This window comes from Aythya fuligula, chromosome 3 (assembly GCF_009819795.1).
Source record: "Aythya fuligula isolate bAytFul2 chromosome 3, bAytFul2.pri, whole genome shotgun sequence".
NCBI lineage: Eukaryota > Metazoa > Chordata > Aves > Anseriformes > Anatidae > Aythya > Aythya fuligula.
Genome location: NC_045561.1, coordinates 17,680,562 through 17,824,740, shown reverse-complemented (window position 1 = coordinate 17,824,740; position 144,179 = coordinate 17,680,562). Strand labels below are relative to the sequence as shown.

Below are 144,179 nucleotides of genomic sequence, written 5' to 3'. Positions count from 1 at the left end.
AAAAGTGCCAGTTTGCAGAAAACTACATGTCCAGCTGCAGAGGTTTCCTCACCTTCATTCTCAGTGACCACAGAATGGCCAAAGATTTCCCAGGTCCTGGGGGTGAAATCCTGGCCCCACTAAAATCCAGAGAAGTTTTTCTGTTGACCTCAGTGGGGCCAGGATTTCACCCGTAGCTATTAAAGATGAGGAAATTATTTGGAACAATTTGTAATTCAGAAAGACCTTGGGAAATTTATGTAATTCTCTTCAGAAAGCCCCTGCTCATGAGTCACGTTTGAAGTACTGATACTGTTTAATCCTATAATCTCAGAAAGATAGCAGTTACTCTTTCCCAAGTCAGAAACAGCACTATAGTTTCCAACTAAACTCCTCCCAGCATTAATTATCATTTATCAACATTCATCCGTTTGACTCATTTAAACGGGCCAATTCTGGATGACACCAAACCCCTCATTGCAAGCACGAGCTTCAGCCCTGCTCACCGACTGCCAATCTCCTTGGCTCCTGCTGATGGCTTCATTCGACAAAGTTAATTTTGTGTAATTCAATCAAACCAGGAGTCTTAAATTAGCAATGAACCCATTTCTCCAGCGTACAAAATAATTAATTGGGCTAAGCATTTCCCAGCGCTGGTGGTTTGTTCATTTACTTTTCGGCTTAGGTCAACTTTTAATTAAAGTCAGCGGTAGCACTAGAGGAACCCAAGAATGTCCATGCTTTAGTTACATCTCTGAGCAGTTGTGTTAACCCTGTATTTCTGTTAGTGCTGAGTGTCCCACGAGCACCAGCAAGACCTTGATACAGTGTACTCAGGTACACTGCTCAGTCTGCCACTAGTTTAGTGAAAGGGAAGTGGATGGTGGCCACCGGGAGGGGAAGCCCAGGGAGGGAAGTGTCCTTGACTGTAGAAACTCGCTGCTGTCCTGCCTGACCAGCTCACTGACCTTCCAGACACCCTGAAAGGCATCTCCACGTACTCGGACATCAGGGGAGGGAGGGCCTACCAGGGGGCTGAGGCTGGCCTGAGGGTTTCAGCCATGAGCCAAGTTTGGCAGAGCTGTGGCAGTGAGTTTGTGCCCTGGGGCTCTTTAGGGTAGGGCTCCAGCACTGGAAGGTCCCAGGCCATGGGACCTGAGATTGTCAGGAGCCACCACGGTATGGATCTCAAAAATACTCAGCCTCGTGTCAAAGCTATGTGGTGAGTTAGGCAGGTTCCCTTTTCCTAACAACAAGGCAGACATTGTCCAGTTTTGGTGGAACAGGTCTCCTTTTCGAAATGTTTTACAAGAACAAAAATTAGGGTTTGCTATTAGAACAGGCAGCAGCTTGCCCTTCCTTTTCCCCCATTTTTGCCCCAATCCTACCTGTATCAGCTCATGAGTGTGCCATTTTTTTTCTGGGTTTGTAAAGCAGTAAGAGTATCTAGCCCCAAACTGCAATTACATCTGGGCTTCCTGATACTACCTGTTTACTTCGCTAGCCCATGCACATGGACAGCGGCTGCAGGCTATTTTGAGTACTTCTGAAGTTACTGAAATTGAAGGTGCCGAACATTTCACGGACCTGACCCATAAAGGCACAGCTTGTTCCCGGTGTGAATTAACACTTCATTGCTTTCCCCTCACTTTCGGAGCTCTCCGGGACAGAACAGCTTCTGTTACCAGTGCCTTCCAAGCCCAGGTGGGCTCAAAACACTGTGTTCCCCCCTTGCTTTTTGCCTGTTCTTTTGTGGGTGACTCTTCCCACCCACGTCAAACTTTTACATCTCGCCTACCGGTACTTTCATTTTGGGACCCGGCTCCTAGCTGTGCACTTCCACCGGTTAAGTGCAATCTTGCTTCACCCCAGTATTTAAACCGACTGCTTCGAGCCTTTCCTTCCCTGCTCAGCTGCAGCTGGCTGACTGCGCCTCTCGGTTCTGTTTCTTTGCATGAATTCCTTCTCCTCTGGTGCTGATGCAACAAACCCCGCTAACCATTGAGGTTAATCTTAAACAGCATTAAGAGCAATTACAGTTCACAACCTCCGTGCACGCCGCTTGACCTTAAGCTCCCTGACATCCCCCATCACTCCCGGCTCATTTTCGGCCGCCTTCCGGCAGCCCGAGCGCCGGTAACCGGGAGGAAAATCCATTTCCGACAGGAAAACTCCTTCTCTCTGCCCCCTTGGCCGCTGTGCCGTGCCCGGCCGGCTTGGCCAACAGCTCCCCAGCCGAGCTCCCGCACGTCGGGGTGGCGGGACGCGGCGGAAAGCGAGCCCCTATCCGTCTGTCTGTCCTCTCCGTCTGTCCGTCCGTCCGTCCGTTCCCCGGCTCCCACCCGGTCCCCCAACGGGGGTCCCCCCCGGCTGCCTCCGCCGCCCGTCGGAGGGGCTCGGTGCCCGGCCAGCCGGCATCCCCCCGCCGCCCCCCGGCACTGCCCGGCCCGGGGCGGGGGGACCCCCCATACCCGAGGCTCAGCCGGGAGGGGTCCCCCACTCTCGGGGCTCACCCGGGGACGGGTCCCCACGACGGGGGCTCAGCCGGGACGGGGGATCCCCGGGGGCTCCGGGCAGCGCCGGCAGCGGAGCCGGCTGAAATCCTCCCCCTCCCAGCACGGCGGTATCCCGGTCCCCCCGCCGCTGCCCTACCTTCCTCGGGCTGCCTCCCCGCTGCCGGTGGTGCCGGTGGTGCCGGTGGTGCCGGTGGTGCCGGTGCCGCTCGGCCGTCGGGAGAGCAGCGCCCGCTGCGCGCTCCCCGCGCCTCTGCCTGTGGCCGCGGTTGCATCACCCCCCTTATATAGCCGAGCGGGCAGCGCTGGTATTTACTCTGGCGGCGAGTCCCGGGCTGATGTCATGCTATTAATAGCCTCCCCGAGAGAGATGGGCGGCCGCCGGGGGGGCAGCGGGGCCCGCTGTGATGCAAGGCTTCCCCGGCACCGCGAGCCGCGGGGGGGGGGGGGGCGCGACCACGACGGCCCGGACGGGACCCCCGGCAGCCCCACAGCCGGGGGGACCCCGCAGGGACCGCCGAGGGACCCCAGAATGACCCCCGAGGGAGCCCCGGAGAACCCCCGAAGGACCTCGGAGAGACACCGGCGAAACCCCCGAGGGACCCCCGACGACCCCCTCGGGAGCAGCCGCCGTCCCCGGCCCCCTCTGCGCTCCCTTCCTCCCTCCTTTTTTCATCTTAGCCCGGATTTTGGGGGAAAAAAACTAAAAACACTAAAATGAAACCGGGGCTCCAGGGCTTGGGGAAAAAAAAAAAACATGTATATATATCAAAGTCCTTTCCGTATCTCGGAAACGGTAAACGTAAGTGAACACCGTGTGGTTTCCGACAGGACTGGAAAACGTGGTTCTTCCTTACATAAAAACTTGTTTAACGCCCCCCCTCCCGCCCCCCCCAGCATACGCGCTCCCGCCGTGCTGCTTGAGATGACAGCTAGAAGTTGGCTTTACATGCTGAAGAGGAAGACTTTGGGTTCTACGCTGAAGGAAACAGGAAGGACCCGGTTAATGAAATTACAGAAAGCTAAAAAAAAAATAAAATAAAAAATTAATTTTAAAAAAAACCAAACCCTTCTCTTAAAAGACAACAGCACACGATGTCGTTGTGATTCCAGGGAAAACCAGAGTTCCCATAGGAGATAGGGACATATGGTAGTGGCTGTGGTGAAGGGGGTTTTGTTTTGTTCTTTTTTGTTTCCATCGCTTCCTGGCTTGTGCAATGACAGCACTCGCCTCCTAACGGCCCCCAAAGCACTAGAAAATAGATGTGTCAATAAAACACTTACCCAAAGCTGGAGGAGCTCATGGGGAGCTTCGCGCAGCGTTACCCAATGCACTGCCGCTCCATGCCCAGTGCATACAAACCTGTCCTTACAACAGCCTTTGGGTCTCCCCGCTCAGCTCACCAAGAGCCTGGGGACGTCCCGACACCACCAATAAATCCATTCACGTCCTACAGGCATACCCCGATCGAGTGCCCCAACCCGTTAGTTAATTTCATCGTGTTCACGTGGCTGTACTTTGATAATTGGGGCTGTGTCTCAAGTGGTGTTTTCTGAGATGAATTAATTGCTTGAAGTATTTCATCAAGGACATTGATTTCTTATACTGGTTTGAAAGTCAGACTGCCTGCATCTCACCTCTGTGTGCTTGTGCCTGCATGGGTGTGTGCATATGTATATATATATATTTATATATGTATGTAGAAATGTGCACATTAGCCACACAGACAGGAACTGTAGTCTCAGCTTTCTAAGTGTCGCAGTGCTAGCGTGCTCAACTTTGCAAACATAGGGCTCCTATTTTACATTTAGTTGTCTGCTTGAAAGAAAGATAAAGAAAGAAAGAAAGAAAGAAAGAAAGAAAGAAAGAAAGAAAGAAAGAAAGAAAGAAAGAAAGAAAGAAAGAAAGAAAGAAAGAGAGAAAGAGAGAAAGAGAGAGAGAAAGAGAGAAAGAGAGAAAGAGAGAAAGAGAGAAAGAGAGAAAGAGAGAAAGAGAGAAAGAGAGAAAGAGAGAGAGAAAGAGAGAGAGAAAGAGAGAGAGAAAGAGAGAGAGAAAGAGAGAGAGAAAGAGAGAGAGAGAGAGAGAGAGAGAGAGAGAGAGAAAGAAAGAAAGAAAGAAAGAAAGAAAGAAAGAAAGAAAGAAAGAAAGAAAGAAAGAAAGAAAGAAAGAAAGAAAGAAAGAAAGAAAGAAAGAAAGAAAGAAAGAAAGAAAGAAAGAAAGAAAGAAAGAAAATCTGTTGGGAAAGGGACTAACGCTGTCAGCTTTTCCCCTGGAGCAGGTACAGTTGTACCCTGCTCTCAAACAATTACGTGCACTTTGCAGACGGCAGGAGTAAGCTCCCCTGACCCACCTGGCAGCTCTCTGCACAACGCCTTCAAGCTTCTCTTGCTGGAGGCTCACGGGCTCACATATAGATAAATCAATCCTAGCTCTTTCAAAACACGTTTATTGTCTTATCTTTATTCATCTACGTAAATCAATGTCAGAAATAATGCCAGGCAAAGCCTTTGCTCTTCTGAGGGGTTTAGAGCAAGTTTTACGTTTCAGCTTGGTGCAGTCTGAGAAGTCCTTCCTACTTCAGAGGCGTAATTCTATAATTCATGCCGTGTTCAGAAACAGCTGGCATCGTTTTTCTCAAGAAGAAAAAAAAATCCCTCTCGAGCTGAGGCCAAATGTGGAAAATTTCTTCACAAAAGATAATTGGTTGGAAAGTTCTGAGCATGAAGTTATTGTGGAAACGTGTTAGCAACATTAGTTTTAGTGGTCATGACCAGGTGCCTGCTGTAATTCTGACAGAGATTTAGCAACTGCCCGTTCTTATTTAACTAGCTGTGCCATAAGTGGAAATTTATTTGGAGTATTTTCTGCTAAGTAGAGCGATGTCACAGAATAATGGGGGTGGAAAAAAGCAGTTCCCAATGCGGTTAGAGGCACCTTTGAAATCTAAGTATTGCTGTTCGGTTGTTTAAAGGTCGCTGACATTTACTCAATGATCACAACACTTCACCAAGTGGACAGATGATAATTTTGTTTTGAAATCGGGCTATATTATACAAAACAAAATCTGATGGTTTTGTTTGCCACACAGTGCCTCTTCCCCGCTGCTGGTACCACTACTGAAGGTGAGCCACGCTTGGTGCTAAAACTTGACAGCAAAACAGTTGTGTTCATTCTTGAACTGCTTCTGAAGTGAGGGAGCTCCTCCCTGCAAAGCAAACAGAGGGATTGTTCCCGGGCGCATTTAAGATTAGGCCACTGAAACATGTCCTGGCTTGAAACTCTTCTGTGAAAAAAAGAAAATGAAATCACAGTGAAAAAGAAACTGAGCTCCATTGTGTCACACAGGTTTTATCCTGCTCCTCTTCAAAAACGAATCTCAGTCTCAGTAAAGACATAAGATCAGAGTCCAGTTAAATATATATATATAATATTAATTATGAATAATATCAGCAAGTTAAAGTAAAAAGCAGTACAGCCACCAAATGCTGTGATGTTCTCTGCCAGTTTCATTTTCCAGCATCTCATATCTTTAATTTGTCTCCCTCCAAACATTTACCAGACCTTTTCCTTTTCATTTCTTTGCCGCTGTCAGAGACTTCGGGAGCCAATCCCACTGAAACAGCAGTCATTTCACTGGATTGAAATTCATGTTACCTATTTCTGCTTTCCCTTAAGCCAGGTAGAGCAGCTCATCACCATCACACAGTGACATTTACCTCTGGAGAGACATTAGACTGAGTAACACCCGTGGTGCTGTCCTTGCAGCCTTCAGGAAATCTCCAGTGTAGAGGAAAGAATTATTTCCTTTACCTTTTCCCAACCAAATCCCGCCTCCACATCCCTTCACACTACATCATATGATGTGGGTACTCGAATAAATCTAAAAGATGGCTGTCTCCTTGCTAAGCAGAGCTAGAGTTGGTGCCATATAGAGCAAAAGACTTCCATCCTTACAGCAAAAGCTTTCTGCTGCCTCCTGTCTTAAAATTTATAGAAATGGAGGACATCAGTCAGAATAAAACAATTAAATCCACGTGTCCCATCCAAATCTTCTGGTGTTTTATGATCATGCAGTTCCATTAAACCCTACTTGGTCTGGTTAAAATATGAGATGCAAATAAATAAAATGTGCAGTGATATCTTGAGTGAAACCCATTTCTCTGTGTGCTTTGTGGTTTTACTCGTATGAAGTCTTGAAATTAGTGTAAACCTGATGGGTCCGATTTCAACCTTCATGGCACATATCTGAGAAAGAGCTTTCCTGAACTTTTTGACTGTCCAGAAACAACATTCTATTTATTTTTTTATTTTTTTATTTTTTTTGGTGATGAGAATTAGATTTCACCATGGATTTTTTTATTCTTCCTTTTTTGCTGTGTGGTGCAATTTAATATGGTAAGACTCCTCTGTTACCCAAAACATGCACTATTTTTGAGATAATTTTCACATCGAATTGGACTAACAACAGAGCTGAAACTTGAGACAGTTTTTTCCCGAGGTTTATATTGCTGCTGCTTGGACCAAACTGCAGCAGGGGTATCACCAGCCGTTCCCAGCCAGTCCAGACATTTTCAGCTGCAGTCTGGGGACCTCTTGGGGTTCTGTGGGCTACATCCAAGAGTTTCCTCAACAAGTGACTGAAAAAAAATGATAAAAGCCCAAACCAGCAAGGATAAAATTCACTACAGAAGGTTTGGATCTCTACCAGGGTAAGAGGTCCAAAAATTGAAATGAGTTAAAAACCACAGAGGTAGAGGACAGATTCTCCAATACGTTGCATGGCAAATGATGTTACCGTGTTATATTTAATACCACTCAGGCAGATGGGTGTTTGTTTTGCAGTGGGAAATTAGCTGCTAATAACTGCACAATTTTTACTTCTTGTATTTTTTAACACTGAAGGCAAAATTCATTCACTCCTTGCTTTTCTCTCCTTAGCTTACATTTCTTTTATTTTCCTGCTGCCTGTTTCCATCACCACCTGATATTCCCTCTAAATACATGTACATTTATTCTCTGTTTTTGTTTTGTTTTGGTTTTGTCTCCTTTTTGGACACCCCTGTTTCCTATGCTCTTTTGCTTTGTATCAGCAGCAGCCCCCTTTCCTGTTTCCTTAAACCAACAGCTTCTCCTTTTCTTTTGCCACTTCCCTGCTTCTCTTCCTCTCACTTCTCTCTTTTCCTTCGCTGTATCCCTGGATTCTGTCATCTCCCTTTCCCTTCCCCTTTTCCAGAGATTTTCTCCTGTTGGTCCTTCTGCTTTTGCCTTGGCAGCTTCCTAAGCTTAAATGAGTCATTTTGATTTTCTCTTTCACTTTCTGTCATTTTGGTTTTTTTTTGCTTCCCCACCAATAAGATGGAGCCAGTGATAATTAATTTACCAGAGGGTGCAACAATTGCCATGAATTTTAATGCCCCAAATTACCATGAACTTTCATGGGACTTTAGTAGAACAGATGCTCCAGAATGGTGTTGGTCATTACCGAATGCTTTGCTCCGGGAGTGCCTGGGGGCAAGTTTTGCAGATATCCCTTCTCTCCAGTTGAGACGGAGCACTGGCTCTAGCTCAGACAAGTGTAGCTCCAGTTCCTTTTTGCTGAAGACTTTAAGGTGTTTTTATCAGGTGGACTTTGTACAGGAGCTGGCTCAGCACAATAGCCTGCAATTACATTCCTCAATCTATTTAGATACAACCAGGTAGCAACCAACAAAGAAAAGACATCCCACATTTGAGATCCCACATATGAAAGAATCACATCTTAAACACACTGAATGAAGCAGAATCACTAGCTCTACAGAACAAGCAAAATAACAGGTGAGATATATTGATTGCTCTGTAGGTAAGTGTAAATCATGTCTTCTTTATTGCACCCTTTCTGTCCCATCCAGTTTACATCAATAAAAGTTCTGTCTTCTCAGATCCTCCCCTCCACCTTCCCCTCCCCATCCCTTCCATCCCATAAACACATGCCAGGTTTTTGTTTGAGAGACCAGTTAGAGAACTTCATCAGAGGCTGTATGTGTAAAAAAATGTTAACCGATTAAAATACTAAAGACCTGATCTAGCTGTTCCTGAAGTCAATGGAAAGATTCCCATTGACTTCAGTGAGAGATAAATTTAGCTCCAAGTGACTAAGAAAAATCAGCACTTAGTCACACTGATCTTAGTGTACTAAACTCTGCTGTTGAAATGCTTAAAAGTAATGCTCAGAAACTATTTGCTGAAGACGTGTACATGTATGTCACTTAGGTGGACTAAGGCAATTATGGGTTGTGTTCTCACAGTACAGCAGGTATCCAGAGGGTGAGAGAAAGGGGGCACAAGAGTATCTGTATTCTTACTCTGATGACTTACGAATGTTTTGGATAAGTTATGGAATCATCATGCTGCTTCACACAAATCGACACACACTATAAAAATTACCCGTTTGCGTGGATTGCACTTGGAACTGTACACGTATAAAGAATATTTTGGGACTCAATGTCATTAATGATATTTATAATAGCACTTCTCATCTGCCTGGTAAATATATAATTTGCAACTGACTGTAACAATGACAAATACACATTTCTAATTATTAAAAATTAATTTCATTAATTTAATTAACATATTTACATTTCAAACAAGAACAATATATGACAGATTTGCAACCCCCCATAGATTCAAAATCAAGGCTGCCATTGCAGCTTTCCCTCTGCTTATCTTTTGTCCTCTCACCTACTTTACACGTGACTTGCCATGAGAAGAACACATGAATGATCTTAACTTTCAACCTCTTATCTTTGCTGTTTCATTTTTTGGCATCAGCCGCATGCTAACTCGCCCAGATAATAAGAACAAAGTGTAAGTAAAGTGAAACCAAGAGTAGCCCGCAGTTTTAAAACGAGGCTGCCCTTATTGCAAGCGCTGGAGCTCACACCTAGCCCAAACCCTGACTCTGCTCCGTGGGCATGGGAGGCTGCGTGTGAGGCTACCTCTGCAGCCTGTCACTGCACCCAGCTGGGATGCCCACAGGGCCACCAGTCCATCAGGGGATGCCGTCTGCTGCTGGGTAGGGCCCGGATTTTGTCCAGTGACTCTCTGAAGGAAAATGATTACACAGAGGAAAGCGCAGACTCCGGGATGCCCTTTGTTCTGGGGCATGTCCTCGCCATGAGGCTGTAAAGTTGGGCACCACCTGGTTTGGTGTCTAACTGGTTCGTAGCCTCATGACAGGACAGCTTCAGGAGCTGGGAGTAAGATTCCCCAAGCAGCGCAGCTTGTTGTTTTGCGGTTAGATCATTTCTTCTCAGAGAGAGGGGGAATGAATTTAATCCCTCTTAGCGAGGGGTGAGAACCACACTCAGATCTCACCCTCCAGACCAAGGCTCTCACTGATGAGGTTTTAATAAAAGACTAACTCAGTCCCTGAATGAGTCAGAGCTCAAAAGGGGATTCCGGGGCCATGAGTGCCCCGATCGCAGCGATAGTTAACTTTGAGCTGTGAGCTAGGCAGTACGTGAGAGAGCTGGGATTTCAGACACCGCCGGGCTGAGGTATTTCTGGTCGGCTCACAGGGGCACTGGTGGCCCTGAATCCCAGGCTGTTGGACCATAGTCACATTTACTGCACAGGGAACTCAAGTGCACAGACGGGGTTTCCTGCCCCATCTCTTCCAGCCAAGAATGGTGACATTCATTTTCATCGTGCCCAGCTTCCTTCGGTGGCACTGGTCTTTTGCCCTTCTACACTGGAAGTAATTATTAACATGGAAGATTAGTGCTGCTTACAGACATGGGAGTCAGGCAGTGAGGGGGCCCTGCCTATTCCCTGTCCTTGGGATTTCGGATAACTTCCTTGCCTTCCTTTGGTTCTGCTTCCCAGACTGCTGAAATGGATAATGGCATTTACCTTCCAGGGTGAAGTAGCTGGGAGTCACGAATGGACATCATAGATGAGGCTGATGTACTTTATTTTTATGTCTAATTTTAATTAGCACTTCAGTGTGCCATCAGACCTCAGTCTTTTGTTGCTGGATGTTCTCTAGAGGCATTATTTTCTATTCTTACTGTGTGTAGCAGTAGCATTTAGCAGCAATAAAGATTTTGGGTGTGTTCTTGTCGCAAGCGAGAGTTTTATATAGAGCTCTAAAAAGGACAACAATCTTTCAACCATCAAATTGAAGCCCAGATCCAGCACAGTAATTAAATATACGGCTGAACAGGCCCTGTCCAAAAGCTCTGCTTTACCTAGGAGTTGCTGTTTAGTGAAGAACTAAAATAGCCTTTATAAGTAATATGACTTATTCCTACAGTAATACATTTTTTCCAACACATGTGGGATGACAATATCTGACCAGGTATACTGTTGTGATGTTTTATCAAGGTCATTATTTTGGCCATTTTCTTATATATATGGGCAGATGGATTCATTTACAGGTCTTTGTATAAGTACAGTAATTTCTATTGTTCTTCTAAAACCGAAAAGGTATAAAATCTGAGGAGATGCTGAATTATTAAAATAAACAGAAGCCAAATAACTTTAAAGAGCCATAGAGGACAAAAGCAGAACGTTTTGTCCACCTGTTAACACTAAACTCTGGATGACTAGTGGATGTTAGAGCCTTGTTACTCAAAAATAAGTTGTGCTATATTGTAAAAACATTTCATTACTCATTTTTACTCTAATATATCTGGGATGTAGCAAATCATTTAAAATTCCTTTTTCAAAAAATTATTTAGAATTAAACACTTCCTGCACTTAAATACGAATGCAGAGGATCAGCATCTGTCCATTTTCATGCACAGTCCCACATGCTCAGATGAACTCCCGTGTATCTAAAGCCACAGTTTGCTGACTGAAGCCTTCTTGGAAGCTTTCCACCCTGAAGTGCGTCTTACTGCAGTAGCAGGAATAGCTAATGCGTGTCGCGTATAAGCAATGATGACTGGTAAGAAAAGCTTTTTCTGGTACTTTAGTGATGACTTGGAAGAGTTTTCATCCCTGTATCTGTGCTCAGCTTGTCATTTACTGACAGGAAATGCCTTTCCCATCAGGCATTTTTACTGCTACACATTGTGAAAATGTAAAATATAAAGAAGAAAAATAAAAGGATCATCTCTGCTTTATTTGTACAAATTAAACTCCCACTGCAGAAAATAAGAAAGAGCAGTAAAAGTAGAAATAGGACTGGACCCCAGGCACTGGTAGCAGGACTACAGAGGCCAGAACTGGGAGGTAGGAGAGCTGTTGCATATAAACAGGTTTTGCAAACTAAAGAAAAAGAGGAGAAAACAAAACAAACAAACAAACAAAAAATAATCAGGACAACTGCAGGACAAAAAGATCTTTTTCTTTGGTTGGTTCTGATCAGTAGTGTAAGAGTTACTATTTATTGTTAATGGGTTATTTTGTTCCACAGTCTTTTGTGGAACCATCTCAGGCTTTTTACAGCTTATGAGCAAATGTAAGAATGAGGCAGACTTAGAAATCCGATGGATTTATTAAACTGTTTTAAAGGAATTAGATGAAGTGGCTGAATTTCTAAGTTATGTATTCTTTTAAACTAGATAGTCTGTGCCTTATAACTTTACTGTATTTTCTGTATGCCAGTGCTTCATGGGACTACTCAAATCATAATTTGTACAAGCACGTGTAAAAAGACCTATCTTGTGCTGTAGTTTCATGGATCAGGAAAATCATAGAAAATCCTACCTAACAGAGCTGAAGCTGAGTATTGCTGAATATTGCTTAGTGCATGCAAGAGCATTTTGTTAGTGTTTCCTGAAGAAAGAAAGCTGTCCTGTGAAAGTAATCTCAAACAGGTACACATGTAGCTAGCTAGAATAGACTTTATTTTAATTTTAATTTTTTTTTTTTATAATTTTTATTCTAGGACTTATCATGACCTTTAAGAACCAGTGTAGGAGTTTTATTTTCTGATACAACTCCTGTAAAGTTCAGTGCAAGGTCAGCCCCAATTAATTTTGCAAGACTAGAACTGCACTGGGAGAGGGCTGCTTTTCGAGAATTGCTGATTATCAGGTCAGGAGTCTGCTTTCTTTTGCAGATAACTACTGAAGGATTTGTATAGATTCTTTACACATGAGCATACATGCTAGTCTCAAATAAGGACCCAGTTAACCAAAACCACTATGCTTCCCTTCTATGTAGAAAACAGACTGTGATATGCAATCAGCCATCAATCACCATGAGAGAGAGAGTAAAGATATAAAAACAGAATACTCATGGAAAGAGCTGTTAAGAGTATTCAGCAGATTTCACTGCGACTTGCACTGTGTTCTGTACAGGAATTCAATACTCTATTGCTCCACATTAAGGGAAAGATCTACCATTTTTAAGGGCTCAGTTTCCCATAAGGGGAAAGTGTAGCTCTAGTATATTTAAATTTATCAATTCTTCCCATAAGTGAAAGCTGATCAAAGTAAAATGTAGTTTACCATCCCATTTTAATGATGCAGATGTCTGTTATGTTCTGGAGAGGAAAGCAGTTTCCTTGCCACTGCAGAGTTATTTCTTGCCCTCGCATAATGCAAGGTGTCCCCCCATATCACAAACATTGTGAAATGTTTCGTTAGCACACTTCCAAACAACAGCCGTGTTGTGGCATGGGCAGATATCGGGCAGCCCATGGCTCAGCCTGGCCTTCCAACCTGGATTTATAGCTTTGCTTCAGTTTTGCTCAAGTTGAGATTGCAGGATCAGTCCTACGACTTGTTTGGAAATCATAAATTAGGCTCAAATGCTTCCTGGCTTTGGCAAGGCTGCATCTTTTACAGCTATTTATACATTACTTCACTTTAACCAGTTAGATAAATCATCGACTTCTTGGCTGCAGCAGAAACTGGAGGTATGAGATTACCTAAAACCATGAACTACCCCCAGACAGAAACTGGCATAGCTGCTTTCATTTCATCACCCAAGGATTTAGCTTGGGATGGTTTAGTTTCATATTTTTTTATGATGTTTATTTTTTAAAGTATATGCATGAAGTAAAGAGAGTATCCAAAATAGCAGGCAAAATTTAAATGTCAGGATTTTTTTTTTTTTTTTTTAAACAGCTGATTTGCAATTTGTGTGAAAGCGAGTGTTTGGGCTTCAAAGTTTTCTCAACAACTTCCTTACTAGCCTGTGTGATCTCTTGAACTCAGGCTGTAAATCAGCCATGTCTTAGGCTGGGAGTGCTGGAAATGAAAAAAGGCTTTCAAAGCAAGTGTGATGTGCACACTGTTTTATTTGCAGGGAATGTGGAGGGGTTAAATGTACTCAAACTTGGATTTTGCTTTACAGTTCTTACAAGTCACAATAATATGTATTTTAATTGTTTTTCCATGGATGCCATGTACCTTTAAAATATCCATGTAGACATCTGAGCATTTGTAGGTTTCATCACCAACTAGAATATATTTTTACACACCGCCCTTTTTCCTTTCTAAAATGCCCACTGTCCATGTTGTAAAAGCAGCATTCCTGGCTGCAGCCCAGCTCCTAGGGAGGTGACTGGCAAGTGGAAAGAGTGGGCAGCCAGACCAGGGTTGCTTCGGTATTTTTCAGTACAGTTTTGGTTCATTCCTCTTCTGTTGAAAGATTGTGCCCTTGAGAGTAGTATTTTATCCAGGACCATTTTAGGATTCTTCCTTTACTTCCCAGGTTTTCTATTACATTCGCTGCACCGACGTTTTACACACAGCCACAAAGGGAGTGAAGAGGCTGCGCGCTCCCCCAGTTTCTTCCCTGTCACATTCCTACCACAGGTGTCAGCAGGACAGAGCTGTGGCCCTCCTCTCAAAACCCATTCTCGTGAACTGCATATCAGGAGAACTTTAATATCCTTTGACTCCCCTACATAATCTATTCCTTAAATCGTACTTACTTTTAAATGTGCCTGTCCCAAATGGACTGCTTACCAAACCGGGGGTGGATGCTATAATCACCCTTTTTCTGTCATCCCAGTCCAAGACCTGTCCATGTCTCTCACAGCTCCTGTTACACGTCTCCCAGAGCTCAACAGAAAGGCTGTTGGGTGAAATTTAGTGGCCTGCAACACACACAAGATCTGACCAAATGAACTAATGGTCATCAACTATTGCTATCGTGGTGACTGTCAGCACTATGATCACCTTCCAGTGCAGTCACCACCTATTTCCCCCTTTGCTTGACAAGAGTCTTTATCCTCAGCTCTTTTTCTCAGTTAATTTTGGTTCTAAGTCTCCTTTCGCTGCCCAGCCTGACTTCACTGACTTCAGTTTGGCTGCACTTCATCTACACCAAGGAGAAGAGAATTGAGACCAACTTCTCAAAGACCTAACCTTCTAATAGCCATTTACATCTATATAATAAGACAAGTAGATATATTGCAAAGTATGAGAATCCTAAGTATTCTCTCTGGGCTATCCCTCTGTCTACTACAACAGTGATTATTTTAGGACGTTGCACATATATCTTTTTTCTAACTGCAGTCTGCGTGGCCGCATTTCCATTGATGTAAGCATTAAACTGGCAGCAGGGTTAGAGCAGGCACTAATTATATTACAGTCTAGTAGGGAAACAGACTGTGTCAAGTGAGAGGTCAGCAACATATTTTTGGAGCACACCTCAAAGTTCACCCTGTATACAACCTTTCCTTTTACTAGAACATTCATAGTTTGGTTTAAATTGGAAATAGCCTTTCCAAGGGTTTCTCCTGAGAAGCTTTTGGGACAAATGAGCCCCCAGAGAATATCAGCTACAGGAGAATAGAGATCCTCTCCCTTTTCAAACTCTCCTGTGATGGCTTAGGATGGCAACTTTAAAGTGGACAAGCTGTAGTATCCTAGACAACAAATCCCAAGCTCCAGATACCACATGTGCTGTAGTCAGCAGCCTTCACATTTCTATGCTCCTCGACATTTCATTTCTGCATGGGTACTCAAATACCCTTGCTGCCTAGCTGGAGGCCTTCCTCAGGACTGTGTGCTGTGGGTTCCTGAGACGAAACGCTCTCCTCAGTCCTTCAGGATATCTGCTTCCTGGTCACACCTATCCTATGCTGTGGGAGTGAATGGCTGCACAGGGAACAAAGAGCACGGGCAGTGCTCTTCTCCCCATCTCCAGCCTGCTAGGTTGGGCAGTCTCTTAGATCAAAAGACATATGACTGAAACTTCGAGGGGCTGAAGTCTTTCAGACAAGGGTAAAGCTTCCTCTATATCTGTGCATAAAACAGGACCTAGAAGTTAGCTGATTGCTGTGACTAAATTTTGTGTGGCTTCGGTTTTACAGAAACTCGGTTGGCTCCAGAAGCTCTACAATACATCTACATTTACAGTAAGGGCAGCAATTATTAACAAGGCATGAAAAACCACTTTGTTTTATCCTGTCATGATACAAGTGCACCACCACCAGGGACAAGTCTCTTTTAGAAAGCAGTGGGAAAATGTTTAGACAGGAGAAAGTCTCAACACCCCCGTAACCATCTAATTTGGACTTGTAATTTGACAGGACCATCTTGAGAACATTTTTTATGAGTGATTTAGCAAGGTTTAGTACATCTTATATACACAAAGCATATTTCCACCCCAAAGTAAAATACTTTTTAGTTTTGAATATTTCTGGAAGCAAAGTCATGTTTATATAAAAATGAAATGAACATATTTTAAAAGTCCTCTTTTCTGAAACATGCCACCTTACTCTAAAATAACAACAGGATCGTCCTGGTGATTCATCCCAGCTCAAGACACTGAAGTAAGGATTTCTCCTTCCTACGAGAAAATACAGCCACTCAGGCAGGTGATCGTGGTGGCTGAGTGTTTCATTTTGTTAAGCCTGATACTCAGTTGTTCTATAAGATACGTTGCCTATAAACTATGATCAAGTGAGTCCCTTAAAATAAACACCACTGCATTTTTATTACACGAATGCGTGCTTACTGGTTGTGTTTTTTTAAACCCTAAATGAGTGAAAGAATTTGAAAATCCTGACCTTGAAACACTTTCCTGCATGCTTAGTTTTAATCATGCAAGTAATCCCAGTAGGTCCAGTACTACTCATATGTTTAAATTTAAGCACAGGCATAGGTGTTAACAGGTCAGGGCTTTAATATAGAAGAAAATTCCATGTCTCTTTTTTCAGCATTAAGACTGATATGAGTTTTCTAAGAGAAGTCATTAGATTAAAAAAAATATAAGAAGAAAACCTTGTCTAGCAAATATTTTAACTGTTATATTTATATATATTACAAACATTTTTGTCATTGTAATTCCAAACATCCTGTTGGAAGCTTGGCTTTCCCAGAAATCATGCAGGAAAAAGGAAATCAGGGATCTCTTCACAAAATTCGCATCTATTTTCTGTTGCTGAGCCTATGCACTGTACCTCTATGTCCTAAGGAGACCGTTCACACTCCAATGCCTTTCCCACATAAGAGGTTATAGCATGGTAATAGTAAAGCTCCCTGCAGTCTTTCTGGATTATAAGTACTAAAACTCATATGAAGGACCTGATACCCAGCCCTCCGGAAGAAACCCTTAGAGGGAGGGCTAAAGGAAGAAAAATAAATAAATGTGAAAACTCTGTTCTACGGTGGCATTTCCCCCAGTGCAGGGGTTTCCCCTCCCTCAGCAGAACAGTTTCAATATTTTTTGACTTCAGGGAGTTTCCTGCAGCCTCGATCTCTCTACGGAGGCACTTCACCCCCCTGCCCTGCCCCACACCAAAGGCCTGGAGCCCTCCCCGGCCAGCTCCCATCTTTCCAACCCACAGGCCCCAAAAGGCCAGATGGCTCCACACCGAAACGGCTGCCCATTGCCTGTCGTCCTTGCTGACTCAGCACCTGCCAACCCATACACATGCGCCGGGGAGCGATCGATACTGCAAACAAAAATATTTGCAGTTCATCTGAGGGTTTCCCAGGTATTTCCTAACAGGGTTCATGCATGGTTGTTCTCCTTTGCCACGGTGTTGCTCCAGCGCTAGCAGCCACGCTCACACATCCACTCTCAGTGGCCTAGCCGTCCCATGGTGGGACGCAGCAGCCCCCTGCCCAGCCTCCCTTCCAGGCCAAGGGCAAGGAATGGGATGAGATTTTTTCTTTTTATTGCTGATGGCGTGGATATGCAGTCCTAATTCATCTTCTGCTAATTAGGCATAAAATAGATAGCTATTCTAGTTTAGAAAGTGTTGGGCCTTCTTACAAGATCTGTGCTCTCTAAAGGCCAAAAATTCAGTAGAGTTAATTTTTCTCTCATTCAGAAAACAAGCCCAATCTTGACAGATCTGTTTACTTCTGTTTGCTTTCTACATTGATAATGATTTCCTATACAGAACTACTGTCTGTGAGTATCTTGTTTGTGAGCATGGCTTAAAAAACAAGCTAACAACAACAAAACCCAACCAACCAGTAAGGGCAAGCTGTGCTCACAAGATTTTATCAGTTACTTCCAGCAAACTCCCCTCATTGCCCATTTCACTCTGCTATTTTAATTTGCAAAGCTTCGATAAGGAACAAAGGTTAAAAACTTGGAATTTGAACAGGTTGTATAGTGCTGCAGAATGTTAAATAAACCTTACAAATAAATGCTAGTTTCTCCATGAAGGAAAAAGGCAGACAGCAGTGGGGAACATGGCATGCAGCTGCCCTAAAAATCATGGTAAGAATAAAACTCCAAGAGCCAGGTAGCAAAGAAGGAGCTGGAAGCGCAGAGCACTGCAGAGGTACTGCTTTCAGGAGTGCATGATTAGGGGACTCCGGGTAGGTACTGAGCAGGGCACAACTTTTCTGCAAACACATGCTATCATTATGAGGAAAAACATGACACAAACCTGTAATATGTGAACCTGCTCTGGGAATAACAGAGTATGTTTTTGTAATCTGAGCTGTGAGGTGAGTTTTGGTAGTTAGGAGTATTGGTAATTAAAAGCAGTGGAATAAAATGTGAACCCAGCTGACAGATCCACACAGCAGCATATCAAGCTACATTGGCTGGTATCTGTAGTTATAAAACTACAAGCTTGGATGAGCTTAGAGCAAATAAGAGTAATTTTATGACTACAAGATTGTGCTACAGGAAATTATTTCTTTTGATGGCACTTGGATCATCCTGTCCGTGTGTTTGCTTTGGTTTCTGCTTGGTAATTTTACCAAGTTAAATGCATTCATACTGCTCATTGTAGTAGCAGTTGTCATTCACAGTCACCTAAGCAGAGTATATGATAAATCTCCTAGCAAGTTGGAAGCAGGGAAGCTGAAGGAACAGAACTGGGGCTTGCCCATGGTCATGCACAATGAAAACCATTGCAGAGAAAACTGAAATCACAGAATCGGCAGGGACCTCTGAAAATCACCCAGTCCAGCCCCTCTGCCAAGCAGGATCACCTAGAGAACACTGTGCAGGATGTATCCCGGTCGGTTTTGAGTATCTCCAGAGAAGGAGACTCTACAGCCTCTCTGGGCAACCTGTTCCTGTGCTCTGTCATCCTCACAGTAAAGTGCCCCCTCATATTGAGCCAAGACCTCCTGTGCTTTGGTTTGTGCCCCTTGCCTCATCCTCTCAGTGGGCACAACTGAAAAGAGACCAGCTTCATCCTCTTGACACCCTCCCCTCAGGTATTTGTACACATTGATGAGGTCTCCAAGTCTTTCTCTCCTGGCAAACAGCAAGGTAGCACTGTCAATGCAAGTTACTGTGACAAACCTTCCCTCTCCTCCAGCCTTCCCCAGCCAGGTACAACTGTTTTCTTTTAACCAGCTCTGGTACTCATCCAGCTCTAAGAATCACTGAAGGTTATTCAAGCATGGCAAGTGCCTGGTCTCAGCAGTTCAAGTGAATTAAAATAGAGGGTGTGATTGGAGTTTTTTCTGAATCCCAGGAATATGCCTCTTGGAAAATATGCTTTTTACCAACAGTTCTGCTACCAGCACATATTGTTTGTATTTCACTCTCTTTCCTACTATGGTATTTTACAGGAAAGTTGTTGACTGATTATTTTCACTTCTAGTACTTTATGAACTTGTAGTTAATGTACATTGATCTTTCAAAACTGGACTTCTACCTTCCCAGGCCAGTCCTTGGAGAAACCAAATGTCCTCAGCTCTTATGAAACCAGTGAAGCTGTGGGTACTCAGTACATTACTGAATAAGGCCTCACCTGAAGGACACCCAGCCAAAGTAGACAAACATCTAAATAGCAAACACCCTGGTTTCATTCAAAAAGATGAAGTCAGAAAAAAAATAACCTGTTTCTCAAACTACTTAAAATAAAAAAAAAACAAAAACAAAACACTTCAGAATTTAGTCAATCCTGAAAATTGCATAGAATTGTAAAGGTTAGAAAAGTCAAAATCATCCAGCCCAACCATCACCCTACCACCACTATCACCCACTAAACAATTTCCTAAAGCACCACGTCCAGCCTTTCCTCAAATACTCCCAGGAACAGTGGCTCCATGTAACACTTGAAACAAATAATCACCACTAAGATTTTAATTCATTTTTATATTTTATTTTTCTTTTGGCTTTTACATTTTATAGCTACTTCTTCTAGTATTTATATGGAACACATTCATTGTAATTCTTCTCTGTACCATTATCACTATCCTTCAGCCATATTTATTAGAAAGGAAAGCGATTTCATCATGGTAACAGTGCTCAACTTTGCCTTACTCTTACAGTTTTTCTTTTTTCAAGTTTTTCACAGACACAAGGTTCAAAATATTTGCAAGATGACCTCACAGTTTTTGTTTCATTTTGATCCTGCTTTCCTGGCTGAGAGGATGTGTGTCACTTGCGTTTTGAAATGAACCCTGGTAAATACAGCCACTTCTTTAACAGACCACTGCTCTCACTTGAGCACGACTTTTACATAAATGTGCAAGTGGGAAGAAAACTATGAAGACTTACGTGAACTACCCACGGGCTCAGTCTTATCCCCGCTACAGCACAGTGCTGGTTCTGGATCCTTCTTCACAGCACACAACCTAGCTCCTGATGGTACATAACACTGAGCTCCAAATGAGGATAACTGTGCTATAAGACTTTTTAATTCCCCAACTTACTTCAGCTGTTATCAGCAGCTGGTTACTTCAGCTAGCTGATATGCCTCGGTGTCTTGTAAACATTCTCTCTAGTATTGTGCATTACTCATAGTTTGAAAATCACTTTGACTCCTGAAACATAATTATGTTAATGTCAAATGAGTCACAGAGAAACAGAAAACCTGCATCAGAGCTGCACCTTAGTGCCGGTTTCTGAATGCTCCCGTTGGCACAGGGGAAGTAGGTTAGGGGGTTCAGGGGGAAAAACAACTTTCCTTTAACGAGTGATGTGAAATTGCGATGATGACTCACGAGGAAGCTTCCGTGACAATCAAATTCGGATTCGCCGGAACACAGAACCGGTAGAGAGCACTGACTGCCTGATTATTTATTCGAGAATGAATATGATTTTTAATAAACCTGGAATTCATTCGCCTGATTATTTATGCGAGAATGAAAAATGCCAACTTTTTAAAGGACTACGTCCCCAAGGACAACCTCGCAGCTATCTTTTCGCACATAAACGGCTTCTGACATTTGTTCCTGAGTCCCAGCCGCGGCAAGTGCTTTGTGTAAATTTACATCTTCATTAGGTGCCGTTGGGGAGCCGATCAGCTCCGGCGTTTGATGAGTTTTACACCTTTACTGGGCCAGGCGCAGCCCCAGCTCGCGGAGCTGGAAGCCCCCTGACCAGCTGCCGCCCCTGTAGCCTCTCTCCCCGGCCTCCAGCGGCGGAGGGGAGGCTGGGGGCACAACTTTATTTAAAAAAAATAATCAAAATTAAACCAGACGTGGCTTGTCACCCGTGGCTGACAGATCTCCGGCAGCAGGCGCGGACCTGGGGCCCCTCAGCTGGCTGCCTGCTGCCCACCCACCGGCACTCAGGGACGGAGAACGAGCGAGACACACCACGCGGAGGCGAATTAAGGCTTTATTAATTAATATTAATAATTATTATTTATTAACATTTATTAATATTTTCATTATTATTACTACTTTTTTTTTTCAGAAGCGTTACTCCGGGGGACGACACCACCACTACCCTCCCCCTTTCCCCAAAATCTGCCCGAGTGCCCGCAGCAGCACCGCACCCCGGGGACCCCCCCCCCCCAGCCCCGGGGGCTCCCCCAGCTGCCCCCGTCCTTCAGGGGCGCTGCCCCTTTAAGGCCGCCCCCCCCACCCCCCTCCGGCGCGGCCGCGTCACCGTTCCGGGAAGCGGGTGACGTCATGCCGTCCTCCCGCGGCGCGCGGGGCGGGGCGGGGCGCTTGAAACAAAGGAATAAAAATAGAAGGTGAGGCCGGGGGGGCGGGGCCTCGGCCGTGACGTCACGGCTTGGGCTCGCGCCCGAGCGGCGCCCCCCCCACCCCTCCCACCCTTTATTTCTTCTCTGCGCATGCGCGCGCCCCCGGCGGGTTATTTATAGGCGCTGCCGGGAGCGGGAGGGGTGACGTAATGCGGGCGGGGAGGTCGGCGCGGCGTGCGCGCGCTGCGTCACGTCACGTGCGCGGCGGTGTTGACATGGTCGCCCCGCCGTTGCCTAGCAACCGGGACAGGGCCCGTGGGGCCTACTGCGGCCCGGCCGCCCCCGGCAGCAGTGACCGCACAAGCACCGGGCCGGGCGCCGCTTCTGCCCGCCTCTGTCCCAGATAGAGCGCTGGCAGCGCTGCGGGTCCTACCCAGCTCTGCCTCGCTGCTAATCCGGCGGAGAAGCCCCTCTAAACGGCAGCCCCGCGGTGTCCTGCCTGCTTGGCCGCGGGAGCTGGCCTTGCCTTTTGTCTGAAGGATCGAATCTTCCTGTGTTATAAATAAAATTGTAAATAAAATTATAAATAACGGGTGTGTCTCTGGAAGGATTCTGGGCAGCACGTGCAGGGTTTTAATAGTAGGCTCCGGCGGACAGTGCGTACTCGCTTTTCACTGCAACTCTGTGTTCCAAAATAGGGTGTTCCTGTGGGGTCTTTGGAGAATTTGTCCACAGAAGTCGGTAATCATATGTCTGTCTCAGGGCTGTTGCCTTCTGTAGGTAAACCAGGTAGGAACCATCTTCAGTCGCTTGAACTCAATGTGAGGGCCATGTGAAACAAGGAGCTCGAACCACACCATCAGCAAGTAGTTTCTGGTCCGTTATTGGCCGAGGCAAAGGGACCAGGTAAAAGACCTAGGAGAATTCTCCAAGAGTTAATGCAATAAGCACCAACAGATGTATTTTAAAGTGCTGGGAAGTAGGTTAAAATTGCCCGAAGGCAAAATGAGCGTTCCAACTTCTGTCCGTGTATGACTAATGTGACTGTATCAGCACACACAAGCTCTTAAACTTTTTTTTTTTTTTTTTTTTTTTTTTTTTTTTTTTTGGTATTTGAAAAATAAGGGGGTTGAAATAGATCTAGACCAGAACATGGGCCATGGCATCATTCATCAGTTTAAACAAGTCCTTCAATTGAGATGATTTTCAAGTATTTTTGGATAGGCTTAGCCAAAGTCTTGATTGAAAAACTGAAGAAAGTAGAGATTCAACTCTTCATGTGTCTGCACGTTAGAAAAGGTTGTAGAATAATTGCTGATGATCCTTTTCAGTCTTCATTTGTTACAGCTGCACACTTTTATAGAGGCTTCACATCCATTTTGAAGAGTCTTTTGTGGTGTAATGATAGTGCAGTGTAGACTTGAGCCAAATCCTGCTGTCACAGACAATGCTAAGGAAAGTTATGCTTTTAAAGAGGCTGATGATCTGTTCTTAGATCTACTCAGTGTGAGAGAGGAAAGAAGTGAATAAAGCCTTCAGGCATCCAAGCCTTTCTCCTTCTTTTTTTTTGTGGAGATGACAAAAGTGGAGACAACAAATTGTGCTATTCTTAAAATTTAGGTGATAAAACTGTTCTCTATCAAGAACCTGGATTGCTTCATCACTTTTTACGGGAGAAACTTAAGAGCTGCTAGTTTTCAATTAATCTGTTTCTGGTTACATGCTACTACGAACATACCTATTAAACAGAATGGTGTTTAGACCAATATCCATACACTTGCACAATTAGTCACTCTAAGTGCAAGAAAACAGCCCAAGGATGCATTGTTAGTTCTGCAGTTAACTGCAGCTACTCTGAAGGGGACATTTACAACGCTTGCCTCACCATTATTTGGATGACTGTATGCCAACAAGGAAATGGTCTTTCAAATGAGCTACCAGAATATCACTGCAAAGCTTCCTGTAACTCCGAAAGACAATCTGTGATGATAGCCCATTGCAATCAGGGACGTACTATCCTATTTCTAGAACATCTCTGGAAAAACAATTAAATAATTACCTTGTCCTAGAAAAAGTCCTGTGCTTTGAAATGAACTTTTCCTGGACTTGTCCATTTGCCCTGTGCAGCTTTCAGGCAGCCTGCTGCAGTCTCACCATCAGAAGCCACCTTCCTGGAAGTCCGTGAATACCGAGCAGAATCAGCCTACATGCACATCTTGCATAACAAATGTCCTCGGCAGTAGAACTGCCACGATTTGTGGATTCTACTCATTCACATCCCCAAATGTGACACATTTGCTCAGTACACTGAGTCTTGTGGCAGTTACTGGGATGAACCCAGGCAGCCACCAGGTATTAGGGCAGAGATGCCCAGTCAGCAGCTGGAAAACACTTCCACAGAGCCGTCCAAGTAGACCAACTGAGTGCCTCCAAAAAGCCATGCACTTAATTTTTAACTCTGGACACCAGAAAGCGTGGATTCAACAGAAGCATAAATTTGGTACTTATTTTTGTTATTATTCTTCCTGTTAGCATTTTGCTTTCCCGCAGGCAATAATTATCAGCTGTTTTGAAGTTCCATGATGATTAAGGCTGCTCCTCACTTTTCGTTGCTAATTACTCTTCTCTCTAAAAATATCTACTTTTTTTTTTTTTTTTAACATAATTGGAGTATTTTATTTCTTAAGAGAATCATGAGGGTTCAACTACTTACAACAACTTAGTTCTCTTGATCTGCTTAAAAATAAACATCTTCAGTTTCATTCTCTGTCCTTGCCTTCTACGTTTCCTTGCTTTCCGTGTCAGGAATCCATTTTCAGGAGAGATTAGAAGGAGTTTCTGGGGGAAGTTAAGAGATACGTATTCCCTGACTCAACAGGACTCTTTGTTTTCAAGCAATAGAAATAAAGAGGATCTCTTCTGAGTTTCCTTTAATTATAAGCCTGAGGGTAGAAGGAAAGGAGGGGTGGTTTTTGTTTCTCAATATGATGTTTGTGATTTAGTTCTGCCTGGAGGAGTTGCTGTTTTGTTGCTACATTATAATTGCAACTTTCCTGTGGCTATAAGGATTTGGCTGGGAGTTACATTTCTGATTTGAGGTTGTCTTCCCTCTTCTGTGGGAGCTCTCGAGAAGGCAAATGAGAGTTGTATCTGTGAGTTAAATGTTCTTCCGTGCCTTTCTCTCCTTCAAAATCATAAGGATTTCCTTTTTGTGTGAACCAGAGTTGAATGTCAAGTTGGTTCTTGCAGTTTGGCTTTTTCGTTCTAGAGAAAACATGATACATTTGAAACGTATTTGAAATACCATTTTCTCATTAGATCGTTAGGTTATGCAAGGTGGAGGATGGCAGTTACCCTTAAAGCTATTTATTAAACTGTGGTTGTGAATCTAATGAGGGAAGATGGGATTCAAGAAAGGACATGATAAAAGTTTTTGTAGAAGTGGATATCGTCAGGTTGATGGAGGTATATGAGAAAATTAATGTTAAAAAAAAAAAAAAAAAAAAGTTTACAAAATCCCTCAGTATGTACAGTTCTGCTATTAGGGATGAACAGCCCTTGATCAGGCATAGGCACTAAGTCAGTACCCTGTAGTTTTCTTTTTCATGGGAGTTTCCTGTTTTTTCCAGCAGCACCAAATTCAAGAGTTTGTAGCTTTTTGAGAAATGAAGAAATGATTTATTTTATTCCTTAGGTGATAAGTTCCTATCACCAAGTAAGTGTGAGCAGAATTATCAGTGATCCTGAGCATTTTTCTTCACAGGTAGGAAAGAGTAGTTAAGCTGTGAGCAAGAGACCCAGGAAATAGTGTGCCACAGGTTGTTTTAGGTAAGTCATTTGATACCTTCTGACAAATGGAGATAATATGTTTTGTACCTCATAGCAATGTAATGAACATAACATTTAGAATGTTTATCATGTAAACACCAAAGATAAATAAAGATTGCACTTAAAAGGTCTTATCTGTTTCTTTTGACCTTTTACTACTTTCGACAGAACAGATACTGCTGCATCTGTATGAACTGAAACAATTCAACTATTCATAGAATCTGCTATAGTATAATAGTCTCTCGAGTATATTTATGAAACTTGTAAGACTTTTTGCATTATTGAAGCTTTGAATAACTAATCAAAAGAAGTCCCTTCCTGATTTCTGCCCTCAAATCTTGTAAAGGTTTCAGAGCGTTCGGGTCTGTCACATGTTGTCATAGCTACCTGTGGATTAATTATAAACTTTAATTCATAAGGTTATCATAACTTCTCATTTAACGTTCAAAACTATATAATGACTTGAGGCTTTACATCAGATATGGCCCTAAATGTTCAGAAATAGGTTAAGCTCTATTGCTGCATTCTCCATTCTAACCCCCCTCTGCCCTCATGTTTCTCCCCACCCCCAAGTCAAGGTTTCCAATAGCGTAGAGTCAAAATATTTCACATAAATCTTGGTGCAGCTCAGTCTTTTTGAAAACTTTGAACTTCTCTATTTGTTTCTTCCAAAACTTCCCATGTCATGCCTTCCGTATCCGCTTGTTCTTTTTCTGTTTGCTCTGGCATGCTAGTTAGCTTAATCTAGGGTTGCCAGTGTTCTGGAACTCCGGTTTTCAACTGTTACTCAAAAATGTGGATAACTTTATTACATACACATAGAAATAAATGTAGTGTACTGTAAATCTCAATGGGAAATATATTTTGCAAAGCAGGAACAGTTGTGTAAAGAAGTTTAAAACAAGTAAAACTTTTTTTTTTCTTCCCCCAAGGGCTCTTGCTTTTATAACTTTAGATTCATACATTCTTTAGAACTTGTGTCAATCTTTTGCTTCAGTATGCGTTACTAAATATGAGAAATTGAAAATGGACTGAACAGATCATGAATACCATTTTGAAACTTCTATAATCAATGGGGCACTGTGTACTGTGGAACAGTTATCTTCAGTGAGCATTGTGCTTAGAAGAAATCCTTCCTCTACTACCCATTCAGTTGAATGCACAGCAGAAGCAAAGCCATGCAAGAACAGATGTATAAAGGCAATATACTTAAACATTACCAGTAGAAATGCAGCCTACAGTTTACACTGTTGGAGACAACTATTGCTCTGTGGAAAATTTGTCTTTGATTTCTTAGACTTTACTGCATGACTTTACTGTCTCAAACAATATTTTTAAATTGAATGATTGAGATGGTATCTTCCTTCTGCCCTATAGTTGAAACAATGCAAGTAATACAAAGTTGTTTTAAACATTGGGTATGATCCTGCCCCTCCTGGGGGGGTGACAGGGTCAATGGCAGGCTTCTCGCTAACTGGAGTGATGTTGTACCAGGTGTGTAGGTTTCTGTGCTGGGAGGATCTGTTTATTCTTGTTTCCTTTCTTCATATGGATTGATGTGTGAGCAAAAGCCACAGGTTTGGCTTCTCAAGCACACAACTTACACAATGTTGAAAGTGAAGATCATTTTAAAATTTGTTTGATCCCCTTTCAGTAACTATATTAAAGATAATTTCAATGTACTGATTTTGTTTGTAGTCTACTGTTTTTTATTCTACTACTCAGTAGTAGGAGAAAAAGTAGGCAAATTGTATTTCTGGCCATTGATTTGTTTGAACTTGAATGCCTTCTTAAATCTATGTCATTGTAAACATGGTCTTTTAGGGATTCTGACTACCTCTGTCTAATTTTACATGCTTTCTGGGACTGAGAGATTTTCCACAAATGCTTGTTTCCATCCTTCTCCCATTAAAATCACTAATTTGCTTTTGAAAATGCATTTCAATGATACATGCCAAATTACAAGGTTTTTTAGCTTTTTAATTTGATTTATTTCATATAGCTTTTTAATTTGATTTATTTCATATATAATAACATATTTTTGAGGATCAAGTTGTATACTGCCTGAGTGTTTTTCAGAGTTCTACTACCAACTGTTTTTTATTCCATTGTTACTTAATCTACCATTGTTTTTATTTGTATTTTAGAAAACTGAATGGTAGTAATTCTGCATGGTAGCATATGTCCTTTGAAAATCAGATAAAATAATAATTTTTAATCATTATGCCACTTTAACCACAGCACTTAAAAATAGGTCTGGTTTTGCTTTAACTTCTGTGATTCAAATTGGTTTTAGTAAATGTGATTACAGTGTAGTATCCTGCCTGCCTTCTAGGCAGTTTTGCAGTCTTCCTAAGGGCTTGAAAATTCTAATAAAGAAATCCAGATTTTATTCTTTTGCTATTTCATAATTGCTGTAGAGTTCTGTTGTTTCATGATTGCAGTTCTATTTGAATGCCAAGTTATTTAGCACTGAAAAGAAAGAGTCTTCAGTGGCTGGAAATAAGAGTGGATCTATAATAAAGATTATTATGATTCACTTTTATGCTTTTTGTCGGTTCTTTTGAAAAATATCATTTCAAATATAAAAAGACATACTTGTTTATTTAATGAGCTATTAGAATATGTTCCTGTGTCACTGAGATCAATCATAATGCAGTGGGGTAAAAATTGATGATTAAAGGCAAGATTTTTAAGTTCATTGAGAGTGTTTTAGCATTAGTGGGTAATATTCTGCACCCAATAAAGTTGAATTTGCCACTTATTTCAGAAGGAATTAGGGAAAAGCTGAATTTGCCAAAAAGGTCTGTTTTCACTTGGACTTGCCATTTGAGGATTATCTGTTGACATGTGTATTTAAGCCAAACTGGTGTGAATACTGAACAGATGTTTCATGGGAACTTTTTTTATAATACATTTGAACCATAAAACAAGGTGACACACTTTTTAATCAGCATTTCTGATTTCTACATCGAGGAAATGTGTAGATACAGTACTCAATGTTATTTTGCAGAATCTTGTTCAGTTGCTAAACATAGCAGTCCCGTACAAGACTAAATGCTGCAATAAAATTCTAGTTACAAAATAGAATAATCATTGTACAAAAGAATATAAACCATGTTGCCTGAAAACATGCAGTATTATTTCAAGATAATTTTCAGAAAACTTTAAAGACTAGGTTAAATCTTAGTTTCCATATCCATCCACTGAGCACAATAGGCTAGCAGCAAGCAGTTGATGATGTCTAATGAAGAGTCTGCTAGTGAAGAACATGTCAGCATTGTTCAGCTGCATTTGTCATACGTAGTTGCATTGATTCAGGGGGACCTCATCTTTTTAAAATTTCCCCTGGAGGGTTTGCAGAGAGAGAATGAACCATACAAGACTGAAAGTGGAGAAAAGGTTTGTCCCCTAATCTTCCAGTCTCTTCTCCCCGCTGAGAGGTGCTTCAGGAGGTGAAGGAAGACGTGGGGCAGTGCTGTTCCAATGCTAATCCCTTCCACCCGAGAGTGAGATAGCAGCACCCAGGTGGTTTTAGAGATGCAGATCTGGGAGATAGATCATCATAATTTCTATCAGAATGCAATAGTGCTATAGGTGCTGACATGCCTTATTTTTAGTAAAAGGAATAAGGGAAGTTAAGCCACGTCTTTACCTTTTTTTCTCCCACTTAATGTTTCTTGGTGTTGCGCTTGACGTTTGTTTTATTAAAATATTTTAGCATTTATGACATACCAATGATACCCTTTTAAAAAATAAAAAGCCCTAAAATTTGACAATTAATTACTATAAACTGCCCCTCTAATATGTGGTAATAGTACCTCTTGAATCATTCAATCACAGCTGCTTTGCTGTTAACATGTCTGGGAAGATGGCTTTCTCCTAGTCGCTGGTTGGCTCTTAGATCCATAAAGGAAGAGATATTTCTCACAGAATTGGATTATAAATGTATAACAATGTCGTGAATTAAAAGGCAGCAGTCACACATAGAGGAAGAAATAATTTCCAGCCTTTCTGCATGCTCTCATTTTGGTTGTATTACATGAAATAATCGGCACAGAACATGCTGAAAGCCATGTATCCTTTTTTGGGTGTCTTCAGATGCCTCTTCTCCAAATCTTGATGGTTTATGAGGAAGTCTTATACTATCTGGCTCTGAGGATGGCCTTGAGGTTTTGCAAATTATGTTGACAATTGTGTGTTAAAGTATTGCATAACACTTCAATAAGAAAATATGTCCTTCTTGCTTGCCTCTGCTTTCTGAAGACTTCTGTTTTAGGATGTTGGAGTAGCTCACTTTCTCGTGATTGGCATGCTGATAATACAGGACGTAAATTGTGCATAGTCTTTCACAGTGTGCAGATGGATACGGATTGGAACCAGCTTTACAGAGGACATTAGGCCTTTTCTGAAATACACTGTGCAAGTCTGTACCACCTAATAGTGCACAGTTAGCTCAGAGTAACCTCATGGTATCCACGTGTCACAGTGCACTGTCTAGTCTGGGTCTTTGACATGGTGCAGTGCTGTTGTGGTTAGCTGAGATTGTTTTAGAACTACACTGAGATATCTACAAGCTCATTTTGCGTATTATAACCTTTGTGAAATGGCAGAGTTCTGGTTTAGAAGAGAATAGAGTCAACACTTCATATAACATGCTTGCACTGTTCCATTAAGATGAATTTGATATGAACATAACCTGGCCATAAACACGTAATAACTTGACCGTGTACACTGAGCTAGAAATATGTAAAATATAGTATAAAAATGCACTTGTGCTATAGCTGTGTCTATAGGTCAGCCGCACAAAGGATATGCTAATTTAGCAAATAGTTGAGGCCACTTTTTCTTTAAGATTGCTTATACTTTCTTTATTCGAACTGCTATTGATGTCACCCATTTGCCGAAGAGCAAGAGACAGCTTAAATAACATCACTTTTTTGGGTGGATACCCTAAGTATTAGTAGATGCATTATCATATACAGGTCTCCAACAATGGCAAGGGGTTTTAGCATGGTGAAGCCTGGGTATATTAATTCTAAGTGACACAAAGCTGAAACTTTCTGTGTTCAGAAGTCTTGGAATCTGATTATTTAGACTATTACTCAGTTTGGGAATCCAGCTCAGTCATCCTTACTTAGCATGTACACAAGGGTTCAACATCAGCTGTTCTGAGGTTGATTTTTTTACTATTATTATTATTTGTTGGTGGTGGTGGATATGGTCTTTTTTGTGTTGCACCATGGCTTGTTTGATCCAAATGCTATTGAAAGCAGTGCAAGTCTCTCTATTTGATTAGTTGATCACCCCATGACACTATAATAAGCATGTGCTGATTAATTCTCTGCAGTTCCTAATATGCACCCACACATAATGGAGCACCATAAGTGGCTATTGTCACTGTTCCTCAGTTTCCAGTAATATCTCATTTCTGATTTTCAGGATGAAACCCCCAGTCCTACACAGGGTTACAAATAAGCCATGTAAATAAAAAGTTCTTGCCACATAATTGGAGTAGTAGCAGCAACATTTTCTAAACTTGGAACTTTCCCAAAATCATGCTCACAGATCCATGTGACACGTTACAAAAGTTGCTGGTATCATTGTTTGGTTTTTGAGCATGACTTTCAGCCTGTAGACAGCTGAAGGTTGCCGCAGCCTGTAGGCGGAAGGGCACAAAGGGCACTGTGTTGCGTAGTGAAGTGGAATTGTGACTCAGCTTTTGCCTGAAAGCAACACTCAGTTCATTTCTCTTACTTCCTCCTGGTTATCAAGAAATGTCCTACAGCGCTGGAATAAAGGAACATTCTGCCCATTTAAATAATACTTTCAAAACTGACTAAGAGTAGTGAACTGTAGAAAAGCAAAGCAGCGACTAGCGGTGTTGCTTCCTCAGCTGTGAAATCTGTAGGAAGTACTCATGGTACAGTGCTAGTTCTCCTTTTAGGAACAAAGTGTCCTATTTCTTGTACACATGAACATTGGGCAGAGGTGAAGACTTTCCACTTAAGATGTCCTGTAATATAATTCAGCTTTGCTATAAAGACATTGGACCATGATAGCCGCACGAGTGTTTTGGGAAGACCTAAGAGAAGTTCATTCAGTAATAGCACGTGTTTTTCATACGTGGTATGTGTCATCTTGGACATCAGAGGTGGAAAATTAGTAGCATCAGAACAGAATGGGCACTCCTCATGCAGAGCTTTCTGACCTTTCTTTGATGTGGATGAGAACTGGTGCTCTTACATTCCACGAACAGCTCTGTGATGTAAATAGCGTAGTGCTAAACAGGCAAGTTTGTAGGAGCGTTCTTGATTGTTTGTCTTCAGTTTGTTATTGTGGACCACAGTTCCTACTCTGCCTGTCATACCACATAAACTCCAAAGCTTCCAGCTACCCCTACACTGCTCCCCCAGGCTTGGCACAGGACAATGTAGTAGAGCAACAGCATGCAGTTGTTGGAGTTTCAGAAGTTACCACAGATGCGCTAACAGGATTATTTTCTTGAAGAATCCTTGTCCCCCCCACCCAGTTCCTGGCAAGTAGAATCCCTAGCCAAAAATCACAGAATTATATGGGTTGGAAGGGACCTCTGGAGATTATCTAACTCAAACCGGCACCGAAAGCACAGCCTGCTTAGATCAGATTGCTCAAAATGTTGTCAGTCAAGTTCTGAGCATTCCAAGGACAGAAGGTCTGCAGTTTCTGTCAGTAACTCATTGCAAGGTCCAAATACTGTCACAGTGAATAATTTTTCAATCAAAATTTCCCTTCTTGCAACGTACGTCCTCATCTAATGCAGTCCTGTCACTGCGCGTTCCTGAGGAGAGTTTGATTTTCTTCTCTGTATCCTTCCTTTAGGTCATGAAAGACAGCAATGGGACTCCCTATAATTGTTTCTTCTTAAAACCATGCATGCCTGTTACTCTGAGTGCTGCTTTAGTGCTGTTTAACTTTCCAGTGTAGGATTGAAGGTACGTGTTGTCTTTGGGGAAGAGAAGGGTTGTTCCATCTCCAAGGCCTTTTTGTAAGACTCCCAGAACAGTAGCTGAAGGATCAGGAAAAAGCCCCAAACCAGAAAATTATATTAGTATATCTCACATTAAAGTGTCTGACCTTTACAATATGGTAGAAAAGACAGCCAAGAGATATGACCTTTACAATACAGTAGAGAAAGACAGCCAAGGCTTGATGCTTTCCAGTGTTGTCTGTCCACAAACAAGACCAGTCCTGTTGTCTACCATTACAGCCAGATGCAGCGACATAACACAATTGCTTCAAACTCTGCACATGCAACCATCTACCTCCCCTTCTGTTAATCTCTAGGACCTCCTTGGTACCGCTCCTGCTAGAGAGTTACGTGGCAGCATTTGTTCTGTGGAGGAAAAAAAAAAATCTCCTTTTTGTTGTCTCCTGTGTTATATGTCAAAATATTCTTCCCACTACTGAGGGATTTAGCATGTTTAGTAGTTTTTACCTGGGTGTTCCCTTCCCTCCTTTGATTCCAGCACCACTATAGACTGAAGCGTAGACCAGGAACCTCCGGTGTCATTTTTCTTTGAGGCAGGTGCTTGCACTGGCATTGCAATCTCTACTGATGTTGGAAGCAACAGCAGACAGGCAACACCATCCTACTTTTATTCCTCTTGATAGGACCTCACCTGTGCCAGTAAACTGCTTACGCCCACAGCAAAATTCCAGATTTGGTAGAAACACTGCATGAGGTAGATCCAGGAGCAGTTCTCACATGTTTTCTCTGCCATATCCTCCCCTTTTCTGCTGGATAAATGTTTTCTTGAGGGAAGGAGAAGAGAACTGATCAGATAACAAGTAGGAGATGACTCTTGAGTGCCCTCTGGAGAAACTGCCTCTACGAGTGCCTCACCCTGCTACAGGACAAGGGTGGGTGCCAGGGGCTGCAGTCCTGCCTCTCCAGCCCCACACTGCACTCTGTATTCAGACCCTATTTCCAGGGAAAGGAAGATGTCAAAATGGTGCCTTTGGGCATTACTCCTTGCTCTGTGTCAGTGAGAAAGATCCCATCCTTCACTGCTGCTTCACAGGGAAGCTTCTCATGGTCTTCTCCTCACCTCAAGAACACGCTTTCAGCAGCCCTCCCCAGTATCTATAACTGCTTCACACAAGCTCAGTGCTGCAATCAACTTGCTGAGCTGAGCCCAAAGCACCTTAAAAAGCAGGAGAGCTGCTGCTTTGAGAAGCTTCTGTTGGAGACTGACTGGTGCTTGCCACCCTTTTATTTCCTATTTCCACATTTTGTGAACTGCTGATATGAACAGCTGGTCAAGAATATGCCCAAGATTTTATTTATTTTATTTATTTATTTATTTTATTTTTTTTCCCATGGCAGAGAATAAATAGGCTATAGAGACAGGTCCCTGGAAATTGTACCAGTAGTCTTGTCTGCCATAGCATGATCTGGGTTTTACATGTTCCTTTCTGTACAGTCTATAGTCAGTTCTTCCTCTAATTTGTGTAAGGTTGCTTTCCATATGTGAGCAGGTGTCTTACAAAGTAGAGTTTAGAAAATTTACCATCCTGTAGTTTGCTCAGAGTATTTTCTCATCATCACAGGATAAAGCCCAAATCTTGAAATAGTCTTTTCCTACATCAGGTGACATTGATAGTTGCTAAAGGGGTGCAGGTTGAAATAATTGAAGGGATGTTCAATGCTTCAAGATGGCTTGGTAGTTAGTCTTCAGTTCCTGGTGATAGGTAAAGGCAAGTCTATTTGGCAGTGCTCTGATTAACTATGGAAAACCTCTGTAAGTCTTAATGTGAACAAACAGATGTGCTTACTACCAGTACCAGTGCCTCTCTCTATTTCTACCAGGGCAAAGACCTTTGAGGTTTTACCCATATATTTGACAAAAAAAAAAAAAAAAAGTCTTGACTTTCATTTAATTGATTCTGTTTATCTTTCATGCTCATTCCTGAGCTTCATGGGCACTGGGGAGAGGAACGGTTTGTGTCATCAACTGCACGCCTAACCCTCTGTGCTACTTGAAGCTGAAGTATTGGCATTATTCTGTTTATTTCACACATAAAAAGAATGAAATGGCTACCTGCCTCTCAATTGATGCTTTCTAATCATATGCTGGACAGTATTCTCCTTTTGAGAAGCTAGAGTGCCAGTTTGTTGTAAGTTTTTAGATTACCTTACTATTACATTACCTTGATTACCTCGCTATTACTAAGTAGCATGTGCTATACAGTAGGGAAGTCACCCTTTCTTGTAATCGTGCAAATGAATTACGTGGTCATTCATTTGCATCATTATGAAGCACTTTGTCACTTTGAGGGCTGATGCAGAAAGTCATATTAAGAAGAATCATAAACATAAGAAAAGTAGCAGGTTTTTTGTTTGTTTTGTTTTGTTTTGTTTATCCATTAGTAATCACACATGATAGAATGGAAAACAGATCAAACTGGTATCTGCTCTGAGCACTCTGGTCAAAAACACAGAAATGACTGTTCATCCCACTCAGTGCTGAGAGAACTCTAGGTCCAGTGCTCAGGAGATGCATCAGCCAAGAGTGGAAGAGCTGTACCTACTTCACAAATGAAATATGAAAAGGTTAATAACAGTTTTTCTCTTCTACATAGCACATATCCCTTGCCATGTAATGTTCCTCCAGTGGAAATTCCTATTGCTGTCTTTGGGAATAAAAGTCAGTATAGGGAAACATTAGATAGCTTTTATTTATTTATTTATTTATTTTTATTATAACTGTGCATGTATTTGAGGATATGGGATACTTTTTCAATAGCAGCAATACTTTCTGTCTCTGATTAATTTTGCTGTTGTCTTCAAGTCTAGGAAAAAAAAAAAGTCTTGAAGTAGAAAGTAGAGCACATTTTTGTTCTGTGCAGTAATGTTGTTTTATTTCTTTGTAAGAGGCAATTAGAGAACAAAGTCTGTCTTGGAATATTGTAGTGACATCTCTACTCACATATTAAGCTTTTAGAAGGAAAATCTCCTAGTGGAACTTCTTTAATCTTCTTAGGTCATAGTGTTTTTCTTGATTAAAGTCTCTGTCATTTCCTACCTGGGGAAAAAAAAATGGTAGTAACTGTAAAAGAGGAAAAAGTTGTATTTTTACTAACACGTCAACCTGATCACGTACTGATCCTATATTTAGGAGACTTTTGTTTTGTCTGTCATACCCCTACATGCAGATATCAGGAGACGAGAGCAAAAAGGTCTTATCTTCCTCCCCGTGTTCTCCGTCTCTTCTCATAGCCAGTGTAGCACCCTGCCTCCACATTCCTGGCCCCTGGACGCAGTCTGAACACAGCAGTCATTTGAGGGGAGGGAGCAGTCAGAATGCCTTTGTGTACAGATATCCAGCTCTCTGGTCATAATTTATAAGGACTGCATCGTGAGCACAAACTGGTGAATCTGGAGAACTGCCCTAAACTGTGCTGCAGATTGTACATGACCTAGACTATTCCTCTAGTGGAAGGTGCAAACAACCTCTCTTGCATCCTTGTACCAGTGCTGGCATAAGAACCTGGATGAATCTGAGTTGGTGTGGACAATCCATGGGTATTGTGAGCAACCATGCAGTAGGGACAGCCACTGTGAATTTGCTGTTTCCAGGCAATGATGATGGGCTTTTTTTTTTTTTTTTTTTTTTTTCCTTGCTCATATGCAGCTCATGTCCTCAAGTAAGGTTACACAAGGAGCACAGTGCAAAATGATATGTGAGATAATGTGTCCGTACATGAAATCCACTCATTTTTGTGTGCTAGCATGAATTCAGGTGCATATGTAGATGTAGAACTTAGCATGGTTTAGTGGTAGACTTGTCAGTACTGGGTTAAGGGTTGGACTAGACGATCATAGGGATCTTTTCCAACCTGAATGATTCTGATTCCATGATGACTCTATATTTCCTAGATTCTTTTGTCAGAGTGGACTTACTACTCTGAATTACTAGTGGATCATTTGTTCTGAAGACATGGATGTGATCGTGAAAATCTGTGAAGCTCTAGTAGCATGTGAGCGTTGTAAACAAGTATCTACACTACAAAGTGATGGTGTGAGCAACTGCTGAGTTGTGTAAATTGTCCTTTACCGGTCCTTTAATTTGCCAGTGCCATATCAAGCTAGGGTTTTTATGTTGGATAGGCCTTAAATTAATGTCAATATTTAACTTACAACTTGCACTAAGATTACAGCAAAACCAAATCTAGCATCAAATTTCAAAGAGGCCTGCAGGAGTGCCTCTTGGAACTAAAAGTAATAACTGATCTGACATGCCAGTCTCAGGTATGGGCCTTTTGAAGAATGAAAGTATTCTTAATTCCTATAAACACAAAGGCAAAACCTGGGGAAGTGAGGGCACTTTTCACCCAAGCATGTAGATTGAATTAAAGACTACAAGGGAACCTGTTACGAATTTGATTTGCTAATGTTGTGTACAAATTGAAAACTCTATTGCTGTCATAAAGTTTTCAGCTCCATTGAGCTTCTGACTGCCCAAAGCAGACCATATTGCTAGCCATTGCTGAGTTCTGTGCTGCCCCACCTAGATTGCTACAAGTATCCCAGCAATTATTCTAAAGCTAGAACAGACATGTCTGGATGATGCTGCAGCCACTGTTATGACTGCATTTTTAATTACTGTGAGTTAACATAATTTTTTCCTTTATGAGGACAGCTCCTGGAGACACTACTCTTTTTCTTTGATTATATTGTTTCTGTTGGTCGAAGATAAAAGCCATTCAAACTAAAAGAGTATAGAGCTTCTTTTTTATGAAAAAATAATATGTACCAGTGTGAACACATCTTAAATTATAAAAAAAAAAATAGTATCATTTGCACTTCACACTTTAAAATGATGTACTCAAATGGAAATTAGTTACTTAAAAGGTTGTAAAGCAACTTTAAACAGGACATTATGATGCATTCATCTTGAGTAATTCTGGACTTTCTAAACACAAATATTATGTTGTAGAATTATTTTATCCATATGTAGTTCCAGTCATGTTTAGATGAGCTATTTAGTCATGTTGAGATGAACTATAGATAACTATGCAGATGTCCTGTGATAAAGTGATAACAGCAAGCAGTATAGCATATAAAAATTGAATGGTCCATATTGAATTAATCTTCAGTGTTTGACTTAAAATCATAAAAGACTTAGTTAACTCCTTAGATTAACTCATTCTCAACAGGTAAGAGTTAGTAGAGAAAAAAAAAAAAAAAGGTTGCAAGAATACTACATGATCTAAAGTTTTCTTGGCCGCCTGGGAGCTAATGGTATGCCGAATTTTCATTAGTTTCCCACATGAAAGTAAACTTTCTCATCCTTTCTTAGCTGAACATATATGTCCACTGCTTTCTACATGACTCATTTTACCTTCTGACAGCATGCAATGGGAGGTCTCACTGGCATAAATGAAATATACGTATGCACTGGAAAAATAAGATTTCTGTGTTCTTTTTGTTCCCTGTACTGAATGTGCAGTGCCTGCCTTTTTGCTGCCCTGAAATCTGAGCAGATACACTCAAATGTTAATCCTGCATAGACAGCTCTTCCTCCAAGGTCAGCAGGCTGTTCGTGGAAGGGCTTGGTACGGGCATTTCCTGTACAAAGGTACAGTTACTGTTGAAATGGCCGTCTCTTTTACCTGAGAACGGGAGTTTTTCACATGAAATCAGACAATTGTGTTCCATATGACTTCATCGGTTTAGAATTTAAATCCCTTTTTAATGCAATTTTGTATATGTTATTCCCAATTGTAAAACATACTTAATTAGTCAAGTACATTTCAAAGTACATACAGAACTACTCAGGATGACTCTCCAAGAACACGTCCTGTACATGTATACTAACCTATAATCTTATCTCTTCTGCCGAGTCTTTGACAAATTACTGTCAAACTCAACATATTTTGCATAAGAAGATATTTGGTGTATTGTTACGCAAAATGTGGCTAGCATTGCTTTAATGTATATATGCATATGACTCTCCACATCATATGGGGACATCAGTGGGAATGCTGTTGTTAGAATAGGGCCAGACCCTCTGTTCTGTACCACAAATTCAGCATCTGTATTTAAGATAGGTTAGGTACAAATTCCAGATTCTAATCTCTATGTTTCAATGTACATGTGTATTAGTTTACCTTGGTATACAAATCACTGTATTCATTCGCATACTGTCTTTACCGAACTGGTGTTCTAGATGAGTACCAATCCTACAGTTTGATAACAGGCAATTTTTTTATTCTTATGTTTCAATAAAAAAAGAAAAATAATTTAAAAAAATTACCATTTATATCCATTTTAAACTTATTGCTATTCCAGTGGGTGTTTGTTTACATTTTTTAATTGGTTGTAAAATAGACTAATTTCTCTACTTTAATATTTTCTGTTTAATATTTCTATTTAATATTTATTTCTAATCAAGAATTATTTCATGCAGGAAAAGGAACCAGGGAAACATACTAAAACCTATCGAACCAGGGAAACATACTAAAACCTATCTGGCACAGATATAATCTATTTAGATTTCCTTGCAGTGAATGTTGCCCCATATTGTCACATGCAAATTAAGCTTTTTTGCAACTGATTATTTTTACAATGGATTGTTAGAATTGCAGAGTGTGTTTAAAAAAAAAAAAAAAAGAACAGTCATTTACAATAAATCTTTAGTTTTCAATCTTGTGTTCCAGTAGCACTCTTTGGAAAGAAACCAAGTACTGGGATTTTGTGTGACTCACTGTGGTAGGTAATTCTTAATCTCTGAATATACATTCTGTGGTCCTTGGAAAGTACATTGTTGATTGTATAGGAGGTATTTGAGTTGCTTAATTTATTACCAAACACTTGATTACTAAATAAAGTTTTACATTTTGCTTACAGAGAATCACAGAATCACAGAATTATCTAGGTTGGAAGAGACCTCAAGTTCATCAAGTCCAGCCTCTGACCTAACACTAACAAGTCCTCCACTAAACCATATCACTAAGTTCAACATCTAAACATCTTTTAAAGACTTCCAGGGATGGTGACTCCACCACTATCCTGGGCAGCCCATTCCAATGCCTCACAACCCTCTCAGTAAAGAAGTTCTTCCTATATATATATATGAACAGCCAGAGAGACTCAGCCTCCCTTCTCTGTTGAGTTCGGTGCTGCCTAGCCTTTACATTTTCAGTACTCAGTAGTACTCAGTAGCCCCAGACTCTTGTATTTTGAGAGGGATTGCACTCCCCTTACATCATATGGGAATCCCATTTTTCTGTCTCAAGAGTGAATGGTGTAAAGCACTTGTAAATCATTGCAGATTGTCGTTGTTGTCCATAGCCATGTAAATTAAGGCCATGCAGGTACCTTCTACTGTTTCTTCTTCCCTTTCATTTGTTGTCTGGTTCCTACCAAATATTACACATTTGGTGAAATGCCTTAAAACAACATTACTTTTTAATTAACAACAACTTTTTTTTCTCTCTCTCTAGGTCTGCCAGTAGCTGACAAAGTAGAAAGGTGTGCTTCTCTCTCTTTCTTGGATAGAGTTAGAGGCAATGCCTGATACCTGGCCAAGATGGACAAAGGACAAGGACAAAGCCTGGGAGGAAGACTACGAGCCTTCAGCACGAGAGACCCCCAGAGGGACCACCGGGGACTGATACGCATGCGCCAGTGGGAGGGTTCGGAATCCGGGAACTAATTATAATAACCCTGCCTTTTCTAGAAGTAGTAATGAACATGTATTAGCCTAGGAGCATAAAAAGCAGCCGCCTGATGTAACATGTGTGCGTGTTGGAGGAGCCCAGACTCCCCGCGCACCCAGCGCTCTTTACTTGCCTTTTATTAACCCCATAAATAAATCTCATGAAGCTAAGTTGACTCGGAATTTATAACAGTATGATGAAAACTGTTGCACTCCAAGTTGGGAAGGGGAGAGGAAAATGTTCATGTATACGTGAGAATTGTACTCAAACAGCTGATTACACCTGTGCATGCACCTTTTAAGGGAAAACTTTAAACCTGAGAAGCAACAGGCAGTTTTCTACGTTTCCTGATATGATATCACGATATATGATATAGGTATGATATTATCCTTTGATATCATACCTATAGTCTGCTGCAGGCTGAAAAGTAGCCTGTGCCTCAGGTACCATTTTATGCCTTTGCTTTTGTTACTACATCCCTGTAAGTCTTCAAAAGAGAAATGAAATTATCCTACCCAGAAGAAACACCATCCAGAAGACACTTGAGTTGTTAGGGCCTGAATTCTCACTGAAACCAAAGGCAGGGATCTTACTGACCTGGAGAAAGAGGCTTAAATCTCTCCTGGCTTGTTTACTCCTGAAGGAGCGTGAAAGAGATGCGTGTCCTTGTATGTGAAGAGGAGGTGAAGGAACAGCTAGTGAAGGGAACACACAAATCCGTTGCGCCAGACTAATAGGTGGTTGGCTCTGAGTTGGGAGACTGCAGCAGAATCACAGAATTATCTAGGTTGGAAGGGACCTCCAAGATCACCGAGTCCAACCTCTGACCTAACACTAACAAGTCCTCCACTAAACCAAATCACTAAGCTCTACATCTAAATGTCTTTTAAAGACACCCAGGGATGGAGGCTCAACCACTTCCCTGGGCAGCCCATTCCAATGCCTAACAGCCCTATCAGTAAATAAGTTCTTCCTAATATCCAACCTAAACCTACCCTGGCACAACTTTAGCCCATTTCTCCTCATCCTGTCACCAGGCACGTGGCAAAATAGACCAACTCCACCTTGCTACAGCCTCCTTTAAGGTACCCGTAGAGTGCGATAAGGTCGCCCCTGAGCCTTCTCTTTTCCAGGCTGAACAAGCCCAGCTCCCTCAGCCGCTCCTCGCAGGACTTGTTCTTCAGACCCATCACCAGTTTCATTGCCCTTCTCTGGACTCGCTCGAGCACCTCGATGTCCTTCTTGTAGCGAGGGGCCCAAAACTGAACACAGTACTCGAGGTGCGGCCTCACCGGAGCCAAGTACAGGGGGAAAATCACTTCTCTAGCCCTGCTGGCCACACTGCTTCTTCTGCAAGCCAGGATGCCGTTGGCCTTCTTGGCCACCTGAGCACACTGCTGGCTCATATTCAGCCGACTATCCACCATCACTCCCAGGTCCTTCTCTGCCAGGCAGCTTTCTAACCACTCAGCCATCTTCAAACTTCCAGATCTAGAGGAACACGTTGGCTGCAGCCTAAAAGACACGTGTACGGAAGCTCCCCCAAGCCAGCCAATCTTCTCCCCGTGACCTGCCAGAAAAGAGCTGTCCTGGTTTCAGCTAGGATAGAGTTAATTTTCCTCCTAGGAGCTGGTAGGGGGCTATGTTGTGGATTAGGATGAACACCCCGATGTTTTAATCGTTGCAGAGCAGTGCTTACACCAAGCCAAGGACATTTCAGCTTCTCGCTCTGTCCTGCCAATGGGCAGGCTGGGGGTGCAGCAGGAGCTGGGAGGGGACAGATCCAGGACAGCTGACCCAAAGTGGCCAAAGGGGTATTCCGTACCATATGGGGTCATGCTAAACCATAGATAGGGGTGCCTAGCTGGGATGGGGGTCCGTCTGCTTGGGGATAGGCTGGGCATCGGTCAGCGGGTGGTGAGCAATTGCATTGTGCATCACTTATTAAACCGTCTCTGTCTCGACCCACAGGCTTCGTTTTCCTATTTCTCTCCCCCATCCCAGAGAAGGAGAGGGGAGGGCGAGCAAATAGCTGTGTGGTGCTTAGCTGCTGGCTGGGAGAAACCACGACAACAGCAATGTAGTCATGTAACCAAATTAAAGCTAAAACTTTCAGCCCAGTCCTTGACCTGAATAGGGAGTGAGGATCTGGATCCTGGCATTTATAAGCGATAGTTTATATGCAGCCAAAGTAAATACTGCAGTCAGAGGTCATGGCACTAGATTTGGAAAAGTCCTGCATAAAGAAGAGATCTCAGAAAAGCAAATTTAAACAACATTAATGTCAAGAAAAGTCTATCTGATTGCTTTATTCTATATCTGTCGTGACTAGACAGATGAAAATCCATGATGGCAATTTTGCCTTTTAGATAACTTTCTTTTTTCTTTTATTTATGCTTATTTACCTTATTTTAACAGGCTCTGTACTAATTTTCCTCACAGAATGACTAGCAGAAATATGACCCTTACATGCTTTTTGTACTTAATTCCTTAGGTCAACTCTAACCACTAAGACCCTTGTCAGGTTGTTTCGATTAGCGATAAGGAGCAATTGAACCTAAAACATTGAAGCCAGGTTGATGAGCCTATTCCACAAGGTCTCCTGGCTCAACCCTTGTGAAGTGAAATCTGCCAGGTGGGGATCACATGACCTTTGCTGTTTAGGAAGCATGCGGTATAATGGAAAGAACTGCCACTCCAGGGGAGTTTGAGGTTCAGGTTGCTTAAGGTGCTTTTCTACTGTCCTGGTGAAATGGACTCAGTGTTCCCCACTGGGCTGCTTTTTATTCATGTTCTCTACCATCTCTGCGAAATAGTTTTGGAGGATCTATGACCTACTTACATTGGTGGTGCGTTCCCAGAACAGAAAAATTCTGGTGGTGCTATTTCTCCGTGAAGTACTGTGGCAGTGACACAAGTGCATTAGCTAGCAGGTGAGTGTTGATGGGATATACAGTTGTTTTGTGTCGGAGAGCTGGAGGACAGAGAGCTGAAGCCCGTTCCTGGGCCCCGGATTTTTTTGCCACGAACATGATTCCACAGAGTCTTCAATCCTTTCTGTAGCTTTGAAGATGCTGCAATGGTCCCTGGCTTAAGAAGAACTAGGTGTAGTTCCCTGCCTGTCCCTACGAATCGTTGCTTCGGGCTAAAAGCTGAGGCTCTCATCTGTTATGTGAACAGCCAGAGAGACTCAGCCTCCCTTCTCTGTTGAGTTCGGTGCTGCCTAGCCTTTACATTTTCAGTACTCAGTAGCGTCCCCCAGGCTCTTGTATTTTGAGAGAGATTGCACTCCCCTTACATCATATGGGAATCCCATTTTTCTGTCTCAAGAGTGAATGGTGTAAGGCACTTGTAAATCATTGCAGATTGTCATTGTTGTCTATTGCCATGTAAATTAAGGCCATGCAGGTACCTTCTACTGTTTCTTCTTCCCTTTCATTTGTTGTCTGGTTCCTACCAAATATTACACATTTGGTGAAATGCCTTAAAACAACATTACTTTTTAATTAACAACTTCTTTTTTTTCTCTCTCTCTAGGTCTGCCAGTAGCTGACAAAGTAGAAAGGTGTGCTTCTCAGTTCAGAAAAACTCTGGTGGTGCTATTTCTCCATGAAGTACTGCGGCAGTGACACAAGTGCATTAGCTAGCAGATGAGTGTTGCTGGGATCTACAGTTGTTTTGTGTCGGAGAGCTGGAGGACTGTCCCGGTCCTGGTCCCTGGTCCTGGTCTCCTTCTGCTTGGAGATGGCATCCCCAACAAGCTGTTCCAATACCTTTCCAGGGACAGAGGTGAGACTCACTCACCTGTGGTTTCCCGGATCTTTCTTCCTGCCCTTCTTGAAGACAGGGGTGATATTGGCTATCCTCCAGTCTTTAGTCATCTCACCTGTTCTCCAGGTCCTTTCAAAGATAATAGAAATGATTGTGAGGCTACTAGCAGCTTCTCGTAGAAGGTCTTATCGACTTCTTCCTCTTGATCTGGAGACCTGCAGTAGACCCCCACCACCCTGTTTCCCATTCCAGCCCACCTCTTAATTTTTACCCTCAAGCTCTCCACTTGTCCTTCACCCTCCCCCAGCTGGAGCTGGGTACACTCTAATTGCTCCTTCACATAAAGGGTAACCCCACCCCCTCACTTCCCCAGCCTGTCTTACCTAAAGAGGACATAGCCCTCCATCTCTGTGTTCCAGTCATGCAAGCTGTCCCACCACGTCCCAGTGATCACAATAAGATTGTGGCCCCATGACCAAACACAGATCTTGAGCTCATCCTGTTTATTTCCCATGCTTCGTGCATTGATGTACGGGCACTTCAGGGAAGCAGCAGGTACAGTTACCCCTGGGGGGATGCAAGAAGATACTGGACAGGGGATTGGGAACACTGCCTTCTCTGAGGAGCCCTCAGACTATCCTATGGGAGATGTAAGGGGAGTGCAATCCCTCTCAAAATACAAGAGCCTGGGGGACGCTACTGAGAATTGAAAAGTGCTGCTGGGCAGCACTGAACTCAACAGAGAAGGGAGGCTGAGTCTCTCTGGCTGTTCATGTAACAGACAAGAGCCTCAGCTTTTAGCCATAAGCAACGATTCGTAGGGACAGGCAGGGAATTAGTTCTTCTTAAGCCAGGGACCATTTCAGCATCTTTAAAGCTACAGAAAGGCTTGAAGGCTCTGTGGAATCATGTTCCTGGTGCAAAAATCTGGGGACCAGGACTGGGCAAGTGGGGCACAAGTGTGTTGGGGAGTAAGCTCTCTGGGCTGATTACCAGGGCTTTAAACTAGGTTTGATGGGGGAACAGAGGGGAGCTAAAGGTGACAGAGAAGGGCTGGGGAAAGTAGTCACTACTGTCACTGTTGAAGACAGGGAAAAACTTCCTTTTCTCCAGGCTGAACAAACCCAGCTCCCTCAGCCGCTCCTCATAGGACTTGTTCTCCAGACCCATCACCAGCTTTGTTGCCCTTCTCTGGACTCTTTCGAGCACCTCGATGCCCTTCTTGTAGCGAGGGGCCCAAAACTGAACACAGTACTCGAGGTGCGGCCTCACCAGAGCCGAGTACAGGGGGAAAATCACTTCTCTAGCCCTGCTGGCCACACTGTTTCTTGTGCAAGACAGGATGCTGTTGGCCTTCTTGGCCACCTGAGCACACTGCTGGCTCATATTCAGCCGACTATCCACCAATACTCCCAGGTTCTTCTCCTCCTGGCAGCTTTCCAACCACTCATCTCCCAGCCTGTAGCTCTGCTTGGGGTTATTGTGCCCCAGGTGCAGGACCCAGCACTTGGCCTTGCTGAAATTTCACACTAGATACAACACACCACAGACTTAAAAGTAAATGAGAATGTTTTCACAGAATCACAGAATTTCTAGGTTAGAAGAGACCTCAAGATCATCGAGTCCAACCTCTCCCTAATGCTAACAATCCCCACTAAACCATATCCCTAAGCTCTACGTCTAAACGTCTTTTGAAGACTTCCAGGGATGGTGACTCCACCACTTCCCTGGGCAGCCTGTTCCAGTGTCCAACAGCCCTTTCGGTAAAGAAGTTCTTCCTAACATCTAACCTAAAACTCCCCTGGCGCAACTTTAGCCCATTCTCCTTCGTCCTGTCACCAGGCACGTGGGAGAACAGGCCAACCCCCACCTTGCTACAGCCTCCTTTAAGGTATCTGTAGAGAGCGATAAGGTCGCCCCTGAGCCTCCTTTTCTCCAGGCTGAACAAGCCCAGCTCCCTCAGCCGCTCCTCGTAGGACTTGTTCTCCAGGCCCCTCACCAGCTTCATTGCCCTTCTCTGCACCCGCTCAAGCACCTCGATGTCCTTCTTGTAGCGAGGGGCCCAAAACTGAACACAGTACTCGAGGTGTGGCCTCACCAGAGCCGAGTACAGGGGGAAAATCACTTCTCTAGCCCTGCTGGCCACACTGTTTCTTGTGCAAGACAGGATGCTGTTGGCCTTCTTGGCCACCTGAGCACACTGCTGGCTCATATTCAGCCGACTATCCACCATCACTCCCAGGTCCTTCTCTGCCTGGCAGCTCTCCAACCACTCATCTCCCAGCCTGTAGCTCTGCTTGGGGTTATTGCGCCCCAGGTGCAGGACCCGGCACTTGGCCTTGTTAAACTTCATGCAGTTGACCTCAGCCCATCGGTGCAGCCTATCCAGATCCTCCTGCAGAGCCTTCCTACCCTCAAGCAGATCAACACACGCACATAGCTTGGTGTCATCTGCAAACTTACTGAGGGTGCACTCAATGCCCTCGTCCAGATCATCGATGAAGATATTAAAGAGGACCGGCCCCAGAACCGAGCCCTGGGGGACGCCACTAGTGACTGGCCTCCAACTGGACTTGGCTCCATTCACCATGACTCTTTGGGCCCGGCTATCCAGCCAGTTTCTAACCCAATGAAGTGTGCGCCAGTCCAAGCCAAGAGCAGCCAGTTTCTTGAGGAGAATGCTGTGGGAGACGGTGTCAAAAGCCTTGCTGAAGTCAAGGTAGACCACATCCACAGCCTTTCCCTCATCCACCCAGCGCGTCACTTTGTCATAGAAGGAGATCAGGTTTGTCAAGCAGGACCTGCCTTTCATAAACCCATGCTGACTGGGCCTGATCGCTTGCTTGTCCTGCAAGTGCTGCGTGATGACTGTCAAGAGGATCTGCTCCATGAGCTTCCCTGGCACTGAGGTCAAACTGACAGGCCTGTAGTTTCCCGGGTCTGCCCTCCGGCCCTTCTTGTCTGGAATGACAGCACAGGAGGGAGTTATGCTGTGCCAGAAGCACTTAGTAAAATCCAAAACCCACACAAAATAAATCTAGTTTCAGGTTTTGTTATGTACTCTGTGCGTATATCGTCCATGTTTGCAAATCTTCCAAAAAGATGTGACTTATTACAAGTATAGATAGTCAGAAAACTTGTGCTAAATACTACACAAACATGTAGAGAAGATATCGTCCATGTTGAAGTAGTGCAGAATTAGTGACATGGCATACTTTTGCAGCAAGACCAGGAAAAATGGGGTTATTCACAGTTAGAATTGTGAATGGCTTTGGTTGCTCTTTGGCATAAAGCTTGGTGAACTTAATTTTACTTGTTCTGTGAAGCAGAAAGCCTGGTTTTGGAATGAGATACATATTAGATTTTGTGAACTTTTTCAGGATATTTACCCTTACTACCAATCATTCTTATGCTATGTGTTCCAAACTAAACAATCCATATTGCAGATGAATGTTGATGTCCACAGTACAAACATCTGTTTTTACCATCCTTTATTTCTGGTGAATTATTTCCTCTGTTCAACTCTACGTTTTCTATGGAAAAAAAATATCCAGCTATGAATTAATCAAGACCCATTATCCTCAGTGATGCTGGCCTCAGCACAGTACTTCACCATAAAAGAGTCAATGTGGGTATTATTTGAAGTCAGGCCTTGCTTTGTTTATAGTATTTAAAGTTGCTACTGCTTTTTACAGAAGTGTTTTAGGTTTTTCATGAATGAATATACTAAATAGGTTCTTGAAACTTATGTTACCAAATTTAACGTTTCTTTTTGTATTTCCTATGTTTTTTTCCTTATCTGGATTATTCGTTCTCTTCTTATAACCCTATATATTTGAAAGTTAACTGTAGAAACCTTTGCTAAACTTCTTGTAGCATGACTTTCTTCAGTGAAGTCACACCTCATTTTTAGCTGCTTTCTTCATTGGGCTTACATGCTTAAATACCCTGCTATATTGGTTTAAGGATTTAATCCTTTACAACACTTAGGTATTGCATCACATATATAAGGTTAAAAAAACCAACAACAACAGGCTGGCTAATGCTGGGGACTTAAATTCTGTGTTAACCTGGTGAGAAATGTGAGTTAATGGTAGTCCTCTCAGACAAGTTCATTTTGCTCCCTTCTTTGAGCCTTTGAGAGTTTGGATTTTTAGGAAAGGAGCTGAAAACTAGGATTATTCTCTGGAGTACATAAAGATGGCTGGATCAATGTCTAAATAAGAGTTCTGCACAGAATCAAATACAATAATTTTATTATATTTATTACAATTTTGTATTACAGCTGTGAGATTATTCAATCTCTTAAATAATAAACAAATTACAGTACCCTTCATGCAAGGATCTGTCATCTTCATATAAGCGTAGATTCAGGTCTTTCTGTAAGTCCATATCCAGCATTTTTTATCACACTTTTTGTTTACCCTGCATTCTGCTTTGAATATATATTGGAAAACTTATTATTACATGGACTTTCCAAAAGATTTCCATGTGGTGATGAGCTTGTTGCCTCTAACAAAATCAAGGAAATATCTTCAGCCATGTTTATTAACTCAACAGAATGATATTAGTGATATTGACTGAGCAAAGTAAAGCCTAACACTCAAGACATTAACATTTCTCTGACTACAGTGCCTTAATTATTAATGAAGCCATACTGTTTATTCCAAAATTTCAAGGAATGACCTTGATATTGTTTTGTGTTTTCCAATCATAGCCCTCTGGAGCATTTCTAAGTGGCCAAGCAAATAAAGTCAGGATTCCACACTTAGGACAGAAGAATAGGGAGTTGTGGATATGGAAGAATGAAAAACTGATGGAAGTTATAATTGATGAAATGGATGGAATTAGGATTGGTGAAATAGTGGCTCTGGTAGGATGTTTTTGTTGTCAGATTATTTATTTATTTTTATTTATTTATTGTATTTTTCAGATACAAAATGTTTTCTTAGAATGAACAGAATTTTTGTCATCTTATTGAGGCATATGAGCTGCTCCATTTTGTCTTTGTTTTCCAGCCAAGCAAGCAAGAGCCTGAGGGAAGCAAGGAGATAGACTGTTATGTCATTTACTAAAATGCAGTTATTATTTCTTTATTTTCAAGGCTGCCTTGTGCAGGGAGTTTCCAGATCTGAAGATCAACATTCACTGTTTCACGTGTCTCAAACTGATAAAAATATTCCACTCACAAAGTCTTGTAACATCTTGTACTAAGACACTTGGAATTTACCAATTTATATATTACTTCATATACAGGGCTTAGTTTTGCCACTGAACTGTGGGACGCGCTACTGCCATTAGAAAAGCATTGTTTGGGTGGGGAGAAATACATACATCTGCTAACGGTTTGGCTCAAGAATTGTATAACTCGTGAATTGGCATTCTGCTATTCCACTCCTTTTGTTTTTGTGTGTGTGGTTTTTTTTTTTTTTCCTGATACAAATGGTATTATGTGGAATGATTTACAGAAGAGTCAGTTACTACAGACATGTTTCATATGTCATATTATTGTTTACTATTGGAAATAATCCATTTCTGACTTCTTGGGTGAAATGAACAGCATTGTTGAAAAATGTGAATTGTCTCTGGCTTCATTATGGCTCATGTGCCCATGATCATGCTGACACCTACAGTTTATTATTAATCTTGAGCAATTTAAGCAAGGAATTCTGAGGCTCATTATGTTGCAAAATGTAGTTATGCCTTTCATGGTCCTTCTAAACAAACAATTTGTCTTTTACATATATACTGCTTCTTAAGGATCATCTAAATGATGCTAGAGTAGTATCATTTTGTTTCTTCAAATGTGTGTGCATTTGTGGACAGACTTGAGAGAACGAAGTTTTCTGTTAAACATGAGAAGAGATTAGTACTTAATTAAGCACCCAAGCCAACAGTGCAATAAAAAAGGAGGGAGTTCAGTTTCCTAAAGCTCAAATTATTATTTTGAGAGCAAATTCCAAACTGTGAACCACTGGAGTTTGTGTTGTAAATGTTATATTGGCATTTTGTACTGCCCATAATGAGATGAACCTACACTTCATAGCATTAGCTAAATCTACCTGTCCTGGACTTGTCTTTCTGTGGAACTTTTTCATGTGTTAAAGGAAGCCAGTTTTAATTTTGATACTCTATGTAGGGTGTCTGTCCTGTGACAGTCACGTTGATCACACGCAACTCTATTGGGTTTGCCACGGATGTGTCCATGGATTGCATTTCTGTAGGGTGTAACAGCTATGGGAATGGAAGCATCTACCACCTTGCCCTTGTAGTAGGGCAATTGGATGCATGCTGTTCATGCCACTTTTCTATATCCCTGCTCAAAACACAGTAATTAAGCCAGGATCATTTTCAAGCTGCATGAGTAAGAATGTTCCTGCACTGTGCATTTTTAAACCCTCTATTAATGGAGAGATGTTTTATTCTTTGCTAGGCCTTTTATTGTAATGGTTAAGGAAGTTAATGGGATGTCTTGTGTTGAGATTTTAACATTAGCTCTATATGACTGAAGAAAATTGTGTAGTGATACAACCCTTACGTTTGTTTAAGACTGAGCTTTCCTGAAAGTATAAGCTCCAACTGCAATATATTAGGATAGTTCTTCACTCGGAGGCACTAACATTTTAACCTTTTTGTTTGCATGCAAATAATCATTGGTGCTCTGCATTGTCAGAGTTGCACAATTCCCAAGTTTCCCCCGGTTTCTTATATTATTATATGTTACTGAGTTGAAAATAAGAACCCATGTCCCCCTCCGGGGCTGTGTTCTAGCAGTGCTTGGGTACGCAGGAGCAGAGGCCTCTTTCTCATACTGTCTGCTATTTACCTGAAATTGTTATTAAATTCCTTTAAATCACAGCACTACAATGCAGCAATCCAGCTACCAGAGATTCTGCTTCATTGCCATAGACAAATTTAATTTGGCAGTTTTCTTTGACTGGAACTTTTTAAGACATGATTTTTTGTATTTAGCCTTTCTGTAAAATACTTCATATGCTGTAAAAGAAGATGCATCATCTCAGAATTGAGTCACATGTTTAATTGCAAATGACTTGAGCTTACTGCATTTCGGTGTAATTCTGTGATGTCCTCACCAAAAATACAGCACATGATTATTTGTAAGCTTGCCATATCTAAGACGAAATTTGATAAGGCTTTCAGAATCTGCACTGTAAGGCTAGTAATTGCTGTGATCCAATAAGGGAGCCCTCCGTGGTGGCATCACTCGAGAGAGTAAGCGTGGTGTGACTGCTGCTGGCTTCTCGGATCACGCTGTCTAATGAAAGATTAATAAGGGAATGACGCTCTGTAACAAACATCTAATACTGCCACCAGGTCACAAGTTTGATTTGAAGCAATCAATAAAATTCATTCTCCTAAAGGTAGCTAATGATAGCCTGCTTATGAGAAATGAAATGGCCTGCAATCTAAGACAGCCTGCAAGCTCTTATTGTGTCAGCCTTAAAGAAACAGCATTCATTTTGTTATGTCATCCAAACCTCAGAAAGAAAGAAGAGTTTAAAATCAGGGGAAAATATTAAGAAAACTTTTTTTTTTTAAGATTTAAACTCAGGAAAAATTTACTTAGGGAATCCTGAAATTAAAATTAATTTTAAATCTCTGGAATATAAGGGAAAAAGAAAAAAGTCTTCCATTATCAGAGTTAATAGTATCTGAAATAGAAATGGGTGTTTGATTTGACCTCAGGGTTCAAGGATGCGGTGGTTTTACACTGCTGGGCAACTGCGGGATGCTGTCCTTCCCAAACTGAGCCTGCGGGGGCTGCCCACAGGCAGCAGCTCTTCAGGAAATGCTCCCACACGGCTCCGTCCCACGGGGTCCATCCATCCATCCCCCAGGAGCAAACTGCTCCAGCACGGGTCCCCCACGGGTGGGCGGCAGCTCCCCCCAGACCCCTGCTACTGCGTGGGCTCCTCTCCACGGGCTGCAGGGCCTGCTCCTGTGGGGGCTCTCCGTGGGCCGCAGCCTCCTCCAGGCCACATCCACCTGCTCCACCAGGGGCTCCTCCACCCATGGGGGGGCTGCAGCGTGGAGATCTGCTCCATGTGGGACCCATGGGCTGCAGGGGGACAGCCTGCTCCACCAGGGGCCTCTCCACAGGCCGCAGGGGAACTGCTGCTGCCTGCCTGGAGCACCTCCTGCCCTCCTGCTGCACAGACCTGGGGGCTGCAAGGCTGTTTCGCAGTCTTCTTGCCCAGCTGCTGTTGTGCAGCAGGTTTTTGTTTTGTTTTCCAGTTCCTCAATCTGCTCTCCCAGAGGCCCAACCAGCATCGCTCCCTGGCTCAGCTCTGGCCAGCAGCGGGTCCCTTTTGGAGCAGCTGGAGCTGGCGCTGATCTGACATGGGGCAGCTGCTGGGCTCTGCTCACAGAGGCCACCCCTGCAGCCCCCCTGCTACCAAAACCTTTCTACATAAACCCGTGATAAGGGATCTGTTGTACATGAATGTCTGTATCCTTAATCCTAGCAGTAACTCACAAGCCTCACTGTGGAAGGCAGCAGGTCTGATCCTCCGCTATGGCATGTTGACCCATCCGGGGAGAAGGGGAAAGAAACTGGACCATCATTCTTCTCACATTCTTGCACTCACAGAGAGCTAGATAATTTTCTGATGTAACTTAGAATCTAAGTCTCTGAAGTTTTCCAAACTGCACTATGGGAACTGCTTACTTCTCTATTTAAAATGTCTAAATTGTATAATGAAAGATTCTGATTTTCACAGCAAAATAGTATTGCTGTCCTCTATGTATATATGGGACTATACTGATGTGTCTCCAATTACTCCTTAGGTATAAAATAATATTTTCACGATTCAAAAAGTCATTACAATTTATTTCCTAAATGAAATTAGTATTTGCTTAAAATTTAGGATATTTGGCTTGTGATAATTTCTTTCTGTCTAGATAAGTAGCACCATAAACTTTATAAATATTAGCATCATTTTAATTAACAATGTTATGCTCCTAATACCTGGAACAACTTGAAATTTGTCACCAAAAATATCAATTTGTCATGAAAACCTAAAGCTTTAAAATATCAATATCAGATCTAGAAAAGTCATTAAAAGCCAGGATGATGTTCATACTAACATCATTTTCCAGGAGCACGAGTGCACCAAAACACTCCCTGGCAGTGAGTAAGCAGCCTATTCGATGAGTAAGCCACTCCAAAGCACCGAATAGCAATTCTAATAGCAGCTCCAGTCCACTTTTACACTGTAGTAAGAAGGCTGTATATTGCCATTAGATGACATTTCTTAATGTTTAGCTTTCTAGTTTTTATCGTATAGTAGGGGTGAGAACGAATTAATCACCTCTGGCTGCAGTTTGAGGTTACAGCCAGATCTTTGTTTTAGTCACTGAAGCAATGCCCTTTTTGTTTTCTTCCCCTCTATATATTGATTGCATTTTGCTTCCAGACTGCTCTGTGATCAATTGCTATCATGTTTCTTGGATTAACTCAGATTTCTCAAGTTTTCTATTTCCGTTTCCTTTTTCCTATTCCAGTAAGTGCTCTAAAGTTTTAAATGTTTAAACAGAAGCTGCTTCCCATAAAGCTTAGGATTTACCAAGATCACTTCCTAGAAGAGGAGCATGATCTAATGATCAACACACACAGCAGATGGATGCTGCCATTTTCTTACCATAGTTTATTTACTTCGGTGGCCTTGGACTGACCTCTAACCTACCTATCAGGAGACCTGTGAGGATTAACTAAACAAGCAAAGTGCCATGTAACGCTTAATACTGTCTGACTTTAAGATTATTGTACATTCACTGTCACCCTCGGATATGAGTCCGTGATGTTACTGGGAGAAATTGTGCTTTTTTGGTGATCCTGCCTGAAGAATGATGGTGAGGTTCCTAATGCCAGTAACATGACTTCATAATTGCACAGACTTTAATTTCATGATGCAATGAAACTCTGTCATTTCTGCCTCTCTCCAGTAGCTGATATTTTTGCTAAAGTTTCCTGTAAAGCTTGCAGAAGAACAGAAGATTACCTATAGTTGTGTGGATCCATTTTGAAATAAATTTCAGGATTGTTGCTATCGATAGTCTTGGAACCAAAGATGGAAAAGGGAGGCATCCAGAAGATAAATATGCTAAAACTGATGTCTAGAGAAATAAAAAGTAGTATATAACGGTGGTCATGTTAAATTGAAATTATTTACTCCTTAAATAAATACTCAAAGTAGTGAATTTTGTTAGCTTGATAATAGTTTGATCAGACATTTCTCTTTCATAACAGACATTCTACTACATCTTTAGCATTTCTTTTATTCCAACTAGTGTTAGCTGGGTGCTCAAATCAGAGTTTTCTGTAATTGCTCTATTTTGATTTAATTTTATTTGAATAAGAGTGACAAGCCCTTATATGTAATAAATTTCATTCTGATTAGCAGTTTGCATCCTGACAGAATATGTTAGTGTTTTCTGTGCCACATCATAGTGATGTCTCATAGTCATCCCCTGATGGACTAATATACCCTATTTTTTCTCCTCATTGGTTATTTCCAACTTGTCACAGGAATTCATACGCCTGTGTGTATGACTATGTACTTTATCTGATTTCATTCTGCTTCTGTTATTGCAGTTACCCATTCTCCTTTGGTGTGGAATACAGTATTCCTTTGTATTAACAGCTTACCATAGACCTAACTTGTGTGCCAAGGTCACAGGGGAAAATATTAAGCATATCCCAAGACAGATACTTGAGGAATTAACCTAGCAGTTTCTCTCCAGCCTTGTACTTCTGTTGTTGTCCTCTTTAGCCAGTGCTACATCCATGCAGAGACATATATTCCAAATTTTCCTGTTAACTTTATAAATGAGTCTGAGGTTCTACAGATGATGCTAAAGTGTGAAAATGAAGTGGACAGAGAAGACTCTAAGAGATTCCAGACATCCTTCAGGCATTTGCAGAGCAGCTCCACTCAGACCATTGTGCCATCACTAAAATTTCCAAGCCAAACATTGCTTTTAAGAAGACAATTGTTACTTTCTCTGCAATTGTTACTTGCTCTAACTTCACCTCCAAGTAGCTACAGCTTTACTTTGGAACTGGCAGAGTTGGCATGCATTTTTGAGCACCTTTCAATAGTAAGCTAGTGTGTATCAAGTTCAACTTGCAGCATCCATATGCACATGCTTTATTCTGTCAGGTCTTGAGCTGCTAAGGGTGGAGACAATGCAGCCTCTTTGGCCAATCTCTGCCAGTGCTTCACTGGTGAAAAAGTTTTTCTTTATATCAAGCTGGAACCTCTCTTATTTCAATTTAGGTCCTTTTCTTCTAATCTTTCTGCCACACACAAGAAAGATGTGGACCTGCTAGAGAGAATCCAGAGGAGGCCACAAAGATGCTCAGAGGGCTGGTGCTCCAGCACCATGGCCATCTTGGTGGCCCTTCAGTGAACTCACTGCAGTTTATCAACGTCGTCCTCATACTGGGAGGCCCAAAAATGGATGTATTCTTAGTGCTGTTTAAAGTGTGCTGAATTAAGGGAGATAATCACTTCTCTTGATCCCCTGGCTACGTGCCTGGTGATAAAGCCCAGGATGCTGTTGTTGTTTGCTGCCAGGGCATGCTATTGGCTCGTGTTCAGGCTGCTGCCAACATCCCCAGCTGTCCAGCCAGTTGGTCTCCAGCCTGTACTGCTGCATGGGGTTTTTCCTTCCCAAGTGTAGGATTTTTATTTGTTCTTGCTGAACTTCATAGCATTCCTGTCTGCCCAACCCTCTAGCCAATTTAGGTCCCCTTGATTGGTGGCCCTGCCTCCTCCAGGTCATTGATAGATGTAAAAACAGAACAGATCTCCTGATGTGGACCTGTGCCATACTCTACTTGCTACAAGACTCTAGGCTGAGGACAACCCATTAGCCACTACTTTCTGAAGCCAACCACCCAACCAGATTTTTACCGATTACATCAATTCATCAATATAACTTTTTTAAATTCAATTAATACATTAATTTACATTTTACTGAAGGAATATATTGAAGCCATGACAGTGAAGGACCCTGATAGTCCAGATAAAAGAAAGCTGTGGGTAATAATACAGCTTTTAAATCTAAACTTTTAAACCTGGATTGATTTCATTTATTCTTAGCCGATCCTGAGATGAGACATCTCTGAAACTGGATGCTCAGTGGAACACTGTGTAGACACACCCAAGTTGGTGCTTTGTAATGATAACTTAAATCTAGTGAGCTTCGTTAGCTCAGGTGAAGAGCTGTGTGAACCACATTACTTCTGGGCTCAGGCTTGCCTGAGAATAAAGTGGCCATGCTTCTGTGCTGTCACTTAGGTGTGGTGGACTTCAGCTAGCATGCACATTACTGTATTAAGTACCTCTGCACCTGTGTCCTGATTTATCTGCAGAGTAGGTAGCCCACACAGAAATTTGACTGAGTTACTGTCTACGTGCTGACAATGGAGTCTCTTAGTAATTAGGTGGTTGAGTCAGAACATGTGTCTTTTTAGTTCATATTTTCCAAGGCAACCTCCTATTTGAATTTTGCAAGTGATTCGGCAAATATAAATGGAGTCATTTGGTAAGTTTGCTATCTGATGTCATTTGCAAAGCAAGCAGATTTTTAAATGGCCCTGTTTACCTTTATAGTTATTTGCAATAGTGAAATAAATGGTGAGGCAGGAATCCCTTTAAAACTAGGCCCCGAACATTTTGGTCTTGATTTTGCTTTAGCAGAAACTTCTGAAGAGCTTGCCACTAATGTCAAGGGGAACGAGGTGGGGCGTGTCTATAGAATATAGACATTACGTAGACTGGTAATGGTATGATGGTGTGTGAATAAAACTGGTTTATTTCACTAAATGTTAAGTGGTTTGCCTGAAATCACTTTCAATATTATTTCTTGTTCTCTATACAGTAAAGTATGTAATTAGGGAGCATGTTATACAGCAAATGTAGTTTGAAAAATTGGTTTTTAAAGCATAAGAGAGGCAGTGACTGAAGTCCTGCCAGGCTCTATCGAATACTCACATGCATTATATTGTAAACATAATACGATTATACTGTATGTTGTCATAATAATTGGCAGTGGTATTGGAGCCAGTCGCAGAGTGCTTCGTTCATGTGGTAATAGATGACAAGGGTTAAGAAGTTTGTTGGCAGCAAACTTGTTTTCCTTTCTGTTTTTCGTAGTAAATTGGTTTCAAAACAGTGGGAAGCTTTTTTGTTTTGTTTTGTTTTGTTTGTTTTTGTTTTTAACCAACTGTCTTAGGATCCAGATGCCTTTATCTCTTTTTAATGAGATTTGGGACATTCTCCTTAGAAGCGCTGTTCACCCAGTGCTGTCACAATGACCGTGTTGTTCATTTGTCTCAAAGCACAGCGCTGGGACAATGGCGACAGGGAACACTGCTGGGTGGCAGGAGCTGCTCCTGGGGTGTTGGGATGGCAGAACTGGGCCACTCACTGCAAGGGGCCCACAGGGGCAGGCAGGAGAGGTGACAGCTGGGGAAGGGGCAGCTGTTCTGCCGAAACTTCAATACATTTCTTACTGAGGTAACTGCCGGCGTTATACAGGGCAAGGCATTCTTACAATTTCTTTTAAGATTCAGGCCATATAAACAACAGCTCTCTGCAGGACCCTGGAAGAGGATTTGTGGTGGCTTGAGGCATTCACAACAGGCATGCATTTCAGTTATGATGGAGTGAATTTCACCTCGTACAAGTTCAACAGCTGAGAAAATGTTGCCTGTACCAACTTTTCATCTTCCATCAAATTCAGATTATAAGACTCAACCACTTAGCTTCGTATTGCTGCCAAATCATCACCAGCACACACACACACCCTATTCATCACCATTCTTTTACCTTTACATATATCCTGCACTTTTGCCAATTTGAGTCCCGATCCAGCTCTCCCTGACTCCGTAGTACACGTTACAGCCATATGCTCCCACCCTTCCCAGGCTTCCATGCCTTTTCTCATTCCATTTATGTGCCTGTCCTGTCTGTCCCTGTGTCAGTCATTTTTCCATTTCTTCATTTCATGTCGTGTACTTCTCTTGATCTCAAAGTCCATTTATTTCCGTTTTCATTCTCAATGTTATTTTGTCTTTGTTCTCAATGATACTCTGTAGTGCCTCATTCTTGTTCAGATATTTCCTTTGGATTTCCAGTTGCAGAATATGCCACTACCACATATCCTTAGTTTTGCCAGTAGAACAGGAGTTGCAATGAAATAAGTACTACAATCGTATCTTGTTCCTACAAAGCAGAAGAAAGTTTATGCTGCTTTGCACCGATGTATACACTTTGGTTTTCCTTCAGAACACCAGTGCGATCAACAATCTGCCCAAGTAGTTACAGAGACGGGATGGTGTTCAGCTGCCATGAGATGCCTACCTGTAACCAGCACTTAAAAACACAGTGTATCAGCAAGTGAAGAACAGCTTGTTTAGGTCAATCTTCAGAGGGAAATGAAAATCAATAGGATAGTTACCCATAGTGATATTCAACCTGGCCTCTATCACTCTTTTTCCTCTTGAAAATGTTAGCAGATTTGTGATCTCCTACATGGTGTGGTGTTTCTCAAAGCATGGGGGATTTAGCCCCATACTGAGTCATAGGGAAGAGAGATGTGCTTGAACCACTAATATAGTTTGGATTGCTGTCTTAGAAGTTCTTTCAGGATTTCCGATCCAGGTGGTGTCCTTGTATAACTGTTTAGTTCGTGAACATCTTTTAAAAATCACCACTCTGGATGGTTTAGTAATTTAAGACTACGTTGAAACACAAATTAAATAGTTGTTAAATACAGTATCTCAACAATTTCCAGTTAGCACAAAAATGAAAATTTTAATATTTTTTCAACATTTCAAAGTTTTTATTTACATGCTGGTATGTCAGCCAGCATATGATGAAATTGCTGCCATTTTTCCTCATTAAGATGTACTAATATGTGCGTGTGTGCATTCTACGCAGAATCCACACAGTGGATTCTCAGCTCAGGTATTATAAGCATTGTAAACTGCAGATGTTCCAAGTGCTTTTCTCCTCAATATTCCAATTGTTAATTATGTGGCTAATCAGCACTTAAAGGCAGAAGTTGCATGTAAAGAGTTTATTCATCCTCTGGGGACTTGCTACCAAGTTCTCTCTCTACACAAGTGCCCTGCCCAGTAAGACACACATGTGATTAGCTGCGTGTGATCAAAATAGAATCAAAAAAGGAAAGTTTTCACAGCATACAAAATAGCTGGAAATTGCTTTTTGAAAACTTCTGTGATTTTTTTTCCAGTGTACTTTACACACTGGGAGGGGAAATACATTCATGCAACAGTGCCTAGTACTGGAATTAGGACTGATTTAGCTTGTACTTTAACCATGTAAAAAACTCCTGATGTCTCCACAGTCTCTTGTGACTTTTGTCCACTCTGCTGCTTTAGCAGTCAAGTTTTTTCAACCATGAAAAATCTTGAAGGTACAGCTGTGCTTTGCCACACCTCTTTCTCTGTAGGAAATGGCAGAATGGAGAGAAAGGTTTCCTGTACCAGAGCCATTATTCAGAATTTGTGCCTGTTTATTCCTCTGCAGTGGAAAATTCAGAAAAGGGTAGGCTTGACATTTCCTGATATTCTAAGGTAATATGCTTGAAGGCATGCAGTAACCTAGCCTTAGGAAAATACACTCTCAAATGTTTACAGATTTTTTGTACCCCATACCAAAGAAGGAAAGGAGCGCACAGACACAGCTTTTCCTTCATGAGTCATCTTCTTCCTCACAATTCTGCTTTTGATAAAATTATTTGGAAAGAGACTTAAAACTCTTTTCTTCAAAGTGACACAGTTTATTAGAAATCTGAAAGATCACGAATTAGCTTCTGCTTCTTGCACATTGATATATTTATCCCTATCTCCAGAGTCAATTCAAAGGACAGATGCAGAGTGTGTGAACATGAGCATTGCACCACTTCAGAGTCACGCTAAACTCCGTGGTGAGGAGAATAATACCATGCCCTTTCAACAAGCATTGTGGAAAGTGTTGGCCATCATCCCTTAAACAGTATAGTATTTGCATGGCTCTTGATCATCTGTCCCAGAGCAAAGTTCAGTAGGTTGAGGAAGTATTGTTTAAGTGCAATTGATCTAAAAATATATCAAAAGGAAACAACTGTATGTGAACAAATTATGGAAAGGCTTTATATAGTCTTGTTGATGTCTATACATATATAAACAAGGAAGCAAGACCTTATGACATGGCTATTTCTGGAGAAGCGGAAGGCCTGACTGTTGTTGCACCACACACAAAGCCAAGTAGTTGCTACTGAAGAAATTGAGTGGAATTTAAGAATTATTAACACTCAATTTAGATAAGATTTAGATATTTAGACTCAATAATAATTTAGAACTATTTTTGTAGTCTTATGAACTCTTTGCTTCAGGTTTTGCTTCCATGAAAATCACATATTAATCTCAGTGGGATCAACTGATTTTTGCTTCCTTCCCCACCCCATACCACTTCACTCCTTTTTTTTTTAAACACAAACCATTTAATTTCCTTTCCAGATAATACTTATTCTGATCATAAGCCTGAGGATATGACAATCTTCAGTGATTTCTGGCAGATCTCAACAGAGAATATTCCAAAGTGAGTGATGTCAGTTGACTTCTTCAGAAGAAAGAGTAAAACATATTACAGTATCTACAGGAATAAATAATTCTGGAAGGGACTACTAAGTCAGTTAATTTGCTCTCTGTATCATAGGTCATTATTAGCTTGTACAGAATATTTGGTGTCCAGTTGCAGTAGTAAGCATCTAAGTATGTGCTCAGCTGCAACACTCAAAATGGTGTCTTGACTTGAAGACCTCAAGAACTAAAGATGCCATTGAGAATTCCCATGGTAATTCAAGTTATACATAACTTGTTATTTAATGTGCCTTGTTTCCTACCTGAACTTTGTGTTTGCACTGAGGAGCCCTGTAGGAGCCAGTATTTTCTGTGAAACATTAAGTCAAGCTAGTTAATAATGTTAATAAATGAACTTTAAGTCTTTTCTCTGAAAATCTCACTGTAAGACATTTTCTCTTCATTTTGTATGCTTTTCATATTCTCTTTTGAAAATGTTTTAAAATGTGAAACTTGGTGTGGTGTTTCACTGTAGGTTTCACTAGTGTTGCATATAGTTTTATAAAGCTTTTAGGTCAAATCCCTTTGCATTTGGCTGTATTAACTCTTGTTTAGTTTGAATGGGATTGGTTTATTAACTGGTCCAAATTGTTGTATATGGCTATCTTCAGCTTTCATCCTTACTTATATTTTTATTAATCTCTCAAATCTTATTATTATGGGTATTGATATCTATTTCCAAATCATTGATGAAAATGATAAGCTCTAAAGCACATTTAAGTTACAGGTCTCCATTATTACTTTGCTATGTTTTTCTGTTTTTAGTCCATTTAACATATTTTATTGATATTTTGTTGTGCTAATGTTCATAATTGGAACATCATACACTCTTAAGTCAAATACTCTCCAAAATATATTACATCTATACAATTACTTCCATCAGCTAAACTTCTGTCTCATCAAGCAATGTAATAACTTTATTTTACAGGATCTATTTGCCACAAAAATGTTAACTGATTTTAATTATATCCCTGTACATTAGTTTTTATTAATATAATTTTATAACAGCTTTACCATTTTATTACCTGGAAGTAACGTCAGCCTAACTACCCATTAGCTCTCTGAGTCATCCTGCTGGCTTTTGCTTTTGTTGGCACAACATTAGCACTTTTCCAGTGAAATGGAATTTCCCTAGAATGCCTTAATTTATTAAAATAACCATGATTAGTTCTAAGGCCTTCTTAGCATTAGTTGTCAGGTGTAAGGTAGATGGATTGGCTTATTTTGAAGTGTTTATTTCTAGTACCTGTTGTATAACATCCTGCTTGGAAAATACTTGGTCATCATCATGTGACATAAGAACATCTTTCCAAATAGAGAATAGAAATATTTCTAAAATTTTTTGCCTCTCCTGCATCACCATTAGAAAATTTTGTCACCTCTATCTGGCCAAAGGTTTACATTACTGCTACAACTATTGTAGTATCGATAACATTTTCTAAATACTTTGTGCTGCATTGGTCCTGTCAGCTCTGGTCTTTCTACTCATGAGTTTAGCTTGCCTTATTGATTTCTGCCCTTCATGACTCCTAATTCATATAGATTATCACTGTTGCTCTTTATTCTTCATTTACTAACTACTGATAACAACTGCGTAGTGAAACAAGACACCATTTGTAGCCAAAATTATCCTGTCCTTGTCTGTGCCATTACAACTTGTTGCACATCCTAAGAATTCTTCCTAAAAAAACTTCTCACTTGACTTTCTCACCTCAATTTCAATCATCATTTTAATTACTCTGTGAGGATAGTACACTTATAAGTTACTGACAACTGTAACACATATACCACACTCATGGCTTTATGCTGGAGTGTGTCCCTCATCTCTCCCACTCATTATGCCCATTCAGTGTTTTTTCTGTTGTTGTAGGGCTTTTTTTAGCATTTAAATCAGGTGAATCATTGCACAATGTTCATGAGTAATAATAATGGCATCATTCTTTTCCACTGGTGACAATTCCACATTTTCTGGCTTGTTACCACTTCCACCCTCAAAATGTAAATGTCATCTTTTAATACTTCTTACCACAGTCATTCAATGTCTTCAAGGACTGTTGGAGCACGCACAGTGTTTGCCTTCTTACCGGCTTCCTCAGGAGTTTCTACTTTAACATTCTCCTGCCTGCTCCAGCTTGTCTCCAGCTCAGACTGGACGTCCACACCTCTCAGATGCCTGCTGGCTGTCCATGTGCTCCCATCCTCCAGTGCATTACAGTGTGCTGACCACCAACCCATCAGTGCCACACCAAAAACTTCACCAGTTTGCTGCCGGTGTTTTCCATTTCTCTGCGAGCAATGTAGTACGTCAGAGGAGTGGAGATAGGGGTAGCACTTGCTCCATCCTCCCTTAGGGTTTTTCTCAGCAGTCAGATTACCACGGGTAGTGAATTTTCATAAAAAGCCCTGTTGGTGAAGCCTCCCCAGGTCATGAACTTATGTCTGCTGTCCACCTGACCATGCTTGCTCAGAGCATAATGCCATGTGTTCCAGAAGTGGTGCTGCAAAAAGGAGGTTCAGATATCACAATATTGAGTTCTCTATCCAAAATTTTCACCAATGTGCCTTCCATACTAGTATACCAGCAGAAATCAAAACTAAATCTCAGTTTTCTGAAATTTTTTTTTTTGAAACAGGTCTTCCTCTTTCTTAATTTTATGCATTTTGCCTCTGCAACTGAGACTCCTGCATATTTGGAAGATGTATCACATTTTTATTTGAAAATGTTGGATAATTTTATTTCTTATTTTAGAATAGGGTGTGGTAAAAGATGGGATGATATGAGTGTTGATGGAACTATACCATCTAGCTATAGATGTTGGTGTTACTAAAAGTTACTCTCCAGGAGTCGAGCACACTGTATGTTTTGCAGTGAGCATTCAAATTTGTTCAGCACTCAGAAGCAGTAGCCAGATGGAGGTGATAAACAAAAATTGTGACTAGTGCATATGTCCTTGCTTCCTTATTTTAAATAAGATGCCTTCCAAGGGTAGGGCCCTCAGTGAAATTTTACCCTCGGATTTCCTCTTGCATTCCTGAAATAAAATTATTGCAGCTGAAGGCTCTCCTATCTGCAGCAGATATGACCAGCAAAACCAGTGTTTTATTAATACATATATATTGCAATAAAAACTTTTTATTATTATTATTAATTTTGTTTTAGTAATATTCCCACTTAGACCTGCCACAGGCTAAAGAAGGAACCAGACATAAAGAATTATTTCTTTTTATAAGTTTTATTATGTAGGGAACTGAAATACTGATAGATGATGAGTAGAGAGGGAGAGAAAGAGCCGACAGAATTCAACTGCACCTATTCCTTCACGGGCTTACAGTCTGTCTTGTAACTGAGGAAGGAGAGGAACAGTAACCAAAAGAAACTAGAATGTACAAATAACTTTAAATAGAGGTTTTTCTTCCCTTAGTTACTTTGTGCTCTGTTTAAAGTGGACATCTTATTACATAAATTTCACCTATTATTTTCCAGTGACAGAGACTCAAAACCCAGTGATGACTGAGTGTCACACGTTTGACCTGTGATCGGAATTATTTGGTCGAGATCATGTTGCTAAAGAAATCTTTAGATCTCATGAATGCATAAGAACATCAAGTTCCTTCCAGAATAAAGATCACAGAAGGACTTTGTGCAAGAACAAGTACAGTCCTACTGTAGCAGCAGTATTTTACTTGACATGACCAGTGCAGAAGAGTACTAAGAGTCCCAGTGATGGAGCCACAGTTTTTCTGAATCCGGACTTGTTTGGATGTTTTGAAAGAGAAAATGAAATTGTCACATGGTTGCTGATTACATAGTGAGTGAATTGTTTCTAACTACGTGTGCTCGGGAAGATAGACTTGGCAGCTGGGAAATCCCCAGCATGTGACTGGTACAGCTGTGTCTGATAGCGTGATTAAGCCTTACTGCAGACCTGAGGATTTCACCGGGTTGCATCTGTACCTGTGGGTGTCTGCCTGTTGCAGCATTCGAGAAACTGCCAAATGTCTTTCAGTTTGCATCAGCTTTTGAGTGCCTGAGCTCCTTGAGCTGTGCTAATCTTTTGCTGATAAAGCAATGAGGAAATAGAGTCCCAAGTGCAGGGAGGAAGAATGTTTCTCTTCAAGGGTGACTATGGTATCTTTAAGTCATCTGCATTGGTGCCATGCTGCTAAAGGGCATAAATAAATGCTTAGGAAAAGCAGAAGTTGGGACTTCTGCTTTTCTTCAGGCTATTTTTATGCTTATCCATCTGCATCTTGTTCCTGTGTTTTCTCCCCCTGTGGCATCTTGTCAGCAATCGAGATGGTGAGTTGTTTGGGACAGGAGCTTTTTTTACTCTGCTACGGTGCCAAGGGTAACAGGATTTGATTCCCTGTGGGGCTTGTAGGATCTTCTGTAATATAGATTTGTGATTTCGGCTAAGAGTTCATTGGGTGACTCATTCTGACCTGGTGCATTGTCTCCTGCGTCAAAGCTTCAGGCAAAGTGTCCCACGTTCACATGGGAAAAGGGAGATAGATGTTGCGTGGCTGAGCAGTGACCCCTAGCAGGGCTGCAAAGCAGGCATCCTGCTGCATGGCTGAAGGTGAGCATCACCGATAATTGCAAAACATCACTGTGGTGACTTCACCTTTTAGCAGTCAGACTTTTTCACAATTCTGCCACTCCCTGGAGATTTTCTAGTGCGCGGTAAGCTTCACCGTCTCTCCCAGTTATGCACTCGTAGCACAGCCTGGCAGTGACCAGTCAGCTCTGTGACACTGCAAGAAACCATTGCTCCTTGGTTTTAGCATACTGATGATACAGTCCATGCACTCTACTAAGAAATTATTCATATAGAACAGAATAATTCAGTTAGAAGGGACCTACAAAGATCATTGAATACAACTGCCTGACTGCACCAGGGTTTACCATAAGTTAAAGCACATAAATGAGAGCACTGTCTGAATGCTTCCAGGACACTGACAGGCGTGGGACACCAGCCACCTCTCTAGGAAGCCTGTTCCAGCATTTGACTGCCCTTATGGTAAAAACAATTGTCCTAATATCTGATTTAAATCTGATTTAGGGGGAAAAATGCATCAAAGCACCATTTTACAAAGTCTTCTATCTTATGAGGGGAAAAAATGCAAAATTTTTCACTGTAAAGTATATGCAAGATGGTGTCACTTAATAATACATTTAGCCTTTGCTTCTCAGATTTATCATAAGTTTATTTAAATGCATGATGTCCTGGTAGAAGCCGTAACAGCTCTGGTCTTTCTCTTCCATCTCAACTCTGCTGATCGTGGGCTGGATTGTAACGGTGCTGCTTTGATCGTCCTGCCAAAGCCTTGTAAAACGTTTAAAGCATGTTTTCCTCCTGAGGCATGCTACCTTACGTTTTCTGAGACCAAGGACGGCTGATGTTTAGCAATTGTTTCAAAAGGTGAAATGGGGAAAATATTGTTTGAGAGGGTTTGGGTCTATTTTGGGTTTATTTTTATTCCTGCAATTTGTCACACATTATGGTGTAAACGTCTGTGGTGAAATGCTGTAGCATGTTAGCCTTATCTTCCCTAATTGTAAATGTAAATGTTGTTTGTTGACAAAATTTAATGGTTTTACTCAGGGTTGCTTGTGCCCAGCTTTATGTTCTAAGTGGCAGAAAGATAGTTGTACAAACAAATGCAATTGTTTAAAAATATAGAACTATTCTATTTATAGATTGCTATATTCCATATTCATATAATACTTTTTCTTTTTATATTAAAATAATAACCCCTTTATGAGGCCTTTAAAGGTACAATACTTCAGAAATCTGAATATTCTCTGCTATCACTCATTTCGTAATGAAGCACAACCTATGCCTTGGTCAATCTGATTAATCAAAGGTTAGTGAAATTAATTAGTCAAATATTTGATAGGGCATGTAGTAAAGATTAGCATAACAGAAGAAAAAAAGCAGCTATTATTATTCCCCCTACTAGTTGCTTCCTAATTTCTGTATGCTTTTTATATATATTCATCTGTGCTGTGTTTGAGGAAGTAATCAGGTAAAAGGTCAGAAAGGGTTTACAAAAGTGAATCATGTACTGAATCATTGTACACGGGCAGTGTGTGTTCAGTGTATTTGGACTGTGCCTACCTTTATTAGTTTGTTAGCCACTATAGCGCAGAACCTGACTTAAGAGATTCATTAGATTGCAAATCAGTTGAGTAGATATGTTGTTGCAATGTAGCTGTGTGGACTTGAATGGAAAATTATATAGTTCATTTAAATTCCACAGATAAGCCATCAGTCAGTGCTAATTTAGGCCATGTCCCCAGAATCTCTGAGTTGGAATTGAGATGAAGAGATATTTGCGTGACAAAAGCGAGATGCAGGGAGCAAGAGTATTGCTTTCTGATCATGAGATGGAGAATGTGCTCCCTTCCCAGTTTTCTGTGACTGAATGCAAGTGGTGTAGCCTAAGGACATGTTACCTCCCCAGATTTGTGTTAACGTGCATAAAATGAAGTTGGGGTTGGGGACAGGGCCTCTGTGACTGCTGGAAAGAGCCAGGGCAGCAGTCTTGGTCATGCTTTCCTGCCCTTGGCACTAGGTGTGGGGAAAGTGCCACAGCTGGAGTTGGGAGAGGGCAGGCAGGGAAAATCTGATGTAAAATTGCCACCAAAAATTGTAATCAGAGTGGTAGAAGAGTCTGGTTGTGTTTATGTGATTTTTTTTATATTTTTTTTTTTCTTAAGTCTCCCAGGGCGAAGTTGACATATTTCTGCATGTTGCAGCCTGCTTAGTCATGTGTCTAATGTGCCTTGTTCTCTGTGACCACCAGCTTATATAATGCAGAGGGGTTTAACCAACCTCACATGCTTTACCACAGTGTGATGGGTCACTTGACAGTATGAAGAACACAATATGGTAATTAGGAAGTCTTTTCTTTCTTCTCCCCGCCTCCAAAATAGATGAATTCATGCTTGTGGAAGAGCACCGTGCTAGTGTTTTTGGGAAGTGATGCTGTCTCTTTATCTGCAGAAGAGATGCAACACGTACTATTACACTGCAGGCTTTCATCACGCCATCATGTCAGCATCTCAATTCTCACTTGGAAACGCAACTTTTAGGGCTGAAAAAGCAGTTCAGGCCAGCTAAGGCACTTGCCCATTGTTAGTACACCTTCTGGGTAAGACTAAGAAACATTAAAACCAGAGAATTAATTCCCTGTAACATCAGACAGAGATATATGAAGATATCAGTACTGATGCCAATGTGAACCCTGTTCTGCTAGAGATGCTACCTTGTACTTGAGACAGCCAGGATCCTTCTCATAAATCACATAGTCTGAACCTTTAAAACTGGAGATACAGCTCCATGTGCAGCTGTGGTGTAGGAAGGGGACTGCATAGGCAGGATAAACCATCACGTGCCTGGGTACTGCTATTTGGAGTGAAGGGGCAAGAGACGGTCATATTAGCAACACCTGTAAATCTGCTTTAAAGTATTTGGAAACCAGATCCATGCTTAGGATCCTGTCTAGGAAAGCACCACAAAACTCCTGCATGGTACTTAACAGCTGAAAGCTAAGCAATTCCATTGATACATTTCTGGACCGAGGCCTCTGGTTTCTTCCGACGAGTATAATTGCAGCTCCTCTGACCTTTAGTTGGCTTAATGCAGGCATCCAGGCTTGAAAGTTGTGCATTGTACTAAGGGAGTTCGAGTTTGGTTTTCTCTTACTACACCTACAAGTGGAATGCCAGTCTGATGTGCTCTGTAATGAAAATAAATACTGAGCAGAACAAATGGAAGCACTGTTGGATGCAAGGGCTCAGTATAACTTTGGCATCATAAAAAAAAATCTTCAGGATGGCATTAGAAAATTTTTATTTTTATGTTTTTTAAGTTGAAATAAATTTAACTATTTTTTAGCCTTTCCTCTTCAGGTGATATAAGATTAATATATATGGAACTGAATGGGTTTCAATATGTTTTGAAGGGTATGTCTTCGGAATTACCCCACAGCACATCTGTGGAGTATTGCTTCAGCAGACTAGATGCTAGATTCAGAGTACTGCTTCTAGCAGATCCTGTGTTTTCTGCAGCTAAAATAATGTTTTAAAGCCTAATTTGGAATATGAACAGACAAAAGTGTGGAAAGAGTAAAAGGCTCTGTAAAATGTCTGTAGTTACTTGCCACTGAATATGCAGACATTATGCAATTAAAGTTCTTAAAAGTTGTTTTCCCCTCCTCGTGGACACAGAGCTTACCTCTTCTTGAGATCAAAATTTACAATATTCAAGGGAAAAATTAGGATTGTTGATCCCCTCATCCCTCCCCTTTTTTATAGTTATTTGCATAAATTCTTTCTCTATGACTATATGCATGTTTAATAAGCAATTGTATCCAAGGAAAAGATTCAGATGGATAAACGCGTGTATGTGTGTCTGAGGATTTCATTAATAACTGTCAAGGTAAGGCTTCCTGAAATCAGGAGTTTTTATTGACGCCCTTTATTTTACTTAACTCATGTAACAAAAAATTGCCCTTTGAGAGATAGGCATGCTTGTCAGCAATTCGGGGGGGGGGGGGGGGAGAGGGGAATGACACAGGTTTCTCAAATATTTGGACTAATGGACAATACTAAGTAGTCTGGAGAATGGGGAAGCACATATGCAGAGGGAAAACAGCTGAGTTCGGGAACTAAAGTGAGAGCCACAGTGTGAGTGGAAAATATATCTTGGGTGAGAGGAGAAAAGCTGAGCAAGAGCTCTTGGGGCAGCATCTCCCTTTACCAGCTGGGGGCACCTTTTAGCTGTCTCGTTTGTTTGATTCTTGCACAGCTGGAAAATACCAGACTCTCTAAAAGGAGTTGTTAGTTTTATCTTGAAAGTATAGCCGACAAATAATTTGTCAGTTCTGGTTTCTGCCTTCTCTCCACGGGAGGCTTTTAGCCCTTCAGCTAGAGGGTAAGTACTCAAACAGGCCGAGTGCCTGTATTTGGCACAGCTGAGAGGCCGAGCCTGTGGTGAGGAGCGTAGCCTGGAAGCAGTCAGAAGTCTAAAACTGATCTGGCATCGATGAAGAAAGCTGCTGTGCTCTCAGCAGCAGAGCTGCTGGAGAAGGCTCCCGCTCCCTGCTCAGCTGCTCCTCCCTGTGCCCCTTCCATGTGCTGGTGAGCAGGATGGACGTGGGATGTGAGGCTGGGGGAAGGTCTTAAAAGGATAATTAATAGTACTTACTGAATCTTTTAGTTAAAACTAATTATTTGTGAAATTGGTGGTAACTGAACCAGTTATTTTGTTAGAATAAACATCTGTGCCACTGTCTTCTAACTGGAAAGACCTCCACAACACTGAGTTTTGTCTAGGTGCTCAGGGTAAAGGGTTAAGAGCTGAATAGTTTGGATAGTGCCAAAGTTAAATGTGCTTCAGCAGTGATTAAAGGTCAGGTTCAGCTTCCCCCAGGCTGTGGATTCGCACATACTTCCTTCTCATGGTAGTGTCATCCCCAACTGTCCCTCCTTGCTTGCTTCCCATCCTTACCTGTGTATTGATTTGTCTCAGTAAACAGTTTGTGTGGCTGCAGAGTGAATTAGGTTGGGGAACTAATCCAACTCTCTTTCTCCTCACTTTTTTTGGGGAGGGGTTATTTTCCTCAATACACTTCAGCCTGTGCCCATAACTGCAGTTTTCCTGGCACAAATAAGGCTGTGGTGTGAGGTGGGTATAAGCCAGAGGGAACAAAGTGTTAAAGCCAGTACTGGTGCTGAAAGAGATGTCTGTAAAAACACACCTTGTTTTGGTGCAGAGGAGCAGGAAACAGGGTGTAACTGACTTCACCAGGCATTGCTGGCGATGTGGTTACATGTGGTCGCTTTTGCTCAGAGCAGAAGCCCAGATCTGAGTGCCTGTGGACCTTCATTTGGATCCCTTTTTTTCTGTAGTGGGTTCAACAGAAATTTCACTGCCTCTGAACTCTAGAAAAGTGTTCTGTGCTAGACCGAAATGGACATAAATTAATTCATTGATAGAAGAAGGAAAAAAAAATAAATTCTGTATAGTACTGTTGTTCTGTGCAGTCGTCGCATTGTCCTTTTCTCCATTCTGTCCTGGGCACTGCTGCAACAGGAGCTGCAAATGGCCTTTCCTGCTGCACAGATATATGTCCCTTCCAGGTTTCACCTCAAGTCTGCCACTTCGTGTGCTGTAGATCATAGCACTTGAGGACTTTGGCTGAGGGACAGCCCACTCACTCCTTTCCTGTGTATCTCACAACTTTGCCAGAGCTGTAGTTCCCTCAGGTAAACAGTTTCCTTGCCTTCCTTTTTCCAGGGGTAACAGTAAGATTTTGCTCTTTTTCTAGTGCTTTTTACTTACAGCTTGGTAAGCGCCTTCTCATTTTTCACACAGAAAAATAGACATAGATGACTGAGTGCATTGGTCTCCATCAGACTCTGGAATAGTTAAATATCACTTCGCCCCCCAACAGAGCCTTAATCTGAAGGACTTTTCATCTCCAGAGTACAGCAATTAGGTAAGATTAAATGACTTTTCTGAGTCCAGAAAGATGACAAGATGTCATTGTGTGAAGGAAAAATCTGCATTCAGGCTGGAGTTGTGCTGTTAACTCTTGGAAAAAAAAATCACTTGCTTCAGGCCACTGCCTGTCATCTACATATTAGCAAGGTACCATTCCTTCTATCAGCTTAATTTTCTTATTTTTATTTTTGTGTTATATGTCTCTGGTGCATAATTTTCATTAATTTGGGCTAATTTGCTCCTTAGATAGAATTAATGAGACAACCAAATTCTGCTGTATGTCTGCTTGCCTCTCTCATTCCACATCTGAGGCAACGCTGACCTGTATCACATCTCCTATTCCAGTTATAAGTTCATCCTGTGCTATTCTTGCCAAAGTCCTACAAGGCTGTTCTGGTACAGTGTAGATAGATGCCTGCTAAACCCCTTTAAACTTTAAAATTCACCTCATCTGGGTCCTGAGGGGAAGGAGGCTAATATCAGCATAAGAAAATGGGAGAAACCTCTATGTTGAGGTCAATGACTTGACTCAGAAACCTAAATGAGATCAGAGTAGTGCTCTAGGGCTCTGGAAATGAGAAGGTAATGATATTAAGGAATAAACAACAATAATCAACCCCTAATGTTTTCTTTATTATTTCTATTATCATTGTATTATAAAAACTCTTTAGTCCTTTGCCTTGATGTAGGTGGCAAGGTTTTGGTAGCAGGGGGGCTGCAGGGGTGGCCTCTGTGAGCAGAGCCCAGCAGCTGCCCCATGTCAGATCAGCGCCAGCTCCAGCTGCTCCAAAAGGGACCCGCTGCTGGCCAGAGCTGAGCCAGGGAGCGATGCTGGTTGGGCCTCTGGGAGAGCAGATTGAAGAAAGGGGGAAAAAAAAATGAAAAAAAGAAAAAACAACAACAACAACAAAAAAAAAAACCCTGCTGCACAACAGCAGCTGGGAGAGAGGAATGAGAAGCGGTCCTGCAGCCTCCAATGTCAGTGCAGAGGTGCTGCAGGCAGGCAGCAGCAGTTCCCCTGCAGGCTGTGCAGGAAGAGGCCCCTGGTGGAGCAGGCTGTCCCCCTGCAGCCCATGGGTCCCACATGGAGCAGATCTCCACGCTGCAGCCCCCCCATGGGTGGAGGAGCCCCCGGTGGAGCAGGTGGATGTGGCCTGGAGGAGGCTGCGGCCCATGGAGAGCCCCCGCAGGAGCAGGCCTGTCCTTATCTCAACCCTTGAGCCCTTTCCATTGTATTGTCTTACCTTTTTGTTTTGAGGAGGGGGAATGAGTTGTGGTGGAGTTCAGCTGTGTAGCAGGGTAAAACCACCACATCCCTTCAGTTCTGCACCTGGTCTGTTAACAGGTCCCTTGCTTGAAGTCTTGCTCTAGTTTTAACTCAGTTCTCAGGTGGACAACTTTTGCATCAAAGTTGATGCTATTTTGCCCGACTGGAAAAGCAACGCTCAACGTAATGGCTCGCCCCCTGCACTGACAGTGCAGTGCTTGTATCCGTGTCCTAGGATGTGCCACGCTTAGTTCTCACTTTGCCACGCAGTACTCTAGCTTTACGCTGTTGGATTTCTCAACAAGGATGAAGCAAGGAGTCTTCTCTGCCAAATGCAGCACTCCCAGTTGCTTACATTATGCTGTCCTCTAGTGGTTAAAACATTCTGCTTGCTGTCTGGTATCAAAAGCAGGGTCTTTTCAGGCACTTCCTTCTGTTATTCACATTTAAAGGTTGTTCTTAAGGCAGCGCCTAGCTTTGTGACAGTTACCTAACGATGAAGTTCATAATTCAGTTTCAAGGTTTAGCTTTAGGGTTTTTTTTTTGTTGTTTGTTTGCTTGTTTTACACTGCCTTAGCCATTCTTCTACACCACTTCTTGAAGTTGCAAGTAGAAGAAGAGTTGGAAAAGTACAAATCAAAGACAAGAGATCTGAGTTATCACTATTTCAACTGTAAGATTTTGGTGAAACTTTTGATGTCATTCTTTGCTACCCTTTTTGTATGGTATGGGGAGTGAGTAAGGGGTGAAGTAAGAGCTACTTCATCAGGCTAGTTGAGAGCTGTTGATGAAAACAAGGTCTTAAATGCAGCAGATTTTCACTGTAAAAAACAGTAATGCATTGTCTCATATGCTAGGACCCAACCACTGTGAGAAAATCCTGTTTCTGAGGTGGATTTTTTATATATGTTTACATGAAATCTGTAAACTCTTACCCTGTGTAGATCATATGATTTAAGCTTCTTTTTCCCCACTGTGAGTTCTTATCTAATGTAACAAACTTCAAAAAGAGGTGGAGGCCAAGGCAAAAACAAAAAACATTTTAAATGTTTTTTACTTTTTATGAAAGTATATTAGGATCTATTTTCTTAATACACCTACATTATTAAATCATTAGGTCAACAAGTGATTAAATGCTAACCTTTAAAAAAGATTTTTTTTATTATTTAAATAACCAAAAAGTAGTAATAATTTCAAGTTTCTGGTGTCCAATTAAGTGTAATGATATGCAGGACTAGGTGGAAATTCTACCAATTACCTTGTTAATAAATAATAACTCTTCTAACAGAAGACAATTCACATGCATTTTTCTGCACTCTTCTACAGGAATAGGTGTAGAAAGAGAAACTCTGGAGAAACCAAGTACCAACTCCAGTCAACATCACTTCACCCCCCAACAGAGCCTTAATCTGAAGGACTTCATCTCCAGGGTACAGAAATTAGGTAAGATTTAATGATTTTTATGAGCCCAGAAAGATGACAAGGTATCATTGTGTAAAGGAAAAACCTGCATTCAGGCTGGAGTTGTGCAATTACGCTGTTAACTCTTGAGGAAAAAAAAAAAAGTCACTTATAGGCCACCTTCTGGAAGGAGCCACTGCTGACTAGTGATTACAGCTCAGAGCAATCCAGGTTTGCTTGTTTAACCATGAGCACTAATTGCCCAGTGGCCATCAGGACAGATCACTAGAAACACAGTTGCCTGTCACTTACCTAAGTTAAATCCACCCGTAGATAAAGCTGCCCCTGGGCAGTCACGTTCTGAACAGCCTGATGAACTGCAGGACCTTTACCTGGGTGCTAGTGCCAGGCTTGGACTAGGATGTGACTTTGTGCTTCATTACCAAGTTTTTATCTGACGAGACCAAGTCATTGCTACAGTGTTCTTCCAGCATCTAACAGACTGGTTCTTAAAATGGACACTTTTTTGTCTACCGTCTGACTGTTGGTAATGTGGCTTTTTTCTAAGAACAGGCAAAAAGCTTGGGATTTGCCTTTACACACTTTACACACATCAAACATGGTCTAAAATCAGAAGGGAAAACTATTTGCTATAATTTTCCAGTCACTTAGGGATATTGAGAAATCTCTGAATATATTGATGTAAAGCCTTCCTGAAAGTAGATTCTGGTGATGTTAGCCATTAAAATCAAGCCCAGGGGGCAACTGGTAGTTATGAAATGTTTCATTTAATTCAAGCACAGAGTTAATGTTGATCAAAATTATGCCAAACAATTTTGCAGCAGTAAGTGCCTTGTGGACTTTCTTCTTTACTTTTGTAGTAGAAGTAGCAGCAGCACACTTGAAAAGCCTTGCAAGGAAATGCACAGTAGAATGAAATATTTTAGCAGAAGGCTCAGCACAAGACTTCAGTCTCCTTCTGTGTTTTTCGTATATTAGGGTTCTCTCTATTGCAGCTTGATGTGCTGTTCTCCTTGTATGAAAAAATCCACCACACACGAATAAGATAGAATAGGAACCAATTTGACAGAAAGGAAATCCAAGAGTCAAAGGAGTTTGTCTTTGACACAACATATGTGAACATGAAAGGCCACTTGTTCAAAAAGTAGGTTACACCACAGAGCATGAAAATCCCTAAGAGCCAGCACTGTGCACAGGTCAAGTGTAGTAGCTGAATTATTTATTTGCTTTCTCAATTAGTGTACTTTTAAGTGTCCAATATTTCTGAAGGCACCCACATGGGATGAGGTACTGCAGCAAAGAGTGAGTTAGAACAGTCAGATTTCTGATCTAATTAATACAAAAGACTGTCTCCACCTTCTGTCCTCACAGCTGCATGAAACATTCAGAGACAAGTAAGAAAATATGGATTCTTTGGGTTTTGTTTTCCCATTTGAATCCCAGTCTTAAATGCCAGTATGTATTCAGGGTACAACACCACCTCTAGTAAGACTGTGACTGCTGAAAACAAAGTAAAATAAAAACAACACACATCATCCCCAACTGCAATACTGAAGCAACAGTATGAAGAAACATGATGCAAATCCATGTCTACTAGAAAAAGGCTCTGCCCTTACCTTTTAAGAACCAGGAGCTGTGTACTTAAAACTAACAGAATGGGCTTGTCATCTGCATTATCAGAGTTCTTGCAGCAGGACAGGTCTCCTGCTTGACATTTGCCCAGAGTGCTCATCTTGAGAAGGTGGAGGCAGTCCTGCAAAGCACTAAACATCTGAACATATTCATCTATGGCACAAGTTCTACTCCAGTCTTCCAATGTTGCTGCTTCACAGATGTGCTAATACAGGTCAAGTTTAGGAGCTAACAGTTTAACAATGAGCAGGCAAACAAACACAGGACAGGTCTTTGGAATGAAAAAATCATCTCCCTGCCTAGAGGTCAAAGATTCACTCCCTCCAGAGGACATACTGTCATGGTAAATCTCATGACAGTGCTCTTACAAACAGCGCATGGCACTGCTCACACTGCAAGGCAGCTAGCAAAAGAAATATGTCAATAGGCAAAGAAAAAAAAAAAAAGACATCAAGACAGCCTGAAACTTCTGAACTGTTTTATTGCTTTGTGATTATTAGTTGCACTTTGACACAACGTACTTCGGAATAAATTGGCATCTACAACATAATTTAAAAACTTAGTATCTTACAGCTCATATATTGGCACTATAGAGAAAACCCAGAGATTTGTCATTTTGACCCAAGATTAAAAGATAGATAAAATATTTACACCCTTTATTGCTGGCAAGTAAACATTCATTGTGGAAGGCCCTTAAAAACAGTGAACAAAAAACATCAACCTAAGTACCCTCCAAAAATATATAAAAACACTATCAGGTAACTCACTCCTTTCTGAAACTAGACTTTTTTTTGGTGCTTTGGCACTTTTAGGGTCCAAGTGCATAGTAACTCCCTCATCTCATTAGTTAAGGAAAAAGTAACGTGCTTCAGGTGAAAAGAGGAGAGATTCCCACACACCATCCTCCATTCCCACACAAACAGTATTTTCATCAAAAAAGTGACACTGCTTCAGGATTTAGCACATACCAAGGAGTTTATAAATACTAAAGCATTATAAATACTAAAGCATCTTTTTTAATAAGAACCTTTTTGAATAAATAAATGACAGTTGGTAATAGAGAGCTACATTTGCTTTGGTGATCAGTTATCTATATGCAGCATAAGTTATCTTCATAAGGCAAGCAATGAGATAGCAGACGTGAAGTCCCTGAGGATCAGCAACTCTGTGAAACAAACGTGTTGAACAGTGTGTGTAGACAGCCTGGAAAACAATCAGTCCCAAGGCATCTGCTTTTTGATCTCCAAGCACAGCTGCAGACTACACAATGAATTATTTCTATACCTCTTCTGTAGGCAGGAATTCATAAAAAATAATCAGAATACTTAGTAGACAGTGGTGGGAAATTAGTTCTTCTAATGCTGGACCAAGTGCTCCATCTTGTGTTAGTCCTCAGTATTCAGAAAAAGGCTTTCACTCCCTCCTTGATAATTGCTGGTTGGGCAGAACAGCTTGTAACTTCTGCCTATGAACTACTGTTGTCCATGGTGCCATATGATGGCTGCTCCTTTTGGGCAAGCATCGTCCTTTCTGTAGAATGAGGATGCAAAACTCGGGGGATGTATATCTGAAATCACAAGTGTTAAGGATTTTACTAGTCTCTCAGATTATAATGTTGGGATAATTTACCCAGGATAATTTTTCCCCTTGCCATTCTTCTTTTCATCCATTTTCCCATTCTTCAGCTTAACACCCGAGGCCTTTTGCACGCTACAGGAGGCTTCCTGGTGCACCTCTCACCTGTACACACACAACTTGTAGATGTGGCACAGAGACCTCTACTTCTACTTCAGTCCTACAGCCTTTTTAGTGGCGAGGCAAAGACCTGCTATACATGTCACAACTTTCAAAGTCACAAAGCAGCGGCAACTGACTACATTTGGCTGCTGTCCAGATGTCAGGTACCAGCTGGTGTATGGCCCAGAACAGCATCTAGAGCTGCTGGAAGTAGCATATCTCAACTACTCCTAAAACTTCAGCTGAAGGTACTTCTGGAACACCACCTGGGAACAGTCAAGGAGCCCAACTGCAGAACTCTCTGGTCCCACCAACATATTAGTTTGAATGGACTGTAGGACTTCCATATGTCCTACATAAGCTCTTTGGCAAGCAGGGTGAGAAATTAGGCTTTTCTGAGAATAAGAGAATATTAGTAACTCTTAACTTCTTACAGAAGACGCTGCGACGGTTGGTACATCTGTGTCGCTTCCGCTTTCACACTGCATGCCTTCTACCTGTAACCAGTAATCGGGGGGAAAGGGAGAGAGACAACAAACTGGTAAGTTAAAACAGTATTAAGAGATGGTAAGCACTTGAAAGCCTGCAGAAAGAAATCACAGGGCAGTGCTGGTGCTCTAATGTACAGTTACAATGATCTTGCCTCCATTCTTCTTCCATACTGCTCCCTCTCTTAGATTTGCTTCCTGCTGCCACTGGCACACTTTCTGCTGTGCCAAGTAATCTGCCTCTACTGATCAGCCCTTTTACTCATCTTACTGGAATTAATGTTTGTGGACAGCCATTGCTACTGTCAAGGCAAGAAACAGCCCAACATGACTAGCTGGTGCTACATCAAATACATAGGCAGGTGCTGAAAGGTGCAAGGTATCCATCGCTTACCTTATAATTCAGTGGGCTCAGATGCTTGAAACAGCCAAAACAAGAATAAGCCACACAAATAGCAATTGTGATGTTGACAACCAGGAAGGTAAACATGCTTGTAGGTGCTTTAAAGCCTAGAAAAATATTCAGAAAATTTAATATAAAAATACAGAACAAGAAAGACTCATTCTTGTCTTCCCCATTTTCAGAAGCCTCATGTTTCCTCCTTGGAGGACTGGGCAAGCTACTTCCCACCTCAACTAGGACAACCTGCTTAAGCACAAAGCCCGCTGACTGCTAAAGCTGATTGATGAATGTTATTTTTCCAGCTTTTTCTTTTTTTTTTTTTTTTTTTTTTAGAAAGAGGCTAAGGCAGGCAGCTGCAGATCTTGAATGCTAAACAAGACTCGGATCCTTCTTCTCCTCCCTCCTTTATCCTGGACCCACTTCTAAGATGCTTTTAATTAATGATCTGTGAAATGTAATAAGCAGAGTCCATTTATTAAATACAATGGTGGTAACCAAACCAGAGGGCTTGCAAACAGCTCAAAGGGGAAAAAAATTACCTTTACAGATTAAAAGTTATTCCTCCACTACCTCCAAGGGAAATATATATATGAATAATAAGACTGTAGCTTCTCAGAGTAAGAACGGATGAGAAAAAGTTAACCCAGCTGTTTCTAAACTTCTTTGGCCAAAACATGCAATACCAATCTTTTTTTTGTTGTTGTGTTGTGTTAACCCCAGCATGTCTAGTGACATAGAACAGACAAGTTTACTGTTTAGTAGGTTATATGAACAGATCTGTGCAGATCTGTTTGAGAAGAGGAAAAAAAGTACATGTTACTTTCAAGCAAGAAAGGGAAATGAAAGAACTTCCCTATGGCTATTCTGGAATCTCCTTTAGAAGAAGCTGTTTTTCTAAGCATCAGTTACATCACTATTTAACCAGCTGTTGAGGAACATCTACATGGAAGCCAACGTATGGAGTGAGCCACAAGGCAAACAGCAGACATCAGGGGAGAAGTCTCCACAGAGCAGTTTTCCCCCACCCTGCATCCTCAGCACTCATGCCTGCCAACAGCTCTAGAGAACCATGGTACTTAGGTGCCCATCGTAGGAGACAGGATGAACTGCTGATACTACTATCCTCTGCTGTGAGGGGCACAGCAGTGGTCTAGGTGTCTGATGGGTAAATGGGATGAAGTTGAGGAAGAAAACAGTAGCTGAGGAAGAAATAGATGACTCTGATGCAGCCTGTCTACTTGCAGTACTGTGGGCAGGAAAGCAATATTTGATCCTGACTCAGAACTGGGATAGAAGTCTTCCTAGCCTTACATTTCTATGAGTGAGAAAATGGAGTATCGCTGTACTCTGCATCCAGAACATCCATTACTGCACCAGGCAAACTATGTAAGTCATTGATTAAGCAATCAAACTTTACACAAAGTGATCAATTTCGCAGATAAGGAAGCAGAGCACTCTTTCCTTTCCTTCCTTCCCCTTGGCTCAAGGAGTAGCAATTAAATGAAAATGTCAAGGTCCTGCCTCTCATCCTAACGCCACTTGGTTGGACAGCCTTGCGCACTGACAAGGCATTGAAGAATACCCAGTTAAACAGTAATTCCATGCTAAACCAAGCCTAACATAGTAATGGAAAATACAGATTGGGTTAAGTTCTACAGCAAATGATGGTCTTGCCACAGACCCAGGAAACATTAAGATAAGGATTTCATTTTTACTACACCAGGTTTTCCTTCGTAACAATTAGAGACATATCAATTGCTGCATATTTTTTTTCCCTAAAGCATGTTCTAGAAATTCTGTTATTTTAGAGGACATGAATTTGTTCATCCCCTCAGTTGCAGAGATAGACCTCAGAACAAAGGAGAAAAGCTCCCAAGGATATAACTACCACAGTGTCACCTGCTCAACTCCAAAGCTCAACTCCAAAGATGGCCTGAAGCAATAGTTCTGATTGCCTCCACTGGGAACTCTCTCCAAAGTTTAAAAAAAAAAAAAAAAGAAAATGTTGGCAGACTGTCATTTAACTGCAAGAAAGCTGGAAAAACAGTGTAAACATACTTTGCCATTAGTGCTGTGAGATCAGAGAAGATAAAATACAGTTAGAGTCCAAGGGCTCCCTTCCCAAGAAGGGAAACTCAATTCCTTCAAGCATCACCAGCACTTCTGTTCCATGCCAAGTGCTTCCTCCTACCTCATGGGTAAAAAGCTGCAAGCTATCACATACCTTTTCTGATGCCAAAGTTGTTAGTATATTGCAGCCAATACTAATAATGCCAAGTAATTGCAAAATAGAGAACATCTGTGTATTTAAAATGAACTACACTAAACCATGAGTTTTTGAATCAGAGTATGGGGAGGAGAGTCACTATCTCACTGCAGTCTTCCATATAAAGTTTGACAGATGATGTAGAACAAAGGTCTTAGTAGCATTAGCCAATATTTTAAGAATTTTTTCCTAAACAACAGATGTACAACAGAAGTAATAACCAATTCACTCAGGCAAATTCAACTTATATACAGACTGCACAAATGTGTGTAGTGAAGCCAGAGGCCATCTTACTGACAATAACTAATTCTGAACAGACTTTTCTTTAATGTTGGTGTGTTTATTTTTATTTGTTTTTAAATACTGTCACTCTACAGTCCAATTGGCCAATTCAAACCCTGCAGATTTAGGGAACAACTTCCTGTAAAGTGAAAAAACTGAATGGAACGTGATATTTCAAGTTAACTTACCAGCCATCTATGCCTTCTTCAGAGCATCTTATGCAAACTTGTATAAGCTGCAAATATTGCATACCTCAGTGCAAGAGGTAACCCCCATGACTTCCCATTTACAGAGGCAAAAAGAGAAGCCCATAACACCTATGGAACTTCACATTTCATGTTTAAAAAAGATGGCAAGAGAAGTAGGACTATGTTCTCAGTGAAAAGAGGTAAAGCTTACCCAGTCGCAAAAAGGAGAAAAAATAGAGCCATAAAAGGCAGAGAATTGGAGCTGCAAGGGCCTGATTCACTGCTGCAAAGTGCATCTTCTTTTCCAGCTTGGCAGGGAGATATGCATAGTAGAGGTTGTAGCGGTCAACCATGTGCTTCAGGAGTATATATATTAACCCTGGAAGGAAAAAAGGAAGAGCCAAGGAGAGGTTGTTGGAGACTTTTCAAGACTTGATAAAAGCAGCAATTCTATGAGGAGATCTACAGCAACAAAGCGACTGAAAATCCAGATCCTAATGGTGGATACAGCCCAAGTATGAATGGAGTACAGCTTCTTGAAAGCAGCCTGCTTCCAAGGTGGTTCATGGGGCAGGGCCAACATCCCCAGGGTTTCACTATCCCTCCTCCCCTTCTCCTCACACTTCTCTGTGGCACCACTTGTACTCCCAGAGTAGAGCCCGAGTTCCTCTCTAGTGCTGGCACATCGGCCCAATCTGTTTGGGTAGGCCTGGTAACTCCCTCACTGCAGTACACGTAAGGCAGCCTGCAACTTGGAGACCTTCTTGAGGTCCTACAGAAGGACCGCAGCTCTAACTGCACTACAGGGTAGCTGCACTTTACCACATACCCTGAACTAATTAGCTGGTTGTCTAAGCCAGAGTATGGACCTCCAGATACCTTATGCAGCCTGCTTCTCTTAGACCTCAAGAACCCAGAGAGAAAAATAATCCCCTCACAACCAAATCTATCTGAACTCCTATGCTTAACTACTAAAAACCACCACCGGAGCTAGTTGAGACAACACTCAAAAATAAAATAAGCATTTAATATTCATCAAATACAGTTTCAACTTCTAAATGCAGCTCAAGAACTAATTCACCATCTTCTGTCCTATTTTGCCCCACAGGAAGGGATGAGAACTTTAATTAAAGTCCTAGGGATCATCAGCATCTAAACTGTACCAAGAACCTAGAATTGTGCCTTCCTTAACTCCCACTTGCCTCAGCCTCACTCACAATGTCCACAGCTCGTTGGAGAACTTACCAAATGGGACAATGATGGGGCACGTAATGCTATAGGCCATGACGACAGTGAACACACACAACATCCACGCGTACATTGCTCCAAACTCATATTCAAATGCTTGTTGCTAGGAAGGAAGAACAAAACACTTAAATCTCTTGTGTCACCTATCAATTTGTTAGGAGTTAAGACAGATGCACTAAAGCAAGTTCACCTTCTCTTATTCTCTCCCTTTTATAGATCAATTATTGCCCTGAGAGGTACAAACAAACAATTATACATAAGTTTTGTGTGTTTTAAACAGGTACACTCACAGAAAACATGTTACTACTTCCATAGCCTGAAAAAAAAAAAATCCTCAAGGAAAGTGTTTTCATCTACAAAAAGCAACTACTTAAAACTACAAGGTAGGAAGTAATTGGGCCAAACACAGAATCTTCATCTAACTGCGTATCTGTTCCTTGTGCTGGCTTTCACACTAGGGAAAGCTCAAGATGTCAAAGTTTTGGTACGGTCGGTACTCCTATTTTTTTTTCTAATGCTTGGCTGAACATCTTGGAATGGGAAATCTATAGATATCAGTTCAACCACAGCAAGGCATAACACGCAACAGTTAACAAAAGTGAATGTTTAACATGATTGTTTTAAAATGGACACCCCACCTCCACCCAAGAAAAAAAGAAAAGAAAAAAAAAGGAATGGGGACAGCTGTATACAGGCTTAAGCTCGTATTCCAATACCTTGAATGTCAAGCTGCAAGACAAAACGTCATCTGAAAGTTAAAGTTCACTGCTTAAAATTAGACAGTAAGCATTAATCTGAATGTAGATCTAACCAAATAAAATCAAATAGCACATATTTGATGGCCGATAGAAGAAACTAACTGTGGACAGATCCAAATTTTAAAAACCCTGCAATTTAGAGTATAAAGATAATATCAGAATTCTACTAAAAAATCCAAACCATAAAAATCTGACTTGGAGATACAAAGATTTTGACCATCTCTTACTTGAATAAATACTTCACAGTTAAATATGCTGCAAAGAAGGGCAATACAAACTTGTTACAGGTGAGTGAAATCAAGGCCAAAAAAAGTCAGGACATGATGGTTAGTGGTCTGAAAGATGGGGGCTCCCACTGTTTCTTACAAAAAGCAATTGTTTAATTGCCTCTTGGCTAAGGTGGGGCTCTAATACCTGTTTAATATTTTTTCTTTCTGCTGTGGACTTGGCCATTATCATGCGTATGGTATAAAGGATGAGGCCAGGTAGGCGCAGCAGCTCCATTCCATTGCCAATGAAAGCAGAGGCAATCACGTAGTTCACAAAGAATGCTCCCTGGTCAGGCAAAAAGACACATCTGCAAGGAAAGACATCAGACAGTGACTGGAAAGCACAAAAGCAAATAGAAAAAAATATATCTACAATGGATCTCTATCATCTTTGGAAATCTCTCTCCATAGGTATAAGTACTAGCCACCATAAGAAGTGTCTAAGAAGACTTCTGATAACCTTGTTGAAAAAGAGTACTACGTAACTATAACTGCAGTAAAAGTGTACTTCTATGGAGCCAGTGCAAAATTATCTGTAAGACCAGCTGAGTCACACAGGTTGGATAAGGAATACACTGTTCAAGCAAAGAAACAGCAGTCTGATGGGGTGGCTAATGAGAGCATCACTTGATGGCTACAATGGCAGCTTGAGACAAGATAAGACTAGGAGATAAAATCCCATTACAGGGTGGTAATTCCTACTCATCTTGTAAGTGACTTTGAAATAGCAGTTGAAAACATAATTAAGTCTTAATAACTGCATCCTATTCTTTCCCTACAGCCACCTCGCAAACTAGCCACCATGCTCAGCTCACAGTCACAAGAGCTTCTAATAATCAATACCTGCAAGTGTGCAAGTACTGGCATGAAGACATTTGTATTTCTTAGTATCAAGAGTGAGTCAATAGATTTCAAAAAAGGAGAACTGTTGAAGCTATTTAGTCCCAGTGAAATTCTTTGGAAGATCCTTCCTTTGTCAATGATACATTAGTACATTATCTGGTCCCCTCACCTGCATTACATCATCCTGCCTTTTCTTGTCTTCTACAAAATTTGTAAGGTTTGGGGAAAATAACTCTTCATAGTAAATATCTGCATGTATTATCTGGCAGGAAAAAAACTACGGACTTCTCCATAGCAAAAGCATCTGCATTCTCTCCTCCCCTTACTAGAAGCTCGATGTCCTCCCTAAGGTACCATCCCTGAGGTAATCTTAAAAAACACTAGCCAAAGTTAGTCAATAGCAAAAAAAGCATCCTAAATAATTGTACAAATTGTTGCTGATACTTACTCCAGCCTAATGGCAGAATCAGATGATTGTCTGTCAAACAGCCAACGGAAGAAAAAATCAAGACTGAAAGAAAGATGGTTAATATAATTAGTGTCCAGAAGCTTAGCATTGTGCAAAATTGCTTCTCTTTCAGTAGTTCAGATCAGGATAACAGATGGGAAAAATTTAATCAAATAATCTGAATACTACTTTAGCTTTATACTTACTGCTGGTCAGATATAGGAAAAAAAAAAGATACATAATAAAAGAAATATATCTACTTCATACTGAAGTTCTAAAAATTAATTTTTAGAAGTCAGAATATAGGTAAGACGCATACGTGCTATCCTATTAGCTAGGGACAGTTAAACAGAGTACAGGTCCAGAGAAAGAAAAGAAAAAACTAACTCAGTTATAAGACATACTCAGGAAACTGGGTTCTCAGCTACAACAGCGTGGGCAACTTTCAATTAGCCATTGATCTTCCAGTGTCATAGATTTCTTTGCTACACAAAAAGTGAAACTTCACAAATGTTAAGGGCAATGAGGTCTTCAGATGAAGAACATTGGATTTCAATGTTATACATGTAACATTTCAGTGTGTCACCAGACACTCTGGAAAGGGGTGGGGTACATCAACTGTACCTCAACTAGCAACTAAAAAGCAAGAAATCTGTCATTCGGAAGCTGTCAGAATACCCAAACATTATTCTATTAAACTATAACTTTACCTGGTCAGACCAAGGGAAGGCAGAATCAATACCATGAAGATCAGAAATATGTAGACTTTATGCATCATTATTCTGTTCTCTGCAGATCTGCCAACAGAAAAAGTTAGTAAGAAAATCACATGAAAGACTTCCACACATGAAGGACCTTGCTCAAAGAATGTCAGGACCCATGAGACTTCCAGCTTCCCCTACCATATACACCACTACAAGATACTTGTGAAAGAAACCCCTTTGGGATATTCACTGATTTCAACCAAGCAGGCTCTCAGTATCATCTTGGGCATAGAAAGCATTTCAGAACATTAGTCCAGATGCAGTGCTAAGAAAACTACCACTCTGTACCACAAGCAAGGGGATGAGCACCAGTCTGGTCCCTCTTGTAATGATACTCACATCTCTCAGCAGCTTGTAAACAAACTGCTCTTCAAATATTGTGCTAAGAAGGATTAGGCAGTTTGTTGAAGGGCACCAGAACCAAGAAACTAGACACTCAGACAAGCTACTTAATTATACTTGCCAGGAGTCAAGACTTGGGAACATAACGCTACTAATATTATACCCTCCTACAGTAGTAGGAACATCTTTCTAGAGACACGTTGTCAGAAAAGCACAGAAATGCCATAAACAATTCAGACTCTTTTAAAGATGCTGTCTCATACAGCATTAAAACCAGAGATTTTTATAGGATCACATGGCCACTGGGTACTATGGGACACACCAGTTAGTATAATTATACTAAGGCTTAAAATCAGGTCTTTAGGTCTTTCGGAACACCACTAACAATATCCAGTAGCACTGATTTGAGCACTGTTACATCTGATCATTTTTTCTATGTGAAACAAACATGAAGAAGGATGTCCTTCTTTTAGTTAGCATGCCAGCATTTGAAGCGCTTTTTCTTGAAGAAGGATTGAGGGACTCAGAGGGTGGTGAGGCACTGGAACAGATTGCCCAGACAGGTTGGGGATGCCCCATCCCTGGAGGTGTTCAAGACCAGGTTAGATGACGCCTCAGGCAACCTGATCCAGTGGGTGGCAGCCCTACCCACGGCAGGGGGGTTGGAACTAGATGGTTTTTGAGGTCCCTTCCCACCCAAGCTGTTCTACGATATGATTCTATCATGACTCTTATGTTCTCAGCCTGGAGAGGTTCCAAACCCACACTTCCTACCTTCCCAGACAGTGAGCTAGTTACAGGGTCAGAGGTATTACCCATACTCGTGTTGAAGATACATTTCTTTCCAAGTAAGTTTTAAGCACAATGTATATGTGATGAGGGAGCATAAGCAAATCATGTGGTTGAATCTGTAATTAATACAGCAAGTGTAATAATTCCAAAGTGTTCAGTATTGCATTAGAAAGTGATGAGAACATGATATTCCTGGCTATGAGAGATCTGGAGATTTAAAAGCACCATGAAAGATAAGCACTTTCTCCATTTGTTCTAGTAGTACATCTAAGACCAAAACAGAGGAAGATCTTGCTTACTTTGTCCAGTGGGACTCCAGCAATGTTGAGTAATAGACAATTGTTGGTAGCAAAGCTGAGAAGGACCAAAGCAAGAGCGTTGGGAAAAACTGACTGATGATGGGATTCTAATTGGGGGAAAAAAATAAATAAATAAAGGTGTTAAAAATATTTTAATGCAGCTGTGATAGAAGAACAGAGGCTACACTAATTAGCCTTTTGTAAATTATAGCAGGTTGGACTGTGAAAATCATATTCAGATGCAGACTTAGAATGAAGCAGAGCTCATGTGCAAAACAGGAAACAGGTGTAGGATTGGGATTAAATTCCATGAGGGTGAAGTCTCACAAGTAGCTTTTATGTAGTTTATACCACCTTGGGGAAATATCTAATATGAACAGTTTGTAAGAGATTTCAGCTGAAGTTAGACTAGGACCAGATATACGTGACATCCTGGTTTTCAATCCAGTAAGCAAAATAAAACCATGGCATTTTACTTTAGAGTTTAAAAATCTGAATTCCCCTCTTCTCGTCATAAAAATCAAAATACAAGTTGGACGTGAAATTCCATTTTTGGCAAAAGGTTTTATATTTTAAATATTTAAAGATAGAAAACTTTGGAATGCAACTTTTACTACAAATAAAATTATATAATAAAGTTTCAGATGAAATTATCCAGCCTACTATCAAAGAACAAAAGAGGACCAAGGACCTGATTCTAGACATGCACTTTTTAATCAGAAGCTACACTAAGCAATTCTGAGAATTTCAACTGAATGTAGCTTATAGACATTATTTTGTTTTCTTATTATACACCTATCCATTTAGTAACGCTTTTGGTCTGAAATACAGCTATATCCAAACATAGTGATACTCACGTTAAGGTAGTGAATAGGTTTAGTGACATTGAACTTGTCCATGGTTGAAATGATTATGGATGGAGTGGTAAGAAAAAACAGCACGATAAAAAGAAAGAAATTAATGCAAAACCATCTAAACCACCATTTGAAACCATGCACCGAAAGATTATTCCTGCCAAAAAAAAAAAAAGACAAAAACAGATAAATATATATATATATATATATATGTAATAGCAAATGCTTACTATCAAGTAATAGGTGGCACTACTATTTCTAAAGCAGGCTTTCATATTCTCAAAGCTAAATAACGAAGCACTACAGAAGTTCCAGTTGCTGTTAGAAATAATGAAAACAGAGCAACCTTTCTTGAACGATAACATAACTTACACTTTCAAAATTTTTATAACACTTAAATACAATGTCCAAAGTAGTTAAGCTTTAGGATGAAACACTTTCTGTTTAGTATTTCCACATTATTAAACTGTGAAAGTTAGAATGAGATTGCAACTATACAGAGAAGTTCAGCAAGGAGAACAGCTATCAGAAGAAGAATCTACCAAGAAACTCTGATTTATATAAAAACACACAAAAAACACCCAACTGAAACATCCAACTGCACCCACAGCAACCACAGGTCTTTACCAGGCAGTGTTCTTAATGTTTTCTGAAACAGTTCCCAAAAGGACTGTAATGATTTGAACCTCAGCCAAAGCCAAGCATTACGAACAGACAAAGCAGGAATAGAGTCTCATTATCATTCCCTCTACTGACAACTCTCACATTGAGCCTAGGTAAGTAACGTGGCAAACTCCTTATTTTCAGGGGAAAAGCCAAACAATGAGTATTTTTTGTCTTATTTGCAGTTTCAGTTTGGGCAATAGAAATGTCACAACAATTTTTCTGTCATATGACCTGAAGATTACATTGGTGCAATCCTAAGTTATTTACAAAGCAACTGGAAAACATTTAGTCATTTTTAGCCTCTAAGCATGACAGAAGACCGCACAGGAACAGCTTGATTCAAAAAGCACTTATCTGTTTTCACACACTCTCCTAAGTAAAGTCTGTGAAATTTACTGGGTCAGTAAAAAAGATGTTGGAAAACAGACCATAGTTCAGAGCGAATCAAGCTGTACTTGTCCTGTAGCATTGCCAAAAATATATATTGTGTATATATATATATATATATATACACACACACACATACATGCACATACTTGAGGAATACTCAGCACTAACACCAAATTCCTTGCCTCATACCTCAACAGTAGATATATATTAACCTCAAAAAATAGAAAGGAGGAGGTAGAGACTAATTAAAAAAATAAAAACAGCTTTAAAAAAAATCAAAATTAAGAACTGCAAGTACCAGAACTTCATTGTGGTAAAACTCTATAGTCAACCTCTGAGAGATATCCCCAAGGTCAATGAAGAGCACCATTAATGGAAATAACGATTCACACCAGCCACATGGAAACATTCCATAAAGTTTCAGTTTAGGGTTACAGAAAAATGCACTTAGACCCCTTCTCCTGTCTCCATTCTACACCTGCACTATCATAAATAAATTGTGGAAGACAGGAATCTTACCAACATATATTCTCAGGATATGGAGCATATTTAACCTTCCAGTTTGATATGTGCAGCTCCTTGCTGTAGGGTGATGGCTGTGGTTCTCCTTTACAATTAAATCCCTCACATTTGCACGCATTGAAGTCCTTAAGGATGCTGTAAGGAGGGAAACAAGAGGAGGATTTTTCCAATTTTTTACACCTGAAAACACTGCATATATAGAGGAAGACTGGCAATAGTGATAAGAGTTTGCGGTGCTGTTTTTTTTCCCCTTTTAATAACTAGAGATTGAGAATGCATTTAAATGAAATGGTTATTATCTGATTGTAACATCATCTCATGTATGTAAACAGTTACTACCACAAACCTTTGATAACTGACAAAACTGGAAAACAAAAAAGCAATCTTGATTTGAGCTGTTCAGTGCTTCTATTAAGACTAATGGCAGCAGTGGTTCATATTAAAAAAAAGTCTGAGAGCATCAGGAGAAAAAGACAGTTCCCCAACACCTCTTACATAACAACAACTTTTCTCAAGTCATAGCAGAGTGAACAATTAGTCTACACTACTTCATTACACCAATACAAAATCTAGCCATCTTTGCATTTCGTAGAATTTTGGTATCCTCACAATTCACAATAATAACCTTTTGCCTGTTCTCAAAATAATCACAACATTTAGTTTTATCTTCTAATATTTTGAGTTGAATATCAATGTATTTAAACCACATTGAAACATGGCCAGAATAAATGCTCTAAAAGATTTCTCAAAACACACCAACAGAAGTGATAAGCATATATTCAGAGACAATACAACTGTGTGCAAGTTACAGTGTAAAAGGTTCTACTCCAGATAAACACCATTTCACTAGCATAGAAACAGTATACATGTACATTGTATTCGAACGAGTGGACTGTAAAATTCCTGAACATGCTTTTTTCTAAGTCATGCTCTTAACGTAAAGAAAATAGAGAACCACACAGACACCAAACAAAACAATAGAAGACAAAACAGATTTTTACCTTACCAGAATTCAAGTAGCGATGTAAAACTGTAAATACTTGCTGCTGCAAGATGCTAAGAAAGTTTTTCGATACTTCGATAGCTTGTTTTTAAAGAGTAAATATGAAGCAAGCTTTAGCAATTCCAACCACACTACACCAACATGAGCACCAACTTCAATCCAGCTTCTACAGCTACCTGACTCCATGAACATCAGTCCTGGCTTCCAGCTTCCTCCACCCTATTTTATTCCAGGGCTCTGTGGGGAAGAGACCACTAGTGGCACCATATGACTTTCTAATCTGATGGTAGCCTCAGCTCCTTCTGTAATCTAGTTTTCCAAAGAATAGAATCCACTGCAAGCTAAACAAGCTAAAATATGTTCCATTCTTAGTAACTCCAACTCAGATGCCTGCAGTGCAATTCAGAACACATGTCTGAGAAGAAATTATCCTATCAAAATTAAAAACAAGAAATGAACAGCTGGAGAAAGAACCTCAGTGCTTATTTTTCCTTTTAGATTCACATCTTAAAGCATTAATTCATGCTCTAGAATCTCAAAGTACAGTATGTAACATCACAAAAACAGAAGGGCAGATTTCATCACATAATTAATAGTCGGTTAAAGAGCAGCATGCAAAGTTTTTCCAGCACCTCAAATCCTTGAAATCCTACACCCTGGAGTTCCCTGAAAAGAGCCTGAAAGACTGGCTCTCTACTGTGACTTGAGGGTCAAAAGAACACAGACAATTTAAACTAGAAATGCTATGAAGAATTAAAAAAAAACACAAACATGATGTGTTATGCTTGTATTACAAATATTACTCTGCTTCCCTTTACTCACTTTGTGCTAGTAAGAGATGCTCACAAACTGCTAAACAAAATGGCAGCTTACAGGCATTTTCTCTACAAACAACTAAATAAAAGGGGCTGAACACCTTCTGATAATAGGTCTACACACGTATCTGTAGTAAAAGGTAAGAAATACACATATAGTAAAATCCAAAGTCAAACAGATTTTGAGGGTCATAAGCAATCTACAAGCAAAAAAGGAATATTGAAACAGATTGTGCCACATAACCCTCCATCATCTTGCAAAGAAGTATTACTAAAACCTAGAATAGCTTTAAAAATGTCATAGCTTTAAAAATATCTTTTTTGAATTGTCTTATCCTAGCTTATCTAACAACTTGCTTATTCACCACACTTTTTAAAAACACGTACTCACGCAGATTTATAGACACATACACAACATAAAAAGACTGAGCGCATGGACACACACATACTTTTCATTAAATCTTGCACATCAAGTTATTAAGCTTTCTATTTATTTACAGACACTCAAAGCTGGAAACTTCAGTTTCTCCTCTTTACTCTGCCTGGTTCTTTGCCAACACCAAACATCCAGAAACTACCTTTAAAACAAAAATAATTAAGCACTGATGGCCAGGTCAGTCACTAACTACTTCGTTGAGATTACTAACTAGCAGTATAATTGGCACCCATTGTGATAGATTGGTAACTTGCACAGTAGAAAATGGAAAAATCAGTAATCCACATTCAAGATCCAACTAGTCTGGCCTACTACTAGCCTAGACAGATGCATCCCACACAGAAGAGAAAGTTCCTTATACCAATAAATGTCTAGAGCCATTTAGTCTCTTAGCATCTAAATTGTTTGTTTGAAATATAGAGGCTTAACGCACACTTACAGGGAAACTTACCAGTAAGCAGAGCAGACCAAATCCACAGGATGGTGAAGAATAAGAAAGGAAGAAGAACCAACATAAGCACACAAGCAACATAAATCAGATCAGACTAGTAGTACTATTACAGTTAAAACAGACCAAAGACAACAGCAGACAAAACTTACTAGGTTGCCATGGATTTCTCTTGAAATGTTACAAATGCCATTCCCAGTGGTTTATTTCGAACAGCTTGTTCCTCCTCTGAGAATTCTTCCATCAGTGCATTTGTAACTCTAGTATAATAATCTACAGCATCCTCCTGTTGGGAAATTGAGGACTTACTGTTACATCCAAGTATCAGATGGCTAATACCTTCATTAAAATACAGTTTACACAAACCATAGCCCCTATTCCTTACACTAATTCCAGAAATTACAAATCACATCACTGCACAAAGACAAACAACCAGAAGGGGTTTTTTGTGTACTTCTGTTTTTGCACTAAGATTAAACCTCAAAAATTTTAAGGCACTCCTGTTCCCTACTGTAAAAGAACATGAAAGATGAGCTCCCTGCAATACATAATTATCTTCTGAAGTTCAACAATATGTTACACAAAAAACAGTCTTCTCTACTCCTATATTAATCTTCCCAGCCACAAGTAAGAATGAACGTTATCTCTTACCCTTTCACATCCTCTCATTTCACAGCAGCAGAACTGACCACATGGCTTCGGGTTGATTTGGACGCGCTTGCCGTGCTTCTGATGCAGATGCTTATAGTAAGTCAGGCTTTTTTCTGCCTGTTTCCTAGATAGAAAAATACATCCAAAACATTTTGCAAGAGAACAGTATCAACAGCAAATTATCCCCAAGAGAAAATATTACGTCAAGAACTCGTAACAAATCAAAGATACTCATATATCTTATTTTGTCTACTTCATACAATTTATTTTCAAACCTATAATATCATGAGTCTACACTTGTTGTGAGGTTCCAGAAGGAAAAGTTGTTATTGTATAGCCCAGAAAACAACCCTTTTTCCTTCTGTGTCCAAGATCTCTGAGCAAAGCAAAGGTCTGCTACAGTTTCTAATTACTAATGCAACAGCTCTGTTTTCCACTTTGTACTGCCCAAACCAAAACAAACAAACAAACAAAAACAAACAGCTACAGCTCACTTCAAAATACAGCTGAATCTAACTGAATACCAGACCAGAACTTTAAGAGCAGAAAGCAGTTCTAGTATATGCAAGCTTAGTACTACTTGTAAAAATTGATTGAGGACTGGCAAAACATTCATAAAATTATTCCAAACTCAGATATATTACAAAAAGAGTACCTTTTTTTAAATAGATAAATAAGCCTGGCTACATCATAACACAGCTGGACCTCCAGCACAGAGCAGCTTGGGTAGGCAGCGCTGAAAAGGAAGCACTACGTGAGAAAAGACAGTACACTGAAGAAACTTTTTCAAAGAGCATCACTGATATCTAAATGACATCTCAATGGTGTACCACAGAGAGGAGACTTCCACGGAGACAGATGCTGAAAGTTACTTGAATGAGATGTGCAGCATTATTCCCAAATAAAAGCCATGTGGGAGCATTAATGGTAAGCATGGATATGCAGCCACTTTTTTAGATTCTAATATTCAGATCAGCTATCTAGCTTTATTGAAATATAGTATCTTCCCTTCTATTCTCAATTATTTCTAAGTAATAAATACACTTAGAAAAGATGGATACTATAACATGGATTTGAAACAATGCAAGAGTCAAAAAATATTTGTTTGGACAGGTAGAACTACCAGGATAATTTTAAATCACCTGTTCCTAGTGATACTAGTCAAGCACAGAACTTACTTGAAATGACATTGTATGGTGTCTCGATTTGCATTTTTTGGAAGACCAGTTATAAACAACGTGCATTTTACCTGAAAAAGAAAAAAAAAATCCTATTTTGAGAAACCAACTGTATGACTAAGGAGAAAAGAATATGAGGAAGGAATTGACATAGTACAGGTAGCTAAGTTTTAGAGGGGGAAAAAAATTAAAAAAGTAGGATGCTCTGATTTTGATGGAAGCTGCACCTATTCAAGACAGCAACACATTTACCTTCTATACTAGTTGAAGATGCATCAAAATTTCACAAGTCCCTCCCCACTCCTTGTCTCTCCAGCCATGTTTCACAATTCACTCAGTGGAGTTTTGCTTTCAGTAAATTCCCCTCACACTTGCATCACATTCTAGCAAGGAGGAAGCATCTTAGCAATTTACTTTTTTAACACTATTCACTTTCAAACACTTAAAAAAAAAAAAAAAAAAAACCACAAACTTACTATGTTTTCTTCTTTATATGTGACTGCCTTCATGTGATGTCTCATGAAGACAACAGTCAGAATCAGGTAAACAACAGCAAAAAATGTGTGCAGCCAAAGAAGATCGTTACTGTTGGACAAAATGTTATGAATGTGAGAAATAGAAACAACGAATTGTCCTAGTGATACAAACAGCCATCAAAACCTTTCTTTGAACACCATCATAAAAAAGTAATAACTGGTAAATAGTCATACCCATGAAGATGCTTGGACAGCCACTAGGGTTACCCATAGCATTTTACAATAAACAGTAAATGAAATTGCAAAGAAAACCACTATTCTATAGCATGGACCTTTTAGGAGGCATTTGGCTTGTGCCTTTGCGTTCAGATTATCAATAGTACACCCCACAGTATTTGCCAAAATGTATTTTATTGGCATAACCACACTTTGTGCATAATTGAACTCCCCTTGAAGACAATCCTTACCCAAAATGAAAATAACCCAATACAGGGAGTAAACATTGCTTCTCTGATAGCTTGTTCCTCCAAACTTAGAAAAGTTTGGTTCTATGAACAGCTCTTCATTTTTGTGAAGAGCATTAATAATTACAGTTAACTTAAGATGCAGGAATCTATTTTGCAGATGAAAAACAACCAAAAGTCTCCACTAGTTACTAGGAATCATAATGTGGTTAGAAAAAATGAAGTGCATTGGCAGGAATTCTATTGGACATAAGAGCATAGATAGATTTTTTTTTGATCAAGTAATACAACACAGAAAAAACATATAGCCTTGTATTTCAACTATTGTATAGGTTTAAAAAAATAGAAGTTTAACAGTGGTCTCAAATGAGACAGACACATGCAAATCCAGTGTAACTCAAATGATTTGAATTCTCTTATGTTACAGTAAAGCTGTCAGCTTTATTTCCCTTTCTGCACCATGGTTTCTTTCAACAAGGAAATTTCTGAAAATAATATTGTTAAATGTGTGAACATTACCCAAGAAAAGCACATGGTATAGGAAGTAAGAGCTGAGAGTAGAAGCCAAGTTTCTAGATTTCTTATCAGTGCTGTAATGCGTAGCCTGAAGCAGAACACATCCCAGTTTCAGTTGATGATGCTTAAATAAGTAATTCCTACCCTGTGAGCCATGTTGCAAGTATCAATTCATTGTGTTTAGAGACTATGGTAGGAAAGAGACATAAGCATAAAAGTACTCTGCAGCATTTACTTACCCGGTTTCTAAATTTTGTATAGTTGTTCTTCCAAAACTATAGGGATCTTTAACTAAGAACAAAAACAAGTATCATAATTAACTGGTGCAAAATTCACATGCAAACTATGAGAAAGCCAGCTTTTCTCTTTTTAAAATATTGATCTATTCAACATTGAATATATTCAGAATCATAATCAATGCTGGTTTGCAATATTGCATTTTAAAGTTGGCAAAAGCGTGCAAGTAATAAACCACTTTCAACCTATCAAGAGAAATAATAATTTTTAAGATCTGAATACCAGATCTTTGCAGCCTGTCCCCCTCTCCTCTAAGTCTCTGTTCACATCCAATTAACAATACTGTTTAGGGTTTAGAATCCGTTTCCTTCACATTCTTATTTCATCTTCACTGATTTCTCTTCTCTGACAGTTTTTTTAAACTGCATGAATTCAGTGCTTAAAGAACAATACCGATAACCTTACTGAGGTCAAAAATGAGAAAATTTATATGGCTTTGCTTCTTCGACTATCAGATATTTGAAAAGTGATCATTCAAGTGACTGAAAATTGAGTATACGTTCAAAGGAGAAAGAGATATAGTATATCTGAAAAGCTAAATGATCTTTTAGCACCGACTATTACAAGTTAAACCATCACAACAGAAAGAACTGCACATGCATAAACAATGTACAAACACTTACCAAGTAGATCACCTGATAAGTTGACAGGCAGTATGACACCCACAGACAAAACACTGACAGCAATCAACAAACAGATGATGTGACGCTGGAAGGCAAGGTAATGTATGGCATCTTCACCACATCTGTCATGAATCTCATCATCACTACACCATTGACAGAAAAGCACAAAGGTCAGTCTACTCAGTATTTCTGGAGTTTTTGTTTTCTGTGTCATTTTGTTTCTTAAACATACATTATTCTCTCAGTCTACCCAATGACTTTCAGTTTTCAACATGGTTGCGTTCCTTCACACAAAAGTTTAACTTCAAGTTCCAAGTGTCTTCTTGCACAGTACCAACATATGAAAATTAACATAGGGGAATTTAAGATAGAAACAAGTAATCTGAAAAGGAAATATGCATACAACATCCTTTTATCAAGCTAGAGATGACAAAGACATCTGCCATGACTTTCTGTTTTAAGACAGTCACAGGGTTGTAAGTCTAACTCAAATTTTAGGAACACGCTGTGACAGCATTCATTCATCTCAATTTCCATGAGGAAAATGATAACAGAACCACCTTACTCTCATGCCTCCCAATTAACAGAAGGTATTAATACGTTTCCAAAAGAACTGTCATCTACCTCTTTTCAGCAAGACAGATGAGTAAAATATTAGTTCTTAGAAAAGGAAGGAACTGAACTAGCGAAAACAGAGAGACAGGCTCAAACCCCATCCCTTTCTTGTTTCAATGTATCTAAGCTAGGAATTGGTTAAAAAAATAAATAAATCACAGTTTACTAAGCCCAAAGGGATATAGAGAACGAATATCACATGTCTAACGCTCAGTTTCTTGGAGACAGTGGAATTGGCTTTTCCTTGTTAGTCAATTCCAGCCCCAACTAAACCAACAGTCTCCATAAAAACCCTTGCAGGGAAAGCCTGTCACCTACCCAAGGCCCTCCTTGCTTCAAACAGCAATCACCCATGCAGTACTGTTTGAAGGGTAAAAGCCTAAAGCCTGGTTATCAGAACCCATACAAAAGCCATAGACTCACTTCAGTTCAAAATCTGTTCCTTAATCAGGAAGTCCCTATACTGCTAAAAGAAAGGCAACTGTATCCTGTATTCCTATGTGGTCACCTTGTTTTCATATTCTTTTTCCTACTATTGCCCACCCCAGTGGAGGCACATATTGTTTGTATTAATTCTATCTATACAGGGGAAGGAAAAAAAAAGTGCAGAAAGTTCACTACTTTTTCATATACTTACTGCATCCGAAAAGCAGCTGTCATCCAAGAACAAAACCCCTATAAAGAAAGATGTTTTAGGAGCCAACATAGAAAAACATAGTCTCTAATCTGTACAATTGAGGGAAGCATTTCTATTTCTATTAAAGCCAATTTCTTAGCTAAAAAACTTGCAGCATTACTCTAAAATCATTGTTTAGAAACATACAGAAAGATATCTATTACTTTACATATTTTTAAAGGGTTCTTTGTAACACCTGCCTTCAGAGAGTATTTAAGACATTAGTGGATGGTGGTGGAAGATTATTTGCTTGGACTTTTAAAATTTATGAAGTGTGTTCTGATCCCATCTCTGAACAAAAATCACAATTTAATCTTGTAATGAAAATTGGTTTCTAATGCACTGTTTTAAACAGGTGATTTCCCCCTGCCAAAAAAAAAAAAAAAAAAAAAAAAAAACACAGAAAACACATTTTCAGAGACCCCAGTTTCAAGGATAAGCTACACGTGAGTCTCATACAAGTTAATCTCTTAAACTGAAGTTAGAAGCCACACAGTGATGTAAAGCTAGATAAGAAGCCTTTCAATTAATTTCAAGTCCTCCTATGAAACTGTACAGCAGAGATCACATCCCACTGCATGTTCTGTATGGTTAAAAAAGCTAAAGCCCTCTTTCTTGAAAGGCCTATTTTTCAAGTTAATAATATTTAAATAATTACATGTTTTTATTCAAGAGTTTCAGTGATATAATTGCTTTGAAGTTGCTTTTTAAAGTCTACTTTTAAAGTAGATGGCATTATTACTAGTCTCACGCTTTCATCCATTTTTCTTTTTCATGAGAAAAAAAAAAGTACTATGAAGATCAACTAGGTTTTATTTACAATGTTAAAATAATGTAGCTTTTTGAACTGTTATTTAAGTACATATTTCACAGTCCATTTCCCCACCTTTTTGAAACAGTAACGTACAATCCCTCTCCCAGATAAGAGAGTTACTTGAAAACAATGCTGACAGAAGATCCTGGTTTATGATATGTCAATAGTTTGTCAGAAAATGGAGATTCCATACAGTTCTATAAAAACAGCACATGATGTATTACTAATTTTTCACACTTGAAAGCTATCTACATGCAGTGACTGGTTCATTGGGCTAGGTGCAACGGCAAACCACAGCCGATTCCATTACACAGTTTATATCTAAAAAAATACCAAAACTCTAGAATACTTACACTGTCATATTCAAGAGCTTCAGGTACCAATGAAGATACTGACAACCGGTTGTATCTCAATTCACTGAAATAAAAACATCATTTAATTTAAGTATCTTTAATAGCAGATGCTGAAATTCCATAGAATTATTTCAACTTCAACTATTTTGAAGTAACTAAGTGAAGTAGTAGTAAAATACTTTTCCCTCTTACGAAGGCTGCGGCTTTCACTTTTCGTGCATATGCTACACAGAAGCTTGTACTGCATCTCATGTTCCTAAGTTAGTACTTGTGAGCTCCTGAAGCGAGTGTGTAACTGAACTAGAAATAGAACTGTATGTTTTATTCAAGTATTAAATTGAAGTCACATAAAAAAATGCAAAACAGGTTTTAAGCCTAGGCAAGATCAATTCTGCAAGCTAGTTTCCTGCTCAGATACTCCTGCTCACACTTTTTTCCCCTCCACCTCTCTTCCTTTTATCTTAGAGCCATTTCTCAGAATTTCCCTGCAAAATTCAGTCCTTTAACTGCAAGAACTCCTCATGCAAATTCGGTCTTGTAGCAAGGCTAAAAACAATTAGGAAGTCTGTAGGTCTCAAAAACAGCAAAGTACCTGTTTTCAGTTTGTTGCTAAAAAGAAATGTTGCAATGTTGATATGCCCATGATTACAGTATTCCTAGGTCACTATCCCACAGGGATAACAATGTAGACTCCTACCTGACTCAAACATCTGGTTGTGGATCTCTGTGGATCCCTACAGCCCACTAGGAAGCCTGTACCGGAGCATCTTCATTCCTGCTACCTGAGCTAGCTAGATTAACGCTGTCTCAATTATTGTCCATCTTTTTTGCTGCATCCACTTTTCACACTCGTACGTGGATACAGACTAAGAAAACCACACTTGGAGCCACTTCCTTTTGCTTAATTGCAGATTACCACAACTTAGATATAACATTAATATCAGCAGGAGCCTCACTGGTAATCTTCTGCCACTTCATAAAAACATGACTAGCTTTTAAACATCTCAAGAGATCACCTTGTATAAACAATATTTAAAATAAATAAAAAGCTGAGATGCAGTTATCACTTAAAAAAAAAAAAAATCAGTGAAGAATTTCAGAAACTCATAACAAGACTTTTTTTTTTTTTTTGAAATTCTTCAGACTTATTATGATACAGTCTGCATAGGGAGCTCTGGGAAGATACCTGAACCAGGATAAGCACAAGTTAATATCCTTCTATTACAGAAACACTGTAAACATTAACAAGCAGTTATGTGATTTGCTAGCAGACAAACAGCCTATTATTTTTTATTTTTTTATTTTTTAACTTCCACTTCCTTAACCCACGACAAAGGAATGAGATTTACAATGACAATAGCAAATACGGTTTTATTAACTGACACTGCAAAGGGGAACTCTGTGAGTAGTACGTATTTCAAACAAAGCAGCACGACAATGTTTTTAACAAATATGTATGTGATTACAAGCACATCTAAGTGATAAAAATTAATGTAATTTAAGCCCTATTTACTCTATTAACTTCCACAGTCCCCAACAGGTTTCAAGAAATCAATCCAATTTTGTATCTTTTTACCTTTCAGTTTCTGACACCAGAGCAACACGACCGTAGTCCCAGAATCTCTTTCTTATAGTGGAAAAGAGAAACATGAAAATCTAGAAAAGAAAAAGAAAGATCTTTGAATATTTGTTTTCAATTTCATAACCATTATTCTATAGGTACTGTCAAAAATGCTGTCCTAGCTCTTAAACCAACTTGCCTGGGACACAAGGGCCAGAACAGCTACTTTGCTGTTCTAATTTATGAAGGAAGACTTCTGAACGTAGTATTTCCAAACTGAATACTGATAAAGGTTTGTAACAGTCAGGAAAACTAGCAAGTAGTAGTTGACAGAAAGTCCAAACTTTCATAAATACACCTTTACTGTTTTTCTTTACTCCCACACAAAACTACAATGGAAGACTTGCAATGAATTGTGTGTTTTTTTTTAAACAGCAGTGTAATCAGCTGTAGGGGGGTGGGGGTCAACTATTTTCTCAAGTATGAGAATTATTTAGTATCCTTCTCAGTAATAATACATTATAACTCAAACCCCAGAAACTTATAGTTGATTTCTCCAATGGATTTTTGCTCTCCCCCCTATATTTTCACATTTTGAAAGAGGCTAGGAAAACAAGAAAAAAAAAAATCACTATTTATTTCACAGATGCATAGGATTTTTTAATTTCTTAAAAAGACCTTGCTCTGTATGAAGCAACAACGCAGAACTAACAAAGCCTGTTCCCTAAACATATGTTAACACCTACACTCTCACCTTCTAGCCCCTCCTACATCCCATACCTGTTTGGCTAGGAAGTAGTGCCAGTAATGCAACTTATTTCAAGCTCTGCAAGTACCAACTGGCCAGTCAGGATAAATGTCAAGATTACCCAGCTCATTTCCGCATTTCGCAATAAATAAAACCTTCTTGTAATAGATTTACCCCCAACAGGAAATGCAAATTTAGATCTCTCTCTTTTATCTGCCCATTAAACTTCAGGAACCCAGAAATTTCAATGACAACAAATCATTGAAAATCAAGTCACTGACAACTTTGAAATCAGCTAATATGTTCTACGGTTATTAGGAGGAACTGACAAATGGGTGGACGGTGCAATACATAAACCTCACTTCCCTAGGAAACCAGCCTAGAAGTAATATTCAGAATTACATCAACTGACACTTATTTAGGGTATTTGCAATAGAGATGTCACAAACATAGGAGGAATACAGGAGTTGCTAAATAAATTGCAGTACTCAGTACCTGAAAAAGAGAAAAGTCTTCTACACGGCAGCTAACTTTTCCTAATGCCTTTTGAGAGGAGAGTACAACAGAAAGGAACTCAAAAGAAGAGACTCAGCATCTTTAAATTCAACCACAGCTCAGAAAATATCCCCCCAAATAGTCCAACAAAATATTATTAAATGTCACTATGTAATTTTTAGGAACATCCTCTAGTTCTTATGGAACTACCAGCTCAGACCTCACAGAGGTGGTTTCAAGTTTCCCCACAGTGGCCTTCTAGAATTCAGGAACTGTGATTCCCTCAGTCTCATTTCATTACCAGAAACCTTACTTATCAGGCCCATTTGCAGGTGCACAGTTCTGTTTTTCTGGTGGCTTAAGACCAGTAAGACCAAACTCATTGAAATAACCATAGATTTTATTGGAGTCTCAGGCATGCCCTGGAGCCTCCAGATCAGCAGATAGTCTTGTTTCTCCTTTTGTCCAGACTGAGCTGATCAGAACGCTATTTCTTCGACAGCTTCACAAAATCTAACTCAAAAATCTCTGAAGTGACAGATTTTCCATACTGTAACTCCTGTAAAACAATCAAGATATTTTCCTACGGATAAGCAATTTAGTAGTGGTGTTCCTGTTCTGAAAAACATACTCAGGAGTTAAACCCAGAGTAAGGAAAAAATGATCTTGCCATTAAAACAAAACATAGAAAATTGAGCTACCACTACAAAGCCCACCATGATTCTAAATACAGAGCCCATCATACTGCACTCTCTCTACACCTACACATCCAACACACAGTGACATCATCATCCCACTTATGTGAGAGTTTTTATCAATAATTGAAAGTAAACTACCTTGAAGTTCTCAGGACAGCCTTAACACTTTTATTATTCTGAAGGTTCTCCAAAACAAATTGCTACCTGATAACAATTGTGCAGAATTCTGCGTCTAACTTTTGAGATGGCCCCTCTATTTTCAATACATGAAATAGAAACTGGTCTTACAACAAAGCAGGTTACATCAAGCAGCAGGACAGTTGGGATTCCACCAAAAGTTACTCCCTGGAGCACCGTGCTGCCCCGGGCTGTGCTGTAGCAGTACGTCTCATTTGTTGAGTTGAAAGGTACACTTCTATTCCAGTAGTAGGCTAGATGAGAATGTCCAAAATCCAGAAACAAGGAAAGGCTCATTTTCTCTCTCCCTTTTAAGAAGAAAAGAGAAACAACCATGTGAAAAGCCTTCCTGATATTTCTGAGATGTACTATCATCATTAAGTACAGCGAACATAGTAAGATTCGACAAGGAAAGTACTTTGGAAAAGAAGTTGTATTTAATAAATCATTCCTCTTCACCTGAGAAATATTTTTGCAGTAACTCAGTTATTCAGTAGACTCAGTTACTAGCAGAGCCCACGCAAGAATTCCAGACATCTAACCAACCACGTTCCGTGCAGACATCTGAGGAAGGCTACAGAAGAACACACAAACTCCTCTCTTATCTAACTTATAACACTAAACTACTTTCAGGCTGGATTCTGATTCTAGGAGTAACACAGGGCATTAAATATTCCAACGAACTATAGAAGTTCAAAGATGGCTCCTAGTTAATGAGCATGTGTGATTACACTAGCTTATGAACTTTGCATCCAAATGTTTGAATCCAAAACCTTGAGATTATTAACAAATTTGCTACTAATTCCCCAGGAAGAAAAAAAAAATTACTACCCAAATACACATGCTCCTCTTTCTCTGTTCTTGGAATATTTTCCAATTTCCAATTGGAGAGTTTAACTAGGAGAGCAGCACAGTAATTACAATATATCATTACCACAAAAGAACAGAGTATTTCCAATTTTCTATGAGACAGCCATGTACCTCATTTTAATCATCTGACTTGCTCAAATAAATCAGTAACATATGAGACCAGACAAGATTTAGCTACTAATATAACAGTATTTTTTGGGTTTTGTTTGGGTTTGTTTTTTTTTCTTAAATCACTGCAGGCAGTTGCCCACGTACTTTGGGACTTTCCATTTCAAACACTTCTTTTCTTGGATCTTATAAACTTCATCATCCTTACCTACTTGGGACAAAAGCGTGCTTCATGCAGAACACACTCTGACTGATAAATTCATAAAGAAAGCATACCCCAGACAACCTCTATCCTCTGAAATCAAAGACTGTAGGTCCTCATCACAGGTCCAGGAACGCTACTTTTAGGATATCATGCCTTTAGAAGAAGAGCACACATGGCAGCACTGTTCCGGATGCTGAAAACAAAAACAAAAGAAGAATACGATTAAGCTCAAGGTCTCCCTCTGAAGAGCAAAAATAACAATAACAATAATAAAATCACTATAGAGAATACTTCTCCCAAAGCAGAATTTACTAAGTGTTGGACTGCGTGTCACTTGGAGAGGCAGGTTTTGTCTCAGCGGACAGGTGCACCGTGAAAAAAAACACACCTAATTGTGCCATAATTCTGCCCTTGCTTTCTAAGGACTAAAACCTAGCGCTGACAGAAGAACAAGTCTTTTTTTTTTTTTTTTTTAAACAAACTTTGGCAACTTTTGCCACGCCAGACTGCGAGCCAGCATGACAGCAATGCTGCACCTCCTCACAGACGGCCCCCAACCCCGCTGCCGGCCGAGGAGGACCCGCGACGCCTCTCCTCACAGGACAGGACAGCGGCGACGCCCCCCCCGGGGCTGCCCGGTGCCCCCTGCCGGGCTGCGGGCTGAGGGCAGCGGCCGGACCCCCCCGCCACTCCCGGGGCCCGGCCGCCCTCCCGCCCCGCTCCTACCTGCGCCGCCCCAGCCCCGGCTCCAAGACCCCGAGCCGCGCATGCGCGCCTAGGCCAGCGGCGGCAACGGGCGGGGCAGCGCGGGCAACGGGCAAAGGGCGTGTGGCGGCGGGCGGCGGTTGGTGCCCCCCTGCCTGACGGGACGGGGCGGCTTCTGCCTCATGACGGGGAAGGCGCTGCCGCCCGCCTCTTTTCTGCCGTGTTTACCAAAGCTTAAAGCGCTGCCCTCAGGGAAGGGACGCTGTAGTACCTCGGGGGGAGCTGGTCGTGCTGTCACGATTCCCTTTCTTCCGTAGTGCTGCAGCGAACGATACGTGGCGCTGGGAGAGGCGGGCACACAGCCAGAAGGGGTGGTTTGGTCTCGGGTGTAGCCCCGAGCTGTGCCATGAGCTGTGTTAGTTCCCAGACAGAAGGATCAAAAAAACTTCAGGAGAAAAATAAATAAATAAAAACAACAGGATATGATAGAATTGGCTTTAAAACGTTAGAAGACAACTTTTCTGCTTATCTAACAGTGCTTACGTGACATCTGTAGTGGCTTACAACAGCTATTTTAGGCATTCATGGCATATCCATGAAAATTTTATACTGGTTCCTAAAGACAAAAATCTCTGCTGAGGCCTAAAACGTTTTGTAACTTCTTCATGATATTTAAGTTTTAATTTTAATGTGAGCTACAGTGCTGTGTTTGGGAGGAAACCATTTTGTGCCTCCGTGACACACATTTTTGGCCTCCCCAAAGAATCAGATCCCCAAAGAGATTTTTTTTTTTTTTTTTTTTTTTTTACTTTATTCATTCTTAGCAGAAAAGGAGGACAAGAGGTGGAATTTCAAGCAGGGCACTGAATGTCAGAAATCCCAGTCAGATACAGGGGGTGAACACACAGGTGGCAGTGAAGCAGCCTGTATGCTGAGATGGATAGCTCTGAAAGAGTCAGAAAGTAGTAATAGGAATGTTCTGTGAAATATTCAAAGGCTCTTGTCTGGAGGAGAGGAGAGGAGAGGTTACATGTTACACTAGTCAAGATCTCAGACCAGTACTGAGTCATCTTTCAATTTTTATGTTTAAAAATAAATTATGTTTAAAAAAAAAGTGTTTAAAATGTTTTTTGTTTTTGTTTTTTTTTTTTTTTTTAGCATCTGAGCTGCCTAAAAGCCAGCATATTCTCTAGTTGGCAGTCCCATTATTACCTCTCCATCTTCAACTCTGCCTGTATTCAAACTCTGTGGTTTTAGGTCCCTGCATGCAATGCCCACTATGCTGCTCCCAGCCATTTTATTTATATAGTATAGTATAGTATAGTATAGTATAGTATAGTATAGTATATATATATACGTACTACATATATATACTATATATATTATAGTGCCTTCCACCACTCCATCCTGCAAAAAGGGAAAAAGTCCCAGTTATGTGCAATAACTAAGAGAAATTTTAAGATAGAATAATTGCAGATAAATGCAGATAACCTGTGATTTTAAATTGGCCATGAGCATTTATGGTAGTTAGAAAATGGCGCAAAAGTCCTCAACTTAAAGCAGAGTGGCTCAGATTCATGCTGGAATAAAGACATCCATTATTGTTGAATGGCGTTAATGGTTTCTGCTTAAAAATACATTGTCTTCTACCTAGGGCTAAATTGGTGGGAAAGATGTTTGGCATGAGTATATTAGAATAACTATTCTATCCTGGCTTTTCTGGAATAACTTTTCATGTAATAATTCAATAATTCTTCAATCAGGAATTAAAAGTGGAATACTTATTTTTTTTTTTCTTTTTGAAATAAAATCTTACTGACGTGGCTGTAGCAGAGTAGATATACCATGTAGGTGAAGCCTTAGTGCATGCTTGCAGGCAGCTCTTATACTTTCAGGATCAAAATCCATTTGGTTGATTTTCTCACTGCAAAATCATTTTCCCCTCTCTTTCTCACAAGAATAAATCAAGTTTTTGTCTTTTTTTTTTTTTTTTTTTTTTTCTCCTCTGTCTAGACAGGCTCTTTAGCTAGGAGGTGTGATTTTGTTTATCTCTAATTTCAGCAGCAGTCACATCTCCCTTCTCTCTACCTCTTGTAAATAAGGGTTTGTTTACCACTGTCTGTTCTTTTGGTGACAAAAGCCACATACTGTCATTAGTTAGCAAACTTTTAATTACGTTGCTGGAGCAGATGGAATCCAGCCTCAGAGAAGGTCAACAGAATTTAAAGTTCTTCCATCTTTATTGTACTTTGCGTGCTCCATACCCATCTCAACTGCTCTTTAGCACTAAGTTGAGCAAGTGTGCGAAGTATTTACACTTACGTGTGGGACTGTTCCCTTACCTGAGTTATACCCTCAGGCAAAGGTACTTTATTAAATGACCTTATGGCTGAAGAACTGACCTGTCACTTTAGGTTTGATTTATCACAGCAGGACTTCCCTAAATGGGTGAACTTCCAACAAAACATCAATAGTCTCTGGACCGAGTATGAGGTGGCCTGATGCTTTACCATGTGTGGCAGCTCTTGAAGTGGTTACTTTTGCTGCTCTCTGAAGAAAACCTTCAGCTCAGCTTGCTGTTCCTTACTTATTTGCTTATTCAAATCTATCTTAATGGATTTAATTCAGGTTTCATGCCTGGCAGCTCATTGCTACCTTTTAATCTTTGCTTTCATCTAGCAATCTGTTTACAAATCTCGATATACCAAAGGATTTAGTGTGGGCATTTCTTTTTGAAAGATCTGAGCATTTAAATGTGCACAATAAAAACAAATAGAAAAATCTAGATGGATAGACATATTTACATGAACTCTAATCATAATACAAATCAGCAAGAAGCAAGTGCAGATTTAAATTTGTTAATTACACTTCATTTCTCTCTGTCCTTTTTAATTCTTAGTGTTGCTTCTCATTCATAGATAATATTGATTTTCAAGGTAAAACTAGCCTTGCATTAAGGATTGAATGCATTTTTATTAATCAAGAGAGCTCGCTATTATACAAACCATTTAACCAAATATATCTAGCAACATGTAATAGAAATTTGCCTTATTTTTCTTTTACATTTTGCATCAGATAGGACATGCTGCATGAGACCTTGCTGTTCATGGTTGAGCATGATAAATTATTCTCATGATCTTTCTCAAGTTATATTTGGATGAAAGCTGGAATTGTACTGAAATGTACAAATGACATCAATCTAAAACAGCAATTCTGAAAAGTATGTGAGAAATGCACGGGGCGGGGGGGAGAAAGCTTATAACAATGTTTTCTGCATTTAAAAGTGATTTATTAAACAGCGAGGTATTATTCCTACTTTGTGCTTTGGGATCATTGTCTTTATCGTCACTGTTATGTATAAACAGGAGTCCCTGGGAGCGTTCCTTGTGTTCTGTACTGATACCTCAGCTGCGAACACTGTCAAACCTTGCTGTAGTCCCGCCTGGGCTAGACAGGCCCATGCCTCGCCACAGGGCAATGCATGGAATTCCTCGTCACTCACTGGTGTGAGATTTCGGCATGAGATTTCAAACCTCTGTTTTGTGGGTAGATGCAGCTGTGGAGAATCTGTTGCTGATACTCAGAATTTTCAGGTTTATTAGTAGGATGTTGAAATGAGACCATTGCTGAAGTGACATATTTTGGTATAAAGCTAGGACAAGAAGACCTGAAACATGGATGACTTCAGTGTTTTCTGACTTGACATATTATGGTAATGTCTATCCATGCATTAAGCTTGTGTATATAGAGTCTGAAAGGATTTAATGCATAGGTAGTGTAGCACTAGCTATAATTAAGGCAGCTCCCTGGGAGAGAGAGAGGCAGAGAAACCATCTGTCACATCCTGGTCTCTTCCACCAAAGAGGACAGCACCTGGCCACATGTTTGGTTTAGGTGAACCAGGAGGCAGGTGTATTTATCACCAGCGTGATAATATCATTGGTGATGATATCACCAACCACTTACAGCGTGTAATGTTTTGCTGTCCCTGGGTACAATATATGTTAGCTTTATAGCAAAACGGTCTGGTGTCCTTGTTTCTGTGCTCCACAGCTGTCCTGATCATACAAAACAACTCTTGTTGCAACAGCACTGGGGTGAGACCTGGATAGATATTAGCGTATTTTCCCTTGAGCAGAAAGCTGGGCAATTGCTTGCACAGGAGCCACAAAATGCTCCAGGAGATCCTGCAGTCCGAACTATTGGAGGGCCAAGACAGGAGGATATGCTGGAGCATGTATCCCCAAGATGAATTGAAAGTAATTTGTTGTTGATTAACCTCTCAAATCCAGTTTTTAATCAAAATAGATCAGAAGAAGAAAACTACTTTTCCAATTTTTTTTTTTTTCCAAATACTAATCAGTTTGACAACTTGGAGCAAGAATGAAGTGGTTGGACTGCTTCATCCACAGTGCATCTGCAGAGTCCATGGAGATCCTCAGCTTTCATCCTTACAAACTGGACTCCAAGGCCGACATCATGGCCCTGCCTAGACCACTGTCTTGGCTTGCCTTCAAGGGTCAGTATCAAGCACACTGCTTGAACATTTTTAAATGTAATTTACAACATTTTTAAATGTCGAAAGCTTAAGCCTTAATGTAAATGGCTATAATTTAAATAATTATATTTTTAAAATATGAATATATTTAAATAGAAACCTGGATTAAATATTTTTGAAAGAACATTTAAAACGTGTGGTCTTTATTTTCCTTGGGTGCAAACTTCCAACTCCTGGATTTAAAGATGGGGAGGAAAAAAAAAGTCTGAGTGCAGTCTGTGAGGATTTCAAAGAGCTTTGACTTTATTTTCATCTCAGGCTAGCTCAAAGCAGATCAGAAGCAGCCAAACTAAGAGTTACGCTTTATAGCACAGTGTAACGCCTGGCAGTTTGCACCAATAATTATCTCTGTGGATTTGTGTGACTCAGCCATTAGGTGTGATTTGTTAATTTCAGAGTTTCATTTTGCAAAGAGCACAGAAAGTCCCTGTTGCACTTTGCAGTGTGGCAGTGGCTCAGCTCCTTTGCACATTCACACTGCAGCAGGTGAGCACGGGGGGACAATAATGACAACTGGATGATCCTGGTGAGCCCAAGCAGGGGGTCAGGTGCAAGTGTCTGGGGCAAACTGGTGACAGAATGCAAAGTGCCTTAAGCAGGAGGATGTGAACAGCTGTCACGGCAGCAAACAGCCACCACCAATGGCACTGTGGCTTTTTCCATCCAGAAAGATCCTGCATCCAGGGCCTGGCTTGGGTAGAGTTTGTGTGGCGTGCAACAGCATCTAACCAGTTCAGGTGCATGACTGCCACTCAAGGCACACCATGGGTGTGTTGGGGGTCCTTCAGGGCACCTTATGGCCCCTCCACGTCTAGGGAGACAGAGGAGTTGCCTAAATACAGGACAGTCCTTAGTGTGTCATCACCTCTTGGACATACAATCACCATACCCTCTGGCTTTCTCACTCTCATCCCTCCCTATCCATTCTTTCCTTCGTCTTTCTGTAGCAGTTTATTTCCTCTCCCCATTCATTTTTTCCTACATCTCCCTTTTTATAATGATTTTATTTCTCCTAATCATTTTTTTTTCTTTTCCATCTTTCTCCTTTCAAATATATGCAAAGAGTATAAAGGTGTTCGCTTGCAACCCTTCCAGCTGTACACAGCGCCTTTAACATTTTCTTGTGAGTAAGAGTGCTCCTGATCTTGTAAAAATGGAAAGTCATCTTGTCACTGCCTACTGGGCTTAAACACACAGGTAATCTACGGATCAGTGGAGAATTTTCCTCACTGTAAAGACACAGTAACAGCTGACAAGAGTTATATCACTTGTTTTACCAGTGTATGTACTATAATTGTTTTAGTCTGTTGGTGATTAGAATTTTGTTGATAGAAGCTGTGTTTGGCTGGTACCTTTGAAAGTCATGTTATTTATCTTAGTGACTAAATAGGGACTTGAAAATATTGGCCAAAGCAATTTGCTCAAGGTCATTATACTGACTCAGGGACAGAACTGGGAGGAGAGCCCAAATCTCTTCAACTCTCCCTTCCTGTTGACATTCTGCACAGTCCCAGTAAAGCAGATGCTTATATGTGCAGATTATATACCAGATTATAATGAGGTGAGTGATCGGAATTAATTTGGGAGGAGTTAAAAGCAGGTCCTAGTGCAAGACAGGATCCAGGGCAGGAGGAAGGTCTGTGCCCCGTGGCAGCAGGGGAGCAGGCTATTCCTGCTTTCACAGCGCCTTTTATTTTACACTTTCTGCATTAGTTCCTGGCACTGCCCCACATGCAGCTGTATGGACACAGCTGAGAGGGTAGCTGCAAGCTGGCACTGCGGTACTCAGAGCCCAGAGTGGAGCAAACCTGAGGCTTAAGGCCCCAGATGACCGACTGCCCTGAGGAAGGGCAGGCCAGGTTGATCACAGTTCCTTTGTGCTGTAGTTCGTTTTCGCCATAGTTCCTGTAATGATTAGAAGGATTTTGTATGTCAGTATAAGACCTTGAACTTATCGTTCAAATTATCAGAGTGAGAACATTTCTCTGGGGACATGAAATATTGTTAAGAAACCAGTTCCCATCCACTTTTCTTAGGAAACAAGACAACTGTGTTCTGTAACTGTTGTGGTTTCTGGACCAGTTGCAAAGGCACGCCAAGGCACTAACATATTTTCGTGTTCCATTATGCATCTGAGCCTTTGCTTGTTAAGGACAGCATACATTTAAGAGTCTTCCAGCCTGGGAACACAGTGAAGTCCAGAGGTAAGCTTTCATATCACAAGGGACTAAGAACAAACCAAGCAATGCAATTTCCAGAGTTTGGGGAGCCAGTCTTCCAAATCTGCTGCACAACGTGATTTTCAAATTCCCTGTGCTGGACTTGCAGAACCTGAACTTTATTGAAAACACCATTTTCTTCTCGTCTGTTGTTGAGGTGTTGTAACTGATCTGGTCAAACTGAGTAAGTACTTCAAATGAATTCCAGGTTACCTACGTCTCTGCTCTGCTTGTAGGACTTTATTTCTAGTTTAGCTGTCACGGAGGTAAAATACTCCTCCATCTCTTTTCGAATCAAAGCAAAGAGAGACAATCACCCCAGTTTTGCTCAAATCAATGAAAGATGGCCTTGAGTTCCTTTCTGTGCCTTTGAAAAACTTTTCCACACGTGTGATTTGTTGGAAAACTCTGGTTTCAATACTGGTGATGCTGAAATCAACAGCCATGCTGCATAAATAGAGCAAATTTTAGTCACTATGTCTTTATTGTTATTCGGCCTGTAAAACTTAACAGATATGAGGTTTGAGTGTGTGGCATTTCCTGCAAAATTTTGTGTTGAATCTCAAATTAAGGTTCAGAAATGCATTTGATTGCTACGTGTAAATGTTGGCCATACCTGGATTAATGCATTTAAGTAAGCAAATGGTTAGGTAAGAAAAAAACAAAAACCTGAAGTTTGTGTTTCACGCTTCAAGTGATCTGGCCAAGTGTGGCTAGATTCCCTTTTAAAATCAAACGAACACAATGCATCTCCCAGGGTCCTGTAGTATAAATGCTAAAAGGATTAAAACTAGTCAGGTCACACAACTTTATTTTACTCTTTACAAGGGCAATGTTAAATCCAAGACTTTATACCCTTTGTTTACATAGATATGGGTACATGGCAGGAAATTACATAATTTAACCTCTGACTTGAAGTAAAATACCCTTTTGTGTTCTGTTTTGGAGTCAAAAACTCAAAGAACTGTATTTTCTCCAGTTCTTTCATACTGAAGTCTTTTTTATTAAAAAGTAATAACATACAGAAAATAGTTTAAAAAACACTGTAACAACAAAAAGTACTTAAGTGAAAACAGCTTTGTAGTAACTGCTTGAGTAGAGGCATTTGACCTGCACACCCTCCTTTCAGAACATTGCAGCACTGTTTGAAGGCAAAAGAAATTTGGGGGGCTATTTTAATATTAGTTGTTATGTGATTGTCAAAGATGTACCGAGGTACACAGTCTAGACAGAAGGGTAGAATGAGTTAATGTTAACCGCTTGAAATTTTTTAACAGATATAAAATCTTTTTAAATGCATTTAGAATACTCTAAAGTCCTTTGAGGCCATTCTCAGAAGAGACGGCAGAACTCTCTGAAGAGCAAGAAACAGTGCTGCATGATGCAAAGTTTACAGCAAATAATGTCTGTCTTTTTCTGTTTTAAAAGAATTAACGTTAAGGATCAAGATGAGGGATTACAGTCTGATCCCTATCATCATTTTATATTGTTTTGTTCTTCTTGAACCTCCTGACTCTACCAAAAACCTCTCAGACTTCCCACCAGCTCACCCGGGTCTGGTGGTGCTGCTGTACCCATTCTGAATTCCACTTTATCATCCTTTTGATCACAGAGCTAATGTGCTGTAAACATCAAGGAAAAAAGCCATGTGCAAGTGATTATTTTGAAACTGAATCCATCTAGGTTCCACAGTGTAAAACCTGCTGAGTGCCACAGCCCCAACTTTGCTTCAGCAGCAGATGTTAGAGACAGAAAACAAATCTACAAGTAGTTTAGCTCAATTTCTTGCTGTCACAGATACCTTTTTTTTTTACCAATATGCTTGCTAAGGCACAGTCCAAGTTAATTTAAGTCATTAACAAGATAATGTTAATTTAACATTAAATTGGACAGTGCCTTAGCAAATATATATTTCACTGAGCAAGTATGTATTTTACTGAGGACTAACGGAAGGAAGCCTTCAAGCAGTTACTCCACAATGTATCAGATGTACCAAATGAGTGAAGTCTAAAGTAATTATCAGTTCAATTTGTCCTCTCTGTGTGTATTGTGGTCTAATTTTGTCTTCTACAATCGTGCACTGTTTTTTATCTTTTTGGTTGTTTTTTTTTTTTTTTTTTTTCATGCAGGGAGTATTTTTATTTTTTGAACTAAACTACCAAATGACTATTTTGCATGACAGCTCACAGCACATAGTGGAAGAGGTTCATTTTAGATCTCATTCCTCTTGGCCTTTCATGTTTATTTTTGGCCTACAGAGAAAAAAAACACCTTCCAGCAAAGTTAGTAATGCAAATTATTCAATTTGCATTAACATGTAGTTCATAATTTTTCTTTTGCAGCTTCTCCTGGTAATGAAGTTTGGCTCCTGGAATACAGCGTTACTCTTTCTCTGAGTGGGGAACAAGTTATTAGCTTTCTCTTCACAGCACAAGAGGGAAAGGCATTCAGTGAAGCAAAAGTTATAAGAGTAAAAATTAACTAAAGGAAATACAATGTGTAATGAAGCCAGGCTACTCACTGCCAGAGATGCAATATTAATAGCACTCCAAGTCTATTCGTGTGACAGGAAAACACGTGTGTTTCTAACGAATGGGGAGGCCGCTTGCTACAAGACTTAGCACAGGACTACAAGGGATGCAGAACATGCTTCAGGACATGAATGGGCACTTGGCTGTATGGGAATGAAGCAGGTTGTACAGGCGAGGGTGTTATAAAGGCAGCAGTATGAGCAGCAGGCTAGCACAGCTCCGCTCCCTCTCAGAGCTTCTCCATCACTACGTAGCCCAGAGGTGGATTCTCACTTGCATCACCCAGTCAGCAAAAACATACCCGTAAATTAAAACAGGTGACCAGCTTTGACAGTGTAAACACACAACTCTGAGGAGGGGGAAAAATTAACTCATCAGATAAATATTCCTTTATTAGAAAATTAAGTGGTGCTCCTGCAAAATACAGCTATTTCTCAGCTTTGGGGACATTCCTCAATAATCTATATGGTGGTGTAAAGCAAACAAGTTACGGACATATGCTTATTTATCTAATTCAACAGTATTTGCTGAATTTCAGTGTTTTTCCTAGCAGCTTATTTTGTAGCTGCTGTCGAGTGGTCACAAATCCTGCCGCCCCAGCTACAAACAAAGCATAGATGAGGGCAGTGGGGAGGAGACTGCTGAAGGGACAGAAAAAGCTGTATTTAAACAGTTGTGTTGGCTTTTCTGTAGGGGAAAAAAAAATAAAAAAAAAATCAGAGAGCTCTTTTCTGCCAGAACACTGGCACTTTGCAAATGCTGCCAACACAAACCCTGAGAGCAAGCCAGCTGATATCAGCTGAGCAAGGACATGGTGGGACTTTGGACATTTTATCCATTCCTCTCCTAACAGATGTCCTTTTGTCTGGGCCATTTGGGCAGATCAAGCCCATAAGTAAAAGCAGAAGGGTGCTTAAGGAAGGTGTGTTGCGAATCTGCAATCGAAGTCATATATCACCAAAGTTACAGGAATATATAACCGAACTCAAGATAAGAACCGGGTTTGCAACTGGTCTCAAATGAAATGGGGCATTTACTGTACGGGATATGTTGTGAGATAAATGCACTCCTGGCATAAGGGAACATCACACCCGTTATTGTCTGGGGTTTCACCACCATCATTTGTGAAAGGGAACCCAACAGGGCATTGCAAGGCATTTTGGTTGGAGACAGCCAATGCAGCCTGGCCTAGGCTGGTGGTAAGGAAAAGCAATTTTTCCCCATGAGCAGACTCACATCCTCACCTAGATTCAATGAACTGGATGATTCCTGTGTAGCTCAAGCAAACGATGCACCACAAAACTCACCATGGAAACTGGCAGGCAGAGCAGATGCTGGGCACCGAGGCTGTGGTTGCTGTGTCTGCTGTGAGATCTGAGTGCTGTCAGGTCACAGTAACCATGGCTCAGGTCAGCCGTCAGACTCTGCGTTGTGTTTCCCAGAGTTGTGCTAGTCAGAGCTTGCAATGCTGCCATAACTGCTTATTTTATGATTTTATGATTTTATGCTCACTATGAGGGGAGTGGTGGGGGCTGGGGACACATGGAATTGCATGGTAAGTCAAACGACACCTGATCTAGCACAAAGCCTTTTGGCACAAAAATTAACATGGATGAGTTTTTAGATTAAATCAGAATCTGAAAAGTAATTTTAGTGCAGATCAACCCTCTGCATCGAGCAGCTCTGCTGTTTTCAGGCTGCCACTGGAAGCCAGATGAAAGCTGGCTGTTTGGTGCTATCAGGCCATATCACAGAATCACACAATGGCTGAGGTTGGGAAGGGAACTTCTAAAGGTCATCTGGTCCACCACCACCACCACTCCCCAAGCAAGGACACCAGAGCAGGTTGCCCAGGACCACGTCCAGAGACTCCACAAACTCTCTGGCGCTGTAAGGTCTCCTCAGAGCCTTCTTTTCTCCAGGCTGAACAACCCCAACTCCCTCAGCCTGTTTTTGTAGGAGAGGTGCTCCAGCTCCTTGAGCATCTTTGTGGCCCTCCTCTGGACTCATTCTAATATTTCCATGTCCCTCTTGTGCTGAGGGCCCCATGCCTGGTGTCAGGACCAGCATGTCCTGGTGCCTGGGGTTCTTCCCCAGGTGCACGACTGCAGTTCTCGTTGTTAAACTATCTTAGGAAATTTTTCTGTGCCAGATTTTGCAGAGCAGGATGCTGCTGCAGGGAGCACTCATGCAGACTCCAGTGAGCTGTACTGGCCCTGGGTGCTGTTCTTCTAGCTATTTGCACTGTGCAAGCTATCCCTGCCCTAATGAAAGAGCAGAAAAAGAAGGAAAGCCACTACCCTAGGCAGACAGTTTACCAGTATCTTTCAGCAGATACATGCCATTTTCAAAAAACAAGCATTACACAGGTCAGAGAATTTCTAGACTAGGCCTGTGGTTGGTGGTGTTTGGATTTAAAGTGGCAGACAAATAAGATAATGACCCTCTGGCCTGCTCACTCCCTTTTTGCGGTAGAGGAATTTCTCAAATTTCTCAAAGGTCTTGCTTCTGAGGAAGAAAGGAAATTGATTTAGGACTTCTCTCTCTCTCTCTCTCTTTTTTTTTTTTTTTTTTTTTTTTTTTTTTTTTTTTTTTTTTGAGAACAGGAGCCAGTATTTGCCAATCTAAGGAATAGCTAGCTCATGACCCACAGCAACTTGCTGACCCAGCTGAAAGCAAATCCTCCAAACAAGAAGCTGCAGTTCCCATCTGGGCTGTTGAGCATATCTTGTGCAGAAGGGCTGCAACTGTCCTACCAAGACTGAGCTGTCCTGAAGCCACACAGAGGGGAGCGAGGCATCCGCTGCCCTCCTCTCCTTGAATAAAGGCAACATCAAAACCCAGGGCTGCCTCCCTGGCAGGGGATGCATTGCCATCCCACAGCTGTGCTTGCACCGAGAGGGACTTAAGACTGAATAAGTCAGAAACAGAACCTCTACTTGAATTATTCTTTAATTTGGCAAGCTCACACATGCATCTTAAGACTTTTATATTTATCTTCATACTTCTAGACTCAAAAGACAAAGACTTTAAGAGAAAAAAAAAAAAAAAAAGAAAAAGAAAAAAAAGAAAGAAACAGGCCAAAATCAATAAATCAGTGTAGAGATGTGTTCACATCTCTATATAAAAAGCCTGTTGAACTAATCAGGGCGTTCCTTGGAGCACACAAAAACTGTGGCCTTTCACATCACTCAAGCAAAGGCCATTCTAATATGGGCCCAACTGTAATACAAAATAATTATGCCCATGCAAATTCAGATCTTGAAAAATTAAGGATTCAGATCCTCACTGGCACACTGAAAATGTGTTTGAAACGTTCCTGTGTCCCAGGATAACGGCTGTGTAATTATGCTAAGCCTTTCACACTTTCTCTTTTAAGCCATTAGATTTATTTACCAAAATCACTGCATAGATATGCCCAGAAAATATATTGGAGAACTGTTCAAAACTAAATTTAAAGCATAAATATAGAGGTTCTCCCTTCAACAGGTCCTGTATTTCATTAAAACTGTAAGTTCCTAGGACTTGGTGCCCTACAGCCCCTCTAAATACTCTGATTCCTTGAATGCACCGTGGAGATTCTAATACACATTACACAAATAGAGCTACTATAAAATTCCTGACTTTTCTTGTTTGCATGACAAAGGCAGAATGGCAAATCCACCAATTGGACCGGATAATCACTCTCCTGTGAAAAGTCTGCAATCCACATCCTCTGTTTGATTCCTAGCTGAGCCTCAACTATTTGCTCCAAAAAATTTATTTTACGTGTGAAGTCCATAAATCACCATCCAATAAACATTAGACAGGGAAGGGATTTCATCCTGGCAGCTCAGACATCAGCCACAGGAGAAGTCTCATCCAGATCCAGAAATAAAGACTAACTGGACAGAGGTTTACAGGATTAGGCCTTATAACATGTTTAAAGAAAGACCACTGCGAATGCATGAGCTGTAATTTTTTGCAGCAGGTGACCCTCACAACATCAACGTGTACCAGCACACCAGTGTGCCAGTCAGGGACGTGCCATGTAGCTGGAGATGCAGCTGGAGGGGACAGCAGGGCAGGCAGGGCCTTCCCACGGGGCTAAGACAGTCACAGAGATGCCAGCAAAATAAACTTCCCTCCTCTTATTTGCAAGAGCGGAACTTTCTGACATGAGTTAGAGCTGATGGTCAAACGAAGTGGGTAATTTTCACTGCTTTTAGTGCCTTGGGACTGAAATAATATCACAGAAAATAATAATTTGTTCTGAGAAAGATGCTAAACAAAGAATTAAAGCAGACACTGCCCTGGGCCATGCACAACCGATGCGTTTATAGTCACATCAGAATTCAGTTGAACCCAAGAAGGTGCCCCGTTAACATCTAGTGGAGACTTCATCATATTTAGGGAGGCAATTTCTTTAAGAGGCTCCAGAGGCAAAGCAGCCTAACCAGAGGTGGCTGGCCACGCTCTCTCTGCAGGCTCTGTTGCCTTCCTCCATGCCCCAAGCAGGCTGCCTTGGCTCACACTTGCTTGAAAGAGACATGAACTGCTCCAGGTGCTTTTGTACAAGTTCAGTTGCTTGTTTCTGTGGGAGAGGATGAGAATCTGCCCCTAATGCCGTGCTCTTTAAGACTTTCATCGATCAGGTTCTGCTTTTTCAATTCCCTTCTCCTGGGATTGGTTTCAAAAATCGATTCCTTCATTTTATGTCAGCAAAGCCAAGGAAGCAGAGGATGTGAGCTCCAAGTTTAAAGATTGACTTCTAGAAGAACAAGCAGCCCCCACAATCCAGCCTCCGCTTCAGCTTTGCTGTCTAGAGACAGCTCTCCGTTGTGGTTATTGATGGCACTCAAACACCAATACTTGTTACCTGTGTTCTGGAGAAGCAGCGTGGTTTCTCACCTTCATTGAGGGATTATCTGCCTGTATATAAAGCCATGTTCTCTTAAGAAAACATGTTATTAAGCACTCGGGAATCCATGAAGAGTGACTGAACATTTTTGCAAAACACCAGCCCTGTACATCTTCCACCTCCAGTGATTCAGAGGGGGTGCACAAGACCATAAACCACCATGACTCGATGCTGCAATTCATATGCTTGATACATATAGTCAGAGATCAAAGTGGTACCTACCCTCCACCCCCAAAAAATAAATTATTTTTTTAATGTCTGCCATAAAGGTGGACATTCAGATGTAGCTTTATTCTCCTGACTGTTATTGTCCATTTTAAGTAACAAGTCTACTAGGGTAAAGATCAAGGCTTCCTTTAAGAGTTGTATGGTGCAGCACTGACGGCAATGTAGTACTATGTATTAATACAAATGTATAATACAGATGTATTTTCTGTCTGACCCAGACCAAACAGGAGACTCTGCTTGCTCAGGGGACTTTGGGGCAGAACTTCACAGGGAGTTAAAAAAAAGCAGGAAAATTTCTTCCCCGTGAAGGAATCTGGTCGCTCCCCTAAACTTTCTTGTATCGGCTTGGCGGTACACGAAGGTGTTAAACTGGCATGTGTCTATCAAGGGGCGGGGGGGTGATCCTTTCAAGTCCTCTGCTTCATCCCCACTTGTGGAATTTGTTGTGCCAGTGGGACGAGGCTGGCTATAAAACCTCTGTCCTGCTCCAGCAGCCTGCGAGCGCTCCGCAGCCCCAGTGACATCCCTGCTCTTCCCTGCGGGGCCGCTGCCAGAGAAGGATGGAGCCGAGCTTTGCCCAGATGCTCTGCACGCTCTGCCTGGCCACCACAGTCTGTGCCTTCACCCAGGAAGAGTTCAAGGAGGTGCTGCTGAAGCAGCTGGGGCTCTCCGAGGTCCCTAAGCTTCATAAGAGAGACCTGGTGGACCTGGTCATCCCAGAGCACGTGAGGAACAAGTACATCTCCATGCTGAAGCGCCACAGGGTGAAGCGCCGCGCCTCGCCGAGCCTGGGCAGCATCCTCCGGGGAATCCCTGGCAATGCAGGTAATGTCCCTGCACGCGGGCAAACCCACGGGGGAATGAGGTTGGGGTCTGGCTTTGAAGAGGAGTAGGGTGGAAAGCATGTGTGTAGCAGCAGTGTAAAGATTAACACGTGTCAGTGGCTCATCACAGCTGGAGAGGGGACCCCATGGTCCTGGCAAAGGGCAGACTGCTGCTGGCACGTGAGAGAAAAGTAGTACCAGTGCTCAGGAAGCATCTGGGGCAGATGAATAAATAAATAAATAAATAAATTGTTAGTAGAAAGTGCAAACCTTGCAGTTTTTTAGTCAAAGCTCCAGAAAGTCCTCTTCTCATTCATGTAGGAACAGGTGTGATATGTCTCCTCACCCTGGTCCTTTCATTTTGCTTGGGAAAATTATCCACAAGGAAATCTGCTGTGCAGACACAACAGAGTCTGTGCAAAGATGCTGCAAGCTTGCTTTACTTTTAATAGACACACATAGCATCCTGGGCAGCAAAGGAAGACACTTTTTCATTGCAATTTGTGCAGTTTCCTGCTTTCACACATGGTGTTGGCACAAAGGGATGCACAACTTTTGGTGTTTGCTCCATTTAGGGGTGAATTATATAGATTTCTTTCCATTGTCGCCAAGTTGCAGAGGCTTAGGCCTAGAAGAAGAATTAGGGCGTTTGCAAGACCTTGATTCAAGTGCACATTAGAAAAAGTGTGTTTAGTGGCTGTCTCTGCCACAAGGGATCATTTTGGGAGCATGCAAGGAGTGTGTTGTGATGATAATTGTGGATGAGGTACAGATGATGGCAATGACTCACTGTCTTTTTTTTTGTCCAAAATGTGTGCAGACATTGTGGGAGATGTCCTCTATCCTGACCCCACACGCCAGAACCTCGTCTTTGACATGGAGGGGAGAATACCGATAAACAGCGAGGTGACAATGGCCGAGCTGAAACTTTTCAAGAAGCCCTTGGACAGGGCAAACCTGCCTGCTAAGCAGTCTCACAGGCCTGTCTCCAACGCCAGAGTCAGTGTCTACTGGGTGCAGCGGCAGCGTGATGGCACCAACAGGACCTCCCTGATCGACTCCCGGTAGGTTAGGGGGTTCCAGTCCCCAGGATGGGGACAGGTGACACTGGGTGTGCCTCTGGTCTGTCCGGTGTAGGTGCATCTGTAGAACTGGGCTGTGTGGCCTCTAAGGCTAGAACAAGCTGATAAAAGCAGATATTAAGTTAAGCCTGCAATATGTAATAATGCATTAAAGTGAAGCATTTCTCTGTCAGATGATGGTCTTTCCCTCTGACAGTCTCCATCTGACTTGCTTACCTTTCAGTCTAACTCATGGGGGTTATTGGCTGCTGATAGGCTTTCCATCAGCCACCTCATTAGCTGCTTTCACTAAGTAAATTATGCAAAAAGCATCTGTTTCTGCAGTTGAAAGCTTCTGAAAACTTTACAACCCTTGAAGGCAGAATTAGACATCAAACCAACTTTCTGGGTGGGCAAGGACTTGTGGCCCTAATACAGCTAGGAGAGGTGCAGGTGGGAGTAGTTAAGTTTACCGGGCTGCTGTCACAAGCACTGATGCTGCGTATAACCCTGCACTGCTTGTATCAATACCTTAGCACAAGCACATGCAAGGGTTTTTGTTTTTCCCTTCAGTGTCTGCTAGACTTGCAAGCTTTGTGTGCTTCTTTTAGTTAATTGCTGTGGGTGCTTGGCAGAGCTGCTCAGTAAGAGTTGTCATGCAGCTGAGGCACATGGCAATGCACAGGGAGCAAATTACTCGGTGGCAACAACAGCACCACGAGCCCAGGCTTTATCTGACGGGCTTTTCTCTGACGGGCAGGCTGGTTCCAGTGCGAGAGTCGGGCTGGAAGAACTTTGACGTGACACAGGCTGTGCACTACTGGCTGCGAAACAAGAGGCAGGAGCCCATGGTCCTGCAGGTCTGGATCGAGGGGGAGCGAGTAGGCAGTTACGCCTCGGAGGTGGCCAAAGCAGTGCGCTTCACCTCGCAGGACCCCAGGGACAAAGCCATGGGCAAGCCCGAGCTGGTGGTTTATACCCTTGACTTGGAGGACTACGGGTGAGTATGAAACCGAAATCCGTGCAACCTTGACACTGAGTTACCATGCTCACTTTGTTGCCTGAATTTTCAAAGCAAACCTGGGCATGGTCCAAGCATCATGGCTCAGGGCCAGACTCTGCCCTCAGCCTTCCTGATCTCCTGTTGTTTCTTGCTTCACACACAGGGGCCCTGGGGACTGCAAGGATGGTGTGGTGACGGGGAAGTCCACCTGCTGCCGTCAGAAGCACTACATCAGCTTCCGTGAGCTCTCCTGGACACAGTACTGGGTCATTGAGCCAGCTGGGTACCAGGCTTACCGGTGCCAGGGGGGCTGCCTGCAGCCCCCCAGGTCCCTGCAGCACTTGGGGGCTGGGGGACGTGCCTGCACTGTGGCTGAGACCTCCTCACTCCCTGTCATGTACCTGGTCAGGAGGGGCAACCGCACCGAGATTGAGGCAGCTGAGTTTCCCAACATGATCATCGAGAAGTGCAGCTGCATGGCAAATGGTGCGGCGCTGGTGTGAGGGACAGATGGATGGACAGGACTTGTGACACCTGTGGGCTCAGAGGAGCATCCATCCTCACCCAAACCTATGTGACTTACACCTCGTTGGATTTGGTGGAGCTGCTTCCAGGTTATTTCAGTCCCCACCCCAGGATACTGCACACAGCTGCAGGCAAAAGGCAAGGACAATGATCGCTGCCAGGTGCAGAAGTCACACCTGGGTTTGACTTTCAGTTCCTCAGCCTCCAGCGCTCTGTAAATTTTGGTCCTTGTTTGTCCAAGTCACGTTTATTGTGGATTACAGAGCAGAAGCACTTACATGTATATATTGTATACACACAATATACACAGGTATCACACACATACATATATGTAGTATACAAACATATGTATTGTATACATGCATGTTGTATATATACATATTGCCTACATACATACATATATGTACATGGAATATTGTCCAGAGCTCAAAGGAATTTATATATATGTGCATATATATTGTATGTATGTATACTTATATATAAATGTACATATGATATTGTCCAGAACTCGAAGGGTAATATTTTTTATCCCTGTACTTAGGGCTTGGCACAGTTTTAGGCAGAATTTAGAGTCCTGATGTGAATAGGCATGTTACAAACCATGACTATGTTTTGCTTGCAAGAGTAGCAGTTTGTAGAATCAGGCCCTTATTTTTCTGATTGTGTATTACAGTTTTTTTTCAATTAAGGGCTATTTTTCTAGTCATAATTGCTTTCAACAACAAGAAAACAATAAAGTATTATTATTAAAATATCCATTTGTTTGTGTATAATTATTCCTAGGTGTGAAAGCGGAGGAAAAAAATCAGTGATATTTCTGAATGTATCCTGCTGACCAGCTCCTACAAACATGCACCCAGTAACAGCCCACTTACATGCGTGTCTCTGCCTGCTCATGATAAGATTATCTGCCCATGCAGGCAGGCACAGGGCTGAGCTGCTGTGGAGAATAACACCACCGCCACTGCTCCCCATGCTTCTGCAGGGTATAAGCTAGTACTTTTATGAGGAGAAATTCCAGAAACTCATCTGAGAGGCAAGCGATGACGCTCTCTGTGTGAGCTACAGCAGTGCACCCTCAGGGTGGGCAGGCAGCAAGGTAAGCCTATAGTCCTATAACTACAGTCCTGGATGAGATAGGCTGCCTCCCACCTCTCCTGTCCCCTGGTGAAGTGCAATAGTCCTGGCCCTTCCTCATGGGCACCTCAGTAGCACATCTCCCAGAGAACAACAGTGATAATGTGGCATAATTTTTTTTTATTTTTTTTTTGAACTGTATAAAACACAGAGTCACAGAATATCCCAAGTTCGAAAGGACTCACAAGGATCATCGAGTCCAACTCCTGGCTCCACACAGGTCTACCCAAAAGTTAAACCATATGTCTGAAAGTGTTGTCCAAATTCTTCTTGAACGCTGTTGGGTTTGGTGCTGTGACCACTTCCCTTGGGAGCCTCTTCTAGTTCCTGACCACCCTCTTGGTGAAGGACCTTCTAACATCCAGCCTGAACCTCTACTGACACAGCTCCATGCCATTCCCTCAGGTCTGGGGTCACCAGAGAGAAGAGATCGGTGCCTACCTCTCCACTCCCTGTTGTGATGAGGCCACCTCTGTCTCTTCTTCTCTAGGCTGAACAAACCAAAGTGCTGGCTGAACCCACTGCTGGTGGGAGGACTCCTGCATGAGTTTGTCTGGCTGGACAGGGAGCGCAAGGGCCGCAGACAAGGCGAACTTTGCCCCAGGAGTTTGTGGAGTCTCCTTCTTTGGAGATACTCATATTCAAAAGTGTGTTCTTAGGCAGCCTGCTCTGGGTGTCCCTGATTGAGCAGGAGGGGTAGAAAACACAGCCTCCAGGGGTGGCTTCCCACCTCAGCCACCCTGTGATTCTGTGGGGACTGGGGCCTGCAGGACTCAGCAGCGGCATCGGGCTGTCCCTCATGGAGGCCGAGGTGTCGGGCGTCCCTGCCACCCTGCACGAGGCCAGCTCCGAGGTCAGCCAGCCATACAGGCCTCCCCCTCGGCCTGTAGGTTGGGTAGCACCTTTCACTTCTGTAAACACTCATAACAAAGCAAAGCAAACAAATAAGAGCTTTAAGGGGAGTAAAAATGGCAGGAGCATGGATTCCCCAGTGCCAGCACCGGGCACGTAGCACCAAGGGTGACTTGGATCTGGATCGGAGGAGCCAGTTTGGTCTCAGCCATTTTCTCCTCATGGTTATAGGGTGTCTGTCTCAGTGAACATTCAGTCCTGGTTCCTCCCCACCCAGCTGGGACAGGGCACAGCCAGCTCAGATATAACTGTGAGGAACAAAGCAGCCAATACATGTATATCTGCTCACCCCCAGCTTCTGGGGAGGACAGTGTTTGAACTGGTGTCTGCATGAGGAGGAAAAGCATTAACCCTGGTGTCCCTCCAGGGCATCCACCCCAAGCCTGGGAGAAATCACATGCCATGGGGCCAGGCAGGCTGGAGGCACCAACCCCGTCACCTCCACCATCACACCCAAATACCACAAGCACAGTACTGATGCATCATAAGACACACAGCATGTGATTCTTCTGAGTAACCCCGGCTGGCTTCGCAGGGAAAACACAGCAGGCTAGAAGGTGGGTCTGAAGGGATGTAGGGTCCAGAGGTTTCTGCAGCACAGAGGCTGTGGGTTTAAATCCTGCCCCACCAGGGGCTTCCACAGACATTCACCAGTGCCACAGGGAATTATCTCCTGGCCTGCCACCTTCAAGGCAGGCAGTGTTTGCAGTGGTACCTTGTGCATGCTGTCTTGCTGCATTTATATCTGTACAAGCTGTAACAAAGGCTGTCAAGCTGTCCTGTTATTCCTCCTGCCTGAGCGGCAGCACAGACTGAGGAGACAGAACACCTTATGTACATGGTGACAGTTTGTTTCATTAGCATCGATGCTCTGCTGGAAAAAATGAAGGGAAGGGAAGGGAAGGGAAGGGAAGGGAAGGGAAGGGAAGGGAAGGGAAGGGAAGGGAAGGGAAGGGAAGGGAAGGGAAGGGAAGGGAAGGGAAGGGAAGGGAAGGGAAGGGAAGGGAAGGGAAGGGAAGGGAAGGGAAGGGAAGGGAAGGGAAGGGAAGGGAAGGGAAGGGAAGGGAAGGGAAGGGAAGGGAAGGACCTATCGATCTCGTGAAATCTTTTCTTATGATGCAGACTTGGGCAGGGCAGTAGCATATTCCTATGGCAGGGACTTTCTCCATTACTCTTACATTTTAGGAGAGATAACAGGTTTCAAGCCGTACTAAATGTCACTGCTAGCTGAGTCAAATTACCCTGTCTAATCCTTCCACATTTTCACTCAAAGGCTGCCCTCCCATTTTCTTTTAAAATCTATGATAAGCTGCAGCTTCTCCCTTCTGGTGAGACCTCATTTCCTTTCCATCTCTTTTTTTTTTCTTTCCCTTTGCGTTTCACAAACTCCTACAAAGAGTGTCTGACACTTGGCCTTTCAGGGCAGCCTCCTAATTGCTGGGGTAAGTAGAAAGTCAAATTCCCAATCCACATCCCAAGAGAGGTGATAACCAGGGCAGCTCCTCTAGCTTGGCTGGGAACAGCTGGAGTCTGGGAAAAGGGGACCCAAGGCAAACAAACAGGGGAAGTGATAAGTTTTCAGGCTCCTGTGTGATCCCTCAGAACTTTGATATTTTTAAAGACCCACCCAACAGTCTCAGCATCTCCTGGTTTTTGCATTAACTTAATATGAAGTTAACTCCTGTGCAAAGATGGGCAGCCAGGATCTGAACGCCTCTGTCCGTTCCTGCAGCAGGTGCAGGAGAACAGCATGCCCACCGCCAGCACTTCTCTGCTGGGCTGCTTGGACCTGCACACAGCCACAAACTGGGTCTGCACCCCAGGGCCTCTCCCCTGAAACAGGCAGCAGCCATGGTCGTGCTCCACAGCACAAACATCAAATTTCATGTTAAAGGTACTCCTAATTTTTATTTGCCTGCTTTTTTCCTCCTCCTGATTCTCTCAGTGATCATAAATCTGCCCTTTTGAAAGTTCAGGTATTCATATTCCCTTTAAAAGTGTTTTCTGTTTGCTGAAAAGTAACACAGTCAGGTTGTGATTGCTGTTTCTAAGGCAGCAGCCAACTTCCCACCCTGTGGCTAGTGACTGTCATCCTTGGGAGGTCTCAGATAATCGTCTTATGCTGAATACAGCATCACACAGTGCATATGGCCTAGTCCATAACCACCAGAAATCCAGTGATGTTTTCAGTGAGTTGTGGAATACTTGCAGCAGATGTTTCATAAGCCAGCTGGTGCCTTATAAACACTGCTCTGCTTTCCAGACGTTACAAGCAGCTGAGGGGTTTCTTGCTCCCTGTTGTACTCCCCCACAAAGCAGTCAGGGCTTACGGTCTCTTCTTTTTTTCAAAGGGCTGAGGGTTTCACCAGCACTGCCTGGGACAGGACACATCCTCCTCTGTTAGTCCACTGCCACCTACAGTAGCAAGTGTAAAAGCTGTCACGGTCAGAAAAACGAGATTACTGCATGCTCTGTGCATGCTTGCTACCAGTGCTAGCACAGGGATGTGCGTGTCAAAAATACTGCAGTAGCTTTTCAGTAACTCATCTGTGTTACAGAAAACTGTAGCAGAAGGAAATAAAGAGCCTTTTGACCGAAGGCAGTCAGCTGCTCCGATGTCTGCTGTTGGTCATCTTTGTAAACTTCCCTGAGTTATGTTTCTGTACCTCAGTTTAGAAAACAGACATAATCAACCCTAATCTTACGGTGCTCTTGTGAATGTAAGCTCTTCAGGACTTCTTACACTGCTGAGAGATCCCAAGATGGAAATTATTTGTGGAAATCAAAAACATTGTTAAGTGAAATTAGGAGGTTTTATGTGATATGCAATTTCCCTAAAGCTTTTTCTTGTGGGGTAAGAGGGATAAAAATACCATTTTTCACTTAGCAGCATGTCATTCATGTTGCAGGAAAAAAAGGCAGAAAACATTACTCAGGTTTAGCAATGAATACTCCTGTTTGGCAACACTGGACGATCCAGAGTTGTTTTGGAACTGAAGCTCTGAGTGATCAGCAGACCAAAGCCTTGCTTAACAGCAGCACAGAAGGAGACATGTTCTAATTCTGAACTTGCTAGCTAGAAGCAAATTCTTATCAAACCTGTGTATTTCACATGGCTAATGAATTGCCCTGTTCCTTGCTATTTTATGTACATCATATGTACTTAAATTTGCTTCCAGGGAATTTAATTCCTTACATGGCTCTGTATTAGTGAAGTAAAAGCTCTTCCCCAGGTTTGTGCCACTATTTTCTCTATCATCAGTCAGTAACTCTGAAATACAAGAGAAACCCAAGACAGTGCTCTAGTTCTTTCAGAAGATTTTTTATTTATTTTTTTTAAAGCAAAGTAAAACACTTCAGAAGAATTCTGCAAGACACACTTTGTTGGTGTTTGCACAGGAGCACAAACCCTTTCTTTGGACAGACATTCACAGTCTTAATGTGTTTACAACCAGAAACATGTTTTGAAATCCCAAGCTGCATTACTCATCGGAAAGATAAAGATAAAAGCAGGAGTACCGTATGCTCTGCATTACCCTCTGGTCCTGCACTAGAAAAGATCACCTTTATTCTGAGGCCATTCTGTACTATATGAAACAACCCATTACACATTGGAATGGCTCTAATTTATATATAATTAGTAGCTGCTGAATTCTTTCTTCTGTTATCCAAATACTTCAGAAAGCTTCAAGCACTTGTTTCTGTTCTGCTGAAGAATCAATCTGAGTCCTGTCTGTGATGCAGCTCGTTTCTGAAGGATACCCAATTGTCACATGGAAATGAAGCATTGCCAGTGAGTGCCTGTATGACTCTCTAGATGAAGTATTGCTCAAGACTAACCCCGTATGCAGACATACTCCCGAACAAGTGCTTGTTCCTGTTTAGCTCAGCAGGATCTAAGTGATTACAGAATAAATGTGCCTAAGCACTGAGCTGGTTCAAGGTACACATAAGCCGTTATCCTAACAACGCAGAGAGGAAGGGTAATTCTTCTAATTCTGGCGCTACTGAAGAGCTACTGAAGACAATTTAACAAGTGTTTGGCACTACTGCTGGTTGAAGATACTCCAGTTTTTCTCCGCTGACCAATGTTCATGTCCTACCCTACAGAATGCTCCTTTAGTTATGCTGGCACAAATTTGGTTTGTGCTGCACTCTATACCCCATTAGGGAACAGATTTGTTAGAACAAGGAAACCGCAAGAAATGCAAGTGGATGATAGTGCATGGGACAGGCTTAGAAGAGGCTGAGTCACTGCAACTGAAGCGAAAGTGCAATTGCAGCAAGGGGAAGTAAGTTAGGCAAGTGATGTTACGAACACACATCACTAAATTGGCCTATTCCATTTTGGCCCACACTATCCCTTGCCATACTACAGAGGAGCTTCAGCACATTCACATGGCTAAGGCACTGCTGACACACCTCATGTTTGTGCTTTTGTAAGAGCACTAAGCATACTGATGGCTCAAACTTCACTATGTTGAGGTGACCTTCTAGGTATCTTCTAATCATTCCCTAATGAAACATACTCAGTAAACCAAACCTTTCTAACCAGGATCCATCCCTCGTCCCATAACCCCCACGAGATATGATGTGCAGAATCTTAATGTCTTTTTTTTTTTTTGTAATTTTCCAATTCTCCCTTACAGATTAATGTGCCAGATGTGTCAAGTGCTTTATTGCCACAAACATGAGCTTATCTGCCATATCATTTGCTGTATATAAATGACTGCTCATCAAGTAAACCAAATGATGCTAATGATAAGCTGCAAAATGACAAGTTCACTACTTTTGGATCACACGTATAGGTAAACGGAGAACAGTTTAAACACACTTCAGCAGTTTAGCCCCCCCTTGCCATAATTTGTGTTTTCAGAACACTCCATCAGGTGGATCCATGAGGGCTGGATTCGTGTATGATGATGTAATTACCGTGACTGCAAATACTTGCCTATCCATTCCATACCCAGTTGAAAGACCCAAAAGGGCACTAAGGACTTGTATGGAATATATAGCACTTTTACAGAATTTAAATGCACCAAATATGGTTCCAACTAGTGAGTAGACTCAAATCCATTTCACAAGTAAGGCAACAAAGCACAAGTGTTTTTGATTTGCCTACCAGCTGCTGCATTAGAAATAAATCCTGCACCTCCCAGTTTCCATACCTTTCCTCAGTATGACTCGGCACCATCTGCTGTGAACTGGAATATATGCAGGAGAACAGAAGACCTGGCTGCCAGGTGAGTTGAGGATGCTTGCTCACACCCAGGCTGTCCCTGACCCTCAGCGACACCTGGAGGAACGCTGGCATCAGGACTGCTCCCTCGTAAGCTTCAGGTGGTTTGGCCAGATGCCCAAGAATGTTAGGGGACTGGGTGATCAGAAGTGACCGGCAGATCTAGCAAGGACCTACTTCTGACTTCAAATCCCCTCACAATCCTGGCAAGTCACAGAACAGGTCCCATCAGCGACTGAATACAAACTGTCAGATTAACCAGCATGTTGGAGCAGCTGCATGAACACAGCTGTTTTAGGAGCTCACCTCTACAGTTTGTCAAGAAAAAACCTGACAGACTGACAGATGTCAGAGAAGGAAGAAAGTAATTTTTTTTTCAGGTCTCTCCAAGAAAATCATCACAAACATAATATTCTCCAGTATATAGTGGTAAAATCTGAGGCACCAAACTGAACACTACTTAGAAGCCTCTGAAACAAAGGAAGCGGCAGCTGCACATGCAGTCATGAAAATATGCTGCCCTTCCAGCAAGGGTCCTTCACACCTCAGGGTAAATCCGGCACTAAGGTTACAGACACTATTCTAGGATAAATCAGCACTACTGCAGATATTCAAGTCCTTGAGAGATTATTCCATTGCTTTTACCATTGGAAAAAAAATTAAAGCCTGTTCTAAATTTCCCATTCAGGTTCAGATGATCACTCATTATCTTACCAATCTTCAGCAAGCAACAAATGTAATTTATTTTAATTTCTTAAGGATGTAAATCTTTTTCCTCACTCAGAGACTTTTCAAGAACAAAAGTAGTAAATTTCTTTATTTATCTAGTTCTTATAAAAGAAATACTTACACTAATTAGTAACCGATATCATATCGATACCTGACATTTCACAAATTTACAGAACAGTATTTATTTATACTGACCTCATCCATATAAAAATGTTCTTTTTATATAAAGAAACTTCAGCTTTTAAGCCTAAATAACAAGTTTGATGTTTATCTCTTGACAGTTGTAACTGTGCTATCTTGAATACATAACAAAGGAGACTCAAACTAAAGCTAAGAAAAGGATTGATATTTCTCAAAATAAGTGACAACAGTGTCATAGAATCATCGAATTCAAAATATTCAGGTTATTTCTTCCCATCTGCAGCGATTTTGTTCTGTTACATTAAGACTTGTTATAACCATTTGTAAAGGACACTACATCGCTCCTTTATAACGAGCACAAAACTAATTCACTGTTTAGCAACTTACTCTGTGTTAACTAAACTTCATTAAAAATAGAAACAGAAATCTATCTGGTGAAAACAAAGAATTCTATGTGGCAATGCAGAATGGAAATAGAATAAAGAAAACAAGTACGCAGACAAAATAATTTAAACTTTCGCTTTTTTCCCTTTAGGTGGCTTTGCAAATAAGGAAGGATTGATCTGGTCTCTAGTGAGACCTCTCACTGAGAAAAGCCTTGCTGCTCGTTCCTGTAAAGTGCCTCCACATTTCAGTCCTAAAGCCATCAATTGCATCTTCAGTTTATCTAAACCCAGCACTTCCATTTCAGCAGCAGAGTTGAATGCGAGTAGGTCTATTGGTTCCACCTCCTGCAAAGAGAAAAACAACCAATATCACAATTATTTTCTTCCTGACAGAGGGAGGGGGGCAAGTATAGACAAAATACTTGATTTTGCAGAGGACCTTAAATTAGGATTATCTCGAAGTCTTTATTACTTTACTTAATGAAGCTGATCTATGTTTCCATATATGTTAGGCTGGATATTCTCTTTATTAGCAGTATCTATTTTATCCAGGCAAAGCGTTACTGCATCACGTGCAAGCAAATTTATGCTAGCTAGCAGCTTAGCCTTAAAACACGCACATCTGAACAGAAATGACACACCCAAGAGCAGGGTGAATGCCCAGGTGGGCTTCATACCCAGTGTCCAGGTGTGCTGCTACAATTGTACTCTTTGCAGTGCCTCTGCCAGCTAGTTAAAGGCTCACCCTAACATGTCTAGACAAGCTGCAGACAAGTTTAATCTTGCAACATACACAGCCTCCAAAACAGAAGCACCAGCCATTTTAAATAAGCATAGGTGATTTTTTTAATTACTCCATTAGAATTAACACATTCTACTTGCAATAGCAGAAGGAAAAAAAATAAAAATACAAGTGGCAGTACTTAAACCTTTTCCCCAGGAGACAAAATAGATGGCACTGTTTTTATTCCCAGGGAAGTTAAGTACTTGCCAAAAAAAAAAAAAAAAAAAAAAAAAGACTAAAACCAACAGCCCATCACCTCATCTAGCAGCTCCATAGCTTAACCTTGGCTTCCAGACTCATAACAAAGCTATCATCCCTTTTTTAACGACACGCAGAATACAACGATATGCCCCTATCAGTAGCAGGAAGGGGGATGAACAATTATTCTAGTTGTTCTAATTGCAGTTACACACTAATTAAAGAAATAGGTACAAATAAGATTAATAAAAAAAGCTCATCTTGACACATTAAAAGTTATGAAAGTTTAATCTTAAAAGAAAATTGGTATATTCACAGGATATTCTCTGGATTACCAACAAAGTAAGGTTACCAACAGCAGGTTACCCAGGGTTTTGTCCACAGAATAATGCAGACAAGGACATTACAACTCAACAGCAGGAATTTACTAACTCCCTGACTGCTAGCACATTAAGAAGGACAACAGAAAATCAACCACAACTCCTTCAGTGTTTAAAGCAGCTATTAGTCTTGGGGCAAGTATAACACTGGAGGTATCAAAGGGACTTTGGAGCAAGGAGCATCAGCAGTGAGACTACTAGTGCTAGTTGTTTTTGTTGAGTTCATAACTCAGCAGAACCAGAACCTTTGTCCTGCTAAGCGCACAAAAAAGGCTGGTTGCCTCATTATTCTAGTCCTACTTAAAAAAAAAAAGAAAACACACAAAAAACATCAAGGACTGTTATAAAAATATTTCCACCTGCAATAACAATCTGCCACTGGTGGAGTTTCCTGTTCTAAGAATAGGCAGCCTCACAAATACTAAGCAAAAGGTAAACAGTGGAGAACGGTAAACATCCATTTTAAAATAATGTCCCTGCTTTAATAGTACAATAGATGATCAAGTTCTGATTTATCAGATTATAGTCCCGATCTTTTTTTCCCCATTTAACTGTATTAAACCTTTACTTTTCAGAATTCAGCCATTGGCAATGGCTGAATTAAGGGGAGGCCTTCTGCTCTAGTTGAACAAAGGCAGAAAATTCAAGCAACTCTTCTAGCCTGAAAAAATACTTGATACATCATTTCCCTCTCCAACCCCACCCACCCCCGCCCCCTCCAAATGTGAGTATTATCCAAGGGACAATGAAGCACAAATATTGGCAACGTTCACTGCCAAATATTAGTTGGGCTTTCATCAATTCAGTGGGACAAGCTGCACTCTCTTCTGGTTGAAAGACCAATGCAAAGCCTCTGCTGCAAAAATCCCGTCATCCTCCTGCCTATCACCAGAGAAGGAACCTCATGGTCAGCACTGCCCCTGATCCAGCTGAGGGTGCTCTGACACTAACCCAAATTGCCAGCAGGAATAATGGTATAGCAACAGTATAGAAGAGCTTCTATCACTGATACAGAAGATGATCGATTTTAAAGCCATTCTTCCACCATCCACTGCAAATTCAGGCAAAGCCTGTCACCTACATTAATCTTTCTTGTCTAGTAAAAGGCGCTGCTGCTTTCAGACTTTCACTGGTCAAATGGAAACTGAAATTTGCAGCAGACCAGGGTTCTCAGTGAGCTAGGCTCAAGTGTTTTATAAATAAAATATTGAGAAACACTGATCAGCTGATTGGTTTAGGGAGCATATACATGCAACAGCTTTTAATTTTAAAGTTTTGATCTTAATGTTTATAATTGACCACATTATAAGCAAGATTAATCAAGTTGGAGAGTGGTAATATCTCAAGAAGTATTGATAAGAGTCTTTCATCCTGCAGAATGGTTTTATTTTCCTCTACCTTCTGCATCAAACTCTGGATCCAGAATTCCTTATAACATGGAACAAGAAAAAACAAACAGAAAAAAATGCAGATCTTGGGAAAGACAACACTACACAGCCAAGGGAACTACATCTTAGTAGAAACTCTAAACTAAGAAAAATCTTAATTTTGTTAAGTTTTGCCTTAACCCACTATATTTATGATCTCTCAAGACTGCCACTTTACTACAATTCTACTTCCTGCATGTGGAGCTAATGGTTACCAGTGAAGACACTGTCGGCTAAGAGCCTTACTTGGCTGCAGTTGCCATTATCTTGCACATTCCCTTTTCGTAAGTATGGAAACACGTTATCTTCAGTCAAGCAGTTTTTCCTATTTAACCTTGGGATTTTTTGTGCTCTGTATCAAACCCTGAAGATTCTATTAGCTTCTTAGGTGGAGAATTATTCTAACTCGAGCACTTATATCTAATGCCTTAAATTCAAATGATGCAGATCCTTTCCCCTTCCCTTTGTGGATCACAGAAAAAAAGTGATCAAGTAAAAGCAACTGAAGAAAGAGACCTAGTATGTTTTGTACTGTTTCATACTTACTGTGCTCTGAGACTGGTCCATTTCCTGCACCTTAGAAGAAACATTTTCTTGCACCTCTTCTTTCACGGCTTGGGTTGCTTCATTGCTTTCCTGGGCCTCTTCCTTCTGGGGCTTTGTCATTTCACTATTTTCATCAGCCGGAATTTCGGTTTGCCCACCTTCATGCATCTCCCTTTGCAGATCTCTTCCACTAACTTCTGGCTGCTCCGGTGCCTTCTCAGCAACTGGGCTATGTTCTGCTGGATCCACAGGGCTGTTTGAACACTTGCTTGAATTTCCAGCATTTTCACTGTATCCGCTGCCTGATGGACAACTTTCGTCAGATGCATGAGGGGAATCGTTTTCACTGTCATTCTCAGAATCTGAACTGTCGGTATCATCCAATCCTTCCAATCCCAGCCTGCAACAACCAGTACATAACAAATATTTATCTAAATTTCACCTTCTTAATTCTAGCCTTTTTCTTTACAAAAGTTGCTTCAAAGAGATATACTGAACTACTCTAGCAGGTATTTAGAATAGTTTAGTAAGATGAAGAGCTGCTAATATCAAACAGAACCTGACATCCCCCAAGAGCAGGTGTATGTCTTAACAGCAATCCCAATACAAAAGTGTGTGCTAGCTATTGCTACTCCAAGCACCACTGGAGACTCATTATGCCTTCTCTTTCATGTTACATGAGGAAAAAACAGCTGTTGTGGTTTGAGGTTTGTTTGGTTTTGGTTGGCTCTTTTAAGTTCATTTTAAATTGAATTCGTTAATGGAAAAAAAAAAAAAAAAAAGAAAATGGGTGTTAGTAGAACATAACCATATTAAACAGGGCAGAAAAAAAGGATGCCTACTTTTGCAAGCAAAGTTTGCTCCTGCTGGGACAGAATTATATGAAACCATCAACATTTACTTAAGAGTTCTCACGTTTAATCAGCTACATTTACTAACTGCTATTTAAGTCTACTTCCTGGATGAGATGTTTGCTTACATTTATCAAATTTTCATTAAGTTCAAAGTCTTTTGGAGTCATAGTACTTACAAAAAGCATTTTTTCTTTCCATATTTTGTTCCATTCTTTCCAGATTCACCTGGACGCTTCCGACTACTGCTGCTTCCCGGTGACACTACTTTGCTAGAAGTGGCCTGCAGTCCTACAAAAGGAAGTCAAAGTCCACTTCACTGATATACAACTCATAAATAGAATTTAAAACAGGCCTCTTTATTTCAGATGCAGTATAAAACACTAACTGGAAATAATCACTGTCAGTGCACATTTATGGAAATTCAAAGCTTCAAACTCAGCAGCGACAAAAGATTTCTTCTTCTTCTTTACTAAGACAGAGTTAATCTTAAAATTGGATTCCTGATGTGAACTCTTAGTTTCTACATCCCATTCAGCCTCAAGTTTCACTATCAAGCTGCCAGCAAGGGAACAACCAGTGGATAAATAAAATAACTACAGAGAACAGTAAATGAAACAAGCTATTTTGTAGCTGTATTCCATTTCTAGTTTTCACATAAGACCTGATCAAGTATTGTCATTTTACTGAAAATGATTACGTAATTCTTACTGATGAAATACCAACACTACCTTCACAGAACTTTGATATTACTGTGAGATGACACTGTAGCACAGTAAGATAAAGTATCGCTAGAATCTGTGTTACGCTGCTCAATGCAATTTAAGAAAAGCAGTAGCCGAAGAGGAAAAAATAATTCAACACATTTTACTGGATTTTAAAATGTAATTCAACTGAAAGACTTACTGTCAGCATTTTTTTTAATTTCTTTAATTTTCATGCTGGGCTGCGGTCATAGGGGCTTTCAATTTGCTTTATTTTCTGAGGAGACAAAGTAAAGCTAAACTGCAATACCTTTAAGGACTGAATCTTCTAGCCGCTCAGCCATTTCATGACACTGCTGCTGGTAGTCCGGATTTGTAAAGTAGTGCTTTGGCTCTGCAAGTTTCCGCTGCAGCCTTTCCAAGCGCCTTTGCTCTTTTTCTGCTTCCCGTTCTGCTTGCTGCTTCACCCATTCTGCCATCCTGCAGATTACAGAGCCATGAAAATGAGAGCATTTCCAACATTTAATGTAATATTTGTTTGTTACTTTGCAATTACCAAATGCTGAAAAACAAAAAGATTCATGCAAATTACTGAATATACAGGAAGTCTGCTAAAACAACGAGAATAAACTTTATTCTAGAAGCCAGAAACAGCGTGAAGGTCAACTTTCCCCAGTATCATGGCCTTGAAGCCTCAGACAGAACTGTGAGACTTTCAGATTAGAAATCTAAGACATGTATATCAGTCTTCTCTCAGAAGAAGGTCAGGGTACAATCACCTCTATTTTTCAATAATACATTAATACCAAAAGAATGCTGTTGACCTCCTGCTCTAGGTGCCCCTGCTTGAGCAGGGGGAGAGAACCAGTTTACCTCCAGAGGTCCCTTCTAACCTCAACCATTCTGCGATTCCAGTCTACCTGTGCTTATAGTTTCACTTTCAGTCCTTTTAGTATTCAAAATAAAAATTCATTGCTATAACAGCCTGTCATATGACCTCTTTTGTTAATAGTGAGTTACGCAGTCACTTTATTTTATAATGCTAGCTTCTAATAAAATGCCTCACGCTTTTTCATGATTGACATCTCGAAGTCTCCTTCCACTGAGATCTCGGCAAGCCTCTCTATTTGTTGTCTTTTCGATCTGTGCACCAAGTGCTCGCAGCATAGATCCAAACCCTGAGGAAAACAAGTAATCAAGAATTAGATAAACAGAAACAAATGGAGATGAGTTAATGCAAAACAAAAGAATTAACTATGGAAATATAGTGAGTTCAACACTTCTTCCCTCAATGCTACTGAAACATGGGGTAAGTTGAAAATTACAACACATTAGAAATGTCACCAAGTGACACTTTAGGAGTTAGCCATACCCACTTCATCAAGATGATTATGATGACAATGTTATGCTGGACAGCCCCCCAAAATAGATTTCTGTATGCTCCTCAGCTACGGCTAACTTTTCTTACCAAGTCCCATCTTATGTTGTCTCAAATTTGAGAAAGACACTTAACAGCCTCGAAGAGACAATGTGGATTAATAAAGTCCTTTAAGCAACTTGAAAGTACCAAGCACAGTTTTTCAATTAAAAGCCAAACACATCTGTACCATCAGTGCCCTCAAAGTACCTTTAAGAAGTGTTGCAAATACCAACCCATCCAGATAGTCTACTGGATCATGAGGCAGAAGAAGTACTGTATTCAGCTAATAAAACCCATTACTGCCATTGGCGATGAGAATTTATGTAGCTCATTGAACACGCTATTGAATTTCACATTCTGAATAGTAAGAACCTAGTTGTTACACCTAGCCAGACATGCTCCCAAAAATCAACAGCAATGAATTCATTAAGATCGCAAGTGCTGAATTAGACCTGGTAATAGAGCGCTCAGTCTTCTTATAAGAGGATAAGCATGATCTGTAATTCTTTGGGATCATACAATAAGTCTTGATATTTCTGAACTGTGCCTGTATGCCTATTTTTAATCAGTCTTTTATGTTACAAAGTCAAATCAAAGCAGACAAAATTGTCAAAGAGAAATTTTTAAGCAACTCCAACAGCACATCAGTACACAGAGTGAATCACAGCATGTGCATCCTGGGGCATCCCAGGATAACTGAAACTGACAGACAATAGGTGAGGAAGATGGCTGCTATACAACAAGCAGCTTATAAAACATGCAATACTTTTAGGACACTTAACCAACCAACATGATAGCTCATAAGCTAAAGCAGAAATATTTCTTTTCAGTTCTTTCTAAAACTATGAAGAAGGCAAAGCAAGCTGAGATGCAGTCTGATGCAAGGCTGCACCATTATTCAGCATTTTAGCTCAACGGCCAGAAAACTTCAAGAACTGGATTCAAAAAGCAAACGTATATGGACTTCATTTATACACAAATATACTCCGCTAAACTTGTTTCATCCTTTATGTTAGATTTTAGAGAATGCCCACATTGTCAGTGGCTGCACGGTTTTCTGTGATTAACACATCATCTACAACAACATTAAAATATTTTAACAATACAAGCAGCCTGTTTTAGGCCGAAATCTTTAGTTCTCAGGGTACTAAGACCTTGGCTTTATTTTTTCAAATAAGAAAAGACAAAATCAATTAAGTTATATAACATATTCAAGCCACAGACTATTTGTAGCTGGAATACTTGTCATAAGTGACAGCAAGTGAAATTTAGGAGCCTAAGAAGCCTTTTAAATACAATTTTGATCTTGAATTCACTCAGAGGCACCTTACAGATTTCTGCTAGTAGAGCTACGCTAACTAGGGATGCAAAACAGAGCAGTGCCAACAACGGCTGTCACAGAACCACTGAACCATCTAGGTTGGAAGAGACCTCCAAGATCACCGAGTCCAACCTATGACCTAACACTAACAAGTCCTCCACTAAACCACATCACTCAGCTCTACATCTAAATGGCTTTTAAAGACCTCCATGGATGGTGACTCAGCCACTTCTCTGGGCAGCCCATCCCAATGCCTCACAACCCTTTCAGTAAAGAAGTTGTTCCTAATAGCCAACCTGAAGTAAACTCTCAGCTTTGGCTTTACTTTGTGGACAGCCCACAATCATCTGCATTACGAGATATCTGCTACCAGATTACAACTTCTGATACCAGTATCGCTTAAGATATGAAATAGATAAACAAATAAATAAAATTTAAAGCTCAGACGTGAATTAGTAAGGAAACGGCGAGGCACAAACCTCCTTTTCCCCCACAAAGCCTCGTTTCCAGACTATACACCATGCCATTTTGCAGTTCGTCGTCGTCATCCGCCAGCCGCCCATTGCACTTCACGTACAAACTTTCTTCGGGAATACACTAAAAAAACAAACAAACAAGCACAATTTTGTCACACGATGGGTTGAAAAAACGAAACAACCTGACGAAGTAAGCCGTTAAGGAGGAATCAGAGGGGTTGGAAGGGACCTCCCCGGTTACGGCACGGAGCCCGCAACCCGGCCCCGGGCGCTGCCCCTGCCCGTGCCCGCTGCCCGCCGCTCACCAGCCGCCGGGCGCAGTCCCTCAGGAGGCCGCGCACGGAGCCGCCGCCGGGGGGCAGCGGCAGCGGCCGCGCCCGGGAGCCCAGCGGCTCCCTCAGCAGCGCCAGCGCCATCTTAGCCCCGCGCCGCCAACGGCCGCCAACGGCCGCCCCGCCCCGCGCCGCGCTGGCGTCACGGGCGCGCGGTTGGGTGACGTAGGGCGGGAAAGGGGGGGGGGGGGGGGGGGGCAGGGCTGTTGCGGGGCGATACGGGGAGGGTGGGATGGGGATATTGGGGATGATGCACGTAGGGTCTCTGCCCTGTCTTTGGGTGGTTTAGCTGTGCTGCTAGTGACTATTAGCTATTTATTTATTTATTTATTTATTACTTTAGGGGGTTTCCTAGTTGCTGGGCTTCCATTTTTTTTTTTTTTTTTTCAGCTGCTATCGGTGCAAACCTCCCCAAAGGTTACCTGCGTGTGTTGTATGTTAACCTTCAGGGGTGAAACTGACGTTTCAGTCCGTTCAGGGACCCAATTTATCATTTTTATCTGTGTAAGGTCATTCTGAGCATTTAGGTGTTTTTACCACTGGCTCATAGTGGTCGGTCTAGGGGAGTCTGCATTTACCATGAAAACACTGAAATGTGAGGACCTTGCCTGGGAGGGAATAGAAGCTCACAAGCAGTGTCCTGATATTCTGCTTTAGGAAATGGCTCCGAGAATGGTTCATCTGGAGTGCTGCATAGACAAAATGCCCTGTCTGCCAGTGTGCATGGCACAAGCAATCTTAAAAGCCGTTTCCGCCCCTTTTCTACACTAGATAATTGTACCTTTCTGATTCAGATTGATAAGTGCAGCCTACGAGGTTATAAAGGCTCTTTAAAGCGTGTCGCAGCGCCTCTGTGAGAACATAATAGCAGGCAAAATACACACTTTCTCTAAACACGCTTGTCTGATCTGCCGCTTTGGTAGTGGTGGCAGCAGCATGAGAAGCGTGGCAAAATACTGACAGTGTGGTGAGTACAAGAAACGTGCAGCTGTTGTGTGTCCAATCAAAGGTGGTACAAATTGCAGGTAAGGAGGTGCAGGGCAATGGATTTATTTGTCCTGCTCACTCCTACATGCATTTTAGTGTACAGTTAGGGAAGAGGCCTCAAACTCTGGAACCTGGGGCTGATTCAGTAGCATAGTTACATAAAATGCTTTTAAATCAGGATGAAAGTTGAGCTCTTTGTGACGGACAGTAGCTACCCGTAAGCAGGGGGTTCGAAGAGTGGTTAGCAGAAGGTGTACAGCTCTATCTCTGCAGAAGGAGATGTGTACAATGGCACGATGGAGATCCAAGCAGTGCAAGTATTGCATTCTTCAGTGGCTTCGAAATGCTTTCAATGTCTTCAATATAGCCATCTGGGGACAGGATGTGTAAAGGTAGGCTGCTGCTGCCTGCATCTTGTAAGGACTCTCGCAAACACTGGCAGAAACACGGTCAGGCTCGGCAGCCTCCTGCCCCTCTATGACTGCTACGACAGTGTCAGTCACCGAGAGCCGGGGCTTTTTGTGCAGATACAGCCACACAAATCTGGCCTGCAGCCAACGGATGGCTGATACGGTATTTCCAAGGCAAGAAACGGCCTCTTAGCTTCACATATCGGTGGAATTATGATCACTGCGGGATGCAGCAGTGCATCCCTACACCCAAAGGGTGGAAGATGGGCAGAGTCGGTGCGATCTGAGCTTGGTGCGGTTGCTCCATGCTGCCGGCAGCGAGCGTGGCGGATCAGCCGGGCACACCTGCCGCCTCAGCCGCCTTCCTGCCGGGGGAGGCTCGTCCTGGCTCCCCGGGGCCGCCTGCAGAGGAGGCTGGACGGGTGCCGGGGCCGGCGGCTTATCTGGCGCCGGGCGGAGGTTTATCTGCCTGCCTCAGCTATGGGCCCAGGGGCTCCCCGGCCGCCCTGCAGGCCGTTAGGAAGGCAGATAGGCGGCCATGTCAGGGCCTGGGGCGAATTGAAGGTCTCAAGGCGGCCGTGCTTTAAAAGGACGGGGCTGGTCCGTGCTTCTGGGCTGCTCTCGCCTGTGGGAGTGCCGTGCTGCTCGGCTGGGCTGTGTGGAGATGGGGCTGTGCTGCCAGGCGGCCCCGAGGGTGTGTGGCAAACAGAGGTGGCATGACCCGCAAGCGCGGACTTCACGTCAACAAATGCATAATCAATTAAGGGGATCTCCCCATGGGATCACCTTGGCAAATTAATAAATCAAACCTGGCCGGCTCCTGCTTACACTGTATTCGTTTTCACAAAGCATTTTGACCCAGTCCAGACACCCCTTTGCTATCTCGCTCCCAAGAGCAGGTTGGTATTTCTGAACTGCGTGTCGTGTGGTCGCGGTGCGACCATGCAATCTGATGTCCCTGTAGCCAGGAAAAGCTGTGGTGATTTTGTGCTGGATCAGGCCCCAGTTCGGCCCACGCTGTATTTTAAGTCACATGGTGCTGTTTGTTTCATTTATAACCACGTGCTGTATCTCTGGAATGCATCTAATATTGAATTCTGCTGGATTTTATTTTTTTTTATTATTCATGTATCAGATTGAAATGTAATTGGCAATACACGAGTTATGCATGTATATGTATACACAGATGAGTAACTATTTTCTTAGATCTGCAGGCTTTCAGTTTGCATTCCAAGGGCATGATTCATTTCCTCCTCTGAAACTCCGGCTATTGGCACTGAGGGTGTGGAGCTTGCCAGTACAGGCCAAAGAATAGGCAGAGATATCCAGGAAAGAGTTGGTCCGCAGGACTGTCCAGTAGAAGTGCTGAATCAGTGTAATTCACAGTCCACTTCTTACGTGTCTTTTCTGAATATTTTGTTCTACCCTCAGGTCTGTGCTGCTGACTTCCTGGCCCTGGTAAGTGTTGGCTGAATTTGGCCTGCAGATGCATGCAGTAGCAGTAATGCACCTGTGAACTTGAATGCTGACAACAGTGGAGTCATAAAATAAATCAGGCCCTTTATAGGTCATACATTGTCACCTCACGGGTAATTTGGGGCTGTTAATGTTGTACTGTCTGTAGTTCTGGGTGGCTATAGGTAGGTGACTGGCACAGATCCCTGCAACAAATCAGGCTGGAAGTGACATCTATTGGATAGAAGAGTAGTTTTCTTTCAGCTTGGTCTGGCAGCAGTGCTAGGTATTTAGTCCCTATTTGCATCATCTATGCAATACCATTTAGCTAGTGCAACATTATTGTCCCCAGGAGAGCTGTGTGAGTGTTCCTGTATCTCTTGTTCTTCATTACACTTCTATACCTAGAACTCGTCAAAAGCATGTTGCCTTGCTCCCCACAAAACAGGTCTAAATAAGTCAAAAAGGCTGTTACTGTAATTTCCACTTTTAAATGTATTTTATTAGAAATCTTATCCCCTTGATAAAACAACAATCAGTCTGTTGTTCTGCAGTGGTGCTGTAGAGATAATAAATCATGCCTAACGTCTTTCATTTAGAAGAGATTTTACAGACATAATTAATTAACTTGACACTATTGTTATAGCATAAGTAAGTAGTCCAACTTTTAAATAGTGAAACTCAGGCAAACTGGTTACACTGCTTTCTCAATTCAGTGTAAGGACAATTGCTCAAATATAAAATTTCCTACTCTTTTGACATAATTTTCAGAGATGAGAGCACCCATCCTTTTCTTATTTTATTCTGGGTACTGTGCATGTGATGCCTGAGTTATTGAGTGTAGTTCTATGGCCTACAACATGTAGTGTGCTAGACTATTTTCTGCTTAAAATCTGTTACTACATTTAACATGGAGTAGAGTTTTTTTAAGTATATAGTATCTAGAACCATCAGATGTATAACCATCAAAATGCTATTCACTCATTCATTCATCCTTACTACTTGTCCCAGTATATTCCATTTTAATAGTAGTAGCAGCACTTTACAGGAACTAATAATGGCCTCAGTCAAGTCCAGGATTGCATTATGCAAGACTCTGCGCTGAGAGAAGGTGTACGATACTCATTGGCCCTTGACTTCTAATGTGCACAAAAAAAAAGAGGGAAGAACATAGAAGTAGTTGTTCGCTGAGGTACCCAGATTAACAAAGGTTGGGTTAAAAGTTATTCTGGTAAGAATTCAATGTTTCCCACTTTTAGAAGTGTTCCTATACAGAGGAAGGAGAAGGGCTAAAAGGTATCAGTTAAAATATGAAGTGGATGTATATATTCCTTTTACAATATTGTAAGTGTGTGGAGATATTAACAAAAGTGAATCTGAAGTCACTTCAAGAATTTGAAATCTGTTAAGAATGGATTTTCCATCTGCTAGACAGTCCATCATATGCTGTAGTACATGTGGAGACTGGCTCATCTGGATATATTTTCTCTTATATTTTAATGGTATCACAAAGTGTAAGTTGCAGATAATGTATTTGCAAACCTTAAACATGTTACACACATTATTTTTTCACGGGGGATCAAGATAGCATGAAGAGTAACCTCTGTGTGCACGTTCTCATGACAATACATAAGATGCTGTATGACATGAGAGAACACATTTTACTTCAGATACTGACATCATACTGTTTGACAAAAATGTAATTAACCATAATTAATCTAAGTTGATATTTGCAAGTGCAGCTTCCTGCCAAATGTCAATAATCATCTGCTTCAGTTTTTTTGTCATCAGCACAATGGCTCGAGACAGTGTGTTATGATACCTGATGCTGGGTTGGTAGCAGCTGGGGGAGAAATACAGATATTGCATGACTTATATTACCCCTTATTAGTACAACAGCTTCTGTTGTGAATGCCTAGTTATCAATTTCCTAACAAGTCTGTGGTGAGTAACTATATTTTGTTCTTATAGATCACAGTTGGTAATGGTGGAGATACTTAGACATAATCAAGATTTAAAAATCACATCACAGTACTCCCTTTGCTGTGTATCTTATCTTTGTCTCCATCCTATGCAAGGATGTCTAAACTGGGTTCTTTCAGGGAAGAAATATGCACGGCTCTGCATATGTAGGTAGTGAACCTGAGGAAATGAGGTCTGGTTTTGTCTGGCCATGAGTATCACCAGCACAGTCAGCATTGTTTGTGGTGTTGTTAGTAATTTTAAGTTTGGCAGCAATGGTTTGAGGTGAATTGGCTAATTAGACACCCAGGTAATATTGCAGAAATTGATACTTCTCTGCTAATCAGAGTCTAGGATTTCTGTATCCTTGTGTTTACTCTTATTTGCTAGCCTCAGTGCTTAGATGTGGTCTGTCCTGATTAATTTTAACTGAATGCAGCTGGAGAATGATGAATGGGTTAGTTGTAATGTACAGTATA

General features: G+C 41.3%; 4 protein-coding genes across 5 annotated transcripts in view; 1 reads left to right on the top strand and 3 right to left on the bottom strand.

Annotated features, from left to right (window-relative positions):
- The window catches only part of ATF3 (activating transcription factor 3), a 7,718-nt gene extending 5,038 nt beyond the window's left edge, over positions 1 to 2,680 (bottom strand). Inside the window, exon 1 of one of the 2 annotated variants that reach the window (XM_032183492.1) lies at positions 2,632 to 2,680. The gene's annotated coding sequence lies outside the window, so the exon portion shown is untranslated. The remainder of the gene's footprint in view (positions 1 to 2,631) is intronic. The other variant, XM_032183493.1, reaches the window with a different exon arrangement.
- A 73,344-nt stretch (positions 2,681 to 76,024) lies between these two features.
- Positions 76,025 to 103,760, bottom strand: TMEM63A (transmembrane protein 63A). Its single transcript, XM_032185012.1, has 24 exons — positions 103,641 to 103,760; positions 103,421 to 103,542; positions 102,278 to 102,474; positions 100,064 to 100,143; positions 98,488 to 98,551; positions 97,282 to 97,319; positions 96,030 to 96,172; positions 95,349 to 95,400; positions 94,130 to 94,238; positions 93,654 to 93,724; positions 93,131 to 93,211; positions 92,476 to 92,599; positions 91,977 to 92,110; positions 89,120 to 89,257; positions 87,548 to 87,701; positions 86,691 to 86,797; positions 85,204 to 85,290; positions 84,494 to 84,556; positions 83,348 to 83,510; positions 82,173 to 82,278; positions 81,139 to 81,306; positions 78,183 to 78,298; positions 77,735 to 77,797; positions 76,025 to 77,130 (listed from the first exon to the last, which is right to left on the bottom strand). The coding sequence occupies exons 3-24, from the start codon at positions 102,461 to 102,463 to the stop codon at positions 77,029 to 77,031; spliced, it is 2,349 nt and encodes a 782-aa protein (XP_032040903.1). The 5' UTR covers positions 102,464 to 102,474; positions 103,421 to 103,542; positions 103,641 to 103,760; the 3' UTR covers positions 76,025 to 77,028.
- A 15,290-nt stretch (positions 103,761 to 119,050) lies between these two features.
- On the top strand, positions 119,051 to 121,881 carry LOC116488262 (left-right determination factor 2-like). The gene is made up of 4 exons (XM_032185740.1): positions 119,051 to 119,315; positions 120,147 to 120,378; positions 121,136 to 121,375; positions 121,542 to 121,881. The coding sequence occupies exons 1-4, from the start codon at positions 119,051 to 119,053 to the stop codon at positions 121,879 to 121,881; spliced, it is 1,077 nt and encodes a 358-aa protein (XP_032041631.1).
- A 6,681-nt stretch (positions 121,882 to 128,562) lies between these two features.
- On the bottom strand, positions 128,563 to 139,001 carry SDE2 (SDE2 telomere maintenance homolog). Its single transcript, XM_032184592.1, has 7 exons — positions 138,860 to 139,001; positions 138,558 to 138,675; positions 136,404 to 136,515; positions 135,648 to 135,817; positions 134,813 to 134,924; positions 133,783 to 134,182; positions 128,563 to 130,792 (listed from the first exon to the last, which is right to left on the bottom strand). The coding sequence occupies exons 1-7, from the start codon at positions 138,968 to 138,970 to the stop codon at positions 130,571 to 130,573; spliced, it is 1,245 nt and encodes a 414-aa protein (XP_032040483.1). The 5' UTR covers positions 138,971 to 139,001; the 3' UTR covers positions 128,563 to 130,570.
- Positions 139,002 to 144,179: the final 5,178 nt, after the last annotated feature.

Excerpts from the sequence above, each read along its gene's own strand:
- TMEM63A (XM_032185012.1), bottom strand. The coding sequence starts at position 102,463 with ATGAGCCTTTCCTTGTTTCTGGATTTTGGACATTCTCATCTAGCCTAC. Across the intron at positions 97,320-98,487 it reads AAGCTCTTGAATATGACAGT|GGGTTTTGTTCTTGGATGAC; the intron begins GTAAGTATTCTA and ends CTTTCTTTATAG. Across the intron at positions 92,111-92,475 it reads AAATGAGAGGATGTGAAAGG|GAGGATGCTGTAGATTATTA; the intron begins GTAAGAGATAAC and ends ATTTCCCAACAG.
- LOC116488262 (XM_032185740.1), top strand. The coding sequence starts at position 119,051 with ATGGAGCCGAGCTTTGCCCAGATGCTCTGCACGCTCTGCCTGGCCACC. Across the intron at positions 119,316-120,146 it reads GGGAATCCCTGGCAATGCAG|ATGTCCTCTATCCTGACCCC; the intron begins GTAATGTCCCTG and ends ACATTGTGGGAG. Across the intron at positions 121,376-121,541 it reads CTTGACTTGGAGGACTACGG|GGGCCCTGGGGACTGCAAGG; the intron begins GTGAGTATGAAA and ends CTTCACACACAG.
- SDE2 (XM_032184592.1), bottom strand. The coding sequence starts at position 138,970 with ATGGCGCTGGCGCTGCTGAGGGAGCCGCTGGGCTCCCGGGCGCGGCCG. Across the intron at positions 138,676-138,859 it reads GGGACTGCGCCCGGCGGCTG|TGTATTCCCGAAGAAAGTTT; the intron begins GTGAGCGGCGGG and ends TTGTTTTTTTAG. Across the intron at positions 134,925-135,647 it reads AGAAGATTCAGTCCTTAAAG|GACTGCAGGCCACTTCTAGC; the intron begins GTATTGCAGTTT and ends TTCCTTTTGTAG.